A 144,179-nucleotide genomic window follows, 5' to 3' on the forward strand; every position below is an offset into this window, starting at 1 on the left:
GCATTTATCTGGAATTCAATAAACACACTCTGGTGGGTTTAATGTAGATTTGGAACCATTATACATTAGAGAAGCTGTAAAATGACTTTCACCTAGCAGTTTAAGACTATGAAGGATGATTATTTTTCTGTATTTAAAAATATAGAATATTTTTCTTACATATTAAATTGATGAAGTTTTTAGATTCATAAATTTATGAAATATTTTAAGTTGTGCACATTAAAATTTGTTGCCAGTATATTTATGATAAAATGAATGTTAATGACTCAGTTCCAATAGCAATGTAAACAGAGCTATGAGAAAAGGGTTATAAAGGTATTTATATTTTCTCATGTGCTTAGTGTACATGTCACTTTGCATTTCAGAGCTCTTGAATCTGAACAGAACATCAATATTTCATAGCCCTTTTGGATTTCTTGATCTCCATACAATGCTGCTGGATGAATATCAAGAGCGGCTCTTCGTGGGAGGCAGGGACCTTGTATATTCCCTCAGCTTGGAGAGAATCAGTGACGGCTATAAAGAGGTATAGAAATATCAAACTGCATTTCAGTAGAGAAAGAAAAGGGGGGAAATTTCAAGAATGTTACTTGTCTTTTTTTTTTAAATTGTATTGACCACTTTAAATTTGAGTGATTACTTTTTAAATAAAATATTAGTTAAAACTGAAATCATTTTGAAGAAATGATTTCTAAATCATGTTGTATGAACTTTTCTAGTACAACACTGATACCCGGATTTCCAGACACTCTTGCCTGGTGCATTTGACATTCCTCTTGCATGGTGGCCCTTGTCACCACACCCACTGTCCTGAGACCTGGGTTTGGAGCATAATGAATCACCACCAGTTCCTCTGGGCTTTACTATTCCAAAGTGCAAGCTTGAAGAAATGTAAATATGTGGCCTCAATATAACTACCTCATATAGTTCTGTTGGTAATATCACTACTTCAGGTGGACGCTCCTTTAACCTGGTGGAGTAACTTATACATTTAAAACAAGAAAGTACCAACATCTTTTGGAAAAAGAGAAAAATAATCTGTAATTATAGTCTATAATTATACAAATAATTGAGCCAAATTTTCTTAGACTCATAAATCTTACACAAAACATACATAAATATTTAGAACATAGTATTTTTGGCATAAGTGCATGTATTATGTAATACACTTTCTTTATAATTTATTTTTATGTTTATGAGCCATGTCCATATTTTCTAGTCACTTTTTAAAATTATGACATAAAGCATCGTTCCTTGGTTTCTGCCAGTTCCCTATCCCTGGAGGTAATAATTTTAAACCTTTTGTTGTTTCTTCTGGTTCTTCCCTACATATTTCAAAATAACATTTGCGTACTGTTTATTGATATGTTTCATTTTGGGCAATATCTGTTAAGAAATACATCTTTAAGATGAGGATTTTAGCATCCTTCTTTTGCAATACCACAGTTAAAATATCTGTGTACCATACTTCATCAGCAACCCTCCAATGACTTGCCCTCCATCTTCCCAAAATAATTATACCAAAATTTTTGGTTAAATACCAGTGTCTTTATCTTATTATGATTAAGAAGATAGTATTCACCACTGAGCCACATGCTGGAAGTTTATCACACTTTTCTCTCCCTTTCTTCTGCCCTTGATTCCTTCCTTCTTTACTTATTTCTGCAATTTTCTTGTTTCTCTTGAAATTAAACATTATCTCATTTTTCCCATTTGATAAGATTTTTATATCGTTTCACTAATTTTTCGCCAGCCTCTCTATACAAGTTTTTATACTCCTCTCAATGTAGTACAATTTACCAGTTTTCATCAGTTCACATTGTTTTGGTTTTTAATTGAAGGTATCCTCCATGCTCCACTTGTCTGGCTGGAGCTTAGCTTCACCATCACCTGGAGCATTCTCTCAGCCCCTGACTTGTATAGAACTTCAGTTTCTCAGGCCCCCCACCTATAGTCTGCCATGTTGTGGAAGCATATCCTCTCCTAGCTTCTGGAAGAAGGATACAGAGTCCAGTGTTGAGTCTTGTATGTTTGAAAATTGTATTATTCCAACTTCACACATTATTGATAGATGGATATAAAATTCTAGGTTGAAAACCAGTTGCTTCAGAATTTTGAGGATACTGCTCCATTGTTTCCAGACTTCTAGTATAGCTGCTGAGAAGTCCGATTCTTTCTAATTTCAAAGTTTTTGACGTAACCTGTCTCTCACCCATGTAATTTAGAATCCCTTCTTTAATCTCCGTGTTTTAAAACCTTCTCCTATTTCTCTTAGCATCTCTTTTTATTCCCCTTGCACTGAGACACAATGGAACTTTCTACCAGGGACCCCATGGCCTGCAGCTCTAGAGAATACTCATTATTTCTGTTAGATCTTTTCTTCTCTTCATTCTCCTCTTGACTTTCTTCCTGGGACTCCTCTAAGTCAGATTGTTCCCCCTTTATTGTCTGGCGTTACTGCTTATTATGCATACTTTGAAACACTTCTGATTTCATCCACACCCACCCCTCTTCTCACTCTCTAGGCTTCTAATTTCCTAGAATTTCTGGAGTCTTTTTTGTGAATCAGCTTGCATATTGGCTCCTGTCACCTTGCAAGCAGTTAGATTTCCGCTTTTCCTAGCGTGCAAAGTGCCAACACTTGCCCATATGTTTTAGAGTTTTTAAAATGTTGCTGATATTTCTCTGGCATCCACACTCCAGTTTTATTTATCTTTTTTGGATTATGTCTTTTTAATCCTTTTTCTATCGTTTTCGTGATTACAGGTTAAAGTAGAAGCAAATATTGCATTTCACCCTTTCTTTCTAACGTCTTTATTTTCTATGTAGTTCTCTTTTGACTTCAAACATATGTATACTAATTGCTCTCTTTCACTCTTCCTCTCTCTCCATATATATAAAATATAAATACACACACCCATGCACGCACGCACACACACACACGACCTCCTGCCAGTCAAATTCAATGGGTTTTTCTCTCACTTCTTGGTTGATCTCTTTCCAACTTCAATCCTAACTGGTTTTGCCACTATCTCTTTCTTTTTCTTCTCCCTCTCTCTCTCTGATATCATCTACTTACTCTGGTTTTCTGGGAAGGAGTATCTAACCTAGGGATCATAAACAAGGCTGTCATAGATCGATCCCCATATTAAAATTGTTAATATGTGAATATTAGAAGAACCTATAGAAGATCTGTCATTTCAGAAAATTAACAACCTTTTCATCGAGGAAGTAGTTCTCAAATTATCATCCTTGGACCAAAATATTATGTGACTCTCATGGAGTGGTTCCCTGGAATCCACATTTATAACAAATAGGTGACTCATGTACACAGAATTTAATAACAATTTTCCTGAGGTGTTGTTTCCTATGTGGACTATAAGACCAAGAGATAGCAGCTTCTCATTGTAATGTGATTCCCCTTCAGAGCAGGGGAAATTGAATCGCCTACTCACTCTCATGTATTGTTTTGGCCTAATTATACCCTCAGCACTTCCATACTAGGAAGCTGGGCTTTCATGGAGGAAATGACCTGTGAAAACTATATAAGGGTAGGAGACCAGGAGGGTGATGAGGCTTTGTGAACTGCATCTTAGGAAACTAAATAGAGCGGTATGTGGCCATTGAGCTTCAGGGTGCCATCTAGCCAGGATGTCAAGGAAAGTAGCTATAAAACCTATTTGAGTACCCCATACTGCAGGGTAAATCCTTATTTTGTGGAGCCCAAAATGTATACAACTTGGGGGAGTGGGGGACTTAACTAATATAATTAACTCAAACTTAAATTTCGAAATTGCAAAAACTCCTCTCAGGTGCCAGTCTGGGCAGTTGCCAGGAAGGAGTCCTGAGGCTTGTTATGCTTCATTAGCTCTGATGTAACATCAGCCCCACCTGCATTTCTTATTTTGTACTTGTTCTTCCTGTTTCTTCAGAATGATATGCAATAAAACTCTCAATATGCCCTCTGAGGCTGTTTTTAGTAGCAGCAGAGTAGGAGTAAGGTCTACTTTATGACATTCTGCTTAAAAGAGTGAGCTTAAGAAAATGGTCAGTTCTGCAGTGCTCACCAGGCTCTGATGATGTAATAGGTCTGCTTTGGGGCCCAGCTCTCCTCCTGTCTTGTCTGGACCTTACTCTCTCAATTGTCTTCCTAATATTTTTTTAAATCTCTCCCACTGTGCTTTCTCTATCTCTGAGCTTCTCAACCTTGGTACTGCTGACATCTTGGATAATTCATAGTTAAGGATGGGAGTGCCAGGTTCATTGCAGGATGTTTAGCTGCATTCCTGGCTTGTACCTACAAAATGCCAGTAGCACCCTCTCCACAGTCATGATAATCAGGAGAAGTCTGCACACTTAATTTAGCTTACCTATCTATAAACAAGATTCAGACCCTCCAAATGAAGACACAGATATGATGCATGCCTGTAGTCCCAGCTACTCTGAAGGCTGAGGCAGGAGGATTGCTTGAGCCCAGGAGTTTAAGATCAGCCTGGGCAGCATAGTGAGACACTCTCTTAAAAACAAAAACAAAAAAGACAGACACACACGCACACACACACCCCATTAACCATGGATCTACTCGGTGATACACCTTTCCTTCTTTCCTTCCAATCAAAAACCTTGAAAATGTAGCCAAAGCCTTTTTTCACCTTCTATTTATTTCTTTAATATCTTTTAAAATATACCATTTCATACAGAAAAGGATATACATAACATAAATTCATTAGAATGTATAATAAAATAAATACTTCTGAACCCAGCTCCCAACATCTGAATGAGAATATCACCAATCCCATTGCAGGCGCAGCTACCTTCATCTTCTCCCTATTTCCCTCCACATGCACCCTGCTGCCCAGGAGCAATTACTACCTACTACTCTTTGTTGTTTTCATTTTTAAAAATTATTTTATTATATATTTTCCCATACAGTATATATTCTCTATATACTGTTTTCCTACACAGTATATTATTTAGTGTCACTACTTTTGAGCTATGTAAAAATCATATACAATGGTGTGTTGCATTCTTCTGGGATTGCCTCTTGTTTTGTTTTTATTTAATATTATTTCTTATATTTAATTATGTACCTGTACCCATGCCTTATTTGCTGTAGAAGTAGAATAGTGAATTGGGAGCACTCAACTGGGATTTTGGTGTTTAAATCCTGGCTATGCATGTATAATATTGGGCAAGTTCCTAAATCCCTTTGTGTCCCTATGTCTTTATTTGTAAAAGGATAAATATTATTCCTCTTTGAAGATAAAAATTATGAATTAATTTATGTAAAGTACCAAGAGCAATGCTTGGCACATAGCAGTATGTATAAGCTCTTATTATTTACTCTGTATTCTGTGTAATATGTTCCATCATATGAATATAGCACAATTTATTTATCCATTCCATGTCAAAGGACATTTGGGTGGTTTCCTGTATTTCATTTTATCAATGTTGCTATGATCACTTTAGTAAACTTCTCCTGATACATGCATGTGGGAAAGCATCCAGGGCATATATATTCAGGAGTAGAGTTTCCAAAGATAGAATATGTTAATGTCAAGATAATGCCAAATAGCTTTCCAATGTGGTTATACAAAGTTCCACTACTTCCATCAGTTCATGAATTCCCAGTGAACTCACACACTCTCTCACGCTTATTCTGTTGTTCTGCTTGATCCCCACGTTCCTCAACACTCTTCCCTTGATTCATTTATTTATCTCTGCACCAATACCTCTCTATCTTAGCAACTATATTATTGTTAATTATTTTTAGCTTTATTTGATCATAATTTTAATAACTAGAATTATTTCAGAACACACTGAGTATAAAATTAGGAAATACACTGGAAAAGTAAAATAATATTATAATATAATGCCAGATATGATACATGTTATAAAGAAAATAAAACAACTTAGTGGAAGTAAGACAGTAGAGGTTGGTGAGGAGAGTAGGGTGGTCAAGAAAATATTTTCTAGGGAGGTGATATTTAAGAAGATAGCAAAATTAAATGCCCACTATCCATTTTTCAAGGCTCAATGACCAGTTTTGACTAGTTACACTGCAGAACTGGTAAAGTAACATCAGAGCATGTGCCTCAGGCTGATTTGAAGGACCAGGTCATCGAAACAGATGGACAGGCATTGACTTGCAAGTGTGATGGTTGATGAATCATCTTTGTGAAGAGAAGGATAGTAAGCTAGGTGAAAACATATTCAATTAATGAGGAGAAAGTAGCAATGGATGATGGTAGATGACTACAAGGCGGAAGGTAGCAGGTGGTATGGTTGTGACCACATGAACTTTAAAGCAGGTAGGGTTTTATTATTTTAAATCTTTATTGATAGGTGAATTTAGAGAGGAAAAAATTAGTGAGGAGAAGGCAAGTGGTCAGTGAAAATATTTTCCTCACATGTGGGTTTAGAGTAAAAAAGCCACCACTATATCTGACAGAGAAACAGTGTTCTCAGGGGACAACCTGATTTTAACCAGAGCAAGAAGGTGAAGGAACATGGGGAGAGAAAGACTGAAGTTGCAGGGATCTCGTCAATGACATTCCAAAGGATTTCACAGAAGGGTTTGAGGTCTCGGAAAGGTGGGGTCAGATTGGGGGTGGTGCAGACCCATGTGATGTATGAGTCCAAGTATTCACTGTTGACCTGGAAGTGGGTCGGGTCAATACTTCCCACGGTGACTATGGTCAACAGGGGTATGTCATGATGGATTAGTCCTGATGATCTCTTCAGGGGAGATAAATAACCTTCCATTTTAACTTCATTTAGAAAATGGGAGCCATTGAACATGTTGATCCTCACCCTCCCATCACCAAATCTACTGTTTCCACATGATGTTCTCCACCTCCTTGTTATATTGGCGGTACCCCCTCCTTTTATGAAATGTCACTCCTTAAACCCATGCTCTGGGTCCCAGCTTGTTGACCTTTCTTAAGAGTTGGTAATTTTCTGTCTTTTCTGCATTATTATTTCTTCTTTTTCTCTCTACAAAAATCAACAACAAATGTAGTTTGTCTAGGTGTGCCTAATTTCCTTGTAAGACATAGATTCATTTGGCAGTCTGGCAAAACCTAGGGACCCTTAAATGCATAAAGTAAATATGTAGAATTACGAAGTAAAATATTAAAATAAAGTTATCAAACTATAAATATTTTTAATACAGCTATTATGATATTAAAATGGTAACTTATGATATGATGAAACGTACCTTATTTATTAACATATTAAGTGATAAAACCTAGCAACAGGTCTCACTCATAAGCACCCGCATTTCCAATTAATAATGAGTGTTAATGATGTTTTCAGATAATTGCAACAACTCCAAAGTAACATTGAAATATATTTTCTCTTGGTAATGAAACCGCAGATACTACTAATACTACTATAGTTTGCTTTCTACATTTATATGATATTATCTGATAGAAATGCTAAATTTCAGTTAGAAGTTAATGATTAATGCAATAATGACTTTTTTTTCTGATTTCTGAGTTGGGACGTTCCCTGAATTCTTTTTTTCAGGCCCCAGTTAACAACTCCTGCTCCATAATTTTCATTTTAGAAAGCATTCTAAATTTTTTGAGCTGAGCAAATATAGTTTTTCATGATTTACTCTCATCTACCTTCTTAGCCTAATCTCTACTTGTCCACCAGTAACACATTGCTAGTCAGACCATTTCTATTTGCTCTTTTTCATACCTCTGTATCCTTACAACTCCCCTTCCCTGGAATAACCTTCAAACATATCCAATTTTTTAAAATCTACTTTCTTTCTCTTTTAACCTAGATTTGGAGAAGGTTCTCCTTCCTTATTCCAAGGTCTGATTTTCATTCCCATATTGTATTAACATTGGCTGTTCGGCTGTCAGTTTACTTATAAGATGGGTCCTTAAGAGTAGGCACTGTTATGTTCATCTTTGAAGATGTAATGAAACAATGAAAGTGTGTCTGTTGCTAATCCTAACATCTTCCAGCAATAAATCTATTCTCTTCACTGTCTGCTTTCTTGCAAATCTTTTTTTCTTTTTTGAGACAGAGTCTCGCTCTGACGCCCAGGCTGGAGGGCAGTGGCGCGATTTCTGCTCACTGCAAGCTCCGCCTCCCGGGTTCAGGCCATTCTCCTGCCTCAGCCTCCCTAGTAGCTGGGACCACAGGTGCCCGCCACTACGCCCGGCTAATTTTGTGTATTTTTAGTAGAGACGGGGTTTCACCGTTTTAGCCGGGATGGTCTCGATCTCCTGACCTCGTGATCCACCCGCCTCGGCCTTCCAAAGTGCTGGGATTACAGACATGAGCCACTGTGCCTGGCCTCTTGCAAATCTTACTGTACTTATTATCACAACCACTTTCAGACTAGTTATTGTTGAATTTCGTTTAGGTTAACTATGTCTGTCTTCTACTTACCCTTATATCCCAAGCCACCTATCCACCACCTACCCACTTCTCCTCTGGCAAACAGTAAGAATCCTGTTTCACAGTGTGGCAGTAATTGCAACCTTGGCTGCACATTAGTAAACACCTGAGGATTGTGTAAATAATATCTGTGTTTTGGGTCTACCTCTAGACTGATGTGAGAACTAAATAGTGGTACTTTTTGAAACTCTCCCAGGTGATTGTAATGTGCATGAGAGTTGTGAAATGCTGGGGTATTAAGTATCCTTGCTGGTCCTGGAAATACCAGTCCTATATGTGGTACTAAATAATTATTTTCTAAATAATAACCAGAACTTATATGAATATGTACACTTATAAGAATAATTTTTCCATACAATTTTGAAATAGATAAGAATCTGTAATTTAATAAACTTATTGTATTGTATTAGTGTTTTTAGATAATGGCCTGGCTTTCTAAATTATTTAACTCACTGCCTTTCCCAGACCATGTGATAATACTCTTTCCCAATGAACTTCTGCTCTGTTGTACCTATGTAACATTCATTAAAGACCCTAAACCCTCACTATAAATTGCAAAACTCAGTGCTGATGCTAAAGCATACTCTTCACTCTAAAACTTCCAATTTAGTAACTCCATTTGCGTTATCTAATGTGAGAATCTCCCACCTCCTCAAAGAGAATAGTTTTTGCATTTTACTCTATCTAAAAGTCTCTAAAATCCCCAGATAATGTAAGACTTCTTAAATGAGAATTTTGATTTCAATTGAATTCTGATTTAACAGTCTAAGAAATTGAAAAAAAAAATTGTTTTGCTGGTGTGTTTATTTATTTATTTATTTTGCTTTCCCTAGTGTCCTTTAGTGCAAAAAACCTTGGGCTGAACTAAAGAAAACTATTATCTAAGTAAAAAATTAAAGCATCTGAGACTTTCTGATCATAATGTGACAATATCAGGACCTTGTATGGATAGAATACTTGGAAAGGGAAACACGAAACATCCTCGTAGACATTTTTCACTTGATTGACCATAGATTCAACCCACATCTGCATTTGTCTCTTTAAAAAAAAAGTGTTTATAAGCTTCAAAGTCTCTAAATTGGGAAAGGGCTCTAACGATTGGCATTCATGGATATTCATGTTTAAATTGCCATTCATTTTTCTTTGATTAAAAGAGTCCTCATTAGGTTTTCTTTCACTTCTACTCAATTATTAAATTATAGTTTTGTATTGAGGAAGAACATCCAATCTATTAATAGATAATTTGAAAATAAATGTATATGTTTCTTCTCATACCCATTCCCTGCAATTTATTTATAACTTGTAATTTCAAGATGTGACCAGAAGAGATAATGACATTTTATTATGTTATGACTAGGTTTTCTGGTTAGGAGCTTTCATTAAGCAGGATTAAATTTTATTTCTACATAATGCATAGTTATTTAAACTTCAGTTGCTGGTATAATTTAATTGAACTTAAGTCTAAGAAGATTTAAATAGATTCAGTAAAATTTTTAAGTTTTAAATAGCTAAAAAAGCAATTCATGGAAAATTGAATATTTTAGCTGTATCAAAAATATATATGTACGGAAATCCAAAAACAAAATTAATAACTACAAAATATCTTGGTGTTTTGTTACAGCCAACCCACTATTTACACAACTATTCTGTTATCTGTAATTCAAACAAAAAAAAGTATAGAAAAAACATTCCCTGTGACTTTAAAACATTGGTTTAATACTAATAGCATTTTATTTATTTATTTTAGACAGAGTCTCACTCTGTCACCCAGGCTGGAGTGCAGTGGCACGAACTCGGCTCACTGCACCCTCTGCCTCTAGGGTTCAATTGATTCTCCTGCCTCGGCCCCCCAGTAGCTGGGATTACAAGTATGTGCCACCACACCCAGTTGATTTTGTTTTGTATTTTTGGTGGAGACAGTTTCACTATGTTGGCCAGGCTGGTCTCGAACTTCTGACCTCAGGTAATCCACCTGCCTAGGTCTCTCAAAGTGCTAGGATTACAGGTGTGAGCTACTGCGCCCAGCCTGTAATGGCATTTTAAAATAGTGGTTGTGATAATATTATTTAGTCAGCTAGAATTAGTATTAGCCAAAAATAAAATTCCTCTGAATATTATGCATGGTAAGAGTACTCATTAAATGTACTCACCAAATTAATTTGATTATTAATTATGATTAATTAATAATCCAAATTATTAATATTATTAAAATATAATAATTAATGTTAATATAATAATGATCCAAATAATCATATCCATTTGGATATATTCCAAATATATATATAATATGATCCAAATAATCATATCCATTAACAAAGCCAACATGTTAATTTTAGTTTTTATTTTATTTTAACTTATTTTAGTTCAATTATATTAGAGGACTTTTTGAAGAGAGCAGAGACCAGAGTGTAATAGCAAAGAACATGGATTTTATAGCCATATTGTTAGGGCTCCCATCTGAACACTACCTCTTATTAGATGAGTGATTCTGGGCAAATTAGTCCACAGGTCTGTTTCTCAGTTCTCTTAACTGTAAGAACAGATAGCCACAGTATCTTTCTCTTAGCTTTTGTTAGAAGATTAGGTGAGTTATTAAGTGCCTAGAACAGTGCCTGGAACATAGTAAGCACCGCCTTAATATTTACTATCTTCATTGTTATTATTGAAGCTAGATGATTCTAATGTGCTACCATAGAAAGTGAGGGGTGGAAGTATTACATATTTTTAGGTGTTACTTAACTAAGTTCTAGAAATATATATATGGGGATATGAAGTATGCAGAAATGAATAAAACAGTGTCTATGCTAAAATATTTACAATACAATAGACAAGATAGATATACATGTGCCATAGATGGCACAATTTGAATAGACAATAAAGGTTCAAATAAAATGCTAAGAAAGTTTTGGAGGAGTGGTTCCTGGAGGAGATATAATTTAAATTGGGCTTTGAATAATAGAATTTTGATTGAGAGTGAGAACAGAGAAAGTAGGGGTAGGAAGGACAGAAATTTTAGAGCAGTATAGAATAACGACTAATGTTTTGGGCTGAAGTAAATAGATGGGTTGGGGACATGTGGGTGGGAAGAGGGTATGCTGTAAGAGTTAAGGGTGGAAACCACAGACTAGTTCATGAAGAATACTGACTGCAATGCTGTTGAAATGGAATCTTCTAGGCAACGCAGGAGAATCCACTGGTGGATTCTCAATATGGGCATAAAATAGAATTGTAGTTTAGTGATTACTTTGGCAGCAGCATGATGAATAAATGGATGGAAAATGAGAATAGAGCCATGAAGCCAGTAAGTAGCAGTTAGAATTTAAAACCAGGTACATCTGTATTAGAAGCCATCACTGAGAACCAGGTTATTGCTTTGAGATCAACTTCCTGTCTCCCACATTGGTCTTCAGTGCGCCATTAGTTTTGCTAGTTCCGCTTTTGTTATGAGATGTTTCTTCCTCCTTGACTCTTACTCCCTTTGCGTGGCTGCATTTTACCCTAGTAATGGTTATGAACTAGTAGAACAATTAGTTGCTGGTGACAGTAGTAGAGAAGAACCACTGACTGGTATTAGATGTAACTGTACACCCTTTGTTTACTTACAATAAGGGCTGAGAGCCCCAGAAGACGCCAGTATTCAATCACAGGTAACAGATTATCCTGTCTATGCTCTGTATGAATAGCCCCTTGCAATCTGTACACATTTGAAAATTACTAAGACTTCCTAAAAAATAAATCAAAATTATTCTCTGGAAGATATGAATATTTATTTAATGTATAAAATTTTATTTTCTTTTTTTCCATTTCATGACAAAATAAAAAATGAAAATATATATTTAAGCCATATTTTGGCGAACTCATAGAATATTTCATATTTGGTAATAAACTTTGTTTTAGAAACTTTGATCTATAGTTTTTATCTTTCTAAATTTCAGCTTGTTTTTCTAAAATTATTCTCACTACTGTAATTTAAAGCTAAAATTGGGCCCAGCACGGTGGCTCACGCCTGTAATTCCAGCACTTTGGAGGACCAAGGCGGACAGATCACCTGAGGTCAGGAGTTCGAGACCAGCCTTGCCAACATGGAGAAACCCTGTCTCTACTAAAAATACAAAAAATTAGCAGGGCCTGGTGGCACATGCCTGTAATCCCAGTTACTTGGGAGGCTGAGGCAGGAGAATCACTTGAACCCGGGAGGTGGAGGTTGCGGTGAGCCGAGATCATGCCATTGCACTCCAGCCTGAGTAACAAGAGCGAAACTCTGTCTCAAAAAAAAACAAAAACAAAACAAAAAAACAAAAAAAAGCCAAAATTATAGTACTTAATTTGGATATCTATACATATTATAGTTCTGTTAGATAATTCTGTTTATAAAAATATTTATGCCTTTCTCATTTATTCAACTTTATTGTATCAAAGGTGAAAAAAGTTCTTGTATTTTAGAATGTAATTTTTTATTGAGTAGAAGGCATTTATGTACAATTGGTACATAAATGTCAGATGGCATTTCACATTAATGATACCGGTTGAGTAAATTTTATCCATACAAAAGGCCATGCATCAGGCTACAAATGTTTGTGTGTAGTTATCATATTTTTCTAGTTCAAATGCTTAGGAGAACAAGCTTTTTAAAATACAAATTTTGTCTATAGTTCAAAATATTATAATTCTGGCATATAAACTGCTTGAGTAATGACAGTCATTATAATTAAGTATAAAGGCATAAACATAATGACAGATAATGTGTGTCAGGTTAAACATTATCATTTATAAACCATTAAGATTATTCTAATGTGTTCTATTCAAAATATATTTTCTTGTTTTTAATAATATTTATAGGATCTATAATTAAGATGTACATTGATGGACACTGGTGCCACACATAGATGTAAATACAGAAAGAAAACCCCAAATATAGGCAAACACTTTTCATTAGAGTAATAGAAATAGGAAGAGAATATAAGATAAAATTAGAGGCTTAGTCACTTAAAATCTATTCTATGAAGATAGACTTATATTAACTGATTTACTCTTTTTAAATAAAAAGATAATCTAATTTTTAGACAGTTAAAAAATTATTTCATATTCGTTAGTTTGTCTGCACTCTCCTAAATCTCTGAGTGTCATAACATCTTGTAACAATAAGCTGTTTAGATCCTTAATCCTGGTATAATTATGTGATTCGATAGGGAGTCCAGATAAAAATTACCTTGTAGTTTAATTTATACTTTATTTTTCTCCATTGAGATATGCAAGAATAGTAAATGGCTTGTTAATGCGCAGTGGAATTATTAAATTATATTGTAGGGGTATTGTCATGAAATGATGTGTATTTAACCTTTTGCTTTTTGTATCTTTTTTGGTACAGAGATTTTGGAAATCACATTACACCCTGTTGTTTAACTGCCTTTAAAAATGTTTTGTGCAGAACAAATAGCTTAATTTTGTGGGTTTTTGTTGGATGCTAAACTCTGGAGCAGAACCAAAAGGCATCCTGACTGCCAAAACAAATGAAGAAAATCATTTCCCTTACTAGCTTGGCAGAATGTTTTTACATGATGGCTTTAAAAATAACTTTCCATTTCCAGTGAGGTCTTTCTTTGCCATATATTGTCACCTGAGTTAACGTTTGGTTGCAGTCCTGAGCCTATTAAACTGTTTTAAAATACCAAACAAACCAAAATAACAACAAAAAAAACTTTGGTAAACTTATATTTCTGTTATTCCTTTGGAGGGTCCCCATGTGTCGAACTTTACTGTAGAGAGCGTTCATACTTATTTTCGGTCTTTCTTCCATCTACTCAGAGTGATCTGTTAAACATCCGTCTACCTTTCCTCAGAAATCCTACAAGTCTTTCAGAGCCGAGGTTATTGCTAACATCCTGCAGTATTTCCTTCCTGATTAAACCGGAAAATTTTACTTGTTTTATTCATTTAACATGTTACAGCATTTTCATGTCAGTGAACCTGATCTCTCAAACTTTACTGTAATCTCCTTTGACAGATTGACTTCACTAAGAATGTGATTAAAGGCATATTGACTGATACAAACCAATCAATGGACGTTGAAAAGCAAAGACTGTACTTAAGACATTGTGCCAGATAGGCACTGGTAGTGAGACAGAAATAAGTCACTGCCTTGCCCTCTGTAATTTATAGTCTAATAAGAGAGCTAAAATTAAGTACACAAATCATTGTTGTCCTAGATAGAGAAAATACGAACACTATGAGGGATCAAAGGAGCGAGAAATACTATCTGTTGAAAAAATATCAGCAAAGATTTTGTTGTGAAACTCTTCGGGAAATGTGCCTGAAAGAATAGTTTTGTTATTCTTACAGCAAGTGCCATTATTAGTTTTGCTGCTAGGAACAGTGCTTGTTCTGGCAATCCTAGAAAAGCCATTATTGTCTTCACCATCACATAGTATCTTATCTTTGTGACAAAAACTGTGAAGGGTCTGAGATTTTATCTCACTCTCAAGACAGGTTAGCCTGTCACAGTTTCATAGATGCTGTCAGAAAACATTAGACTCTTGGGTCAGAGACGAAAGACTCTATTACTCATGGCACAGCAGGCAGCAAGAGCTTCTTGTTTCCATCAGTGTCGTTGCCCCTCAAGTCCTGCAGGGGGTGATGCGTGGCAGCCTAGGTAGACACTGCACTCAGTGGATACGTGTCACATCTGAGGGACCCCAAGCTTAGGAAACTCCCAATCTTATAAGGGGGCTGTTAGCAAAACTGTCTAAACTTTGTCTAGAGGGATATATAGTCTTTACTATCCTGGTCAGGAAACAAATCTTCCATTTGCCCTGGAGGGAGATTCTACCTTTTCAGGCTATTTGAAAAGATACTCTGGAACAAAAGCTGTCAAAAGATGTATAAAAATGCTATGGAGAATTAACCCCTAAACAGTGTGTTTAACTCAAAATGATCATTCTGAAGCCATTATTTAGGGGAATACAGAATAATAGGCAGTAAAACTAAAGTTTAAAGAAGTCTTCATTTTACATAATAATGAAAAATGAGTAAGAAGGGATGCTGATATTGAAAAAAGAAGCCGAGCCTGTATCTCATAAGTTATGTTATAAACATACTGCATTATTCTGAATTATGGATGAGGTATTATCTAATCTAGTCATATTGATAATGGAATTAGTCATGAAAATCTTTCCTGATAGATAATCCTAAATGAATTTGTATTTTATTATATAATAAAATGTACAGATTTGTATACATAGTCTATATATACATGCACATGTTCTAGCATATCCATTTGAATAATTTATACATCCACAGTGAAATCATAATTCCCAAATCAAATTGAATCTCAAATCAGAATGGGTCTTACAAATTATTTCTTAAAATCTATCCCTCAGTTCAAGAATGGTTTTCCAAAATAATAGATCAGGTAAAGTTTATAAGCTCTGCAGCTTCACTTCTAGGATTCGACCTATAGGGGGGGTCAGTGACTCCCCTCAGTTGTATGCAAAGCTGCACTGTAACCAGATATTGACTGATACCTTTCCTAAATCATGCATGACCCACTGATGGATTCATTGCTAACATCAACATCTATTCTAGGATGTTGTGTGCTTTTTGCTTTAAGGTTGGTTTTCTTTTATATCACCATTTTTCTCTGTTTATCTTTTCTTGTGTTGCAACATCAAAAACAAAACTGTTTTCACTTAAAGTTTATATGCCAAAACTGTGTTTTCCTTTAAAAGTTTATACAATGCACTATGAAAATTAAAGAATATCCGATGCTGAATATTCTTAGTAAAAGCTGCTTGGGGCTCATTGCACCAATGAATAAGAACATCGAAGTAATATTTTATACCTATAATTCAAGCCATAGAGTGCTTGTTTCTATGATAATAAAGTAAATCAGATAGCATTTATCAGTATAAAATGCTATTATCATCACTTTGATAAATTCCCATTATTACTCATGTATCAGGAATTGGATTTGGCTACATAATGTATAAGTTAAGTGACAAGCCTCTTTCACTTCTGGGATTTGCATGCCTTACCTGGTATTTTATGGGGCATGGCTTTAAGAAAAAGCTTAAGTCTTATTTATTTTTCCTTTTTTTTTTTTTTTTTTAAATTGAGATAGAGTCTCACTCTGTTGCCCAGGCTGGAGTGTAGTGGCAGGATCCTGGCTCACTTCAAGCTCCATCTCCCAGGTTCAAGCAATTCTCCTGCCTCAGCCTCTGGAGCAGCTGGGACTACAGGTGCATACCACCACTCCTGGCTAGTTTTGTATTTTTCACCACGTTGGTCAGGCTGGTCTCAAAATCCTGACCTCAGGTGGTCCACCCGCCTCGGCCTCCCAAAGTGCTGGGATTACAGGCATGAGCCACCACACCTGTCCTAAAAAAGCTGAATCTTGAACATATTTAGGATTCAAACAAACGTGAGATTTTTAGAAACTAAAATGCCTGTAGGAATCATTCATGTAAAAGAAAAGTCTGAAGCAAATCAGAATATTTGTTCCATTTCAACACCAGAGGAATATTTCCACACAGGAATGCATGCCTAGTGTTGCATTTGGTCATATTTTTCTAGGGAAATCAGAAATATGGGTTTTTATGCAAGATTTTTAAATTTTTAAATGTTGGCTCCTAGCCTAAAAAATAATTACAATTTGCCACTAAGTAAAAAATACCACCAATCAGCAACATCTAATATTTTGTTCGATAATCAGAATATCTTTCCAGGCTGACAGAGCATAAGCTGGGATGGTGATGGATAGAGGAAGGGGAGGCAGAAGATAATAGAGACTTTAAGGGAACAAACAAACAGCTGTAGACAGGAGAAGAGTCTCTTACTGTCATAGGCCTAGCAATACAGTCTAACAACAGTACACCTTGACACCGGACTGGAAAAGGCTGTACCTGAATCCTTCTCAACCAAGGTCTCTGAGGACTCTTAAGCCTACTGAGGAAAAAGAGGCTGTTCGTAAAAATGTTAATGACATCTTTAGAGGCCCATGCTGCTGGGCTGTGTTATTTTGACTCCTTCATCAAAATGTTAACTTGACAATAAAAAGTGATTTCCTACAAAAGGGAATCAGAAAAATTCTTAGGTAGCCTGGGGTATTAGTCCGTTTTCACACTGCTATAAAGAACTACCGAGATTCGATAATTTTTAAAGGAAAGAGGTTTAATTGACTCACAGTTCAGCATGGCTGGGGAGGCCTCAGGAAACTTGCAATCGTGGTGGAAGCTGAAGGGGAAGCAAAGCACCTCCTTCACGAGGTAGCAGGAAGGAGAAGTGCCGAGCCAAGGGGGAAGAGCCCCTTATGAAACTATCAGATCTTGTGAGAACTCACTCACTATCACGAGAACAGCATGGGGGAAGCGGCCTCCGTGATTCAATGACCTCCACCTGGTTTCTCCCTTGAAAAATGGGGATTACGGGAATTACAATTCAAGATGTGATGTGAGTGGGGACACACAGCCTAATCATATCATCTGGCTTCAATGGAGGCAATTAAGTAAAAACTGTAGAGTGTTTTGGCGAGAAACACCATCTCTCCAAGATAAATCACCTGATCAGTCAAGCCCATGAAACTGATATATCAGATGGTGCTCCCTTGAAATTCCGAGGGAACTTAAGAAAGGAGGTGGACTGAGCTTTTTCATTCTGGTGAGGGAAGGTGATTGATCCAGCAGATGTGGGGATAAACAATATTAAGTAGGAGACTTAAGCTCTCGAGCCACAAAAACATTTGGGAACTGAGCAGTTGCTACAGTTACTCAAATGGATCATATTCCTTTGTTTCCACCTATAGATTTATCGCAATGTGGGTTTCCACAGATAAATATGAATTTTTAAAAGAAACTCCCAAAGTAATAGCATCTCTTTGATAAAGTTGTGGTAAGGATTAAATTAGATATTGTATTTAAAGCACTTGACACAAAAATTGGAAAAGTTGATAATGCTAAGTGAGGGTATGGGGGAATGGATTGCTAGTACAGACATGTAGCCATTTTGGAGAGCAGTCCGGAACTACATTCACAGATGCAATACTTACTTGCCCTGAGACCCAGTAATTCTTATGTTGTATATATATACCAACGATTTTCTTACACAGATCCAAAAAGAGCATGTACAAAAAAGTAACAATTTGTTTGATGTGATAAGAGACTTGGAAGCAATCTGGGTATCCATCGCTGGGAGAGTTGATAAGAAAATGTGGGGGAACCACACCTTAACATTACAAAACACTCAGAAATGCAGACTATATGTGTGCATAGGACTATTGAGGGAACTCAAAAACCCAGTTCTTAGTGAAAAACATAAGAAAGATGAGATTTAACTTCAATACTATTTACATAAATTAGAAATATATGCACAAAAAGCAATAGTATACACTTTAAAAGAGTACATACAAAGAAGGCACTTGGTAACAGGATACAATAGTTGCCTCCTGGAGGATGGAAATAAAACATGGAGTGGGAAGAAGGAAATAAATAATTAACTAAAATAAAAGAGGGACCTTTTAAGAGTGTTGATGAAAATGAATCATGAATTGAGTAATATAACGAACTCAAACCTCTGCACATAAGTTGATAAAGCAAAAGAAGGAAAAAATAAAATAAAGTTCTTAACACAATGCCTGGCACATAGTACAATCAATTCTATAGATAAAGCAAAAAGAGGACCAAAAAGAGTCTTAGAAAAGGAAAGAAAGTGATAAAGAAAAAAATTTCTTCCAAAAATAAATTAAGTTTTGCAATTAGAAATTTGTGGAACCAGTTAACAAGTATAACTGATTTCTGCTTGTGGTCTCAGGAAAGTGCTAGATACTATTGGAGGTGAAAAAGAAAAATTCGATATGTTTTCCTTATCAGAGAGTAAAACAGCAAACTTAAAATATAAGTTTTAAGGAATGTATAAAGGAAGAAACCAACAAACTTAAAATACAATGAAAACTTTTGGATATCCAGTTGGAAACTGGTAAACAATGTTTTAAAAAAATAATCACTTTGGGAGGCCAAGGCAGGCAGATCACGAGGCCAGGAGATCGAGATCATCCTGGCTAACACTGTGAAACCCTGTCTCTACTAAAAATACAAAAGAGTTAGCCAGGTGCCATAGTCCCAGCTACTCCAGAGGCTGAGGCAGGAGAATCGCTTGAACCCAGAAGGCAGAGGTTGCAATGAGCCAAGATCGCACCACTGCACTCCAGCCTGGGTGACAGAGCCAGACTCCACCTCAAAAAAATAAAAATAAATAAATGAATAAATAATCAAAGAGACAGTATGGTGTATTACTGGGTGATACATTGTAAGTCATCATTTAAAGAGTCATTCATCCTTTAATCATTGTATGCGGCAAACATTACGGAGAGCGCACCACACAGAAGTTCTGTGTTAAGTAGTAAAAACACAAGAAACTGCAGGAGGTGCCTGAGTTGGAGGAGCAGTCAGGTTTAATATGGGAAAGGGCTGGTTAAGGCATGGCTGTCCTCTGAAGGGCCAAGACTTGAGGTGAGCCTTCAAAAATATTGCAGAAAAAAAAGGATTTATCATAAAGTAAAAGCCCAGAGATACGTTTCTTAATTATGCAAATAATCATGTGAATAACACAAAGCCCCATTGTATCTTACCAGAAAATACAAAAAAAAAATGGAAATGTTTTGAACTATAGAAGAAAGTGAAATGGTTTTCAGTGTGGTTTATTTTTATATGCAGTTGTCATAATAGTACATTATCTTTTATTTAGATACACTGGCCGAGTACAGCTCTAAAAATGGAAGAATGTATAATGAAGGGAAAAGATGCGGTAAGTATGATTCATTGTAAATTAAACAAATCATCAGTTATATCCCTAGTTAACCACAAAGAACTGAATCACTGAATTTTTATTTGCTCTTATAAAAGCATGTATGCAATTTGGTTCACAAAAAAAAGTATAGGCATATAAAACACATAATTATGTAAAATTAATTTCAATGTAGAGTTAAAGGAAGCAGAGATGCCATTGAGATCTTGGTTTTTATTTTGTTTTTTAATTTCTTAATCAACTTGGGTTTATAAATTCCTTATACTAATGCTTATTTCCCATGTATTTGGCAGAAAAATAATTGCAGGTAATTTTTTTTTCTAGGAACAGTTAAGCACATTCTTTGTGAGATTTCACTTTACATTGTTTAGTAAATTAGAAGTGAATGAAGAAACAAAAAGTTTGAGAGAGGCAATAAACACATTTTACCTATTCCTAAATATTTTTAGGGTCTCTTCTACTATAAGAAGCATTTTTCTCTCTGTAGTTTCCCTGCTGGGTGTGAGTGGCAAAATGCTGTGCATCAGCACCCCGACAAAGTCCCTAACACACTAAGACGTCAGTGATAGGACTTTCACATGCGAGCAGTGGCTAGCTGGTTTTGTGACACAAATGCACCCTGGAGGAAGTCCTGGACATCTGCCTGTGAAAGTGAACTTATCCTTTTTCTTCAGTTAAAAAAAAAACTATATAAATGACTGACACACATTATACCAACTCCTCATTCTCTGTAGCAGCTGGGTCACAGCCAAGGAGTGAGTCAGCACATTCCTGTTGCCTTAGCCCACAGCGTGATGCTGACTAATTGAACATATTCTTAGGCCATGTCAATCTAGCTCAGCTGAGCCCAAATGTGGTCTAATAGGCTCCCTCTCAGATGTGACGGTGTGTCAAGAGAGGAAATGCAGGTGCTTATGGAAATAAACAACAGATATTTTCACCATCCCTGAATGATCAAATTCTGCCAAATATATGGGTCACCCAAAGAATAAAAGATCATATGAATGCAAATTTGAAGAAATAAATATACCTGTGTGCTCTGGATAATCAATTCAATAGTGCACTCCTCGTTCTTGCCAAGTGATTCTGCTGGCCTTTTCCTCCTAATACTGTTATAGGATATACTTTAAAGTGCTGAAATCACAACAGGTCCTTATAAAATGTGACAGTAACTGATGATTGCATGTATTGATTTCAAGTAATACTGGGCACTAAAAGAGTTTAGTATTTATTTCATAATTTATTTTTAATGGAATAGCAACACCTAATTTGTCAAAAGAATGCTTGCTAAAATTAGCCAAGTTGATTTTGAAGCAATTGTAAACTTTTTTTTAAATTCAGTATACTGATGATAAAATTCACTTACTGATGGATATATTAAAGCTTTGTTAAGCATGTGTTATGTATTAGGTGCTGTGCTCAATTAACTGGGAAATGCCGAGATGTGTAAAATAGATTCTGTCCTCAAGAAGCTTAGAGTTGAATACCAGTGTTGACAAACTAGAGCTTCTAGGCCGAAGGTGGCTTGTTGCCTACTTTTGTAAATAAAGTTTTATTTGAACACAGCCCCACGCATTTAGTTTTGTATTGTTTATGGCTCCTTTCATGCTATAGCTGCAAAGGTGAATAGTTGCAACAGAGACCAGATAGCTCATCAAACTAAATACATTTACATTCTGGTCCTTTACAGAAAAAGTTTGCTGATCCCCAGTCTACTACTATTTCTTACAGTAATATAGTAATCTTATTATAGTCCTACAACAAAATGTTATTTTTATTGGTTAGTTTTCTTTACTTAACAATTCTCTCTGAAGGTGCTTTATGTGAATTTGTGAGTGTGAGAATATAAGACTTACTTTCCAAAATATTAAAATTCTGTTTGCCCTAAAGACTACATATTTTGAGAGGCTGAGGCAGGCAGATCGCTTGAGCCCAGGAGTTTGAGACTAGCCTGGGCAACATGGGGAAACCCCATCTCTGCAAAAGATACGAAAAGATTAGCTGGGCATGGTGGCACATGCCTATAGTTGCAGCTACTCCAGAGGCTGAGGTGGGAGGATCACTTGAGCCTGGGAAGGCGAGGCTACAGTGAGCTGAAATTGCACCACTACATTCCAGCCTGGGCAACAGAGTGAGACCCTGTCTTGGAAAAAAAAAAAAAAAAAAAGACTACATATTTCCATACGAATAACTGTGCTTTTTCAAATTTTTGGTTTTAATGACTTTATGCTGATTCATGGTTTATACTGTACTTAAAAAACTGACAGCATTGGGAATAACTTACTTAGTGGAACATATTGCCATGAGAATTTTTACACTTGAAGAAATTTCTGAATAGTGCTTTTTTTATTCCTCAATTGTAAACTAGAATACATGAAAAATGATGCACTCTCATTATAAAATATAATTTACACATCACTGCTAACCAAAATGTGTTTCAATCACCCCAGTTTCTTCTCCAAGTTCTTGTCCTCTTTTCTTCTACCCCTCTTGCCTCCTTCACTCAACAGAGATTTATGGTAAAACATGAGATTTCTAGGGCTAGGAAAAACAAAAATCAAAAAGGACCAAACATGTTTATTATACTGATAGATTCCTTCCCTTTTTTTCCTGCTTTAGGGTGAATGTGCAAATTATGTTCGGGTTTTGCATCACTATAACAGGACACACCTTCTGACCTGTGGTACTGGAGCTTTTGATCCAGTTTGCGCCTTCATCAGAGTTGGATATCATTTGGAGGTAAGATGTTTCATTCATTGCTGTCAATAAAAATAATGCTTAAAACGACCTTGTTCTCAAAGAAAGACTGCAGCATTTCTTCCCAAGAAAGATAAAAGCATTCGTGATATACTGAATTAGTTTGCTCGAGACAGAGAAATTATCTTTCTAAGCCTTTAAAATTCTTGTCAGGTACAAGATCTGTGAACCAATTAATTCACTATGTACTCAATTCACTGAACAATTTTATTTCCTTAATTTGCCCACTTAAGAACACCTCTTAACATCAAACTGTGTTCTCTATTGTGTTATATTAATATTTTCATTAATTTAACCACCAAACTGGAATATGTATATAGGTGTGTGTGTATGTGTGTGTATATATATAATTTACATAAATAAAATATAATATTTTACAAGGGACATGCAAAGACTTTTTGATTCTGTAATTACTTTCTCATGGTCAGGTGAGGTAGGGAAGATTTCAAACTGAGTTAAGATAAATATTACTTGGTGCCAGTTATACATCTCTTCTGCTAAGACCTTGCCACTAGGTGATACTGCATAATAAAAGCAAATCCCAACTGAATCCTGCCACACATATAATACTTACTAGCAAGCAGGCTCAAAGATCACTCTATAACCTATTCCTGTAAGCTGGGTGAATCTCAACTCTCATTAATTTTAGGTACATTTTGAAGCACTCTATATCACAATTTTACCCTGAAGCATATGAAACAATATACTCATGTAGAATCTGTTATTTTTCATCTACACTGGAGGGCAGAGTCCTACATTAAGACAAGGCACAGATAAAATCGAGTTCTAGATATTCTGTTGTTAAGCAGCTAGACTCATGATTCTTATATTCCATTTATGGAAGTGCAGCAGTGGCCATAAAATATTAATATTTTAAGCCACCACATACAAAGAACACCGTTTCACCACTAAAATATTATTTCTGATATTCCTTATACTAGTTAACCCTCAGGTGCAAATATAATTTGATGTATTTGAAGTGCTCAATAGCTGCCCCTGGAGAGTGCCCGTGATTTAACTACTTCAGCTGTTAACTATCTATATAGGGAGATTTTTATCATTAGCATATTTTAAATGTTAACTAACCACTCCTAGTTGTAGATTAAATTAACTAACATCCAAAATACATCATAGTGTATTTATTGAATCATTTTAAAGAAACAATGTAGATGACATAAAAGTAGAACTTTAGAGATATGGAAGGCAAATCAGGCCACTGTAAGGTCAGAATATATAAATGTATACAACAAAGTATACATATGTATATACGTGTGTATGTATATACACAGTCAGAATACATACCTTTTGTGGTGCGAATCTGCTAGAAACAAATTCAGTTTCATTTATTTGAAAATGCTTTTGTTTCACCTTTATTTTCAAAGGAATTTTCCTTGGTTATAGAATTCTGCATTAATAGTTGCTTTGTGGTTTTGTTTTGTTTTCTCCTTTCAGTATCTCAAAACTGCTTTGTCTTCTAATCTCTTTCTAATGTAAAGTAAAGCTTTATTCCTATTGATGTTTCCCTTTTAAAATTGCTTTATCTTTTAAGATTTTGTCTTTATCATTGGTTTTCAACAGTTTCAATAGTGTGACTTTATGTGTGCAGGAGTGGGAGGGATCAGTATCTGTATTTCTTAGGATACTGAGATTCTTGGATACATAACGTTATTCTTTCCATCTAATTTGGTAAATTTTGGTCATTATTTCTTCAAATAATGTTTCTCCTTCATTTACCCACTCCTTTCCTTCAGGATATATATATCTATATATATATATATAGATATATACACGTATATATATATTTATATTTGTCGTATATAACTATATATAGTTATATATAACATATAATAATATATATGCATCTATATACTTTTATATATATAACAAAAAAGAAAATACATATATATATATATTTGTTAGACTTCTAGGCATTGATCTAAGGCACACAGTTCATTTTTATTCAACCTTCTTTTCCTCTACTTTTCAGATTGGAAAAATTCTACTGATTATATTCAAATTCATGTACTCTTTCTCCTGATATCTCCAATGCGCTATTAAGCTCACCCCATTGGATGTACCATACAGAGCATAGTTTACTTGAAAGGTGTATTAGCCCATGTAAACTTGCAATGGGCAGTAGCCACCTTTTACAACTTTCCAGCCACTGCCTTTCATTTGCTTGCACATACAGTTCAGATGTTAGACAGGGATGTTGAAGATAATTTATAAGGGTACATACCATAGCTTCTCGATTTCACCACTCACTTTTCTGCTTGAGTTCTAGCCATTCATTTCCACGTGAATTAAGGGGTTTCCTCAAAGAAAAATCTCTTTAGTCTTTATCTATTCTTAATTGATCTCCAGTGCCTTCTAGAAGTTTTTAAAAATAAATAAATATATATATATAGTTTATCATCATTTTCTTTGAAAGATTTGTCCAATATAAGATGCATTATCATTAGCAGAACTGGAACTTGGTGTACTTCCACTTCATACACATGATATTGAATAACTTTATATCACATAATTATCTAAATATTAAATATGATTGAAATATTCGAGTCATGTTAGAATCTTAAAATATGATTGAATATTATTTCAATCAAATTCCAATAGTTGAATGTTTCTATGATTGAAATAATATCCCACATAATTATCTAAATATCAGATATAATATATTTTGAAAAACTTATATATATGTCACAAGAGAAACTGGTGACCATCCGATAATAAAAGCAGTATGAGATTTATCCCCAAAATACCATTTAAAGGCTTGGTGCAATTTTACATGAGGGAATGAAAAGTTACAAATCATTTAGGCAAGGAGAATACTTTGATTAAGCAGCGAAGAGGCAGGGATGTACGGAATTGGTTTGCAGAAATTTATGTTGGTTAGAGAACAGCAGGAGATAAAACTGGGACAAGTTGGTGGAAGATTTTAATACGACACATTGGCATTTTGTGTTATTGTAAAGACAGCACGGAGACCATGAAGGAGTTTTGAACAGAGTATTTGATTGACAAGACATTCATAATATTTAAGATTGATTCAAGCAGGGAGAGATGAAAAGCAGAGAGAAATTTAAGGAGGCTATTATATGATCTTTATGAGAGATCATGAAGGTATTTAACACTGTTGTTGCAACAGGAAAGAAAAGGAAGTGTTGAACTCAAGTGAGAAGCTGCTCAGCAGGACAGTTTCTGTAACTTAGTATTTTGTCTGATGTCAAACATGAAAGGGAATTAAAAAACAATTCTAATTTTATTTCTTGCTGATTGGGAAGAAATACAAAGTTCTTACAAGCAAGAGAGAGCTATGGAAGCAGGGTAGGTTTTTGTAAGAATCTAACAGATGTCCAGTATTTCTGTTTTAATTTTTTCATTTTCACTTATGGTTATTTGAAAGAGTGAGTCTGGAGCTATGAGAGGGTGTTCTCAGAATAGACTGAATTATTAAACCCTGGGGGAGTAGTTAATAGTTTCCTCTGAGAGTCTTTCTTCTCTCTCATTCTGCTCTCACTTTTCTTTTCTCACTCTCACTTTCCCAAAATAACTTGAAAAGTGCCATTATTTAGGTGCTGGTAGAATGTCTAGGGAGTGTCATGAGCACTCAGAGAAAAATTGGATATAAGGCAAATCAGGTTAGTGCAAAATCAGAATTACACTTGTAAAAGAAATGAAAAGTTTTAAAATGATAGTTAATATTATCAATGGTACAGTTTTAGTAAGGGCATAAGTAATTAGAAAGGAGATTACTGAATAGTGACACAATAAATGCAATAATATCATTGATTTAATCAAGAAATAGAGTCGTGGCTGGGCGCAGTGGCGCATGCCTGTAATCCCAGCACTTTTGGAGGCCGAGGCCAACAGATCACCTGAGGTCAGGAGTGCAAGACCAGCCTGGCCAACATGGTGAAACCCTATCTCTACTAAAAATATAAAAATTAGCCAAGCATGGTGGCCGGCATGGCATCTGTAATCCTGACTACTCGGGAGGCTGAGGCAGGAGAATCGCTTGACCTGGGGAGGCGGAGGTTGCAGTGAGCCAAGATTGCACTATTGCACTCCGGCTTGGGCGACAAGAGCGAGACTCCGGCTTGGGCGACAAGAGCGAGACTCCGACTCAAAGATAGATAGATAGATAGATAGATAGATAGATAGATAGATAGATAGAAGATAGATAGATAGATAGATAGATAGATAGATAGATAGATAGATAGATAGATAAATAAATAAAAGAAATGAGTTGTTAAAGAAAATAAATATGGAGAAGAACATAAAAAGTGTAAGAATGCTAAAAGAAGATTTTTCTTAGAATAGCAGATAGAGAAAACTTAAATTATTTATTTTTTGCTACAGGCGTTGTTGATGAGCTTTTGATTTTGCATCCTACTTAATCCCTCTGTTTTTATGCGGGGATTTCATGGAGAATGAAATGAATGTGCCTGCTGCTATTCTCTCTAAAGTCTCAGAGTACTTTTTAAATAGTAACAAGTGATACAAATATAAACTACTACAAGTTTATGTCCACCTCTGATTTTACTCACATCTCAAAGAAAATGGAAATTATGTGTTGAATGTAGATGCTCAGACAATAAGAAACAGTTTTAGGTATAAAGCACATATTTCTAGAGAATTGGCAAAGACCTTGAACTCTTGCAAAATTAAAATGGTTTTATTACTCAACAGCCAACATTTCTCTTAAGAATGAGACAACTTTAGCACAAGAATATTAGCACGTTACTATTTGTATTAGTTTTCTTTCTTGCAAGTTACCAAAAATGTAGCTGATTAAAACACAGCTTCACACACTTACTATCTCACAGTTTCTGTGGGACAAGAGAGTCCAGGCACTGTTTAGTTGGCTCCTCTGCTAAAGGTCTCCCAAGACTGAAATCAAGGTGTTGCAATCTTTCTAGAGCTCAGGGTCATATTCCAAGTCCATGAGGTTATTGGCAGAATTCATTTCCTTGCAGTTGTAAGACCAAGGTCCTCATTTTCTCGATGGCCATCAGCCAGGGGCTGCTGTCAGCTCCTGGGGGCCACATGCAGTTCCTTGCCATGCGGCCCTGTCATGACATGGCTGCATACTTCTTCTAGGCCAGCAGGCAAATCTTTCGGTTCAGTTTACTAAGAGGGAATCATACAACACAGCTTCATCACGACAATGACTATCCCATCATGTTTGCCATATAAAGTAGTATAAGGAGTGATTTCTTTTTTTTTTTTTGAGACGGAGTCTCGCTCTGTCGCCCAGGCTGGAGTGCAGTGGCGCGATCTCGGCTCACTGCAAGCTCCGCCTCCCGGGTTCACGCCATTCTCCTGCCTCAGCCTCTCCGAGTAGCTGGGACTACAGGCGCCCGCCACCACGCCCGGCTAATTTTTTGTATTTTTAGTAGAGACGGGGTTTCATCATGGTCTCGATCTCCTGACCTCGTGATCCGCCCACCTCGGCCTCCCAAAGTGCTGGGATTACAAGCGTGAGCCACCGCGCCCGGCCAAGGAGTGATTTCTTACCATATTCACAGGTGGGCCAACACCCAGAGGAGGGGGATTGTATAGTACAGCTATATTTGAGAGTGGGATTCTTGAACACCATAAGCATTCTACCCACCACAGTATTCTTTCCATATCTTACATGTTAAAGAAAGGTTGCATTAATACAGGGATTTTTAGAAAATGTTTCTGGGAGAGGCAAGGCATAGGCCCAGAATGAATGATGAGAAATGAAGCTGTTCTTTTTTTGAATTTTGTAGTGCTCCTCTTAAAAGAAAACTGCATTTCTCTTTGCAAAGATTAAGGGATGAATGTGTGGGACATCTGCAGAATTTTTCTGCCCAAACCTGGGAAAATTTGATTGTCCTTGAGGGCATAAGCATTTGAATATACACTGCTGCCATATTTTAACAGTGTACAGTATATTTTCTCAGTCTATATTTATTTAGAGCATATTTATATTAAGTTTTAAGTATGCAGACTAAATTAGTCATGCAAATGTATTTTGCATCAAAGATAATCAACAATGTACTCGGTGATTTTCAGTATATGGTTTTGATAAAAGTTTCCTCTAGTGCAGAAAGTAGCAGCGCAGTTATTTGGATAGTATTGGCTTCAAAATCATAAGGGTTATACATATACCTATAAGAGTACAAATCTCTCTGAAAATATGTTAGATACTTTACACAAATAATGTTTTTAAAAGGTAGCCCACAGTTAAATGTTATAGACTGGAAATGATGTCATTTTGCAGTTGCTTGTATTCTGTAGTTAAATATTTTGTAATGTGACAGCAGGAGATTACTATTTAGACATAACAATGTTCTTGCCTTTTAAGGTCATATGTGTTACATGTTACCTCATTGGTCCCTGAAAGCTTGAACACCATATTTTAAGTAAATATTGAAAATATATTTTTAGGCGATGATTATTATTCCAAATAAATTAAAACATACATGCTACAAATACATGAATTTTAGAATCAGATGTTTTCCTCAAAAGTATTTTATTAACGTTTGTTTCTTAACTTTTTTTTTGGTTCTGCTTATAGTACAAAGTAAAAAATTCATTGGGATATTCAACAAAACTTGTAAGTTTTTGAGGTTCAAAAAGTCACCCATTATGTGACTGAAATGTGTCTTTTCTCTTTCACAACTGAGATCATTATAGCCATGCATTTAATATTCTTTGGCCTTTCACAAATAAATATGCATATCTTAATTTTACAAACCATTTTCTTTAATATCAACTCTTCCTGCACCCAATTCTAAACCCCTGAAATTCTGAAGATTTCCAAATCTGTTATTTTTATGAGTTTCTGTTGTATTTGTTTATTATTGCTTGTTTATCAAATTTATCTTTTTTTTTTTTTTTGAGTCGGAGTCTCGCTCTGTCACCCAGGCTGGAGTGCACTGGCGCCATCTTGGCTCACTGCAAGCTCCGCCTCCCGGGTTCACGCCATTCTCCTGCCTCAGCCTCTCCGAGTAGCTGGGACTACAAGCACCCGCCACCACGCCAGGCTAATTTTTTGTATTTTTAGTAGAGACGGGGTTTCACTGTGTTAGCCAGGATGGTCTCCATCTCCTGACCTCGTGATCCACCCGCCTCGGCCTCCCAAAGTGCTGGGATTACAGGCTTGAACCACCACGCCCGGCCCAAAGTTATCTTAATAGTGGGTAAAAATATTAAAGATAATCATTTTAAAATAATTTGTAAAAATCTAGAGTGGGTAATAGCCAATTTAATAGAATAAATATATGAAAATTTACATTACATTTTTATAACATTTATACTTTCAGATAATTTTTATATACTAAACTAGACTTTAGTTAGCAAAAATGTCCAGATTGTAATTTATACCAAGATATTTTTATAAACCTTATTGGTCACATGATGTGAAGAATGACCCTGGTCTGTAATTTGTTGATCCATTTATTTGAAAATAATATATAGAAATGTTTTACTGATTTAAAAATTACGGTAATTTTTAATATTTTCATTTCAAGTAAGTGATTAGAAGGTAATGAGCATTCCCCTATGAAGTCAGGATATGTTTTGTTTTGGTCTCAGTCTATGAGTTTTTCGTTCTGCAGACTAATTACTGTACATGGTTTTGTTTGTTTGTTTTGGTTTGGTTTTTGCTAGAAATGTAATGGAGATTAAAGGCCATAAAAATGGAGATTACCTGACAATGGTACTTTTTTTTTTTTTTTTCAGTAGGGAGAATGGGAGTATTTTATGCATTAGAGTTGATATGGAAAGTTAAATGCAAAAGAGATAATTATTTACACTAACATAGTAGCTACCCAATAAATATCCAGCTCACACCTGTAATCCTAGCACTTTGGAAGGTCAAGGTGGGCAGATCACAGGAGGTCAGGAATTCAAGACCAGCCTGGCCAACGTGGTGAAACCCCATCTCTATTAGGAATACAAAAAAATTAGTCAGGTGTGGTGGTGGGCCCCTGTAATCCCAGCTACTCTGGACGCTGAGGCATGAGAATTGCTTCAACCTGGGAGGCAGAGGTTACAGTGACCCGAGATTGCACCACTGCATTCTAGCCTGGGTTACAGAGTGAGACTCTATCTCAAATATATATATATATATATATATGAATGATATGAATTAGCATTAGAAGAATTCAATGGAAACCAATACTTTAAAAGAAACTATGCATTTTATCCATTGGAGTATGCCATTTTCTACATTGTTTCTTCTGCTTTCTTTACTGAAATCAAAAGATACTTTTCAGTGCAGCTAATGGAAAAGGCAGTGTTATGTTCCCCGGGGCATTAAAAGGTGATCCTGACACTTTCTCCAGAAGCTTGCCGTCTATTATTTTTGTGATTTTAAAACACCCAAGGTTATTTAAAAATGTTCCAGAATAGAGGGATTATTCCTTCTGGCCTTCCTCTCCTGTCAATCTTATTAGTGAAAGCTGGTTAAATGATTTTCTGATGGGAAGGAAAAGAGGATTCCTTGTGCTAGTTTTTGTCTGAAAATGATTATATGAAAGCTATTGGAAAAGTAGACTTCTTGACAGATGTCACTTATGGATCACTCTCTTGCACCCTCTCTGTGTGTGAGGCAGTTAGTAAGAAACCTCACTCTCTTGCGCCTTCTTCACTCTGCTTACCTTGCCTGTGAGCAAAGGGAAGGCCCTGAGAGAAACAGCGTGATGCTTATGTTGCTGAGCAGCCTTGCAGGTGGCCACTAGGGAATGAGGGAGCCAGAGAGGCATATGTCGAACCAGAACTCTGTAACTAATTAAAGAACTAGGAGGTTTAATTCACAGGGAGCATTTTGAGGGCTTTTATGAGGGCTTTTATGATGAGCATTTATGAGGGCTTTTTTTTCTCCCTCACTTGAACAAATATAAATACATGGAAGAAGTCAAAATAAGGAAAAGTGAAATGCTCCAAAGCCAACGTTTGCCCACCTCTTCCATGGCATTCCTAATTCTGATTTTGCAGTCCTAATTATGATTTTGTTGATTTTCAATCAAAATATTTCATGGACATTCATACACACACACACACACACACATACACATACACATATGGATATAATTCTATCTCATTCATTCAAATGCCTGCCTAGTATTTCATGGTAAGAATAAACCATAATGTATTTAATTAAGCAATTTATTTTTAAACCCTTAATCCTGAAGCTACAGCAAACCAGAAGAAGGAGAATGAGTGTGGTGCTTTGAGTGGTTTGGCACCTAAAGGGCAAATGAGCTTCTCATGGTTGTGACCCAGCAAGCATTCATGTCTCTTTAGTTTAATCAGACGTTAGAAACTGGCAGCAATACGCCCAATTCAGCTCACAGATGTGCTTTGTTTGTCATAGTGTTTCTTGTTTGTTTTCTTGCAAAGAGCATACTTTTAAAAACTGGTTGGTTTCACATAGTAAATTGTGATTTTCAATGGACCCACATGAAAAGAACCAGTTGGTGCTAAGTAGTTGCAGCCCCACTTTCCACATGGGACATGTGCTTAACAATATTCCACAGTTTCTATCAAGCACACAATGCACACTTGCACCCAGGCATTTTGCCAGTTTGCCATCTCCACCTGGCAATAAGAGGCATTTGCATTTGCTACTCAAGTACTTGAAGGAATATGCACCTCCTGAAAACCCTTAAGTGCTTAGAATCTAGTAGTAAATAACTATGGAATGAATGAATGTGTAAATAAATGAATGGGTTTGTTACATTTATGCCTTGATGTAAAACTCCAAGATTCTAAGTCTAAATTAAAAATTTCAGGCCTCGATTATAATATGTAAAAGATTTAAATTTGGTGAGTTTTTGTTTTTATTTTAACCCTTTTTTGGTTAAGTTGGTTAAAGTGTTTATAAAAGGAATTTGCAAGTCCCCCTGTGTTAGTCTATTCCCATGCTGCTATAAAGAACTGCCTGAAACTGGGTAATTTATAAAGGAAAGAGGATTAATTGACTCACAGTTCCATATGGCTGAGGAGGCCTCAGGAAACTTACAATCATGGTGGAAGTGGAAGCAAACCTGTCCTTCTTCACATGATGATGGCGGGAAGGAGACATGCTGAGCAAAGGGGGAAAGCCCCTTATGAAGTCATCAGCTCTCATGAGAACTTACTATCACAAGAACAGGATGGGGGAAACTTCCCCCACGATTCAATTATCTCTACCTGGTTCCTCCCACGACTCCATGGGAGCTATAATTCAAGATGAGATTTGGGTGAGGAACAAAACTAAAGCATATTGCCCCCTCCCCTGACAACTTTTTTCTTTTAATTATATAGATTCTGCCAACTCTTGGAAAGGTTTAGTGATAACATGATAATATGTATTTGTTTTTACTTTTCTGGTCTTTAAAACATAAATTAAGCATAACATAAACAGCAGAGACATTCGTTAAGTACACCAGTTTTGTTAACTTATAAAATGAATAAAGAAAAGTATACAGACAAAAAAAGTAACCTATTTTTTTTTCAAAAATTGAACACATCAGTTTAAGCAGCATCTAGATCAATAAATAGAACACCAGTGCCCCAGAGTCTGTTGTCCACCTTCAATAACTACCCCCGAAATAAACACTATTATGATTTCTATCATCATCGATTAGTTTTGCCTCATTTAGAATTTTATGTAATGGAATCATACACCAAGTATTTTTTGTGTGGTTAGCTTATTTTGCTCAACAATTATACTGAGATTGATCTATGTTGTGTGTTGTTTTAGTTCATGTGTTTTCATTACTGTATTTTATTTCTTTACATGGATATAACACAATTTACTTTCCCACTCTTTTTCTGATCATTCTAATTGTTTATCGCAATTGTGCTGTAATTATGCTGCTATGAGCATTCTTGTCCATATCTTTTGGTGAACTTATGGGTGTGTTTTTAGTTAGTATGTTTTAGTAGTGGAATTGCTGTGCCATAGAGGACACATATGTTCAACTTTAGTAAACACTACTAAACCATTTTTGAGTCATTGTACCTATTTTATGTCCACAAGTGGTGTATAAGTTCTCCAGTTACTCCACATTAAGCATTGTCTGTCTTTTTCTTAGCATTCTAATGGCTGCATAGTTGTGTCACATTGTGGTCTTAATTTCTATTTTTCTGATGCTCAAGAAAATTGTGCGCCTTTTATGTGCTTATTGAGGTTTTCAGTCACTTTTGAGCTGAAGTCTTCAGTTTGCCATTTAAGAGCTGTTCGACATTTGCCAAATGGGTTTGTTGGGGGATTTTATGAGGGAGCAAGTATAAAATATCCAACTCAATACTCAGCATACAGAAAATAATCAGTGAAAGATAATTCCTTTTACGGCCCCCTTTTGTGCTGTTTAAAACAGAAAATTTGAAGCAAGGGCCAAAATAAAATTGGGAGGAAACAGTAGAAGAGAGTAGTTGATTTGTATGTATATAATGTATATAATTAGGGGGTGGGAAAAGAGAAACAGGGAGAGAGATCAAAGCCAACATTTTCTGCTTATGATATTGAACTTATTGACAATCAAGGTAAGTCCGAAAGAAATGATGTGCTGTATAGTTCTCATTAGTGTGTGAGGGAGTAGAGATTAATGGCATAAGCTTTTGATTCAAGAATACCTGGGTTTTTATTTTGTCTCTGTAGTTTAACTAGATCTGTTATAAGGTTTTTAATAATATTGTCTTCATAAAGTCGGTAGTGAAAATTAAATTTATATATGTATATGAAATTAAATATAAAAAATGAATATAAAATATTTTAAGCATAAAATATTTTTAAAACCCAAAATAAAAATTAGGCCAGTCGTGGTGGCTCATGCCTGTAATCCTAGCACTTTGGGAGGCCAAAGCAGGAGGATTACTTTGGCTCAGGAGTTTGAGACCAGCCTGGGCAACATGGTGAAACCCAGTCTCTACCAAAAATACCAAAGTTAGCTAGGCGTGGTGGCACATGCCTGTTGTCCCAGCTACTCAGGAGGTTGAGATAGCAGGATCTCTTGAGCCCAGGAGGTGGAGGTTGCAGTGAGCCGAGATTACACCATTGCACTCCAGCCTGAGCGACAAAGCCAGAACCTGTCTCAGAAATAAATAAATAAATAAAATTTAAAAAATAAAACTTAAAATTTAATTGTATAAAAATTCAAACCTAAAATGTAAGTTATATGTTTGTATTTGGCCAGTAGTAAATTAAGTACTTAATATAAAGTAGCTATTTTATTAACTTTTCTATCTTTGAGCTTTGAGACATAATTGTAACATAATTCTTGATATAAGGGGCAGTGTCCATAATAAGACAATTACAAAGAAAAATCTGAGGCTTTCTATGTATGAACTTTTGTGTCTCATACCAAAAACTTAATGTTATCCTAGTTCATCACTTTTCACATGTATGATACTGTGGCAACCAGATGATTTCTTTTCCTTATGCCGCTACTGAGTAATGGTGGATGTTTTGTAGCAGCTACATTAGTCTGCTTTAGGTTAGAAATGTTATCAGATTAGGTTTTCAAATTTTCTTTAAAGGATCTGGAGAAATTTTGAAAAAATATGACTGAAGACATTAAATTCAGTAACTCTAAAGATATATTTCACATTTGTTGAAACAATGACTCTAAGGAGAAAATATGCTAGCCTGGGAGGACTTTCTTGGTTTTTGTTTGTTTTGTTTTTGTTTTAGAATAGGGTCTCACTCTGTTGCCCAGACTTGAATGTAGTGGCACGATCATAGCTCACTATAGCCCTGGGCTCCTAGCCTCAAGGGATTCGCCAACTTCAGCCTCCCAAAGCACTGGGCTTATAGACATAAGCCACCACACTCAGCCAGAATTTTTTTTTGTTTTTAAGAATATATTTACTAAGATATTTGGATAATTTTAAGTGATTAAGTAATACATTGACTCCTTAACAGTAACTTGAATTCTATTAGTGTAGTCAAGTTGAATTAGTTATAAATTCAGTCACACACTATATTGCTAATTCATGGACATGATATAGAACAGATGTACCTAGAGTTAAATTTGGTGGGCTAATTAAAATATTGGCTTGATTAAAATGACTTGCTTTTTCCGGACTGGCAAGATGAATTTTGTCAGGTTTTACTTTCCAAATGGAAATTATTTTAAATATAAGTCAACTCTAATTTTACTCATTTATTGTGTTAACTTTGAAAATTCCACATTGTTATAGATATTTTATCCAGAAACTTTATTTTGAGTGTTTGCGTGGATTAAACAGCTAGACAGAGAAAGATAAAAAAGAAAAGTGGATGAGTTCAGTAGAAAAAGAGGACCCATTGTGTTAACATTATTTTCCTATTAGAAATTGAAAAAAACAATATATGAGCCTCAAACAGAAATGAATCTTTTTGTTATCCTACTGTTGGAAAAATATCATTTGGCATGGCACTTACCTCTTTGGCCACTGTGCCTTTGTTTACTGGCCTATCTTCTCCAGTGTTTTCCATACTAACTGCAACTTTAATGTCACTGGAGAGATATGCCCCCAATGTTTCTATCTCTCTTCCTAAATATCTTTTCTATTTTGCATTTGGAGTAAATAAATAAACTCCGTGTTCATCTTTCGCTTTTCTCCAGCGATAGCCTTCCTTCTTCTAAGATGAAAAATGTTGCATAGACTTTGTTGTTGTTGTTGTTGTTGTTGTTGTTGTTGTTTGAGACAGAGTCTCACTCTGTCACACAGGCTGGAGTGCAGTGGCGCGATCTCGGCTCACTGCAGCCTCCACCTCCTGGGTTCAAGCGATTTTCCTGCCTCAGCCTCCTGAGTAAATGGGACGACAGGCACCCACCACCATGCCCAGCTAGTTTCTTTTGTATTTTTAGTAGACACGGGGTTTCACCATATTGGCCAGGATGGTCTTGATTTCCTGACCTCGTGATCCACCCACCTCGGCCTCCCAAGGTGCTGGGATTACAGGTCCCAGCCAAAATGTTGCATAGAGTTTTATATGTCCACCCGTATTCTCATATTTGAACCATTTGAACCATTTGACAAACTTTGTAGTCTATATCGATTAATTGATCAATATATAGATTCAGTTTTATTTATAGAATAAAATTCTGGAACAAAATTAACAAGCTGTTCTCTCATCCTAGTCCAATCTCCTCAGGACAGTTTGTTTTTCTCTCTAATCCTCCATTTTCTCATTTGCAAAATTAGTTAAGAGGGCATCAACTAAATCCAAAATAGTATATAGTGAAGTAATATTTTCTATCTGACAATCTTATTGTAAGAATCAAATTATCCCAATAAGAATCTTAATAAATAGAGCTACCATGTATTAAGTACATACCCTGTGCCAGATGTTTTTGTTCATTTATGTTGATACTCATAACACTTCACAAGGGAGGAATTGTTATTCTCATTTAACAAATGAAGAAAGTAAGAAATGAAGTCACTTCTTAATGCTATACAGTACTGGAAGAGCTTGAGCTTCATGGTCAAAGGCCAAGTTATTTTCATTATAATGTGTTGCTTTCCCAAATTATATACTATATTGATGCATTTTGTAAAACAATGAAGGATCACACAGAGAGTTTAACGTTGGTAACAATTGTGTCTAAGCAACATCTGCTGTGTGAATCTACACCTTCCACTGCTTTTCCACTCTTTCTTTCAATTTGATCTTCATTCTCAGCTGTCAGTAGACATCTCATTTTCAGTCTTTCAATACCCCCAGGTTTTGCTTTCTTCTGACACAGAGGAGACCTCACTGCAGTGATATTCACAAAACACCACCACAAACTACTTGGTTCTTTGTGTATCTGTGTATTCACCTTTATAATTCATTGACCTTGGTTCAGTTGAACCTTTTGTTTTCTCCACTGCTGTTTGAAACTGCTGAATATCATTAGAGACAATTGTGGGATGCCTTCACTGTTATTCAGATGAGCCTATATACATGTGGTCAATCTTTTTTAGTCCTTAATTAACTCTTGGCATTGTCCAAGTTGCTACTATTCTGGAGGGTGGATCGGAGTAGATTAACGTAGTGGGAAGAATACAGGCTTTAGGACTAACAGATGAAATTTCAAATCCAAAGTCTGCTACTCACTAATTGTGTAACCCTGAGTCAATATCCACATTGAGCTTCAGTTTCTTTATCTATAAACTTAAGACTCCATTTTAATGAGTAGCTTGTCAAAGTTGCATGGATTTTTTGACATCATAAATGGGAAAGCAGCTGCCTTAGGGACCGGAATGCAGTAAGTGCACACAAGATGCTACTTTTGTTCATGTTAAGTCTCCAATGCTGCCTTCATAGTTTTTTAACTCAAAGTATTTGAAATATCTCCTATTTAAAAAAGCAAATGGAGGCCATAAAGTAAAAGTCTATAACTTCCCTCTCTTTCACTTCTAAATTTAAATATTTGGTGCTACCTTTCCCCCTTTCTCAGATGAAGCCCTCACTCTTCTTTCTCAGATTATTTATTCCACCTATACTCTTTTTATTTATTTATTTATTTTTTTATTTGAGACAAAGTCTCACTCTTGCCACCCAGGCTGGAATGCAATGGCGTGATCTCGGCTCACTGCAACCTCTGCCTCCTGGGTTCCAACTATTCTCCTGCCTCAGCCTCCCAAGTTGCTGGGATTACAGGTGCCCACCACGATGCCCAGCTAATTTTTGTATTTTTAGTAGAGACGGGGTTTCACCATGTTGGCCAGGACTGTCTTGAACTCCTGACCTCAGGCCAAACACCCGCCTCAGCCTCCCAGAATGCTGGGATTACAGGCATGAGCCACCGTGCCCAGCCCCACCTATACTCTTATAACATCTCTTTGTTTCTTCATTACTTTAATCCACCAAATATCCTTTTTTTCTTTCCACTTCTACCTTCCAGAATATAAAAATGTTTTAGAGTTCTCTATTCTGAAATAAAAATTATAAAACAAACAAAAATTTTGCCTCAACCATACTTAACCTACAAGCTGATTTATTGACTCCAGCATTTTCTAAAATATCTTGAACGAATAGTCTGTATTTGCTATCTTTGCTTTCTCAACTTCTATTTACTCTTCGACTCAAGGTGCATCTATCACTTTGTTGAAATGGACTGGTTATTGTTACCTACAGCCTTCTAGTTGCTAAATGTCTTCCTTAACTCATTTTCCTCCACTACTTCCTTGCTGCATCTGACAGTATTAGTAATTTTCAAATAGAAGCTTTCTTCCTTTCATTTTTAGGAGCATGTTTTCCCCATAGTTTTGAAATGCTGAGGCTGGTCACAGTGGCTCATGCCTGTAATCCCAGCACTTTGGGAGGCCAAAACGGGCGGATCACCTGAGGTCAGGAGTTTGAGACCAGCCTGGCCAACATGGCAAAATCCCGTCTCTACTAAAAATACAAAAATTAGCCAGGAGTGTTCATGTGTGCCTGTAGTCCCAGCTGCTCTGGAGGCTGAAGCAGGAGAATCTCTTGAACCCCAGAGGTGGAGGTTGCAGTGAGCCAAGACTGAGCCACTGCACTCTGGCCTGGGTAACAGAATGAGACTCCATCTCAAAAAAAAAAAAAAAAAATGCTGAATATTCTGCCTTCCCAGCCCTTTAAATGTTGATGATTGCAGGAATTCTGTTCTTGGTCTGTGTTTTCCAACATTGCATGCTTTCCTTGGTATTCTTAATTTCTTTACATAGCTACATCTACCCTCTGTTGGCTGGCTCCAAAATCATATTCCCATAATTGATCTTTATCTAGAAATCTATAATCACATTTTCTATGTTTACTGGACATTTATCCCTAAAGTAATTTCCTAGAGACAATGTAAGATAGCCATTCTTTTAATAAATAAAATTGCACATTCAGGTTGACAGAGGAGGGAGGACCTCTTGACAAGAGGAAGAGACAGATCCTACGCTTCCTTCATGACTCTCCTCTCCAACAAAAGAGACCAAAGAGACAATCACGAGATTTTGTGCCATGTTTCAAAGACTGTATTATCTAATTTGTCCATGCATTCACTATGCTGATTCCTTTACTTGGAAAACTCTTATCCTTATTCTCTGTTTGGAACATCCTAACTCATCCATCAAGACTCAGATCACACATCATCTCCTCTATTAATCTTATCTCAACCTCTATCAGATGAAGCTAATTACTTCAATGATTAATTTGGATTTTAATTGTACTTAAGACAAAACTTAATTTTGAATTAGTATCTCTGGAGAAGAGACTGTCATTTCTAACTATATCTTCATGCTTCAACATAATGCTGGCAGCAGTCATTGAAATCATTCATTGAAAACATGTAATAAACATATATATATATACATATATATCAGGTCATTATTTTACTTAACTTTATTTAACTTAACCTAGTTATTTATAAACTATTAATTGCTAGACCTTTAAATAGTTGTTGCATTAATATAAATCAATAAAAGATGCTTCTGAATAGAATTGAGTATTATGTTGACTTTTAAGTTTAAAACTGGTATGTTCAAATATTTGAATACTCTTTAAATTTTTTTTGAATTTTTAAAATCAATATTGAAAATTCAAGATCACATATATGCAAGTATATATATATATATGTATAAATGTATATATGATGATCTTTCCAGCTTTCTGGGATAATTACTCTTTGACTGTTTCCTCTTCCATACAAATCATTTATAAATCATCATTTAAATTTTTATCTCTTATATAGTGTCTTTTGTGAACTGCTTTTATTTCAACCCTGATTTGGAATCAGTCATAGGCTATCTATCAGGCTGTGCAAATAAACCTTTGCTTAACTCAAATTAACAAAGCCTTGGTTGAATACATCAGGGGAGGCAGTATCTAGTCTGTCTTGCTATAATTCTTCTGTGACCTATGCCAGTTCATATAACTGATGCTTTGTTATTGTGATGACACTTTTACTTTATACCCTTTTTCTGTCAGAAGTGGATACCTAATGGGCTCTTTCATGTTCCAAAGGTTTAGATTTTTGTTCAGGAACTCTAATCCAACCCTTGGGGTCCTACTTTTGGTTTTGTCCCTTCTTCAATCCAATACCCTGTCACTGTGTCAGAAAGGTCCTGTACAAAGGTACTCCACTACCCTGTCTCTTTCTGATTTGATGATTAGTATGGGCAGTAACTGGGCGTCTCTTTGCTCTGTGAGCCTTACTCTATTCTTATCGTACTTGTTCTGGCTTTACCATTACAGAGCTGCTCAAGTTCTGGGTCTCAGTTCCAACTGTCTCTTCTCTCTGTATTCCCCTTCTGGTTTCCCCAGTCCCTCATATCTACACCCTCACAACTTGGACTACTTGCATCAACACAAGCTACTAAGAAGGAGAGTTGCTACAATGTACTAGAAATTCCAAGGATGTTTTATTAGGTATGATGCAGAATTAGACAGAGGAAAGTGCTAAAGTTCAAATACTTCTACTTGACAGAGCAGTGCTTCCTCATGGGGGGCATAGAAGTTCTGGTAAACTCTCAGGAGGGTGGAGGGTTCCTGGCCAGGAACATCAGGAAGGGGACTAAGTGAAAACATGTAACTCTACATGATATAGAGGATGGTCTAAACATACGGTTGTAGGGAAAAAGTCTATAAAAAAACGAAACAAAACACATAAACAAAAACCTGACCCCCAGTGTAGCAGCTTTAGCAAACATAGAAAGAAGAAAAGAGAAAAATAACAAGCAAGTAAACTCTTCACTGATGGTGTTTTTCTTTGGGGACTTTCTATAGGATTCCCATCCCTTAAGTGGCTAAATCACTGTTGAGATAATAGAAATTTACATTGGCTAAATATGTGAGAATATAAAAGTAAAGGAGCCAAGTGGACAGTGAGCAGTTAAACAGAAAATTTCTTGCCTGGTTTCCAAACAAAACTGAGTCTGGTAAACATCTCTTCAGTCCGGTGATGTCTAAATAAAAATCAGCAAACCTTGGGGCTAAGGAAAGGATCGGCGTCCAAAATGTCATAGCACAGGATATTGAAAAGAGATGGAAAAGTATTTATTAATTAAAGAAATGGAAATAGAATATAATATTATTTGTTTGACTTCTAAGTAAAACTCAAATATAATGTGAATTTTTGGAATAAGATACGAAAGATTCTGTAAAGGCTGGAGGGGAATTTAACACATCTTCAATAGTGGTTATCTCCAAATATTTGAATTATGAAAAAATCATTAATTACAGGTTTACCTAAGTACATTCTACATTTTTTCTCCATAATATGTAGATTTAATTTGTAAGTAATCATGCTGCTTCATTCATTTATAGTTATGCAAGTTTTTGCTTTCCTCTTTGTAAAGAATTCAAAGAACAGAGACAATTGAAAGTATTGATTGAACATTACCCCAATCTTAGTCTTTTTCTTGGAAAAAAATAAAACAAAAAAACACTACCGCCAGTTTACATTGTCTTGAAGACCTTTTCCTCTCTGGAAGGATGCAATCCAAACTGATGACAGTGGTGATATTAATTGTATATATACACACTTGTATATATGTGTGTGTATCCATACCTGTAGGCATAAAAATCTGTTTCTTGCTGGATGTATAACATGGGGCAGTTTACTCTTTCTGATGGTGGCTCAGTGTCCTCCTCCGTAAAATGGAGCTTACCTCACATGTAGGGTTGCTGTGATGATTAAATTAATGTAAATAAAGCACCTAGAAAACTACTTGTCAAATAATAAATGTTGTATGACTATAGCTATCATTGTCAGATCAACGGCAGACCCAGCTGCATCATCATCATCATATCTTTCTTTTCTGTACTTATTTTCTAAATTCTCCGGTGGCATCAACTATTGCCATTGCGTGTTGGTTCACAAATCTGAATCTTAGTGCTAACATACATTTTGATATCCTATATCAAGTTTTTATTATTTTCTGCCAGTGTTTAAAAAAACATCCAAATTGGCAAATCACATTCCCCATATGAAATGTTATCAGGTTTACTTAAAAACCCGTCCTTTCATTCATTTCTACTATGCGTCTGCTTTTTTCCTTTTCATCCATGCTTAACACCTAACTTTTGTAACCTAACTTTTCCCCACGTTGAATCAGTAGCAAAATCCTTTTGGCTGTATCCATAAACTGTTTTTCCAATCCATTTCTTTTTCTATTCCTCCTGCCAGAACTATCATTATCTTTGACTGCTATCACTAGCTTCCTTGCTGTTTTTACATGCTTTTTAATCTCACTATGTCTCTGCTGTCAAATTCATCTTGCCATCCAATAAGTCTCTTCAAAACAACCATGTTTACCATTGCACACTGAGTGAAGAGTTCAAATGGTGTATTTCAGATAGCTGGTGTCCTTCAGAGTCTGGCTCTAATATAACTTCTCGGTCTTTTCTCTCCCTCTTGCTCATTAAACTTTCCTTATATGTGTTTGGTTACAATCCGTCTGGGCTACTCACTGCTGTCCTACAGACTTTTATCTTCCTTTTTTTTTTTTTTTTTTTTTTGAGACGGAGTCTTGCTCTGTCACTGAGGCTGGAGTGCAGTGGCGCAATCTCAGCTCACTGCAACCTCCACCTCCTGGGTTCAAGCCTCAGCCTCCTGAGTAGCTGGGATTACAGATGTACACCACTATGCCCAGCTAATTTTTATCTAAGTCTTGAATGAGAAGCTTTGTTCTCCTTCTAGAATGTCTTCCCATTATTGGGGAATGGTTTAAAAATTTTGGAATAAGATCTGCCTGTTAGTAGGTTGCAAATTTGCATAAGTTTCTGAAAATCTCTGAATCTAAGAAACTTTATTTATAAAATGAGGATAAAATTATCTATCCCATGAGGATGTAGTAACAACACAATAAACAAGTAAGAAATATGCTTATCACAATACCCCACAGACAGAAAACGTCCCTAATGTGAACTCTTAGCCAATTGGTATGTTATTTTCTTCCTTAGGAAAAGCATCCTAGAATATTACCACTCCTTTTCCCAAACCAGACCACCCTACCACCTCCAGGACAAGAAATAGGCTCCTACATTCTCCTGTTCTCATATCACTATGTACCTCATTATAGAGATTTTTCACATTGAGGCACTCATTATACTAATTGTACTCCCCTATGTTGAGCCCAGAAAACACAGTTTCTACCCTCTAATGTTCTTTGGAGGATTACCATGAATTTAGATACTTCTATTAAATATTCGTGATGAAGCAATAAAGGAAAATATTTAGAAAAAAAAAAACATTTTGTATCTTGTAAAGTGCTCTGCAGGAATTGTTTGCAGGACCTACCAGAATTAACATACGCTGTGCACAGAGTGGTGAAGTGCACATTGAACTGAAAAGCTGATGTTAGATACTGTGTTTATTCTACATTCTTTTACCACTGATCATGTGGTTCTAGTGAAGCAGAACCACATGCTGGTTACCTATATCTGAGTTTTACGTATTTCTATTCTATTCTGTTATCGATAGAGAGGCATAAGCCACCATAATATCATGCAAGAAAAGAAAATACGTTAAGGATATTATAATATCTCTTTTGCTCTGTAGTATAAGCTAATTTTTGTGTTTTGATAAAAGGAGGAATCAGAAGCAAGAAGAAAGGTGCAAAATACGCTCTCACACTTGAGACTGTCATAGAGCAGGGTTTCCCATTTCAAGTATGTAACAGATTAGAACAGGTTAGACTGTGGCCTTGAAATCGTAAAATCAGAAATAATTATTTAATTGTTATCAGTTTCGAAAATAATTTTGGAATAAAATTCTTCTTTAACTGTATAAGAATAGTACACTATAATGTAGGTACATTTTCTCCTCTCCCTGAGAAACAACCAAAAAGCCCTTAGCCTAGACTCCTCTGATGATCATGAAAGACTTTGCCCATGAACCTTAATTTTCCAAAATTTCTTTTGTTGAGACTTTTAACTCCAAGAGAGCTGTATGGTTCCAGCCTGGGCTGAATAACAAATCGGCTGTTAGAGAAAGTGTCCTTTCCCTCGCAGCTGTCCAGTTCTTACTGTGCAGATGGTGGATTTATGTTTTCTTTTACTAGCAATTCCTTTCTCTCTTCTCTACACAAGACTGTGATCCTTTGTGGTCATGTATGACTCAGTCAGCAATAGGAACACTCATAGGACTGAAGAGTTTTCAAATGCATCCAAGTAAAAGGGAACGAGGGATTTAGAACTGAGGAATTGTTCCGAAGCCTATCTGCATACTAAAACGAGACTATGACTTCCTTCCCATGAAAAGTAGATATTCATGGTTTGATAAAAAGCATCTTTGTTCTAAAAAAAGAATTTTGATTCCTGCTCCATTCTGTATGGTCAGAATAACAGCAGAGCGGTCAAACCCAGAGAAGGTGACAGGAAAGACACAGAAGAGAAAAATCCATATCTTAAAGTTAACTTGGAGTCAAGATGGTTCTTTCCTTGCTGTGTCTAAATGTCTAAATAATTACCTCCATCCTTCAGTTAAATTTTTAATATATATACATAAATGTTTACTCATTTTATTTCTAGTATTCTCCTATTTATCTTACATATTAAAATATATAAATGCCTACTTTTATTATATATAATTATTTAGCCATATTAAATTATAATATGTATAGCATATATTTTTTTCTAAGAGACAGTTATGGTGTAACCCAAATGCAAATTGGATATGCTATGCCTTATCATGCAGTGCATAGTAAATATTATAAGTTAATTGTCTGTTTACACTGAATAAATGCTTATCACTACTATTGTTTTCTATAAATTTGTCCTAAAATGTCTATAATAGTGAAGGTATGTCCATAACTGTTAAAAAATAGCCAATCATACTCACATTTATTAAAGTTCTTGGGATTTTATTAAGTGATTGAAATCATGATATCTAGACCATGATGTCAATTACTATGAAACTTTATTTTATTCTGCTTTTTAAGTATGGGCCTGCTTTGAATAGTGTGTACTTTGTTTATGTAAAGAGATTCCAGGTAAGCTATTTAAGTAATTTATTATAGAAGGCTATATCATTTTCTACATGAATTATAAATTTAAAGTCAGGTTAATTTGATGACCCAGGTAGGGATTGACTAGCCATATGTAATGAATTTTCTATCACATTAAATTTGACTTAAAAAAATAAAACACAGGTGATTTTAAAGTGAATTAATCAAAATCAATACCAAAGCTATTATTACATTCATAGGAAGACTGCCTGTGCTGTTTTTTCAAAGAATTAAAATACTGAATTTCTTTTCTTAATCTCAGAACTCGATATTTAATTATAATATGACATTTTCTGATGTGGCCTCACAGAATATTTCCAGCACATATTGCCAACATTGAATTTTTTATATTCTTAGGCTTGTTTAGGCTTATTTCAATCTGTTGCAGTTATTATCCTTATTATGAACAAGTTGTCCTATCTTTTCCCAGTAGGTATCTCTTCAAGTTGATATCGAAGTCTTTGTGATATAATCCTAATAGTTTTAATAGTTTCCTTGCTTTCTAGAATGAAAAGATTCTAAGCCCATCTTACATTATGGACCAAGGTCTGAGGTCAGCCACTTCTCCAAGGAGTACTGGTTCCTTTTAATGGGAAATGTTATTTGGGACTACAGTCAGAAGACTGAGTGTAACTGCTTCTTAGTTTGTTTTAATTTACATTTCATATATTTACGGCTGAGATAGTATCTTTTTACATTTTAAGAGTCATTTGAGTTTCCTTCTCTCTGGACTGTTCTTTTCCTTTGTTCATTTTAAAAATTCAACTTTCACTGATTTTTATGTTTAAAATAAGAAAAAAAGAAAGCCTTCGTTTTTTGAGTGAAAAAGTTTACGTTATTCATGTAGGATTTTTTTCTTTAAAATTTTAAGTCATAAAATTTATCAATTTTTTAATGTCTTCTGGATTTTCTGTCTTATTTTATTATAAATGGCATTTCCCACAAAGGTTTTATACAAACTTTTAATGTTTCTTAATTACTTTAATAGTCCCGTATCTTATGTTTAAATTATTGATCAATCTGAAATTTGATTACAAGGTTGTAGAAGATGAAGTGATAATCAAACTTTATTTTATTTTATTTTTTTGGATGACAATCCAGTTATCCAAACAACATTTATGGAAGAATCTATCATTTATCCATAGTGCTTTGAACTACTACTGAAATGGTTTGGCTGTCTCCTGACCCAAATCTCATCTTGAATTTCCACCAGGACCCAGTGGGAGGTAACTGAATCATGGGAGCAGGTCTTTCCCATGCTGTTCTCACGATAGTAAGTCTCACGAGATCTGACGGTTATTATAAGGGTGAGTTTTCCTGCATTCCTGCGCAAGGTCTCTTTGCTTGCTGCCATCCATGTGAGATGTAACTTGCTTCTCCTTGCCTTCTGCTATGATTGTAAGGCTTCCTCAGCCATGTTGAAATTAAACCTCTTTATTTTGTAAATTGTCCAGTCTTGGGTATATCTTTATCAGCAGCATAAAAACGGACTAATACAACCACCCATATAGATGTACATTCTTATACCATATTGGCTTCTTACAATATTGAACAAGATTAACAACAAAAAGAAAATAATGCTGAGTAAAATTAGCATTATGCACCATTGGGTTTGGTATAAAATATCTGCTTGCAAACCCTTAGATTTTTAAGACATCAGTTTTCTTTGTATACTTGCTTATATCATGTATTCAAATTTTCTAGTTTCTGAAGTTTCTCTGTTGACTTTTACTTGCATTCGTTCCTCTGATTCTCATAATAGTCATAGAAGATAACAGTAACAGAAACATAAATACATATATATGTATATGTGTGTATATATATGTATGTATATATATTTTACAAGTAATGAAATTGAGGTAGAAGGGTTATAAAATCAAACCAGAAACTTCATCTTTCTTATCCGCCACTTGAGTTAACTCTCTTTATAAAAAATCTTGATTATTATTCTCATTCATTTTATTTCTATTCTTCTCCTCTTCTTATTCTTCCTCCCCCACATTTTCTTCTTACTAGTTTATTAGAGCAGACAACATTTTTATTTTCTTATTATGCCTGACCTTTTAGATTTATTTGTATTGTATATCTTTAACACACGTTTTATATAATATGTGTGTGTGTACAAACACACACACACTCACTCACATATGTTAGAGAACTACCATAAAATATAATGCCTAAATTTTGAATAGTAACAGGTATCATGAGAAAAAATATTTCAGCTGAAAGTTTCAGATTACCAAATATAGTATTGATATTATGATCCCCACATAAACAATTAAATCATATGATATAAACACATCATGAAATAAGTTAACATCAATGTAATCTATACAAAGAAAGGCTCCAGCATGAGCTCAACTTGTTGCTACTTTAAAGTTGGATATTGACTTTATAATAGACACAGAAAATGACATGTTACCTATATAGAGGGAAAGAAAAACATTTATTTAATAATTTAGAAAAAATATTAGGATACAAACTAAAATGTACATGAAGAGACAGTTGTTTAACTATATTAACCATGGGATTTTACATCATGAAAGACTAATAATATAAACAATATTGCTAACCAACTATAGACGAAGATGTTACATTCACTTAGAGTATCTGATATTTTTGTTAGAATATTCAGGTGAGGTTTAATGTATAAATATTGAAGAATAAATAAAAAAATTAAATAGTTTCTTTCTTTCTTTCTTTCCTTTTTCCTTTCTTTTCTTTCTTTCTTTCTTTTTTTTTTGAGACGGAGGCTCGCTCTGTCTCCCAAGCTGGAGTGCAGTGGCACGATCTCGTCCCACTGCAGCCTCTGCCTCCCGGGTTCCAGAGATTCTCCTGCCTCACCCTCCTGGGTAGCTGGGATTACAGGCTTGTGCCACCATGCCCAGCTAGTTTTGTATTTTTTTTAGTAAAGACAGGATTTCACCATGTTGGCCAGGCTGGTCTCGAACTCCTGACCTCAGGTGATCTGCCTGCCTCGGCCTCCCAAAGTGCCAGGATTACAGGCGTGAGCCGCTGTGCCAAAGCCAAAAATTCAATAATTTCTTTATTAAGTAAGGATCAGTTTATGGTCAGTTACCTCAAACATGTTTTGAATAATATATGCCTATAGGTCATTTAGGATATTAATTGTGCAAAATCATGTATAAACTGAGTCACACAGATGAATAAAAGTGGCATCCTCAATGAGAAAGAGAGTAGAACTTTTTCAAGGTCTAACATTTAGTTTGTTAAATGGACACAATATGGACTAAAAGGACACTTATTTTTAGATAAAGATTTTTTCTAAGAGAATGCTATTAGAATTACATCCATAAGAAATACAGTTGAGGATAAATAAATCTATCCTAAAATTAGCCAATTCTGCCAAAGTGTGGCACAAAATGGTAATCGGCATCAGGAGGAACAAAAGTAAATTTGGTTTATTGTGCACATTTATCTTAAAAGTATATAGAACACAGTTTAATTTTTTAGAGCAAGAAGCATATGTTTGTTATTATTAAAAATAAAGTCAGGTAAGATGCTAGTCAGTTTTGCTGTGTTAATGTATTGATAAGTTGAAAGCATATTGGATGAATTCTAATTTAATAAAGTTTGCTTTGAGATTGCGTACTGCTTATTAATGCATTTAAATCTTCTATTTTATGTTGCATTTGAAAATGGCAGTCCCCAGAGCAAAAGAACTTAATCCAAAATACTATCAATATTATTTTATAATGTCTTCTTTGTAAGAGAAAGATTTTTGATCAGTTTAATAAAGTTGTTTTCCAGGGAGCCAATTTGCAGGGTTTTATTAAGTAAGAGCAATATATGAAACAATCTGGAATTGATGATTCCAGATTTAAGTAATCTGGAACACCTAAATGGTGTTCATTTGACGTAAAGTTTCTCAAATGTGTTGTCAGAATTTAAAATTTATATATATGTAGTAGGTTGGTGCAAAGGTAACTTGCGGTTTTTGCCATGAAAAGTAATGGTAAAACTACAATTATTTCGCACCAACCTAATATATGAAAAATATAGTTTCTAATGAATTTCTTCATAAATAATTATTTTAAAGAAAAATATTAAGTATAGAAATACAAAATCTATGAAATGTTCTTAAATTAAATTATATTCTTCCCCAAAATAATGAGGTTTGATTGGGATCATCATATATTTTATCAGTGAAAAGTGTTCAACCGTTCTTATGTCTAACTTTGATAAGCTATGGAGCTATAAAAACTTTTGAGCTACACCCTCAAATAAAACGATACAACACCTTATTTGCTCAGTGTTGTGTCGCCTTTGTCTTGCATCCTCATTTACAATTAACTATTCACATTTAACACCTCTAGAAATTTTGTAAATCTATACTTCAAAATTTTAGATTTTGAAAATCTGAAAGCTTTTCTGTAGAACACAGAATGTACTAATATTTCAACAAGTATTTAGAGATATATTTTTATGGAATAGATGTTTTCGTGAGTGTTCAGAATGTGAAAGCTTCTCCAATTATTAATTTTAAAGATGCTTCTAAACTAATTGGGAAGCATTGTTAAGATTGTTGTACTTTGACTGGACTGTGGAAACTTTAGTTAGGAGCTTGTCATAAATAAAGATAAGAGGAATTTCGGTTAGTAAATCTGGGATATGAGCAAGAGTCAGTGTTGTAAACAGTCAGTCCAGGAGTGACTTTTATAGGTGATTCACTGGCAACATGCTGTGAAATATAAAACTCAATAAGACACTCAGTTCCCTTTGTAACTATTAGTTTGAAGCAACCTCCAAAAATATATATTACATTTACATTTTAATGTTCTTTCTTTTCCAAAAATGATCATCATTTTTTTAAATCGCTTACTTTGAACAAGACATTTTTAATACAGATCACATCATATAATCTTTGCAACAGATGTGTGAGTCTGGTACTAGTGCGATGCCCCTTTACAGAGTTGTCTTTCAAGTGACAAAATTAATGTAGTTAAAATTATTTGTTTAAAAATTCAATATATGTACAATGCAAAAATTGCAAAAGTCCAAACACTCAGAAAGATATAAAATGCATATCAAAACTTTTCAGAAGCTACTGTCCTGGACCCAAGCACCAAACCCTGCTGAAATATATTATTGTTTCCTTGGGTGATTTGAAAAATTACAATAAGATTTATGCATTCAATGTATGACTACTATAAATTATTTTTTCTGTATTGATCAATATTTATGTTGGATATCTTTTTTTCTATTACACACATGTGGCAGATAAAGACTTGTGCATTTATCTTGGTTTAGAACAGATTCTAATCAGGAGAATTTATTGATAAAATGATCAATCTCTCTTTGAAATTAATAGGCACCCCTAAATTAATCTTCAAAATCATGGCACTAATTAATGCTCTGAAAAAGCATATGATTGCCTAACTTTCGATACCTATGTCAATTTTGTGTATCTATCTACCTATATATCTCTATATATGTGTTTTCATTTCAATGACTCTTACCAGTAAAATGACAATGCATTGTTTCATTTAGGTGATAATGCTCTTAAGACCTTTGACAGTTATTGCTAAATTGTTTTCCACAGGTTATACCATTTCACACTTTTATTAGCAAAGTGTGAAAACATCTCTTTCAACATTCTTTCACTTCCAGACATTATTATAACTTTTTATTTGTCTTATTTTGATAGTCAGTAAATGCTTCATTTGACTTATTAGTAATTGTGTTAATGGTAGTGACTACCTCTAATATTCCTTCTATTTAAATCATGCTGTGTTGCCATACAACAAAAACACCCTCAAATGCAATTGTGTAAAACCATTTTTTAATGGTAATGGATTCTATGGGTCAGGGATTTATTCAGGGCCCGGTGGAGGTGGCTTGTTTCTCATTTACAATTTTTAGGGCTTCAGCTGAGAATATTCAAATGGCTGCAGACTGGAATAGTCTGGAGACATCTTCACTTAGATGTCTGGAAATTGTGCTGTGATTCAAAGGCTGTGCTGCACTGGGACTTTGAGTTAGAAAACCTACCCATGGCCCCTTCAAGTGCTTTGAGCTTCTTAACATAGTAGCTGGATTCCAAGAGGGAGCATTCCAAAAAAAAAAAAAAAAGTCACCAATTAATTGGGCAGTGAATTGGTGGCACCTGCACAGAACAGCACATTGGATAAAAGACCTTGTTGTTATAGCCAGTGCTGGAAAATACAATCAGCCACATTAATTGCTTATACGTTATTGAGCTAGAACATTTTCTCGCAAATTTGCCACCTATATGCTCTTTATTATAGATAGTTATTAACACCAATTGCCAAAAATGTCATTTGGAAATTACCCATTAATACCACTTGCTTGGGCTGGGTACAATGACTCATGCTTGTAACCCCAGCATTTTGGGAGGCTGAGGTGGGTGGATCACTTGAGGTCAGGAGTTTGAGACCAGCCAGGCCAACATGACGAAAGCCCATCTCTACTAAAAGTACAAAAAGTAGCCGTGCATGGTGGTGTGTGCCTGTAATCCTAGTGACTCGAGAGGCTGAGGCAGGAGAATGGCTTGACCCTGGGGGGGGGAGGTTGTAGTGAGCTGAGATTGTGCCACCTTTCTAGAACAAATATGGTGACCCTTAATCATATTGTATTAATTTTTTAACTTACCCGTTAGCGTTTCCAACTCAAATTAAGATATATTTTTAAATTTATATTTATTTTTTTCTAATAAAAATTTAACTTTCCAAGAAATTTAACCCTACATTAATTTTTACATTTCAGATACAGAGAGACATTCCTTCTCAAAACTTTATGTCTGCCATTGAAATTATTTTTTTACCAAATATAATTCAACCATTAAAATGTTGTTATTAGGCCGGGTGCGTTGGCTCACGCCTGTAATCCCAGCACTTTGGAAGGCTGAGACAGGTGGATCACCTGAGGTCAGAAGTTCAAGACCACCCTGGCCAACATGGCGAAACCCCGTCTCTAATAAAAATACAAAAATTATTATGGTGTGGTGGCTCATGCCTGTAATCCCAGCTACTTGGGAGGCTGAGGAAGAAGAATTGCGTGAACCCGGGAGGCAGAGGTTGCAGTGAGCCGAGACTGCACCACTGTACTCCAGCCTGGATGACAAGAGCAAAACTCTGTCTCAAAAAAAAAAAAAAAAGTAAGAAAAAAAGTTGTTATTAGCTATTAAAATATAGTTAATATATTGAAGGAAAAATATCCTATTATATTATATATGAATAGCAGAAACCTGTTCATTTGGGCTTTTCTTTTTCTTTCCTTTCTTTTCTTTTTTTTTAGCAATGCAGTGAAAATTTATTTCAGAGTTCCAATAGGCAACCATTAATAATCAATGTTTTCATGCAATGACTACGTGGCCACTTCCTTTTCTATTTTGTTCAACTCAGTTATTTTGTGTAATGAACTTTGCCCATTTGTCTTTGAAATTTATTCCTTGGCCATAGTAACTTTTGGTTTCATATAACATTTTAATTTTCAAAGATTTCACATCAATTTTTTTTTCATTTTTATTTCACTTTAAGTTCTGGGATACATGCGCAGAACGTGCAGGTTTGTTACATAGGTATACATGTGCCATGGTGGTTTGCTTCACCTAATAACCCATCACCTAGGTTTTAAGCTCCACATCCATTAGGTATTTGTCATAATGCTCTCCCTCCCCTTTCTCCCCACCCTCCAATAAGCCCCAGTGTGTGATGTTCCCCTCCCTGTGTCCATGTGTTCTCATTGTTCAACTCCCACTTATGAGTGAGAACATGTGGTGTTTGGTTTTCTGTTCCTGTGTTAGTTTGCTAAGGGTGATGGTTTCCAGCTTCATCCATGTCCCTGCAAATGACATGAACTCATTATTTTTTATGGCTGCATAGTATTCCGTGGTATTCATTTGGGCTTTTTCTTTTGTTTTTTAATGTCACCCAGGCTGGAGTGCAGTGGCAGGATTTTGGCTCACTGTAACCTCTGTCTCCTGGGTTCAAGTCATTCTCTTGCTTCAGCCTCCTGAGTAGCTGGCATTACAGGCGTGCACCACTATGCCCAGCTAATTTTTGTATTTTAAGTAGAGACAGGTTTTCACCATGTTGGCCAGGCTGGTCCTTAACTCCTGGCCTCAAGTGATCCACCCGCCTCGGCTTCCCAAAGTGCTGGGATTACAGGCGTGAGCCACCATACCTGGCCCGTTTTGGCTTTTCTATGTTAAATTGACAATTAAAGAGTCTATTTTCTCAATTTTCATGGGGTTTAAAAAAGACTAGCATGCGTCATACTTCCTATATTCAATATTGATTGAATACCTGAAACATAGTAAGCTTGAAACATAGTAAGCTTCTTAAGTGTTTGTTAAATTATCCATGAGTGCATAATCACAATGCAATGTAAATAATGCTGAAAGAGATAGACAGCACCATCCATGGGAGAAATTTTGATTGGAGATTTCTTAGAGAATATCAGTGAAGTCATTTTTTTTTTCCAGCAAAGTCATTTTTAAACAGCATTTTCTTTTGGATAAATAGGAGTTAGTGTTGTAGGAAAACAAACGAATAAGCAAAAAACCAAATGGAATTCTCCTTCCCCAATAATCAAACAGCTGTGGGTATTATCATGCATGCAACTTTAAAGAAAGTCACTTGTGTAGGAGTGTGGATTGGATGAGGGAGAGGGGAGGGGAAACTGTGAGGGACAAAGCCTGAGGGCAAACTGTGAAGGGCCTGAGCTGCCCATTTTTGAGGTTAGACTTCCTTCAAAAACAGAAGCACTGCAGGGTTTTTGAAAAGGAAACTGGCATGATTATATTTGAAAAGTTGGTGAGGATGACATAGGCAGCAAAGGATGTTTTTCCAGTAAAAGCAGGCTTCGGGAAAACATCATAAGGTTTGAAGGATATTTGCTTCAAATACTCTAGGACACGCTGGCATACATAGCCAGTAGGCAGAGCTGTCAATGTGGAATTTAAGAGTTTGAGAGGGTGAGTGTGGGAGTTGTAATATTGGCATAAAGTTAGGTCACTTAGGGTGAGGAAGAGAGTGGAATCCTGACATAATGATTAGAGGATACACAGAGGAAGTGAAAACAGAATTTTGCCTTCAAATATAGCTTTAAGCAAATATTTATTAAAAGTTTTAGGAATAAGACAATTGAGTTTACTTACATGTATTATATTTATGTGCTGAATTGTTAAAAAATGCTGATAACATCTGCCAGCTATTCCGATGGTATTAAAGGACTTACAAACATTTGAAAATGCAATTTAATAAATTATAAAATAAGATTTTTTTTGAAAAAATCTTAATATATATTTTCGGGCCTTGATTATGCATTAAATACCTTATAAATGACACTCAACCACACCTAACAACACAAACACATATACTCCTCTCCAACTACAATGATAAGTAAAGTGGGTAAAACTGTAAATGAATATGGAATTGTTAGTTAGAAGACACTGAGACTTGCCAAGCCTCACCCTGCCTCTGATTCCTCACCTCTAAAAAGAAAATAATATTTGTGGAAAATATTATTGACCCTGTTTACTTCACAGGTTTACTGTGAGGATGAAACAAGATAAATACATGCAAAAGTATTTCCTAAATTTTAAAGTATGATACAAATATATTACTATTTTAGAGAAAAAAATGTTAAAAAGCAATTAAAATGCAAAACTAAGTCAAAATATTTACTTGCTATTTTACTCCTGTTTTGTATTTTTTCTGCGTGTTTATTTAGTCTTTGGGAAAGGTTTCGAATATCCTTTAATAAATATTTTTATTGCTTGGCAGGAGAAACAAAAAAGAAATGGTAGAGTGAATCACATTCAAAATTAATTTGTGATACACATTGTCATGTAGCTATTATTTAAAGAATTAAACTGCATATTATGTTTATTTATTGGAGACATTGTGTAACAATACTGCACTTTCGCCTATTTTCCATTGTTGACAGAAATATATGTAATGAACATTGTGTGTTTTACTATTTTTCCTAATCACTAGAAATAACTAATAAAATAAATGATTGTTTGTTTTGTCCTGTAATACTTATAATATTCTAGTTGACTTCTAGCATATTTCAGAATATCCCAATGGCACTGAAGACAAGCAAAAGAGTATTAGTTCGTGAAGCTGATTTACAAATGGGAAACTCATTTTATTGAGTTGGCATCACATGTGGCACCTGCTGTGCAATGACTCACACCTATTGAAAAGAGCTTACCGCAGACATTCTGGGTTCTGAGGGCATCCCTCAAGGCCTGAAGAGGAAAACTCCCCTGGAGAGATCTACCATTTATATTTTAGAGACACTTTTTTCTGACAAACACATGTATCTGCCCACATTAGTGGTTACTTTCAAGCACAAGAGAAGCCATTGAAAAATTTCTCCATATCACATTGAAACAGAAAATGCAGCCCACATGTTAATACTGGGAATGCCTTGTAAATTTAAAACACACTACTCAGGCAGAAATTCCAGCTGTTAAAACAGAGATAATAGAAAGCCAGTGTAAGTCGTGACCAACATTCTCAATAGGGTTAAACACCAACATTACACATTGCTTGAACCATAAAGGCGATTGCTTTGGGGTCACTGAAAATGTCATCATGGCTCAAGTTTTCTGGTTGATTTGGTTGCTGAATTCTACTTTATGGAAGAGAATTTTATCTCTTTATGGCTTTTTAGTATTTTATTGGGTTGTGCACTACATGAAACACTGCGTTTAAGACCACAATGAACTCTCAAAATAATGTGAGAAGCTTCCTTCTGGAATATATAGCTAATATTGAAGTTAGCTGGATCTACGCAAAGCAAATCAATAAAGGTTTGAAAACTGCCTGCTTTCCATCATAATATTAATACTATCCAGTCTATGGTAAATTTTCTTCCTTTTCTCTGCTTTAAAAAAATTTCCACATCTCAGTTGCATAAAGTTGCAAAAATATTGTATTGACACCTGAGGAATTAAGATAAATTGTATCATATCTTTCTGTCATGTGTAGCTTCACAAGGGAAAGAAAGCCTCAGCTCTAAAACCATGGAACAAAAAATCAATGAAATTCTTAAAAACTACCATCGAGCCAGTAATTTGATAAAAATGAAAAGCTCAGGTTTTGCTTCTATTCAGTATTGAAAAAGAAAGAAAGATAGAAAGAAAGAAAGAGAGAAAGAAAGAGAAAGAAAGAAGAAAGAAAGAAAGAAAGAGAGAGAGAAAGAAAGAGAAAGAAAGAAAGAAAGAAAAGAAAGAAAGAAAGAGAGAGAGAGAAAGAAAGAAAGAAAAAGAAAGAAAGAAAGAAAGAAAGAAAGAAAAGAAAGAGAAAGAAAGAAAGAAAGAAAGAAAGAGAAAGAAAGAAAAAAAGAAAGAAAGAAAAGAAAGAAAGAAAAAGAAAAGTCATATGGGAAAAGGGAATCCTTAGTTAGCAAACTATTGTACCTCCTTGTTGCATCTCCACATTACCTTCAAATTACATGCTGTCACTAACAAGGTCTTTGGGGATAAAATAATAAATCATTTTTATATTTCAACCTTTGATTTCATTTTTTAATAAGTGTCATGTCACACTGTTATGTTAAACATAAACTTTAATATATTAATCCTAGCAAGAGTCCATCATAAATTATAAAAGTATAGATTAATACAATAATGTATTATCTTTATTGGGTGTCTGAAGAAATTAAGAATGTGTCTATTCTTCCCTTAGTTGTTCTACTCATCTAATCAGTTTTGCTAAAGCCAATGGCAATCAAAATATGGAAAAAAATAGAAGCATGATTTTACTATCTAGGCAGTCCCAAGGAAGCATGTGCAACATAGCATAATAATTTTTACAAATGCTCTAAAGTAAACCTACCTATCTGCAACAACGTTTTTGCATGTTTTTAATAATTTCAGCTTTTATTTTAGAGTCGGGAGTACATGTGCAGGTTTGTTACATGTGTATATGTACTGGGGTTTTGGGTCTTGATTAATCCCATTGCCAGGTACTGAGAATAGTCCCCAAAGGTTAGTTTTTCAACCCTTGCCTCCCTCACTCCCTCTAGTGATTCTCAATGTCTATTGTTGAGTATGTTCTATAAGTGAGAACGTGTGACATTTGGTTTTCTGTTCTTACATTAATTTGCTTAGTATAATGGCCTCCAGCTGCATTCATGTTTCTGCTAAGGAATTATTTTATTATTTTTATGGCTGCATGGTATTCCATAGGTATATGCATCACATTTTCTTTATCCAATCCACTGTTGATGGGCACCTATGTTGATTCCATGTCTTTGCTATGGTGAATAATGTCACAATGAACATACAAATGCATGTGTCTTATTGGTAGAATGATTTATTTTCCTTGGGGCATATACCTAGTAATGGGATTACTGGGTTGAATGATAATTCTGTTTTAAGTTTTTTGAGAAATCTCTAAACTGATTTCTACAGTGGCTGAACTAATTTAAACAAATTCCCACTGGCAGTGTATGTGTTCCCTTTTCTCTGCAACCTCACCAGCACCTATTATTGATTGACCTTTTAAAAATAGCCATCTGACTGGTGTGAGATGGTATCTCATTGTGGTTTTGATTTGCATTTCTCTGATGACTAGTGATGTGGACCATTTTTTCATATGGTTGTTGGCTACTTGTATGTCTTCTTTTGAGAAGAATTTGTTCATGTCTTTTGCCCACTTTTTCATGGGGTTTTTTTTTTTTGGAATTAAGTTCCTTATAGATTCTGGATATTAAACCTTTGTTGGATGCATAGATTGTGAATATTTTCTCCCATTCTGCAGGTTGTCCATACTCTGTTGATAGTTGTTCTTGCTGTGCAGAAACTATTTTATTTAGGTCCAACTTGTTTAGGTTCCAGCAAGAGATATTCAGAATGATATCCAAGCAAAAGAAGTTTAGAATGACTGGTACACAAACTATAAAAGCAGCATTTTAGAGATAAAAATGTGTGTAATTAGCTAAGTACATATAAAATCCCTTATATAAAATTATAGGGACTTAATACTTTATTCTGGAGGCTATCGGTAGTCAATGAATGATTTTTAACCAGAGGAATGATGAGAAAAAATTCACAATTCAGAAATAACTCTTTGCAGCAGAGTACAGAATTGATGGCTGGGACTCAGAGACTGTTCAGGAGGCTGTTGTTAAAATCAAGGTGATAAGTGATAAAGGAGTAAAATAAATAAGTGCCAGAAAGCAGGTAACAGTGTCAAATATTGAAGAAAGGAACAGTAAAAATAGGAGAGAAAAGTATATTTTGGGTAATTTTATGAAGAAAATAGAACAATAGTTTGGGGCTTTGTTTATTGCTGTGTCTCTAGTTCCAGGCTTAGTTTCTGGCATACAGAAAACATTATTTTTTTTCAACTATTGAATAGTATAATGTTAACATTCAAGAAAGTAAAACAAATAGACACCTCGGCAGCAGCTCATTAACAACTGGTAACCCATAGAAGTCAAAGTTCCAGAGCTTTAAAAAAGTATTGACACAGTTGAAGACCCCTCCACTATACCTGGATGGAGCACTGATCCATATTACCAATGACAGTTACCCAAAAATGCAAGCAGTCACATCTACCCTCCTTCAAGGGGTAGATCCACTATACTTGTCATGTAGATCAGCTACATTGTCACTGGAGACTGGAATCCAGCCATCCTCCCACACATGGTAGAGGCTGACAGCACCTCCTGAGTAGGCATCCCTATAGGTCATGGCCCCATTCCTCCACCTTCAAAGCAAGCATTTCTGGATCTAGTTTTTCTTGCACTGTATCTGCTTTTATCAAAACATCTTATCTCTTAAAGACCCATGTGATTATATTGGGTCTACCTGGGTAAGTCAGAGTAGTCTCCCCTCCTCAAGGTCTTTCACTTGATCACATGTGTAAAGTCCCTTTTGCCAGGTAAGGTAACATATTCACAAGTTCCAGGATTATGACAATGACATCTTTGAGGCTCCATTATTATGCCTATTGTGGAAACAATTGTTCAATTAAGGTAAAGAGATTTTGGAAGCTTCTTGCAAATTGAGTTTGTTGTTAGGGATTTAATTACCAAGAAAGAAGGATTTTAGAAGACATGATGGAAAGGTGTGAGTAGGCCAGAAATGTAGTTTTAGTATTCATATTATCTCTATTAAAATGGCCTTTCCAAATGGAGCTCTCTGTGGTATGTAACGACATCATACTGTAGTAATTTAAATGTTAATCTAACAATCAAGTTTCAGGACAGGGTCGAAGAATACCTGTGCAAAGTGATTGGACAGGGGAATTACATTGCTTTCATGTGTTCAAAGCACCTCTTCATTATTTTGTTGCAAATATAGTCTTCAAGATACACATTACAATATTCTTTGAACTTGAGAAGTATCCCAATCTACAATCTAATCTGACGTTGTCTACACTTTTTGTGTTATTTGACTCCTGGAGCATTATTAACCATCTATTGTTATGCACTGATAAAATGAATGTATTCTCCAAAGATGTGGACCTTTCTTCTCTTTTTCTATAAAGAGAATGGTGCTTTTCTACTGCAGTGATGTTCCAATAGCTTACATTATTAAAAAAATTAATGGGCTAATTAATTATAATCTGCAGAAAACATGCATTTTATTTTTTGTATTTTTATTTTATTTTTCCACAGGTTATTGGGGTACAGGTGGTATTTGGTTACATGAGTAAGTTATTAGTGGTGATCTGTGAGATTTTGATGCACCCATCACCTGAGCAGTATACACTGTACCCTATTTTAAAAATCGAGGCTGGGTGCAGTGGCTCATGCCTGTAATCCCAGCACTTTGGGAGGCCGAAGCAGGCAGATCACGAGGTCAGGAGATCGAGACCATCCTGGCTAACATGGCGAAACTCCGTCTCTACTAAAAATACAAAGAAAAAAAAATTAGGCGGGCGTGATGGTAGGCGTCTGTAGTCCCAGCTACTAGGGAGGCTGAGGCAGGAGAATGGCGTGAACCCGGGAGGCGGAGCTTGCAGTGAGCCGAGATGGCGCCACTGCACTCCAGCCTGGGTGACAGAGTGAGACCCTATCTCAAAAAAAGAAAAAAAAAAAAAAAAAAGATTCATAGTGATGCAGAAAGCAAACCAGAAGAGTTTAATTTAACCTGTTCATTATTTTAAAATGATTACTTGTTGACTTAGTTTTAGCCATTAATCAAATAAATGTGAGATAGGTATTTGAAGTCTTCTGGAGGAAAGTGAGAAAGGAGGGTTTAGTCAAGGTACATCTGAGTTTCGACCTTAGACATACATCTCTGAGAATGCATGCGCATTCAATATTCAAGGCTCAAGTATGCTCAGTGTCAAACTTGAGATTTTTATAAAAGAATATATCCTTTCACAGACTAAGGTAGATTTACATATTCCACAGATTTTTGTCTCCTATATAACTAAAAATTTCAGGATGATTCTAGGTGCCATTTGATTGTTTTCAAAATGTTAGCATGGCAGGTTTTTTGGTGCATATAGTTTCTTGTCGACTCAATCAACTTCTTCTGAAAGTTGAACACACTGGTATGTAAGATACTTAATACCACAGTCACATGCTTAAATTCACTAGTCAAATATAGCCTCAAGAATCCAGATTATGATTTCTAGTCATGAAAACCTGTAAATTTTCTATGAAATTGTGACTGCATTTTATTCATCTATGCCTGCGGTTCTACAAACTCTGGGATTCTCTTGATCTTAAAATTCTTTCAGTTTTCATTTTCTATTTGCTTCACGCTTTTGACAGTTTAAACGAATGTATTAAAATTATTTGAATAAATACGCAATGTACTTGTATTGCTCTCGTAGTTTCAATTTTAGTATATAAGGTGTCTAATTATACCCATTAGACAAAATAACCTCATCAGTCATTAGACATCAAAAGCTGAATTAAGCTATAGAAAACATTGATTTTTGAAAGCAGCCTAGTATCACTGTCAGCTTTCCATGACGCTGATGTTTGACTATAGTAAAACAAATATGTGTATCCCTGATCTACTATCTATATTGTATAAAGTGGCGATGACTATAGGGGCAAACAAGTGTTATATTCATATACTTGGTCATTTCCTCCTCCATGAAATGATGTGGGTCTGTTTTGCAAATTTTGGTGAAGCTTCTTCAGCGAAAGTGTTAGCTGGGCAGATCTATAATTTTTTCTCATTTGGACAAAGTTATTCTCATGTCATTGCAAACTTGTCATCTGCAGGAAGTAAACACAAAACATCACTCTACTGCCATTCATGCTTTCTTCAAATTGGTGTATAGTAGCTATGTAAATAAAACTTTTTTGGCTTAGAATGTAAGTTTAGCCACACCTCTGGGTCAGGAGGCCACATATGTTCTATAGGCTATGTTTAATTATTATTATTTTTAATTTATTTATTTTTGAGACAGAGTTTCACTCTTGTTGCCCAGTCTGGAGTGCAATGGCACGATCTCAGCTCACCATAACCTCTACCTCCCAGGTTCAAGTGATTCTCCTCTCTCAGCCTCCCAAGTAGCTGGGATTACAGGCATGTGCCACAACACCTGGCTAATTTTGTATTTTTAGTAGAGACTGGATTTCTCCATTTAGGTCAGGCTGGTCTTGAACTCCCGACCTCAGGTGATATGCCTGCCTTGGCCTCTCAAAGTGCTGGGATTACAGGCGTGAGCCACTGTGCCCAGCACTAGGCTATGTTTTAAATCCAAGGATAAGACTGGATGGTAATAGTGGTTGGGTGAACTCAGCATTTACTGAAAAGTTTTCAAAATGGCAGGATCAGGATGTGATTTTAGGATATCATAGAGAAAGAGAAAGGGTGCTAAATAAGAATAGCAAGACAAAGGCAGAAAAGATAATGTGGGTAAATCAGATGACTAGCAAAGTTAAGATCAAGTTTGAGGAAAGTGCCCTCAACTCTCAGAAGTTACTCCGGACTTTTAAGATTGTTTATAGGTTCGTGGTTCACAGATGAGCAGGGTTGTACATAGTTGCCAAATTGAGCAATATCATGATGTTCTATTTTAAATTAGTTTTTTCTACAAGTTTTTCAGTATTGATTTTTATTGTCACTTTTCTAAACTACTTTTTTTACCCAAACCACTTGTGGTACACTTAATGGAGATTAATTATACAAAACAACCTTTAATGAGAATTTTGAAACCTGGAAACATTAAGGGATAAGTTCTATGGTTATATGCTTGAAATAGGAGCCAATAAAGTAGTTTTTCATGAAAATATTAATTTTCATTATCTTATCTGTGTGAAGCCTTATATTAAAATTGAAATATTGTACATAATATGGCATTTGTTGATAAATATTTACAGTACTTATGCATTAATTATTCTATAAGTTATTAAACATTGAATGTTTATACAAATACTGTGATGAAGAATAAAAATGAAAATAAATATTCCAAATTATTGAGAGTAAATTTTGTTATTCTTTTCCAAACTATTAAAAAAAATAATACTTTTGGAGTTAAGTTCCTTATACACTCTGGATATTAAACCTTTGTTGGATGATAGCTGGCAAATATTTTCTCGCATTCTGTAGGTTGTCTGTTGACTCTGTTGATAGTTCCTGCTGTGCAGAAGCTCTTTAATTAGGTCCCACTTGTCAGTTTTTGTTTTTGTTGCAATTGCTTTTGAGAACCAAGTCAAAAACTCTTTGCCAAGGCTAATATCAAGAAGAGTATATCTTAGGTTTTCTTCTAGGGTTCTTTTAGTTAGGGTATTATATTTAAATCTTTAATCCATATTGAGTTAATTTTTGTATATGGTGAAAGGTAGGGGCCCCATTTCATTCTTCTGCATATGGCTAGCCAGCAATCCCAGTGCCAATTATTGAATAGGGAGTCCTTTCCTCATTGCTTATTTTTGTCAACTTTGTCAAAAATCAGATGGCTGTAGATATGCAGCTTTATTTCTGTGTTTTCTATTTCATTCCATTGGTCTATGTGTCTGCTTTTGTACCAATACCATGCTGTTATAGTTACTGTAGTCTTGTACTATACTTTGAAGCTACATAATGTGATGCCTCCAGCTTTTCTTTGTTGTCGTTGTTCACTTAGCTTTACTTTGGATATTCAGGCTCTTTTTTGGTTTCATATGAATTTTAGAATAGTTTTCTTCTAATTCTGTGAAAAAATGATGTTGATAATTTGATAGGGATAGCAATGAATCTGTAGATTGCTTTGGGCAGTATGGCCATTTTAACCATAGTGATACTTCCAATCCATCTGAATGGAATGTTTTTCCATTTGTTTGTATCATCTGTGATTTTTCTGCAGCAGTATCTCCTTACAGAGATCTTTCACCTTGTAGAGATTTTTCACCTCCGTGCTTCGATGTATTTCTAGATATTCTGGTTTTATTTTGTGTGGGTATTTTAAATTAGATTGTGTTCTTAATTTGGCTCTCAGCTTGAATGCTATATGTGTATAGAAATTTTGCTGATTTTAAGACATTGATTTTATATCTTGACTTTATTAAAATCATCTATCTGTTCTAGGAGACTTTCAGCAGAGTCTTTAGAATTTTCTAGTTATAGAATCAATCAGTGAAGAGAGAGTTTGACTTCTTTTTCTGTTTTGATGACTGATTGCTATTGCTAAGACTTCCAGTGCTATGTGGAACAGGAGTGGTGAGAGTAAGCATCCTTGTATTTTTCTTGTTCTTAAGGGGAATGCTTCCAGCTTATGTCTATTCAGTATGATGTTTGTGCGTTTGTCATATATGACTTATTATTTTGATAAATGTTCCTTCAATGCTTAGTTTGTTGAGGGTTTTAATTATGATAACCCCATTAAAGAGTGGACGAAGGATATAAACAGGTACTTCTCAAAAGAAGACATACAGGAAGTCAAAAAACATAAAAAAATGCTCCATATCACTAATCATCATAGAAATGAAAATCAAAGCCAAAACCACAATGAGATATCATCTCACACCACTCAGGATGGCTGTAATTAAAAATTCAAAAATAACAGATGTCAGAGCGGCTGTGGAGAAAAGGTAAAGCTTATACACTCTTAGAAGGAGTATAAATTAGTTCAGCCACTATGGAAAGAAGTTTAGAGATTTCTGAAATAACTTAAAACAGAATTACCATTTGACCCTGCAATCCCCATTACTTGGTAAATATCCAAAGGAAAATGAATCATTCTACCAAAAAGACAATGTGTGTTTGAAATATTTTGAGCTTATCTACTAACTCACTCATATGTTCATTGCAGAATTATTCACAATAGCAAAGACATAAATTCAACCTAAGTGTCCATTAATGCGAGATTGGATAAAGAAAATGTGGTATTTATACACCATGGAATACTACACAGCCATAAAAAGAATGAAATCATGTCCATTTCAGCAAAATTGATGTAGGTAGAGGTCATTATCCTAAGTGAATTAAGGCAGGAACAGCAAACAAAAGGCTGCATGTTCTCACTTATAAGTGAGAGGTAAATATTGGGTACATGCAGACATAAAGATGGCAGACTACTGGAGGGGGACAAGACTACTGCAGGGGGACAAGAGGGAGGGGGGTGGGGGCTGACAAACTACCTATTGGACACTATGATCACTACCTGGCTAATGAGATAATTTATACCCCCAACTTCAGCATCACACAATAAGGCCATATAACAAACCTGCACATGTACTCCTTATATCAAAAATAAAAGTCTAATTTATAAAAAAATCAACAACAGCATTCTTGATATGCTTGATAAAAGCCCACCATCATTTTTAACATTGAACCTCCTTTTCATTAACCTTTTTCCAGCAAGTTTCAATTCCTTTCAAATATTTAATTGACACATCTCAGAATAAATAATACAGTCTCATAAAATGATTTAAAAAGTGCTATTTTCTTTCATCACCTGCATACTTTTTCAGAGGAGTGAGAGAACTCATATGGGTCTGTAAAACCCATGTGCTTATTTATAAAACCCAGTTTGTCTCTAAATACATTGATGCTACTGGTGCTCTATTTACAATACATGCTTTATAAATAATCGAAGTTTAATATGTTTTACCTAAGCAATTAAATGATTATTAGAGGAGGCATGTTCATAATGATTTTTCTGGTTTTCTTTCAAGGATCCTCTGTTTCACCTGGAATCACCCAGATCTGAGAGAGGAAGGGGCAGATGTCCTTTTGACCCCAGCTCCTCCTTCATCTCCACTTTAATTGGTAATTGTTATTGCCACAGACATCAGGTGGTAGTCATAAAGATTTTAAAACTTATATTTCAACTTCAGTTACATTCTTTCAGCATTTCTTTACATACTATGCCTTGTCATATCTATTTTCTGGTGCTCGAAGCAATGATATTAAATTTCAAGCCATGTTAATCTGAGCAATTTGACTCTAAAATAAGTGCAGATGCTATAAAGTGTGTGTGTCTCACTCTGAGAAAACAAATTGTCATTTAATATCTCATATATTTGGTGTTATTTGATGCTTGTAAAATGCAATTATATGAAGACTTTATAAAAATTTTGCCAGAGAAATGAAACTATTTTAATATATATGTTAATTCTTCATGTTTCAATTACTTTGTGACTTTAGAGAATTTTTAATATTCTTTATGGTATCTTTCTCTGTTAGTAGAATGCAGCAGAAACTCATCTCTTTTGAGAACTTAAATTTATTTATCTAAATTTCTGTTAATCTAAAATGTAAACTATAGAAGTTGACCCACTCAAGCCATCACTAAATGTATATACGGAAATAATGACATGAGTTGATAAAGTTGGATCTGGAGTTCAATTCAATTCAATTTAATTAGACAAAGTACCAAACAATCTCACTTAAGACACAACTAAGTAATATTTTCCTACAATTTGGGGTTAAAAATTGCAAACTTGGCAAACTGTTTCAGCACTGTGACAATAAAGACTGATGAATGAACTCCTAAGCATGCAATTAAAAAGAGCAATCCCCAACACTAACATAGGTACTAATGATAATGATTTTCTTCCCTCAGTGTTGAGAGGTTCTGATGCACGTATGGTGCAGATGTGCAAGTCTCCATTATTAAATTTATAATGTTTAGAGTTATATGCTAATATTAGATCATCTTCTTTGCAGAAAATGAGAAAGTACAAAATAAGATGTAGAGACTTTACATTCTATATAAACGATTAAAACTTAAAACTCTCTCCTGATGATTTAACTCTGTTATACTTGATTTAGAGTTGATATAGATGCTACTGTGTATTCTTGAGAATCTATGTTCCCTGAACATATTCAAGTCAGTTTATTTTGATGGGTCTTGCATTCTATTCCCTACATCTGGTTCTCAGGTATAAAAAAGTAAAGCTTTTTAAAACCTGTGTATTTATAGAGCAAACACCTCATGTTAACTCTAATTAATGGGAAAAGTTTAATTTACTTCAGCTTCATAATTGGACAAGGCTATAAAATGAGAATTATATAGTAATTAAGCTCTTCAGGGGCTTGAATAAAGAGGTACAATATTTGAGAAAAATAAATATTAAAGAAAAAATATTAATTTGAAATATTTTGAGTTTCTCTACCAATTCTCTCTCTCTCTCTCTCTGTATGTGTATATGTGTGTGTGTGTGTGTGTGTGTGTGTGTGTGTATAAACAGAGTATTTAAAAAAGGAAGACTTTAAATATTGGAAAAGAGTTGCCTAAGTCAGGTTAGACTTAGTAAAAGTCAAAACCTTAGAAATAACACTTTTGGGGGATGCCAGGTCCATAAATGCAAGAAATTCCAATGCAATTGACAGAATATACATTAAAATTTATATATCTGATAGGCTCACACCATCTTTTTCTGAAGTTCTTAGTGAATTTTTCTTCATAAAGATTTTAATATGTTTGAAAAAAAGAGACTTTCTTATCTTTTTTATCTTTCTATTATATCTTTGCAAGTCTCCTATAAATACTAAATGTAATTCTTACTGAGGTTCCTAAACAAATGAAAAATTAATTTTGGAATATTATTCATAAGAATCATAAAATTGGAATTGGAGATTAAAAATTACACAGTATATACTGCTTCTATAGTGAAATCCTGAGACTATTAGAAGGCAAATTTTTTTTAGCATTTCATTTAAAGAGTGAATAATAATTTCTATGACCACCTTGCCACTCACTACTCAGCCTCCCTAGGAGTTTGTTTCTGCATGAAGCCAAGAATTTAAAAGTTAAATTTCTAACAGGGGAAATATTACTGGAGGGACATTTCCAAGTGAGTTTCATTGAACCTCCAAATCAAATTACACTATGCTGAAATCTGAAGTGCTTGCCATCTGGGTGGCTGTTTCGCTTATTTCGAAGAGAATCAAATCAAAGGAGCCCTCCAAGCTAAACACAAAAGTTATAGAATAATCCCTCCAAAGAGAAGAAATAAAAATATAATTCTTCACATTTATCCACTCACTTTCATCCCAAAGTACCTTGGAGAGATCATTCACTCACTGTGGAAATGCAGCAGCCACTGGATGGAAACCTGATAACCTATGTGAGCCAGAAACTCTTTAAAAGAGAGGAAGTGAAAATAATTCACCCAACTGAAAAAGCAGCAGGAATGTGGGCTGGAAAAATGGAGCTACCTGAGCTGGAATTTGGCAAGCTCGGTAGAGCTTACTCTGACTGTGAAAGAATGTATTAATGTGGTATTTTGTGACCACACATGTTCTCTGCTGATGGGTTAAGACAAGCCTCCAGCAAAAAGATGACTATCGTTAGATTATTGCTACTTCTTAGTTTCGTGGTTAATTATATGTCACACAATGTTTAATGTCTGTTCACATGAAGACAAATTTAATGATAAAGCACTGAAACTGGTAGCGTACTCATAAAGCTGCTTGACCCAAAAAAAAAAAAAAATGCTGCTTGCAAATTAGAGAATTTTCTATGTAATTTCCTAATTTTGGATACAATTTTAATTCAGTTAACTTAAATTTAGCTGACTTAAGGTCATACGAAGAAGAGGTTAATAAAAAATTGAATAAATATTAAAGCTTATTTGATAGATGAAAGGCAAGTTATAAAGCACATTTTTATTCCATTTATAATGTAACTTAGAAATGAAAACTCGATAGCTTGTAATAATTCAATGTGACAAAGGATTTAAGGAGTAAAAACAAGTTTCTTACTGAACTATGTGGTATATGTTCAGAAACTAATCAAAATGAAATCATATATTAAATAGGCTTGCTCTTCCAATGCCTCTTTGTAGTAACACAATTTGTCTTGGTAGCATATCAGCTCATATCTCAGGTGCCGTATTTCTGCATGTTTGGCCAAGTTTTCCTCCAGTGTGATTACTCCTGCTGTATTTGAAGTGGTTTTAAGTAACTGTCTGAAGAAGACAAGGCATTACAACTTGATTTTAAAAGCAGCTTGTTGAAACAATAAATTTTTCAGTATAATGAATTGCTGCATTGTGTATCCATGCCTTTCAAATCATCCAAATATACTTAGTAATTATCTTGCTTCTAAGTTATTAAGTTTGGTAAATGGCCAAATAAAAATCCAGGAAATAGTGTTCTTTATGTCATATGTCATTTTGGCCAAGAAGCAAATATTTTTGCTGACTCTTTTTATCAGTTATATTTGACATACTATTGCAATATTCTAATTAAGTTGATAATATCTTCAGTAACATTACAATCCCCCATAGTTTCTCCTTTTATTTCTGTTGCCATTTTTATTTTTAAATTTTATTCTGACCCATAGTTGTATTACCAATTCTAGGTATAATTTAATCCTACCATTCCTGAAATGCCTAAGGTATGATAAGATACATGTAGCTAGAGTTTGGGGAAAAAAACACCCTGATTTGTCATGTACTTTTTGACACTTTGCTTTGAAAGTATTAACTTTGTTTTGGGGGTATTTTTAGGGATGCTTTTCAAAGTAAATGCACACTAAATTTTATTTTAACAAATAATCACTAATAAAACATTTTATAGTCCATGAATTTAATTTAACAAATAATCACTAATAAGACATTTTATAGTCCATGAATTTTATTTTAACTAATAATCACTAATAAGACATTTTACAGTCCATGAATTTTTTTCTACACTTTTTTCCGATTACTTTTTTCAGCAAATAAAACTACTAAGTTTACAGCCGCTGAAATCCTCTTCCTGACTGAGTTTTTATCCATAATAATAATACCTTTGTGAATATATATCCTCATTATGAATTTTGTAAATTAAAAGTCAATGTCAATTGAATGAATGGGAGTTAGAATGCATGCAGAGAAAATTTAAGTTATTGTTTCAAGTTGTTAATAATATTAAAACATTTTAAATAAATAATTGTTTATTTTTAATTAACTATATTTACATTCAGGGAATAAACTGGCACAAAGGAAGGTCATTTATTAGAAAAATAGATGAAAAAATTATAAATGAAGTTAGAATATTTGTCATTATAATGATAAGTTCTACAAACATAATAAGCAAATGTGCTGCCTCGTGTTTTGAATTCACCTCAACTATATAGAAACGTAGACTTCAGGTTATTCCCTTACCACTTTCCTGTCCCTAAAGAATATCTATAATTTCTTATCCAAGGCTGCTGCTCTCTCTCTCACACTTGGCAGAATGCCCATTATCCACATGCTTATTGTAGCTTCTGGCCATGACTGCTAGTCTCTAAGGAGCTATTTGAATACTTTACTTATGGTTCCGTCACAACGAAAAAAGGTAAAGGAAGAAGAAAAAAGCCCCACTCTTCAATTCCCCACTTATATTCTCTCCTTTGAGAATCTGGTTTAACTATCATGGTATCAATATCATTGGTTTGCCACCAAGAAAACTCAAGAATACAGCCATGGGTGCTGGCACACACAAATAAACAGATTCAAAAGATGTTTTTATTGTTCCTTCATGCCTCAAAACCACTTTCTTAACATTGAGAGGTAGTGCTAATCATCTTCCCAAACCAAAACAAACCGAAAGCCCAAACAACAGCTAAATGCCTAATAAAATCATGCATTCAGAATCTCACATTCTTCCTGGTTTCTTTCAGCATCCTAAGCAGAATGTGAGTGTGAACTGGGATGTTGAAATATGTGAATCATTTCCATCCATCCTCATCCTCCCAAGTGCATTTTGTTTCTCTTTGTAGCTATGCATGTCATAGTGATTCTGCAAAACAGTCCATCCACAATAGAATAATTTTCTAACAAAATTATAAAATTCAGTTACAAAGTGAGGCAGCTAAATCAGTCTTTAGCCATATGCTGTTCCATGAGGCAAATATGTTTCACATTATTTAGATTTGCATAACATACATTTATAACATAAACAGAAGAAATGCTTGAGTAAAACTTAACAAGATAAGAAGGTCATGAAACACTACTGTGAATTTTTCTTGTTATACAATTAAAATCCAACATGGTAAATAAAAACTCAGATAATATACAGTCCATGAACAAAACTCTTGATACGTTCCATAAAATATTAAGGCAATGCAATGCATTTAATTAAAACTTCAACTAGAGTTTACATTGTAAAAAAAAGGCGTTATATAGAAAAGTATTTTAATTACACATTTTAGAATTAATATAAAGAATGTATTTTATCTATTTCAAAGAATCAAATGATTGTCTTATTTTCTTTCACATAAGCAATTTAGTATTGACACAGTCTTTTAATCACAATATAACGTCCTTTGGGCTGAAATTCTTGGGGACAAATTTTTGAAAAAAAATAGAGTTCCTGTTTTAATCTATTAAAATTAATAAATGATGTAAGGCCCTCAAGGAACAAAAATTCAAATTTGTTATCCATGTAAATTCCCAATAGCCTTTTCTTTCATTTGATATTTTCTCTCTGAAACAGTTTTTAAAAGTTAAGATCTTATCCTGTGTGTTTTTTTTTTTTAATCTTGTTTTAGGCAGGGTCTGGCTCGGCTGGAGTGCAGTAGCACAATCATAGTTCACTGCAGCCTCTACCTGCCTGACTCAAGAGATTCTCCCACCTCAGCCTCCTGAGTAGCTGGGACCACAGGTGCAGGCCCCCATGACCAGCTACTTTATTATTTATTATTATTATTATTTGTAGAGATGGGGGTCTTTTTATGTTGCCCAGGCTGATCTTGAACATCTGAACTCAAGCGATCCTCCAGCCTGGGCTGCACAAAGTGCTGGGATTACAGGCGAGAGTCACTGCCCTGATTGTTGACATTTCACAGCCTTTCATAACCTTTTTTAAACCCTGAAAGGAACTTCTGATATATTTAATTATTAACTCATTAAGCCATTCATTGATTCAACAGATATTTATTGAGCATTTTTTGTATTTCAGACATTAATGAGGCATCATTTCAAACACATAAGGAGTCAATAAAAATATAGTTGGATGAGCAGTAGCATAGAAATAGGTACCAGAGCTACAGTGGCACTAGGAACCACTACACTAAAAAAGTTTGGCCAGACAAGGCGTCATGGAAAAAGTGGACAATAACCAGTCAAAAGGAAGGTGAGGTGAGAAGAGAGGTGTGGAATTCTAGGCCAAAGAGCAGAGAGAACATAAAAGCTTGGCAGGTTCCGAGAATTACATGGCAGTCTCTTTGATTCTAGAGATAACTGAGACCTTGAGATTTTGAACAGTTTGTGATGGTCAAATAGCAGATTTCGAGCTAGGGACTTGGCCTGCCAGATTTCCACTGCAGAACTATTTCTACTATTCTTTCTTCTCTATATAGAGACTATCGTTGAGTGTGAGAAGATGTTAAATTCGCCCATCTCCATAGACATAGAAAACTAAATCCTTAGATAGTTCTTCTGTTATATTTGAAGCCCTAAAAGGTATTTTAGTCTTTTTATAAAATGTTTTTCTATTTTAATCCGTGAAAATATGATTTATCTAGATGTTATTTTTGCATTCTGTAAAAGATCAATGTGTTGATTCACAAATTTTCTGATATCAAATAGTTATAATAAATTTAATTAGAGACTATGTATTTCCTACAAATTGTATTAAAATTTTAATAATGCCCAGTATTTTTGCTTATTTAATTACTATTAGGTATTATTTTACCTAAGGTTTTATTAATATTATTATTTATTTTTCACTAATGTGTTGTCTTTCTCTTCTAATTTTCTTAGGAAAGTATTTTGCCAAACATAATTATTATCAATTACTATGAATTCTTTTTAATTTGCATTGATATCAAGATATGAAAGGAATATCTCTCCCTTCTGAGGAAAACCTAACATTTCCAACAGAAATATATTTGTTTCTATTTACGTTGCTTACCGTTTTTAGCACCTATATAGTGTCTTTGAAATTTAAGTCATACAGTTCATATTGTGTTACGGGAATTGCTCACAATTTTCTCTGTTCTGAGTGCAAAATGGGAAACTGGGTAACATTGGGAATATATTATTTTTTCTCTTGTGCAGAGAATTGTTGCTCTATGTGGTATTATCTAGTATCGTAGGGCTGCCATCTAGTGGCTCCAAGGAATACTTGTTTGTTAATTTTATAGCATTGGTTAAAAAGGTAATTTTGAAATAATGTTCCAAATTAGGATAAATCCATTAAAATCGAAGTGTACTAATATAAATATTATTTTCTCATAACAATATATTCAATTATCAAAATCTAAAATACTTTAAGATATAAAATCAAATATTAAAAATTTAAAGAATAGGAAACTAGTGATTTTAAAGAAATCTAATCTTTATTCCCATTATACATTAAAGATTCAGCCCACCCCACATTAGCGAAATAAATTATATTTACAAACATTTAACAAGCTGGCCTTTATATTTGGTGTGGGAAAAATAATTCAACTATAATAATTAAAAACAAAAATATTTCAGAGAAATCCTCATATGTTAATAGTCAATTAATTTTTTAAGGGTCAACTTGGTTGTTTATGCCATAGAGTTGATGATTCCAAAGTCCTTTTAATGACTCTCTTTTATCCATGTTCAAATAATGCAGACTGAATTCCAGGTAACAGGTCATATTCCTAACTACTGAATGCATTTGGTCTCAAAATACTACTTCTTCAAACATAGACATAAAATTTCTGGGGAAGACAGCACTAATTAAATGACTTTGATAAAAAATTATGTTAATCTTTTCCCTTTCTATTATCAAATAACATGATATGCTTAAGTAAGAGTTCTGACATAACTTTTCTCTACCAAATTATATAGTTAAGTCCAGATTTAAATCGTCATTTAGTTTTTGTTATTTTCCTTACATCATACCTCTCACTTAGCGTAAGTTGAATATACTAGAAGAACTCAACAAATATATCTTTTTAAAAACTCTGTGACCTTGAAAATTTTCAAATACAAAGAAAAGTTGAAGTAAAAGTAAAATTAACACCTGTATACCATTTACCTCGAGTCAGCAATTGTTAACACTATGACACATTTACTTCTTCCTCTCTTATTTAGAATATATAATTTAAAAATGAATTCTTTTTTGGAAACCATAGATTGTACTTATTTGTATCTCATAGAGTGTTTTAGGCATCCATAGAGGATTTTGTGAACACAGAAAAAACTAATTAGAATTATTTATCTTTTTAAAATGAAAAAGACTATTATAGTAGTACTTCTAAAGCTTATTTTTTTAATCTTTGAGTTTAATTTATATCATATTATTCTAAATTTGGTATGACAAAAGTAATCATCTTTACCTTTAAAAAATTAATAGTTAATGCAAGTTGAAAATAAACTTCCTTTTATCTTATATATAATTTAATTGATCATTTTCTCAAATGTTAAATCATACAAATATGCTTACACTTCTGAAATTTTCCAAAGCTTTGAAGACCTTACCTTGGGAAAAAAGTCCTTCATAATTAATTAATCAATTTTTAAAGTTCTAATAAATAAAATTTATAAATAAAGTATTCAATATCTTTTAAATTCCGTTTATATATTTGGTCAAATTCTTATACCTGCAACGTTAATAATCCTAATTATAAAATTAATTACATAATTAGATATATTAAGTTGGAAATACAATTAATTTGAAATCTCTTAACCTTTAAAGCACTTTAAATATCATGTGTATGCATACACGTTGCAAACTTAACAAAAAGGCATTAGTACTATGTAATATAATAATCCTATCTGTTTTAGAACTAGACCAATGTTACATGCCACTCATTAAGAAAACAATTTTACTACTCTGCTTTGAGGTTGCTGTTTCCAGCAATCTGCTGTTATCATTTGTTTCTTGGCCAGAGATTTTTGCTCCAGACAGGACAACTGAGCTGGGTATGGCCAGGACATCCTTCCGGTAAAACTGATGGGCACACTGATTACCTCTTGTGAGTTTTGGGAAAGGATTCTAAGTCCCTGTGCTTCGGAGCTATTGATCTTCCTGGAGTTCAAGTTATACTCTCCCTTAAGTTATTTTAATGTCTTTTTTCTTACTCAAAAGACACGTGGTTATTTCCTGAGACCATGAATACATTGTGTAATTTCTCAGTCTGATTTTAAGACTGTGACTGCCACCACATGTTGCAACTAACTTCCTTCAATCATTTTGTTGACTGTCTGATTAAATTCTGAGCGCTTTTTATATCCTTCCTACCTGACTGAGCCACAAATCTACAAACTGAATGACAACTGATTGGATTATATCATCTTTGTTAGACTTTGTTGTTCCCACACTAAAATCATATTCATGATAGCAGTATCTTGTTACAAGGAGGATTTGAATTAGCTGACTGACATATAAAACCTGTAATCATCACAATAACAATAATAATGATAAAGCCCTGATGATATGGAGGTTAAAAGAAGTCTAGGAAAATAAATGAAGCCAAGGTATTTACCAAAAACTCATATAGGTCTTACTATTTACCAGCTGATCTTCCAAGTACTTTACTCTTAACTATCTTACTGAATGCAATTACTTTTCTGATTTGCAAATGAGGAAACTGAGGCACAGGGAACTTAGCAACTTGCCCAAGTTCACACCTAGTAAGTGACAGACTCTCGACTCAAACCCTGGGAGTCTTACTATACCATCCATGCTCCTAACAGCAATAGTATTAATGTCATAAAGTACATATTATAGATACACATATTAAATTTGGATGTGTTTAATATAATTGTTACTTATACCTCATCTTCAAATCCAGAAACAAATACTGATTTCTTTTTTACTGATACTCCCATGTAGGTAGCGAATTGTTTGCTGGACTCTACAGTGACTACTGGAGCAGAGACGCTGCGATCTTCCGCAGCATGGGGCGACTGGCCCATATCCGCACTGAGCATGACGATGAGCGTCTGTTGAAAGGTAAGGATGAGGAGAAGAGTATGTGAATTAGGATTGAAACCAACTATAAAACCTATGGAAAATGTTGCCATTTTGATAATAAGAAGAATATAAATACAATTCCTTTACAAATTTCAGAATGTTTTACTAGCAACATTCTTGAATTCAAATATTGTATATGACATATGTATATCATTTTCTATCAAAATTGATTGGCTTAATTATAAAATCAGTATACCTTCCAAGCAATGCTTAGAAATCAGTATTTGAATAAGGAAAACAAAGCAAATATGTGAAAAGTGAAAAGTCCATCATCCAATAAGCTGTTTTGTCTACTTTTATCAATTGCTATAGTTTTTGATGAATTGATTGCCCTGCTTTGCTTGTTTTAATAGGATTGCATTACACTTTAGAGACAAAACTCTAGGAAAGCCACTAGACATTCATTGATACAGAATTCTTTGTAAGAAGTAAGTTTTATATTTTGGCCCACTGGTATATGGAGGTGCTAGAATATTGTTATGGTGAGCATTTTAATTACTTTCCACATTTTTATTAAAATGCATGGTCATTATTGATGATACCATTCATATATTTTGCATACCATGTCAAAGAACATTTATTCAAATCTCTTGGACTACAATCTCAAAAATGTAAAATAAATTTTCTACTTTGAAACTAATCTATGCGCTATACTGGTAGATCATTTATGAATTAAAAATAAATTATAGTTTTATTTACTTTAATATGTTACTTATATTTACATTTAGTTTTTACCTACAGTAGGAGGAAATTTATAGAGATTATTGTGCTCCCAATCTGTTCTTTCCTGAATGCATTTTAAGTTCGCATTGCATTTTGTTTGAAATTCTTCTTCTCCTGGATTCTTTTATTTTCCAATTAAATATTCTTGTAATATTTCTGAAAAGGCTGTTAATATGCAAATAAAGTGGAGATATCTACATAGTTTTTAATGTTTGGTAAAAAAAAATTCAAGAAAAATATTTCTTTATGAAATGGTGGAAGTTAAACTTAAGGATTCAGATGACATATAATTTATTGGAATAACTTGTTAGCATTTTGTTGTAACATCTATTTCACTTTTTCTCCTACTTTTTGCTCCTATAGAACCAAAATTTGTAGCTTCATACATGATTCCTGACAATGAAGACAGAGATGACAACAAAGTATATTTCTTTTTTACTGAGAAGGCACTGGAGGCAGAAAACAATGCCCATGCAATTTACACCAGGGTCGGGCGGCTCTGTGGGGTGAGGCTTTCTCTCTCATTATGCTTGCTTATCTCACAATTTATGGTCAGGCCTTCATTAAGTTTATAGTAAGTTTCTACTTTTAAATTTTTTCTAGTATTCTTTAGACTGCCTGCAATTGATATTTACTATACCAAACTCTACATTTCATATCTAGTGAAAGGTGTATCTTAAAAGGACCTTGTATTTTGTATGATCTTCCCCATTATTGAAGCCATACCAAGAAGAAATAGTCTATAATTAGACTGTCCTTTTTCCTATGCAGAAATTTGAACTTTATTTTTCTTAATGAATTTAATCAAAACCTTTTTTATTCCTTTAGTACACAGTACAAATAATAGGCATAGCTATGTTTGAACAATTCAGTTGGTTAAAGTTATTTTTTTAAAAAGCCATCTGTAATTTATTGAATATTTAGAAAGGCTGTTTGGGAACATTTAAAACCAATAGGAGTAGCAACATATATTGAGAGAATCAAATAAAATTACAAATATAAAGTTACCTTGGCATTTAAGATGTTCGAAAATAAATTTACATATAAATATGTGTGTATATGTATGTTGTGTGTGGTGTGTGTATATATTTATATACATATATAGTATGGGCGTTGTGTGTGTGTGTATTTCAAACTTTCTTGAAAAGCTTTCTACCTTTGTTAAGTGAAGAAAAGAAATAGGTGTTTCTATATTCCTGAGAGAGGCAAATAATTTATAAACAAAGTGATAATCATGATTACTGTGTCTCTCCACTATTCTATTTAGGAGAGATTGCTATATTAATATTGTTTAATATCTGCAAAATATATTTAATGTATCAGGGTGAAAGTGCACTCACAAGGCCAAATGAAGAAACCTAAAAAAAAAAATTCCAAATTATGGGGAATTGCACCTGTGACATTACTTGAGAATTATGCCAAATTTTCCTAGTTAAATAAAAAAGTCATAACTCTTGGCAACTGCATGTTTAATAACATGAAATCTGTGGTTGGTCAAAATTCTTTAGGTAACTATTTACCTCCTTTTTGGTTTTCACAGAATGATGCAGGAGGGCAGAGAATACTGGTGAATAAGTGGAGCACTTTCCTAAAAGCGAGACTCGTTTGCTCAGTACCAGGAATGAATGGAATTGACACATATTTTGATGAATTAGGTAAATGTTTTTAGGTGAATTAAATTTGCTCTTTTATGTATATGCTTCTTTATAACTTTATCCCTAGGACACGTAGGATAAAGTTTCTGTGTATTTGACCTCTATCTAACATAGAGCAAGTTTCTGTTCTTTTCATTTTAGCCAGGCACACATGCTGGGGGAAAAGGGATTGCAAGAACAAAAAGGGGCTCATCTTGTCAGCTTAGAGTCAGTGTCTGGTTCCTTCCTATTGTTCAGCTCAGGGCCACCCAGAACAGCTGAATGATTAGCTCTGTTTTGACTTGGTCATGGTTGTATGACTGTATATGAAAATATACATCTTAAAATCTATAACGGGTTCTAAACAAATTTATGTGAATACATTCTCTTTGCATGCAAAGAGAGCTAAAAATACTAAGCGATGGAATGGTCTTTAATTTTTCAGAGGACGTTTTTTTGCTACCTACCAGAGATCATAAGAATCCGGTTATATTTGGACTCTTTAACACTACCAGGTGAGAAATTTATACAGTCAATAAAAACAATATAAAACAAGAGATGCCTCACTGGACTCTCCCTTCATGGTGTATGTAAACTTGAAAGACTATTGACCCAGTTGCTGTTCTCATTTTCTACACGTTATAATCACCAATTGATCTTTATTCTCCAATATTTGCAAATGTACTTTCATTTTCAAAAGCTCAATCTGAATCCAAATCTTGTTTCTGTTTATAGTACCCAGAATCCTCCTGTGCTCAGTATCCTAATCTCTTCACTCTCTCATCTAGAACACGGTGATTTTTTTTTTCACATACAGTTCGTAAGATATCAGTCCTTACGATATGTCATTATATGTTGTAAAGTCTAGGATAATTCCTTTATTCATCATATAGAATTTTCCAAGCCAGGCTTTCAAGGTTCTATCTCAACTGTTACTCACTTGCCTTTGGACATTTTCCCTCTGAGTTCACTAATGGTCTGATTTTGACAAGATAATGCCTTGACAGATGCCAGTCAGTGTCTACTTTGCTAGTTCCCATTGCTATATTTTTATTTATTCACTTATCTTGCTTGAAATAACTTTCTCCTCCAACACTGATTTAAGTCAGTTCTCCAATACTTATCAATTGCCACATCCAAGAAAAATTTCTCGACTTCTTAATCATAGAACACTCTTCTCACTCTTTTATTCTGATTTTCCTGCTCTTACGTTGATTCATAGTGAACACGTGTTCATCATTTGCTCTCTATCATTTAAATTTGCTGCTCAAGTTTAAAATGTATAATCTATTGTTTTCCGTTTTATGTTTTTGTATTTTTTTAACCCACAGTAAAGTGCTGTAAAAATGGATAAAATATTATTTCATGTATTTTGACACGCAAATAAAAATATTAGAATCAGTTTTTGTTAAAAGGTTATATAGACAATTTCCTGAGTATCTTTCTAGGTAAGGCATAGTGCAGGTAAAATGATTAGGATAAAAAATAAAGAAGAATATACCTCAATTCTCTTGACAGGGCTAGAATAATATTACTGAATTCCTCTTTTACATCATATAAGCCATAAACTGTCACATAATTATGTATACTGTGCTTACGTGGGGTCTTTCCACACAGCTTTAGTTTGTTATTTTTCAGCAGGTAGTTTCTAATGCTTACTTAGAGAAAATAATACCTCTCTTTAGACAAGAATCCCGCTGTTGCAAAGAGACCTTTTCTTCAACAGAGAAACAGGGAAACAATTTGTCTATCGATTATTCCTTGATGCAAAAAAAATAGTTAATGTAGATTGGTAGTTATCACAGTGCATGGAGAGTACTTAACGTTTTAACTTCATCTCCTCCCTTATGCTGTGAATAGTTCATATGTTGCATGATAATTCAGTGAATTTATATGATAAATTAAAGCTATGGAATAATTGGTTTGGTTTTTCTATGGGTTAATATGATCAGATTATAAGCTATTTTCCTAAATGATAGCATAATGCATCTTTCTGAGAAATCAAACATAAGACATTATTGTCTTCTATAATTTCTATTTTGACTGTTCAATTTATATAAATCTGAGAACAAAAGCTTCCCAGCTGTTACCTGACATAAGGATTGATATTTGTAGAATGGTGATCAAAGGTGTGCTACCACTTTAGTTAGGAGACTATCTCAAGTGTTCCCTGTATCCCAGGCATTTCCAATTGCTTCAAGGTGTCTTATAAAATGTGTAAATTGGGGGTGTAGGACAGTAACATAACTGCTGTTTTACAGGTGTCTCGGGATGTAGGAAACTTTATTTATATAGAACTTTGAATTTCGCAAAACACTTTCACAAACATTAATTATTTGGATTCTTACAATACAGAGATTCTGATAATGTTATAATTCATTCAGTTCATGCTAAATTAAGGAATATGGCAAGATTGTTTAAAAAATCTTTAAAAATGTCCTTTTGTAGAATCTGATTACAAATGTCTTCAATAAAACTTGCCACAGTTAGTCAACTACTGCCTTTATACTGTCAAGTAGAAATTTTAATCAAGAAAATTTTTTTGCTTTCTGCTAGTTCTGGAGATGAGGGATCTAAGTTTGATATAGTTAAAGTAATTTTAAAGACACTTTTTGGTGACTGGAGGAAGGAATATACAAGCATATTAATGTCTACATGAACCCCAGCTAAAAAATGGAAAAAAAAGGCCTAAATTTTCATAAGACTTTAAATTGTTCTTTAAGTCATATACATTAAGAAACTTAATACATCTTAATAGAATTTGTAGCAATATTAACAACATAGTGAGTAAGAGGACACTGTCTACTTTGAAAATAGAACAACATAAAAGGAGATAATATCTAAATGAGTAATTCAACTTGGGAATAAGTCTTTGTTAATATGAAGGCCAGATCTCCCTTAATAAAAAAATATAAAAACACAATACAAGATTTAGAAATAAGTGAAGTGGCATTATTTTTGTCATTGTAACAATGCCATCTTCAAGTGTATTAAGTGGGCAATTAAGAAAATGGTAAGTTTCAGAGTTTCAAAATTGGAAATATTGCAATAATTAACATCTAGAATATTCTTTGCTTAAAGAAATTGCAACTACTTTACCCAAAAGACTTGACTCTTATCTTTGTAGGCTGGGGTATTTGGCTAGATGACCTGAAGTTAGTTCCAGAATAATAATTATCTTTTTTGTATTTTTCAGTAATATTTTTCGAGGGCATGCTATATGTGTCTATCACATGTCTAGCATTCGGGCAGCCTTCAACGGACCATATGCACATAAGGAAGGACCTGAATACCACTGGTCAGTCTATGAAGGAAAAGTCCCTTATCCAAGGCCTGGTTCTGTAAGTTTAGTTATATAACAAATAATTCTTTTTTTTAAGTGCACTTTTGGTAATATTTTGTTCACTGTTTCATGTGTTTTACAAGACTTTGCAGATAAACAATTAAGGAATACTATACCTAAAAGTATGCTTGGTGAAAAGTATATGTAGTAAAGAAATATCCTTTCAAATCTCAAGTTTTATCCTTGTTATTTAATAAAAAGAATATATAATGGACACAGCAGTATTATAAAATATGTACTATTATTGATATTTTGGCTAAGTAACACCAATTGAAATTTTATTTTTAAAAGTACTGGTGAACACAGAAACATTCAGTAACATAAACATCGTATTCCTCTCAGCCTCTTCAGAGGAGTTAGCACCACATATAATTTCCAAGCAAGACAATGTCACCAAATTTGTATGTTCTAATATTTAAATCAGCCTCTAATTTCCCTAGGCCAAACTGTCTCCTTACTTCTTATTGTAGGAAATCTATAAGAAGTTTTTTTCTCTACCTCCTCAGAATCCTTAGCACCTCATTTAAGATCCTTGCTGGCCCCTTAGGAAAGAAATGCCAATACAAAGGAATCACTAGAGTACAAAAGTTCTACCACTTGTCTCTGAAATATACTATTAAGATTCTTCTTAGCTAGGCATGCAGTCTTTTGCGCTTTTAGCACACATGGCTAAAACTGATGATGATAGTGAGGGTGATGATGAGATGATGATTTTGTATCATTCATCCTCTGTGCAACTAGGTTGGAAAAACTTTAGATCATTGTTATGTGCTATGTGAGCTATGGAGAGCAAAGATTTAACTTGTCACACAAGTCAACATCTATACTTTTACAAGCAGCTGGTGAAATCCCATCACTACGCTGATTCCACAATTACTTGCAAGTCAAATAGAAACCGTTTTTGTAGAGCAAAAGCCCAAAGTGGAAACAAACCTTACCTCCATTAACAAGTGTTAAGGCTTTATCATTTCAATCACTCTCTCTCACTAGCTGAAAATTATTACTTCCAGTAAGACATAAAGTATATTTTATTTCACTCTATTGATTGAAATTACAATTTTAAATGGAGAAAACCTACTCCTGTGGCTTTGCTGGAAATGCTTCCTGAAACCACATGGTCTTAAAGGAGATTAGGAGGAAGTGGCTGGTTATGGAACTGCTTCCAAGCTAGTCCAAAATGTTTCCAATTATGTATCATGAAAGTACACTCAAGTGAAAAATCCGTGCCAAATTAGGAAATATGGTCTGATTTTAAAAACCACACCATTATAAATGCGCTCTTTGTGAAATCTGATTACTAAACTACTGTATTTATACTCTAAAGTGGAAAATTTTTATCAAGGTAATCATTGCAATTGCTTCTAGTTCTGGAGGAAAATATGTAAAATAAGGGAGCAGTTACTAACAAGCATGAATCAACGCATTTAAAGGTTTTCCAGTGAGTAACTTAAGCTACTGTTGAGTATTTAATTTTTTAGTCAGTGGTTTAAAAATTGACATGTTATAGCACATATTTCTTGTTTTCCCAGTTTATTTTGTCAAATCCATTAAAAATACAAATTCATATAGATTACAGTAAACAGAGAGTGTTTTTTTGCCATTGACAATTAACAGTGATAACATCTGAATAGGTTTTTATGTTGAACCACTAAAATTCTATAGTCAGTGAGCCAATCAGAACCATCACTGATCATATTATCATAGATTCAATAGTGGTAAAGCTATTTTGTACAGTTGTGATCCTTAGTTAGAAGTTTCAACACAACAAAGAGATTTCTTCTCTTCGTATGAACAATAGATTGTTTCCCTTAAAAATTTAACTTATATTACAAAAAAAAAAATTTCAAAAACAGAGAAAATAATTTGAATACGTATGATGTTAAACATTTTTACCATCCCCAAAGTCTTGATAGTAACTATACTTCACTATTCCAGAATTTATCTAGTTTCTCTGTATATCTAGTGCTGTATGTTTGAAATAATTTAGCCTTTCCAATTTCTGAGGAAGATTCCGTTTCTGTAAGGAAAAATGTATGGTTACTCACATGGACATAAAGAGGGGAATAACAGACGTAGGGGCCTGCTTGAAGTCAGAGGGTGGGAGGAGGGAGAGGATCAGAAAAAAAGAACTATTGGGAACTAGGCTTAGTGCCTGGGTGACAAAATAATCTGTACAACAACATGAGTTTACCTGTATAATAAACCTGGACATGTACTTCTGAACCTAAAATAAAAGTTAAAAAAAAGAAAAATATATGATTACTAAATATTTCTAAATGCACAATTGACTAATTTGACATCTTCAGTTTTTCTGATTCTTCTCATAATTGATTATAAATTTTCTCTTTGGGTGTAAGGCAAAAAGAATTATCTGATCCACTTGTTTTTCAGTGTGCCAGCAAAGTAAATGGAGGGAGATACGGAACCACCAAGGACTATCCGGATGAAGCCATCCGATTTGCAAGAAGTCATCCACTAATGTACCAGGCCATAAAACCTGCCCATAAAAAACCAATATTGGTAAAAACAGATGGAAAATATAACCTGAAACAAATAGCAGTGGATCGAGTGGAAGCTGAGGATGGCCAATATGATGTCTTGTTTATTGGGACAGGTAAAGAAACGAGAAACTACTCAGAGATATTTAAATTGACCCTTAAATTCAATAATTTTAATAATATTTCTAAAAGCACCTATCGACAAATCTGTCCATCCGTTAAACCATTTCACGCTGCTAATCCAAAATGAGAAAGATTGAAATAGAGACCTCATGTGGCTGCAATAGTAAGAGTTTAGGCCAATTGTCTGGGAATATTACCACTTTCATTGTCAGAAGTGTCATGGTTTGACCAACAAAATATGTGGCTTTTTTTCAGATGTGAGAAATATTGAAGCTGACAAAGAGAGGATTTGGGACTTGCATAGCACATAATTCCTTCTGCATGATCAATACTTCATGCATATGAATAAATGAATAAGTAAAGAAATGAATAATAGATGTTAATGAACAAAGTTGGTTCCAAATAGAAGTTCTCATAGTGGAAGTAGAGTGTCATAGCAAGAACAGTTCTGTCAGTTTCCCAGCTCCATTACTGACTTTGCTCAGTGAGTCCTGGAGATTTTGTAACAACTTGGAACTTGGGACAATAACTTCACCTAAATCTCTAAACACAGCAATTCTTATGAGCTCACATCAAGATCAACCATTTGTACCAAGCAGGCCAAATGTTACCAATAATATCCTGCATTAATAAAACAAAGTATGATAAATATGCTAAAGGTGATATTTTCAAATAAATTTGTAATTTCAATTAACCCATACATTAGATCTAACTTGTAGAAGAGGACTTGAAATCTTTCAGCCTCCAGAGTAGTATGTAGCAAATTCTTTGAAGTGTTTTAAAATCCTAGTCATTTTTAAAGTGTTTAAAATGATTCTTTCTTTCATTGTCTTTCTTCTTATTCAGCATAGTAATTGCTACAGTAGTTGATCTTTAGAGAAGTGAGCATTCTAACATACATGACTTTCATCATAGATATATAATTCTCAAGAGATATTGGCATAAGCCCAGATCAGGAAACAGGATATAATATTAATATTAATATTGGTGCTTGGGCTTCTCCAATAATCCTTTTGTTTTTATTTTTGTTTTGTTTTTTTGTGTGTGGCTTTTTTTGTCTTGTGTGTTTGTTTCTTCCTGAGCTGGAGTCCTGCTCTGTTGCACAGGCTGGAGTGCAATGGCACGATCTTGGCTCACTGCAACCTCTGCCTCCCGGGCTCAAGCGATTCTCCTGCTTCAGCCTCCTGAGTAGCTGGGATTACAGGCATGTGCCACCATGCCCGCCTAATTTTGTATTTTTAGTAGAGACAGGGGTTTCTCCATTTTGGTGAGGCTGGTCTCGAACTCCTGACCTCAGGTGATCCGCCTGCCTCGGCCTCCCAAAGTGCTGGTATTACAGGCGTGAACCACCATGCCCGGCCATCCTTTTGTTTTTTAAAACAAAGATTTAAAAAAGAAAGCGTCTATCTTATTCTTAGAAATTGATCTCTGGTACGGGCTGTATTTTATTCATTCATTTTAGGAAGTTAATGTTAATAATATGCTCAGCACTGTGGGTTCAAGATTAATGGTGTCATCAGATTTCTTTAGCAAACTTGAAATTACTTGGCCATAAATTCACTCATAGTGACTTCCAACAAAATTTTTAGAAGTTGCATAATCAATACTAATATTTGATAAAAGTAATTAAAGTATTAGTTTGGTGCAAAAGTAATTGCGGTTTTTTGCTGTTACTTTAATGGCAAAAACAGCAATAAATTTGCACCAACCTAATATGTTATTTTTAAATGCCCTGGAAAGCAGAAGCCACATATAACAGTCCAAGAATGTTTTTAGAAATATTTGCTTGTCATATTGATCAAAGTAATTCCAGAGAATTTCAGAAGTATGAAGCATATATTTGTGCTGCCATATACACCATGTTTAACTCAAAGGTGTATTGAACCACAGATTTTCAGAAAAAAGAACATGTTTGATGAATGTGAAATGGGTACAACATTGAAAAATCCCACAAACAGTAGTTATTTTGTCCAATATTTACTAGACACCGGCTTTAATACAATACATATATGGTCCTTATTAAAAAATCACTAATTGCGAATTAATCATTTGAGTCTTATCTTTGCTTTTTGCCTGATATAATTGTCAAGTATTTAATATGTGTGCTTAGTTTTCAAAATGATGATAATTTTTGTTTCCTTTGGGTAGTATACAATACAGGTAACTGTTATTAGCTTAATTATAATCCAGTTTTATTATCTCATCCATAAGACTTGATAATATTTCAACAAACTGCTGAAATAGCATAGAAACTCTTAGAGAAGAAATTCAAAGTGCTCTTTTTATTCTAAATTATGTCTAGCATTATACTAAATTATTTGTATAGGCAAATTAATGTGTTGTTAAAATTTTTATAGGAAGGAACAAGTTCAGAATATCAGAAATGATAAAAATGAGATGGAATTTTAAAATATGAATATAAACTTTAAAAATAAATGATGATTATGGAAACTAAATGATTGGTACATACACCTCTCTCAATGGTGTATACTTGGATTTTTTTCTTGCCAAAACTGTGTGTGCTTGCATGTATGTGTGTGTTTTATATATGTGATGAGTTTCACAGTGTGTTGCTTGGAATATTCCCTAAGACTAAAGGTAGAGTTTTGTACCATAAAAGTAGCTTTCGGTAAAAAAATTTTCTTGCATCATGCATCACAGAAAAAGTAGCTAGAATAATTTGGCGTCTCTCTTATGTTTTATTAATTCCAAAAGACATTTTGATTTTTGAATCTATGATTTGATTTTTGGATCAAACTATTTGAAAAAAATCATTATTTCCTCTTATTTTTTGGCCACACATATAAAATTAATTTTGCTAATTAAAAATATGAGTTTATAAGTAATCGTATTGTTTTAAACTGACAGTGGTTAAAATGTTTCATGCATCTGGATTTCAAATCTTATTTGAATTTATAGTCACTACTTTTTTTTTCTTAGATAAAGGCTTCTCTGTCCCCCAGGCTGTAGTGCAGTGGCATGATCTTGCCCACTGCAACCTCTGCTTCCCAGGTTCAAGCAATTCTCCTGCCTCAGCCTCCCGAGTAACTGGGATTACAGGTGCCCACCACCACGCCTGGCGAATTTCTTTTGTACTTTTGGTAGAGACAGGGTTTTGCCTTGTTGGCCAGGCTAGTCTTGAACTCCTGACCTCAAGAGATACACCCATCTTGGCCTCCCAAAGTGATTACAGGCATGAGCTACTGCACCCAGCCAGCTACATGGTTTTTTTTGAAAACCAGACTGTGACACAGATTCTAGTTTATTTCTTGTTTTGTTTTCTTACAGATAATGGAATTGTGCTGAAAGTAATCACAATTTACAACCAAGAAATGGAATCAATGGAAGAAGTAATTCTAGAAGAACTTCAGATATTCAAGGTATTTAAAGTAAAAAATACAGACCAAATTTATGCATTACAACTACAAGTGAGATGTAAATAGGAAAGATACTATGTCCATTTTTTTCCCTAACAGGTGTGTTGTGGATTCGGAGCTAATATAAGTGAAGAATTATTTCAAATTCTAATGCATCTGTTTGATTGTTACAGACTTTTCAACTGAGAGATCAATATTTACCTAGCATGGAAAGAATTTCAGTGAATAAACTGTGACTATAAAGAAATAACATTTATACTACATATAATTTTCAGAGCCAGTATTACAGTCACAGCTTGTAGAAATGTACTATCAATACTGACAAAAAAAATACATTTTCATATTGTGAACATTGTGGCAAGATAAGCATACTGCTTTTTATGAAGTGCATTAATTATACAAAGAATTTACTACAAAAGAAAACCAATAGAAAATGATAATAAAAAAGACATGAAAAAACAATTACATATGCAGATACACTTACATACATAGGTGCATATGTGTATATATATGCGTATGTGTGTATACATATATACGTGTGCATATATATATAAACACACATATGCACTTATACACACACACACACACATCAAGTCGCATCATTTGCAGCAGTTTTGGTCTTTAAAGTCATTGTAACACTGAACTAGTGAATACTGACCACTGCTCCCATTGGAAATACGGGGTTATGTTCCAGCAAATTTCTATTTATAACATAATTATCAATATTTACCAATATTTATCAATAAGTAACCTTCTTTTATGTGTGTTTGTGTTTAAAGACACCTTATTTAATGTATATTGCTGATGACTAACATTGAACTCACAGCGGACAGCACTATAATCCATGCCTGAATGAAGCTTATCTAAGGAAAGAGTTTTCAATGTTAAGGCACAGCACAGCTTTTTTGAGTTTAGGAACATTTAACAGCACTTCAGCAATATGCTTGGGGGCCATTTTAAAAACAAAACATCAACAAAAAGCACAGACATGTGAAAACCTTGGCACTACATCGTCCATGAAAAAGATACCTATTTACACTATGAAAGCTGAAACAAGAAAGCAGAGTGAAGCCTTGTTTCATCTCAGCTGGGAATGTGCATGTCCTGTGACTCAAATTTTTTGCCACTCTGAGCATGCGTGTGCCCATGAGTTAAAAACACAGAATGTCTTGATATGGGGGTTGCAACTAATTTTAGCAAGTAGGCTAATTTGCAAATCCAGAATCTGTGAATAACAAAGATTGGCTCTATATGTTTGTAATGGGTAGATGTGAAAACATTTTATAAATGAGAAGCAGTACATTTTGCCTTTGCTGTACTAGAACACAGATTCCCTAGAGCCACACCCAAAGCTAACCACCATCCTGTATCAACCAGAACAGCTATGCTTTTGTTTATTTTGCACTCTGGGACTCTACATAAGATTTCATTTCTTGTTATAAAATGAAATATGTTTAATATTCACTCACCACAGTGTTTTGTTCATGTAAACTCTTAAGAAACACTGTTGCCTGAATGAATAAATGAATGAATGTATGAAAGCATAAAGATTCTGTAGTTTAAGATAAAAATAAAAAATTTAAAAAAAAACACTGACATAGAGGATCAGTTCCCTTTTTACAAACAGCTTTTCAAAGGATAATCATCCCCAGAGTGGATTTCACCTGTCTTGTGGTTTTCCACTTGCACAGCTGATCTGAGTTTATTGTGCTCCTTAGGGAGGCACCAGCCTTAACAATCTTAAAACAACATATTGGTACCCAAAGCTATGGTATAAATTGTCCTTCCTCTGGTGCAGTTCTAAGACAATCAGGTTATTCATCTTGTTCAAGGAATCCTGGGTTAATTGTGATTCACAATGATCACTCCAACAGAAAAATATTTTGTTTAGGTTTGGGTTCAAATGATTAAAATCACCTGGTTTATTAGCAATAACACCTATTGAAAGACACAATAGTTTCATTTCAATGATTCAATTACTTTAATAGGAAGAACATTTTGACTCTATTATTTTATTTAAAGATACTTGAGTTTCCAAAGCACAAGTAATATTCAAATGCAAATTCAAAAATCATATTCCAGAGACAAACAGTAAGTTGGTTAGATTTCCTGCTGCTCTTCTCATCTGCATATCTGCCCACCCTGTTAGAAAACAGTTTTTAAAGCTGTATTTTAATTGTATTTGCATATTGATTTACTAAAATGAAAGCTATACAGTACTTAACACAGAACCACTTATATAAGTAATGTAATTTCAGGAGTTTACAACCATATTAAGGTAAATGTTTTTATACTATTTTCTTAAAAATGAAACCTTTTTTAAAATTTCAGGATCCAGTTCCTATTATTTCTATGGAGATTTCTTCAAAGCGGGTAAGTTCTGTGTGTGTGTATGTGTGTGTGTGTGTGTGTGTGTGCACGTAGGTGTGTGTAGGTGTATGTGTTCTATATGTAAGCTAAGGTCAAAGGATATGAGAACATTAGTACATGTGCTTAAATATGAACTTATTACAGTTTTATTTTTCTTTTATTACTTTATTTTATTGTAGTAAGAACTTTTAACATGTGATCTACCCTGTTAACAAAATATTAAGTGTACAATACATGTTTAATGGCTATAGGTACAGTGTTATACTGCAGACCTCTAAACCTTATTAATCTTGTTTGACTGAAACTTTATGTCCATTGATTGATTCTGACAAAAATTTGTCATGATTTACATTTGATACATGTTTTCATTTTCTGTCTCTATAGAAAGGAAGATGAGAGTAGTTTTACTTCTACAATCATGATAACACTTTATTCCCTGGTTATTTTTCACTAATGTTTTTCAAAAACAATGGTAACAATGATAATCCAATAGTGTGCAAGGAAACACACCTCCTTTCCACTTCACTGAAATCAGTTTGGTGTAAACTTCTTTAGAAGAAGTTGTTGCATATATTGCCCCAAATTTATTTATAAATAATCCTTCATGTTCAGGCAAAAGGAAAGATATGATATTAAATGTTCAGCCACTTGTTCTGTAGATGGATAGATATACACATCACTCTTCTAGATGTTATATGTCAATATTTAAAAGACTATTTGCTTTCCAAGTCTCTTATTAATTGTTTCTATAGATTTGTGTTCTGTTTTTGAGATAAAGTCTCACTGTGTCACCCAGGCCTGAGTTCAGTCGTGCAATTACAGCTCACTGCAGACTCAACCTTCCCAGGCTCAGGTCATCCTTCCATGTCAGCCTCCTGAGTAGCTGAGACCACAGGCACATACTACCAGCTAATTTTTGTATTTTTTGTAGAGACAGGGTTTCGCCATGTTGTCCAGGCTGGTCTCAAACTCCTGGGCTCAAGCAGTTTACCTGCCTTAGCCTCCCAAAGTGCTGGGATTACAGGCATAAGCCACTACAGGCATAAACCCAGCCATTTCTATAGATCTTTAAAGGAAGATCCACAGTGTTGGATAATGCAAGATAATGAACACAGCTTCTTGATTTCTTGTCAAGTTCAGTGTAGCAATTTTGGTACTCCTGCATTTATGCATTTATGTCTATGAATGTTTCTCAAATATTAGAGAAATGAAAGTATAAATATTCTATTATCTATACTGAACAACTGCTATAATTTTTTTTTTTTTTTTTTTGAGACGGAGTTTCTCTCTTGTCGCCCAGGTTCCACCTCCACATCCTAGGTTCAAGCAATTCTCCTGCCTCAACCTCCAGAGTAGCTGAGATTACAGGCGCCCGCCACCATGCCCAGCTAATTTTTTGTATTTTTAGTAGAGACGGGGTTTTGCCATGTTGAGCAGGCTGGTCTCAAACTCCTGAAACTGCTAATTTAAGTGAATTAAATTTAAGTGAACTTTTTCTGAGGTGATTGTGTATAAATGTGAAAACTAGGTGTAATAGCTCAGTGAAAGTTTTGTCCATTTCTACTAGTGACCTCTTTCTGATTTCTGTAGCAACAGCTGTATATTGGATCTGCTTCTGCTGTGGCTCAAGTCAGATTCCATCACTGTGACATGTATGGAAGTGCTTGTGCTGACTGCTGCCTGGCTCGAGACCCTTACTGTGCCTGGGATGGTATATCCTGCTCCCGGTATTACCCAACAGGCACACATGCAAAAAGGTGAGACGTGATACCTGATTAACTATTTCCCTTGCTTAGGAAAACCCTAATGCTTTTTTTTTTTAAACTTGAAGTTTTCCAGAAAATACATGTATTAATTATTGTGTACAGAGACTGGAGCTGAACATGCTGTTGACCTTTTATTTTTTCAACAAGGTTTGAGTCAGTTTTTCCCTCTTTTGAAACTTTTGCTGCAAGACATGAAACGAGTTCAGATAAACTTAAAATATGGAAATGGCAAGCCACCACACATGAGAGATTCAAAGACTTAAAAGGAAAATAAATAAAGAAATTCTAAAATACATCCTGCATTTGCCCCATGTCCTCTCTACCAGCTGGTCTTCATTTATTTCATTTTGAAAGTGAATATTTTAACTCCTAGGCAAATGCATGACCTGTATAATTAATGAAATGTGTGATTTAATTCAACACAAATGAAAGGTACTTAAAGACCTCCAAACTCCAATGCCTACAATTCTGTGAGGTCATTGCCATTTCCTACAGAAGGTAAATCCCAGGATTCTTTAAGCAGAGATCTTGAGGTGCAGTTAAGTATTTTGAAGAATAAGGGTATCTTTTCACTCAGGCCATATGAAATTGTGCATTCTTTGTGGAAATACCTCAGGAAAAAAGTATTTTTATTTCTTACAGAATAAGCAGTTTCTTTCTTGCAATAAAATGACCAAAGACAAAATAAAGCAAACAATAGAAGTATAGACAATTTTCCTACTGAAAAACAGTTTGTGTTAACTTCAATTATTTAACTTTGGGTTACTTTTCTGTAAACATTTTTCAGAATATAATTTAACCCAATTTAGTGTAGTTCTTGTTTTATAGGTTCAAATATAGCAGAATCTCATTAAAACTTCACTAATTCAAAACTTTTGTTAATTTTACTTGAACAAAATTAACACTCCAGTGAGTATTTTTTAAAAAATGATATAATAAGCAGATAATAAAATTATGCTTTGAGAGGACATTTCTGAACTAAATTTACCAACTGTATTAAAGAATTGAGCAAATTAGTTGATTTTGCAGAAGTGCTTGTTGATGTTTGAAAACAATTCTTGAAGAATATAGTTATCTAATTATTTGAAAATATTAATTATTAGTGTATTCACCTATTAAGCCAATTGCTGTACTATGCGCAAGGGATATGAAGAAACAAGCATAACCTCTTGTCAAAAGGAAATTGGAACCTAAAGTGAAGAATGGAATTGTAGATAATGATAGTAGTAGCTTGCTATTGAGCACTTACTATGAATGAGCTACTGGATTAAGAGCAATGCGTGTAATACTTTATTTAACTCTCAAGATAATCTGACATTGGAGCTTAATCTTGGAGGTAGAGATATAAGAAGATTCTAGTCAAAGGGAATTAATTGTCTGCACAAAGAAATAGAATGCTTAAAAACAGGCATGCTGTTCCATGGGTCAGGAGTGAAATAGAAGAATATGAGAGTAGAATGTGAATTTAACCACAAATAACAGCATTAATTATTTTATTGTCATTAGCAACAATAAAAATGTTTACAAGCCTTGCAGCAAATGCTTATGAATGACAGGGTTTTGTGTTAGGCATGCAGTAGTGTTAATGAATTTTGATTGAGCAGTTTCCATAGTTAATTTTTTTATATGGTGCATCTTTTAACAGTGTACAGCCCTAAGCTTGTTAATACAGTAGATGTGGTGGACAAAAAGAGTTACTTGGAAAAAGTCAAGTGAATGAGAAAAATAGTAGACAGGAAGGCATGAAATGCTGGAATCAGAAGCCGTGCTCATAAATGAATTAGTTCAGTTCAGTGACATGTAATGGAGATCTTTCAGTGGTGTCAAATTCTTTTGAACCATCACTTACCCCTGGAGGAGAACTTTTTGGATAAGTTCCAACACATGAAGGTAAAATAGTTTGCCTTTATAGCAGATCATTTTTGCTTCAGACCTGAATAGAAGCAGAAATTGAAAACAGGTCATTAAAATAAATACTTTTCTGCTCAAAGAGTGAAAATGAGTCAACAGGGGGAAAACATTAATTCACAATCCAAACCACTTGTTTAAAATGATCTTCCAAAATACACTATGGTTTATAATGCTAGAATCTTTTTCTTCCCCTTGCTCTCGTATTTTGTCTATTTCCAGTGTTCTCTTTAAAAATGTCTAAGAGACTAGAGATATAAGAATAATACGCAACTTTGAGAATGAAAGCAAATTTGTTCAACTTTCTGAAACTTCTCCATATATATATAATGTAAATATGTAATATACATGTATGTGTGTATATATGTATATATGTAATATATACATGTACACATGTATATAAGTATATATGTAATATATATGTATATATGTATGCATGTAATATATACGTGTATATATGTATACATGTAATATATACATATGTGTATGTATGTATATATGTAATATATACGTGTGTGTATGTATATATGTATACTGAAATAAAGGAGAACTATACTGGGATAGTATAAAATGAACTGAAACCTTGCTGGAGAATGTGGTATCTTTCTTTTCAAATATATGTTTCCAATAACTTTCGGCGATATTTTTGCATTCAGTGCTTGACATTGCTTATCTAGAATTATTTGATTGTTGCTTGCTTATCCTCATACCACTTGTATAATAATCTTTATACAATACCATCTCGGCAAAGTGGAAGCCATTTCTCATTTTATTGATTTTATTCCTATCCATTATTCATTATTGCTCATCAGGCTTTAGGTTCTCAATATAGAAGCAATACTCAAAAAAGTGAGGGATTAACAACAGCATTTTAATTCTCATCTAGATCTGCTATTAGTTGTATAATAATTGTACATACTAGTGTAAAACAATACAGAATCATACAGCTTTCTACTTTTGCTTGTTATTTTTTCATAAGCTCTATTTTCAATCCAGTTCAGTAGAATGATACAAGTGGCAGATCTAATATTAACTTTGTAAAATCTCAGGTTTTTAGGTAAGGTTTTCTAATCCGCAATCTCTACATTAAAAAACAAACTAAAACTAAAACATACTTTTGTACACAGGTCATAATCCCAAAAATTGCTTGGAGATGTTGATCTGCTCTAGTTTTTAATATCTATTAATTTGTTAAATAAGATCTGAACTCCTGTGTGAGAAAGCACTTGATCTCTTGAAATAGCATTCTATTATTGTTATTTGGAGACAGTAAGGGCACCCTAGAATGAAAAAAAAAAAAAAAAAAAAGAGAGACTGAAATAGATTTTAGGTGTCATTTTGCCACCTCTATTTTACAAGGGAGGACACAAAGAGCCAGGAAAGGGAAGAAATATGCATAAGATCATACAGAACATTAGTGGTGGTATTGGGAATTAAGTCTGGTTCACTTTTCCAAATTTCATCATTGCATATGGTTAAAGCATCTCATTGTCACTTTGGGAGCTATGCTATCACCCTCTAGGGTAAAACTTCTGCTTTGCCTTCTGTTTTTCCCTCAGTCTTGAAGAAATGCCATGAATTAGAGAAGCAAGTGGTATTTTCCACCTTTATGTAATACTTTTATTTTAATCTCTAAGCTAAATTAAGTATGCCAGAGTTCTTGATTTTAGAATTTCAATACTATTAATACTAATGATAATTCTCATTGTTTAATTCCTCAGAAAAATGCTTACATATTAAATCATTTTATATATAATGTTATATTGTATATTTAAAGATATATATATATCTTTATATATAGTTGTTGTTGTTGTTGTTGTTGTTGTTGTTCAGATGGAGTCTCACTTCATTGCCAGGCTGGAGTGCAGTGGTGCAATCTTGGCTCACTGCAACCTTCACCTCCCGGTTTCAGGCGATTCTCCTGTCTCAGTCTCCTGAGTAGCTGGGACTACAGGCACACACCACCATGCCCGACTAATTTTTGTATTTTTAGTAGAGACGGGGCTTCACCATGTTGGTCAGGCTGGTCTCGTACTCCTGACCTCCTGATCCACCCATCTTGGCCTCCCAAAGTGCTAGGATTACAGGAGTAAGCCACCATGCCCTGCTAATGTTTTTATATATATTCAAAACATTATATTATATATATATATATACACATTATATATATATTCTTGAATTACACATACATATAATGTTTTATATATATTCAAAACATATGTATATTACATATATTCTGGAATTTTATATATATAATGTTATATATATATAAACATATATATTCTGGAATTTCTCTGCAGATACAGAATATTGTATTTTTTTTCAGTTGTATATCTAAACAATCTATGTAATTAAAACAATACTAGAAATGACTCTAATTATACTAGGCAGATTGAGGGGGAAAATACTAATATTTCTTGAGTCCCACTAGTGCACAAAATCCTGCTAAACATGAAGAACACACTGTCACATTGAATAGAGGCATGTACTTCCTCAATGTTGTGTCTGAATAAAAGTAAGCTGACTATAGTATATTATTAGTTTATGTCCTATTTTTAGAAATTCTATTTGTACTAATTGATTATAACGGCTATAGAACAAACTATTTGGATTTTAACACCTTTTTCATTTGTGCTTTATTATATATATAGGAGTTTTATACTCAAAATAACTGTTTTGTACTCAGTAAATACTTTACTTCAAATCCCATTGTCTTTCTCTGCTCAAATACTTTACCATTCAAGACATTCTCAAACTAGAAGATTTCTTGTTGAACTAAATTTTTACAAAAAATAAAGAGAAATATATTCCATTGTTGTTTGAGTTTCCAGAATTCAACATTACGTAAATAAAGAACAGGGTAACATAGATCTTAACTACTGAAGAACATACAATGGAAATATGAAAAACTATGAAACTTGGATTTTATTCTTATTTCATATGAATGATCATTTTTTTCAGTAGCAGAATACTACTTGTATATTTAATGCAATTGGCTGCATTTTAAAGTCTGGAAAATTGAAAATATGAACATCTAAATGCATTTACTTTCTTTCAGGCGTTTCCGGAGACAAGATGTTCGACATGGAAATGCAGCTCAGCAGTGCTTTGGACAACAGTTTGTTGGTAATCCATAGAAAATCAGTTGTTCTGGGTTACTCAGAGAATACATTGAACATAAACTGCAAACTTCTTAAAAAGAGTCCTTTTTTTCTTTGTGATTCATGTATACTAGAACAATGTAATAAGTATTCTTTTTCTCTGACATGTAGTTAAAATTTTGAAAATTTGACATCTAATTTTTACCTGATTAGGAAAATAAGTTTTATGTACTACTACCAAGCTTTATTATTAAACTAATTATTAAAACAAAGAAACCCTAGAACAAGAATGCTACATCCTTTAGGTGGTTGATGCCACAGTGACTCTTATGACTTACCCCTTTATCTCATACTGGGGACTATCTTCACCATGTTACGTAGCTTCTGGTGATTTTATCAACAGGTATTACTTCTATCAAGTTACCTCCTAAGCTTTGGGATAGATAAAGTGAAAAAGCTTTTATTCTTTTATCTAAGTTGACCAAGCTTAGGGCTGGGGCTGGTGGTTCAATAAAGGTGATAGGGTGGTGGTATCTGATGGGTAAGGAATGGAGGAAATCTCATCTTTAGGCAAAAATAAGGAATATAAGAAAGAACTTCTCTGTTAACTCCTGACTTTTTCTATTATGGTAGTGACTGTTGAATAGGCTGTATTTAGTGTCACTAAGCTCACTAGGAAGTAATAATAAGAAGGGACACCATAAATGAGAAACCAGCAGTGACTATACACAGAGCCAGAGACTGTGCTCCAGCATCACTTTGTTGGACCCCAGGCTGACTCAGGATTCAGTGGAGGACTCAAGAAAGAGTAATCCTGCTTGCTTTTATTCCCTACTGCAGCTAAGTGTACTTGCCTGTATGCAAATTTGAGTTCAAGTCCAGTAAGAGCCTTTCCGGTCCAAGACACAGATTATAATCAAGCTTTATTTCACAAAGCCCCATATTCTTCAGTCTCATATTCTCTTCTCACTGCAGCAGCCCAACATCCAGATAAATGCAATCCCTTGTCAAGATATAATCCACATTTGTGTTTATGTAGTGGCATTTTGCCTGCATTTCTGGTTTCTGCTTTTGTTTGTAACCACAAATTTTGTCCTGTGCTTTGGTGTTCCCTTTCTATTCCCTCAATAGAGGTTGCAGTAGACTTTCCATGAGTTTAACACTGATGCTTCTTACTGCCTTGACTATCCTGTCCCATCCTTTGGAACCAGACTCTCAGTTACCTACTTCTGTCTCACCCCATAGCCTGCTTGCTTGTTTCATGCCTAAATTTTGGTATGCCACTCTTTCTAAATAATTCCTTTAAATTACCTTTTACAGAAATAAGCAATAAGTAATGAGTTAATCATGTTACTTCAGAGATCTAAATAATGTTTGAAAAATTTATTTACCTATAAAATCTAAGTCTCAAAGATGGCATTAATGTTCCTGTTGTAGGGGATGCTTTGGATAAGACTGAAGAGCATCTGGCTTATGGCATAGAGAACAACAGTACTTTGCTGGAATGTACCCCACGATCTTTACAAGCAAAAGTTATCTGGTTTGTACAGAAAGGACATGAGACAAGAAAAGAGGAGGTAATTCATACCTGCACATTCACAACATAGTGTTTTGCATATAGCGTGTGATCAGTAAATAGACGATTTATTTGGATGCTGAAAAATGAAGCTAGCTGTTGTACCATGCATGTCTTATTTAAAAAGTCAGTTTTATTTATTATGTGTGATTTATATACACACAAGTATTTAAATATATATGCATATAGATTTTATATACACATACTATATAAATATATATATGCTATACACATACATAGAAATCATTAATTTGGATCTTGGAAATAAGAATTTTTTAAAGAGGTACTTATAACTCATGATTTTACGGTCATGTTGTCAAAATGATCATCTTAAATCGTGACTCCCAAGGCAATGTTGTACAGAAATAGCAAAACTTAATTATCATGAACACACATGTCTTAGACATATGAATAATAATAGAATTAAAATAACAACACAGCTGCAACATTAAGCTCATTGTATAAGAAAGCTTTTCAGTCATATATGAGACATTGACACAAGGGTTCTTGACCACTGGGAACAAAGGAAAGACCCCCGCTCTTTCATCCTTTTTTGCAGTTGTAGCGGTGGAGATTGTATTTCTGTCATCATCTAAATGATGGGAGAGGAATGACTTGGATACTTGTAGAGATGGAAGGATAGGCAGCTTTAAAGCACATGTGTAGAATAGGAGGCAGTTACTGGATAAAAGAATGTGAGTCAAGGGCTGTCTGTAGAAAGAGTCCAGGGCATAAGAGGTCCAGGGCATAAAGCAGTTAGGTAAGGCAGATCATGGTGATGTAGGCTTTGAACTCAGTTTCACAAAAGTGGAATTACAAAGACAGCAAGTAGAAAAAAAAAATGGATATTTTAGAAGGAGGAAGAATATTGAATATTGAATGATGAATATTGAATGATGAATATTGAAAAAATGATCCTTGGTAAAGAAAAGATTGCAAGTTGAATAATGAAAATAAGTTCTAGAGACCTCCCTCTGTTACAGAGAAGAGGTAATAGGTGCATTTTGGATAGAGAGTGAATCGACGGAAGGCTTCACCTCGTTTTGGCACTGGAGACTAAACATTTGTCATTGGAACACAAAATTACTGATTCCAAATGCGGAACACTTTGAACTTTTTATTCCTTTTTTCCTAGCCTATCGTGAAATTTAAAACCTAACATGTTTTTAGATCAAAATCATACAGTACGTTCTGGTAGATAATTAAATTTGTAAATCCTTTTGGTTCTTTGGATAGGTTTTAGAAAGAAAGTCACCTCAACTTAACAAAGCTATTAGAAATAATACAGAAATGCAATCAGGAAAGGAAAATTCTCTTCATGATGTCATAAGAATAAACACATGCCCAAAAATGTATAGCATATTGCACTGAGTTAAATTGTTGATTTAGTATTAAAGTATTTTCCACTTCACAAATCTGAGGTGAAATGGCTTTTTAAATTCCTCATAATTCCCTTGGCAGAAAAGCACCTGGTAATATTCCATAGTTCCTCCAAGCTGAATGGCTTCAGAAGACAGTGAAGTAATTCTTTTATCAGTGGTTTTCCTCACTCAGTATGTTCTGTTTCTAATTTGGAACTCACCATAATCTGCCTCATTTGGAAATCTTTACCAAATCATTTGACATGCTGCATCCATGAATGTTCAATTATAAGGTTCTTTCTCATATTGTTGATATAATCTACTTCTCCATTCCTATAATTTTTAGTACCTATTTTCAACTACATTCAAATTTCCCCCAACTAATATATTTGCTGATATTTGGACTTTGTATTTACTCTTTGCATCAAAAGTTATGTCATAATCAGCTAATATTAATACTTGGCTTTTATGGGCCTAGCTATATAGGATTGATTTATTCACAATATAAAACAGGACAAAACACAATATTCTGACTTTATTAAAGGCTGAATATACATGATGTATACACAAAGCAGAATAACTTTGCATATGAGTTCTTAATTTTATTTAATAACAATTTTTGCACTATTGCCATTTATATGTCTGTTTTTTGTGAAACATAATTACTTTCTTATCAAATCTTTATTTTGATAAGAAATCACTTTCTTATCAAATCTAGACCATTTTAAAGGATATTTATTTTCACCTAGTTAATTCTTACCTCCTGGGTAAATGCTTTATAGAGTACCCCTGACGATGCTCCTCAAGGTTCATCTCTGATGCTACAAACAAAAAGAAGTCATTAATTTATCAGACCACAGAGTATATACATCTTCCTTTTTTTTAACTGAAATTTTTGATTCTGTAATGTCTGCCTGTTCAAATTCAAACTCAGCCCTCTGGAGTTATCCAGAAGCAACATATTCATGCGGATAAAGTTTTTGCCCAAATTAAGAAACTGAATTAATCTTTAGAAGCATACCTGAATTGTTAGAAAGCACTTAGAAACTGAATTATCTACTTTCTAAACTCTGGATTATGGTGGTTCTCTCAAATATGCATTTTATGGACTCCTGCTTTCTTAAACAAAGCAAATGGAGCACAATCTCCATATATTTTATTAATTCTATAAGTATTTATTGGAAGCCAACTTTTCTAGATATTTCGTAGGGAGCATTTTCCCTTGACTTGCAGACCTTATTAATTATAATTAAGTAATAATAAGTTACTATGAATTATAAATGTAAATTAAATATATGATACTATATATAGCATCAATTATTATGATATCCTGAGGGAAAAGAGACTTAATAAACAGAATTGATAACTGAGGCTATTATTTATATGTACCTATATGTACCTATTGCAAACAGGAACTGAGTAGGTACCAGATTATTCCTAGATCTCATAAATGCATGTTAGACATAACTTTCTTCATCTTACACATGCAGAAACTAAAACTCAGAGAGTTATAGCTCATACACAAAGTTAGGGACAGACCTGACGTTTGAACTCAGGTATTCCTAACTGGAAAGCTGTGCTGTTTCACATTCATTGCTGCAGTACCAAGGACTGTTCTATGTGCATTTTATGGAATATACCATTTTATTATAAAGAATTGGTTTATAGATGAGGTAACTGAGGCACAGGATATTTAATAACTCCCCTGGTCACTTGCAGCTAGTAAAGTAGGTTCAAATCCAGGTGTCTATGTAATTTCTACTAAAACACAAAATCTTCTGAAATCAAAATTCTAAATACAGCTTCAGATGCTTTGGGACATAAAACAAATGGAAAACTGCTTATAGCAGAAGTTCTGGGATTTAATTTCTAAAAAATGCTCCTGATGTCAGATTGACCCTTATCTAGATTTTTCTTTCTCAGAGTTGAGTGGAGCATGCTGCTGCAGCCTTGATGACAAAGGCACTAATCCTCATTGTCAGATGTCAGAGAACCTGCCCATAATTTGAACCATCCCCACTCTAAGCACTGATGCCATGAGCCATTGTTACACAACATACACAATATGTATTTCCATTCTCAAATTGCCTTTTCAAGCTTGTACTATATGCCTATTGGTGGTAAAAGATGACTTCTGTATCAAAGATACTTCTGTATCAAAGAAAATGTGAGCCACCATTTGAGCCTCTGTAGATATAAAACACAGAGTACTCCATCTCATTTTACTGGGTGTTTTTTCACTAAAGGAAATGTTTTATTCATTTGTTTGAATTTATTTATTAAGCACTTACTGTGTCGTGCTTTATAGAACTTATATTCTGAAGAACGTGGGAAGAAAATAATAACAATAATGACTAAGAATGATATTAAATGTATCAGATAATGATCAGATAATGATAAAGAAAAAAATGCAAGGGAGATTAAATTATAGGGAAATGCAAAGGAGATTAAATTATAGGGAAAGGTTGGAATTTTAAAAGGATGGCCATAGAAGGCCTCACTAAGGAGGTCACCATAAAAGTGACATTTGGAAAAAAAATCTGAAAAAAGTAAGGGCATAGGTCATGTAACAGTATGAGATAAAAACTTTCTGGACAATGGGAACAGTAGATGCTAAGACTCTTGAGATAGGAGCATATGTGATATACTCAAAGAACAGCTGAGTGAAGAGCAGTGTGGCTGGAGGTTAGTGAGCAGTAGGGAGACTAATAGACTATGCATCAGAGAGGTGAGGCCAAGGAAAAGCTCATGCAGGGACCTATAGCCATTTCATAGGGTTTTGGTGTTCTGAATTAAAAAGGAAAACATCATGTATTTTCAGCAGAGCTGTGACATCATTAGCATTTGTATCTAAAAATATCAATTTGATTATTGTATTAAGATTATAGTATGTTGGGGTGGGGATAAAGATGGAAGTAGGTAGTCACTGAGGTGATAGGAACACACAGTATTAAGTATAAATCTTCATGCTTAAAGACAACTCTTAATGTGTTCATGCCTTCAAGACCAGATGATTTGCAAGTGATTGCCTCATACACATTGTAGCAATGTGCTTTGCTGTATTTTTCACTATTAAGAAATGTGAAGTCTGTTTAACATCTCAGATGGAATACTATTTTGGACCTTCTGTTCTCTTCTCTGTGTTTAACTGTCTGCAATTGGTGTTTTGAACTCAATAAATATCTACTCGGAGCCTACTTTAATAGGCCATGAATAAATCACATCTTAGCTCTTGTGAAGTTTACAGTCTTGTAATAAAGACAAGAGTGCAAACAGATAATTATATGTGTTCCTCAAAGATTCTGTTGAAACCAAGGAAAAAGAAAATTGTCTCAACCAAGAGATTGGGTAGGGAGGTGGCATAATAACCAATTGGGAAAAGATTCATGGCAGAGATGACATTTGAGCCACATCTTAAAGGATAAGTAGAGGGTAATTAGTAGAGAGAATAATGTTAGCTTATGTTATGAAGATGAAAAACAGTATGGTACATGTAAATCATAGATGGAAATGAGGATGCAAAAATGAGTAGACAGATCAAGGAATCCATTTCAGTTTGTCTCTAAGCCAATGAGAACAACTTAGCTTGACTGTGTACACAAATTATTCTAGAAATTGGCACACAGAATTAGGAGATAAATAGAATGTCAGCGAACATTTAGGATGATATTTCAATAGTCATCGAAAAAATTTTGTACCACATGAACTAAACGGTAGAAAGGGAGAAGACAGATTTAAATTTTTATGAGATAATGTTAAGTGGATTTCATATTTGAGATAAAAGAGAAGCAATCACAAAATATTCACATGTTTATTGTCTGAGTGCCTGTGTGGCTAATGGCACAGTAATATGATTCCAATAATACAGGGGAAGAAGCACGTTTGGGAGAAAGTTGTCGAGTTAACTTTTTGGTGTGTTGAATTGGAAGCTCTTATAAATCATTCAGGTGGAGCTGTCCTGCTAAAACGCAATGGAAAGATTTGGCATGTCAAGAGATGTTGGAGAGACATCAGCAAAAAATGTAGTAGTCAAATTCAGGGGAATTAATAAAAGTAAGAACAATATAGCAACAATCAGTACTTAAATATGACTTACTGTGTACCAAGCATGACGAATATTTTTAATCCTTGTGACAGTCCCATGAAGGAGATATTTTTATTGTTTCTACTTTACAAATTTAAAAAATTGAAGCACAGAGAGACTGAGCTACTTGCATGAGATTACACAGCTTGTGAAGTCAGTTTGCATTTGAGCCCAGACAGTCTGGTTTTAATTTGGGGCCCTTAGACACAATGCAGTGATGCCTCCTCTAGTATAGCTTACCTTAGAGAGTGATGAAATAAAAAGCAAAGTCAACTAACTCCGAAAGCAAGGGGAAAACACATATTTAAGGAAAAGTTAGAAGACAAACTCAAAAAGAGAAATTAAAAATAGAAAATAAGTTGTAATTATAGTTAGCATTCATTTAGTGCTTACTACGTACCATGCTTTTCTAAGTGCTTTATATGTAGTAACTTATTTAAAACTAACAAAATTTCTCTGAGGTAGCTAGTAGCTTTTAAATTACTTTTACAAATTTGGGGGTTACAGGTGCATATTTATTACATTGCATAGTGGTGAGTCTGGCCTTTTAGTGTACCCATCACCGAAATAGTGAGCATTATACCCAATAGGTAATTTTTCAATCCTCATCTACCTCTCACCCTCCCACCTTTTGGAGCCTCCAGCATCTAGTATTCCACTCCATATGTCCAATTGTACTCACTGTTTAGCTTCCATTTATAAGTGAGAGTGCAGTATTTGACTTTCTGTTTGAGTTATTTCACTTATGATGATGTCCTCCAGTTCCATCTATGTTGCTATGAAAGACATTATTTCATTCGTTTTTAATGGCTAAATAGTATTCCATAGCACATATATGCCACGTTTTCTTTATCCAGTCATCCACTGACGGACATTCAGGTTGATTCCATATCTTTACTGCCGTGAATAATGCTGTGATAAACACATGAATAGAGGTATCATTTTGATATAATGAGTTCTTTTCCTTTGGGTACATTCCTAGTAGTGGGGTTGCTAGATTGAATGGTAATCCTATTTTTAGTTCTTTGAGAAATCTCTATATTGTTTTTCATAAAGTTTGTGCTAATTTACTAAAGTTAAGTAAATGGCACAAAATACAAACTAGTTAGTACCTCTAGAGCGGTATGGCTTAAATAAGTAGAAACAGTGAAGTTAGGAGGGTGTGGTGTAATAAAACCAGGAAAAAGGAATTGGATAAGATATATTAAACAATATTCTTTGAACAATGCATAAAACGAGGACCAAGTTTCCAGGGATAATGTGTTAAGTGGGATGTTAAGGCCAAATCGAAGTATATGCTCGTCTAATAACAGGTTAAGTGATGAATGGTGCTGTGTTGAACCAGAAATGCTAGTTTAGTGTACTCTACCAAAATATTTGAATGACAAAGAGAGAGATCCGCAAAGGTAGACAAGAGTAGAAATAAATTTTGTTTTGTTTTCTTTTTAGTAAAAAGGTGACTTGGTCATGTTTATAGGTTGAAAGGAAGTAGCTATAAAGAAGAAATGTGCAACTAGTTGAAGCAAAATAAAGAACATGTGGGAGAGAATATAATCACAGATGAAATTTAAGGGGTAAATTCTTAGAAGGAAAATGGAGACTCTTCATTCTCTGAATTAAGAGAAAATAAAATGGTTCATTTATGTGGATAATGTAATTTCATCAACAGAAGTTAAGTTTAGCGGTTCCAAAGGTCTTCTATCTTTATTTAAATTCAGTGGCTATATATATTTCCACATATAGTTTTAATCTGAAATACAAGCCTAAATCTTCCTTCTATGAAGGCTGTATAAATTATTTTTTTCTGTAATAGCAGAAGACAAAACTGCTAAAATTATAGCTAAATAACCACTATACCCTGGTTTATGAAGACTCAATTTCTGCAATTCCACATACTTGAATTTATAAACCTCCATAATAATTGCAAAAATTTTAATACTGAATAACATCCCTAAGTGAAGAAAGTCATTCTTATTAAGACATATAGTTAAGGTCATATAGTTGAAGTATTTCTGTATGCATTTTTCTTTCTATAAAATGGATAAGCACTACATTTTAAAACTGAGTAAATGAGGGAAAATTTAAATATGTATTATTTATTTAAATTTAAATGTTTATTAGTGATTGTGTGTAATTTCAGTTATAGTAAAGAAAACTGTAGTTTCTTCAAGCTACTCAGAAGATTAGTACCTAATTCCTCACTTCAATTTCATACACATTTTAAATGTTCTGACTTTGGAATATGTTATTTTTAATCCATATTTTTTTAAAAAAGTAGGTTCCCCTGAACCTGACAATTATTTAAAGGAGAAATTGAAAAACCAAAGACTTGGGGGCCAAATCTGGCCCTCTGCCTATTGTAAATAAAACTGTATTTGAAAACTGCCACACCCATTTGTTTACCTAATGTCTGTGGCTGTTTTTAGGGTACAACTGCAGAGTAGAGTAGACAACAGAGACTACAGGATTTGCAAAGCCAAAATTATTCACTATATAGCTCTTTACAGAAAAAATTTTTGATCCCTGATTTAAAGGCTGAAATGAAAATGCATAGACAAGTAAAGCCCTATAAAATGAATATTATTGTGAAAAATGCCTCTGTATTTTTTTGGGAAAAAGTCTTTTTGTGCAAAAGTTGGCTCTCATTTTGTTCTAAAACTAAAATTTCGTTGCAATGGATTTTCAATAAAATCAAGCAACGTGAATAATTTCTTGGAATATATTCTTTTGGAGTTTAGTCATTTGCTGACAAAATCGAAATATATCCCAAAGACACAATAAATGAGATTGAGTTCTAGGAGTGAGTTAAATTAATTTACACAAATCTCCTGTAGGGGAATTTGGGGGCAATCTCAAGACACATAAAATACCATCTATGCCTATTTCAGGGTGGTGTAAGGCAAAAGACAAGAAAACTGCTGGCCCATAAGACCAGCATTATAATTTGTAGATCTCTTTGGTAAGCATGAAAGAATTATTTTTTCCATGATCAGTATTGATCTTTTTATTGTGGATTCTCTATTTAAGAAGAAATATGTGTTTCTGTGTCTTAAAAATAAAATGTATCACTTTAAAATAGTTAATTGTATGCAATTAACTATTAGACTGCTTACATAATGCACAAATATGCATGTTCGTTGTAGTAAATGCAAAAAAGAATGTGTATTGACAGAAAAACTCTTAAACTTTAATTGCACTTTGCTATAAATTTTTTGTTTTACTCAATACCAAAATTGGCATTTTTCAACTCTGCCTTCAGACCACGTACAAAGTAGAATAAATTCACCAAAGTCAATTAAACGCTGTTGAGTAATCTAATAACCATGGTTAGCTTATCAATGAGCAGCTCATTCCACATAACTTAGAGTGCATTGCCTCTGTGCTAAGTTTCTATAGTCTAAAATAAAACATAATTTTATTGATAATTCAATGCGTCATGGAGACAGCTTCTTCTACAAAAATGAAACAATAAAAAATGGAGTGCACAAATTACAACTTTTTTTTTTTTTTTTTTTTTTTTCGAGACGGAGTCTTGCTCTGTCACCCAGGCTGGAGTGCAGTGGCGCAATCTCGGCTCACTGCAAGCTCCGCCTCCCCGGTTCACGCCATTCTCCTGCCTCAGCCTCTCCGAGTAGCTGGGACTACAGGCGCCCGCCACCGCGCCCGGCTAATTTTTTGTATTTTTAGTAGAGACGGGGTTTCACCATGGTCTCGATCTCCTGACCTCGTGATCCGCCCGCCTCGGCCTCCCAAAGTGCTGGGATTACAAGCGTGAGCCACCGCGCCCGGCCCCAAATTACAACTTTTAATATTGGGTTATGTCATCGAAGCTAGGAGAATTATGAAGTAAAATCTCCTTTTTATTTTACCATTTTGTTTGTTAGATGACTCGTATTTTCCTTACTTTTACCAATGCTATCCTATGGTAGTAATTCCAAGGGGTCAAAGCCAGCCATAAGTTTACATTTTTATCTTTATGCACAACACTGAAAGCATCAGTTTTTGTTCCATATTAATATTATTTCTTTGTTTTTCTTGTTTTTATAATGTAAAGTGCATGAACTCTTACCTCATTTGAACCATCTGTTTAGTAGTTTTGGCATTCTTTTTCAGTCTATTTAAAAAATGTGCTCATCTTTCTAAACTAACAACTCTTTACAACAGATAAATATTCAGAATTTACTTTTCTAGCCTTGACAAACATATTTGTATAATATCACTTATCTCATTTTTTAGTTGCACAATAATTAGGAGGCTAGCCCATTAATTTCATGTTTCTTCCTTTTACAATGGCAGAGACAGAGTTCCTATCGTATATATGGAGAATATAAAACAACTTGTGGTCATAAGAAGAGGAATGAATCTAGAGTTTTTAACTGAACTCTGTTCTGTTAATTTTCCAGGAGGATATTGAATATATTTCAAAATTAAAACATTTTCTCTTAGAGCTATGGTATCTGTTATGGATCTAAGTCTCATGCCACTGACACCGTTCTAGCTTTGTGCATCTGATTAAACCGGATAACATGGTAATGCAGAAAGCCCAATGCACACATGTACAGTAGATACTCCAAAATACCAATTCCCTTCACTTGTTCTAGCATAAATTATAATTTATATGGCCTTCCAGATCATAAAAATATGCATGTGCATGAAGATATCCCAGCATAGAACCGTATATCTGGACTACATTGTTTTAACTCCACCGAATAGCTATAATATTGAACTATTCTCAGGCATCATCTCTTCACCCTCCACTGAGATGTTGCCTAAAGGAAATGTATTTATTATGGTGCTTTTGTTGGAAACCTCCCTCTCTTTTTATAAGGACATGCAGAGAGATTTTTCTCAAGTCTCAGTGCCAGGAAAGATGTACTTATCATAAGGAGTAATTTTAAAAATATATTTTAGAGACATTTTAAATCTTAGGATTTATCATACTTTCTTCTTTCCTTTGGTTACTAGGAAATTTAGTATTGAATTTCTACTTCAGTTATAGTTGTTGTACAGTTCCTTATATTGTGCAATCTTGTTTTCAAACATTGTCTTTACCTTCATTCTCTTTAAACTTAATTTCTCTTCAGTCTGAGATTCTTATCTATAGAAAATTTGAATAAACCATTAATCACAAACCTCTCTTTACAAACTTAGTTTATTGGTTGCCAAACCACATTAATCATTACAAACAGCAGAAGTTTTTGTTTTTGGTTTCGGTTTTTATTTTTTGCTTGCTTGTTTTTGGCTCTTGTTTTTTTTTCACTTTAGATGCATAATTTAGTTAATCATACGACGTAGTTTATGGTACATTGTGATGATTGGTTTATACAAATTTCTCTTGTTTGACTTTGTTTTTCCTGGACCTCCTTTTTCTACTTTCATCCTTGTTTCCCCACATGCATCTAGTGAATGATTGGAATAAGTCCAATACTATGTTTGCAAATTGAACAGGTGTATAATGTATTGAGTGTGCATGAACTGTAAAAGTAAATGTATTATGTTATAGATTATATTCTCCTTCTTACTTTGTGAACTCAGCACTATGTTTTTACAGTTTATCCCTGTTGCTGTTTGTGTCTCTATTTCATTGCCTGACTGTTACTTAACATACCATAGCATGCATACATTGCTCTTAATTCATTCTTAATTCCCCTAAGTGTGGACATCCAGAGTGTAATTAACTCCTGCTATCACAGCTTTGACAATCATCTCTGCAAATAACCCCTTATAGATCTGAGTGGAAGTTTCTGCATTATTATTTGTCAACATCCTTCATTTCTGTAATTATTGTCAGCTTGCTTTCAGGGTATCTGCACCATCTGGACTCCCAAAGCAGTTCATGTGGGTTCCTGTTTCCCCACATGCTCACCAATATTTGGTATTATCTTGTTTTCTAAGTTTTGTCTTTCTTCTGGCTATAGGGTAATGTGTTTAAATTTGAATTTCTTTCCTTCTTTCTTTCTTTCTTTTTGAGACGCAGTTTTGCTCTTGTAACCCAGGCTGGAGTACAATGGCGCAATCTCGGCTCATCACAACCTCTGCCTCCTGGGTTCAAGCGAATCTCTTGCCTCAGCCTCCCAAGTAGCTGGGTTTACACCCAAGTGCCACCATGCCTGGCTAATTTTGTATTTTTAGTAGAGACGGGATTTCTCCATGTTGGTCCTGCTGGTCTCGAACTCCCAGCCTCAGGTGATCTGCCCGCCTCAGCCTCCCAAAGTGCTGGGATTACAGGCGTGAAACACCGCACCCGGCCTAAATTTGGATTTCTAACTTTACTAGTAAGGTTGAATGTTAACATGCATTCTTACTAAACATTTGGATTTCTCCTTCTCTGAAGTGCCCATTTATATGCTTTTTCCATTTTTTCTCTTTTATTTCTCTTTTTGTTGACTTGAAAAACTCTTTTACCTCTTCAAGACATTAATTCGTTCTTGAATATAAATGCCCTAAATTTCTCCTTTGATATAGTGTACGTTTTTGAATATAACATGTTTTACATGTTATGGTTTTGAGTTATTTATAACGACTTTCTTTCCAGCATAATCTTGTATTAAAATAAGAGTTGTTTTTCCACATTTGTTCTTCTCCACGTAGTGTGATAGGTTTCCCCGAATGAGCTTTTAAACAATTCATCCTGTCTACTAGGTAACATCAGTATCATATATCAGGTTTATATTGGAAAGTGTTTTTAATAAAATAAATCTGTATTTTTATGCTCTGTCATATTAGGTATATTTTCTGTAAGTAAAATAAATAAATATATATACATATATATGTGTGTATGTATAAAATTGGTCACAGGCAAGCCAGATAAATAAACAAATCTATAAATTGTTTCCTCTGTTGCTTAACTAAAACCGATTTTATTATTAAATGTATTCCCAACTAAACCAATTCAAGGCCTATGTCTGTCCTTTTCCTGTGAAAGTGTGGAACCATATGGTTGGTAGACATGGAAATAACTGCTTCTTCCTGACCAGCTACCAGATGTGCAGAGTTCTTTGTTCAATTACTTTTTTTTTTTACTAGAAATTATAAAACATACTGAATCAATCTTTATAGCTAAGAATAATAAAACCGTTTTCAGCAAAAATTTTGTATTTATATAGATTGCCTATAAGAATATTTGATAGAAATGATGTATTATGCACTATGTTCTTGATGGAGGAAATCTGGTCTGCAGACCTAGAAAAAAACACAGATGGATGAAAACAATTCTGTAATCAAGATTTGATGTTGGAGGTACCCAAGTAAACTGACATGGAAAGACTAAATTGTGGAAGAACTTCAGATACAAATTTCTAAGTCATTTTATATTTTTGGGTATTTATAGTCCATGTAAGATACCTTTAACTTTCTAGGTGATTTAACCTACATAATGTATGGCCCTCCAGACCGAGCATGAAAACAGCTTATATTCCTGTCTTTGTAACGTGTATTTGTCATAACCAAGAGTGTAGATCAAAATTCTGAGAGGCACTATCTCTAACATGGAAATAAACAATGTAGGACAATTTCTATGGTGATTGTCATGAATCCGTATCTTGAATCTTGACCAATCTGGACTTTATATGTACATAATACAGTGTTTCTCAAACTTGGGTTTCTGATTTTTTTTTAAACCCTGCTTTTTTAAAATACCAAACTTGAAAAAACAAGCAACAAACAAACAACCCTAATTCTAGTGATCAAGAATTTGTATTTATTTTTAGTTTTGCTTTTTGCTTTCTTTTAAATTACTTTCATAAACTGCTTGCTATATGCTGGAAACTAGGCTAGATCACTTTCATATTTTCTCATGTATTACTCACTCTCACAGGAGACATAATAGAGACAACAAAGGATCATATTCAATAAGGACGTTTGTATGCAATTTTTTTTTCAGGTAAAGGCAATGTCCTAAGACATATCTGTGATGTAGCCCTCTTTCATCAGTTACTAAGTGCTCCTGAAACCATGTTTGCTCCTTCTTATTCAAATTATTATTGGATTTACCTGGAAGTTGTTAATATATTTTGGATATATCTGTACAGGTATACCCCATTGCTATACATGTTTGTGCTCTCTAAATGAATTAGTATGTTCTCATTTTACACTATCTTCTGAATTCTTTACTCATTGTAGGATAATTCAGAAGAATAAAGAAATAGATCTTTGCCCTTTAAAAACTTATATGTTTGAAGAGATGAAACTTGCATGGAAAAATAATTTGAAAAGAAATATAAATAACAGCTTTTGTGCTACAAATGTAAATGGTATTGTGTTACAAAAAGAAGCAAAATACCTTTAGGGGCTATAAAGGAAGTATTTATAAAGGAAGGGAAAGTTTAGTTAAGCCTGGAAGGAAATGAAAAAACAAATGGATTGGTAGACAGTAGAAAGGAGTTTATTTAAGGGAAAAAGAGTATGTTCAGAATAAGAGCTGTGAGTGGAAAGCAGGGTGGTGATACAGGGAAATGGCAGCATAAAGAATTATGAAAAGGAGGGGTTGATTCTAGTAATGTACAGGTTGCCCCCACCACCTGCCCTTAAAAGTGAAACATCATCCTGGGCTGCTAGCACCATTTATAGTAAAATGTTCATTAAATATTCACAAGAATAAAACAACACATACATTCCTTATGCTTGTAGCTTTTATTAAAATATTGAACCAAAATTAATTTAAAGATAAATTATAAACAAATTGATGCATCATTAAAAGGTTTATTTACTGTGTTTTGTTTTTACTGAAATATGTATCTCTATGACTGTAAGATGAGACACAGATTGCCACATATGTGTATGTATAACACTTTCTGCCTCTAGCTATGCCATCTGATGACTCCATCCTCCCAACACTTTATTCAAGTGACCTTGAAACTTTTTATGTGTATTACTACATGGGGATGTTGTTTCATTTTCATTTGGCTGTAACTTACCATTAACATATTATACCCATCTTTGTTCTTTTTTTCATTTGGAAACACGGCTTTGAAAGTGGTTCAGAATCTATGATAAACATAAACACTAACACTGAGATTGATCTTTCACATGATTCCAAATATAGTTTATTAATTTATATTGATTTTTGTGTCAATCAACACAATAATTTAAAAAATCCTTATAAAAAAAAGAGTTGATCTCCAGATCTCCAGAAATGCACCTCTTCCACCAACCCTAGTATGAGAAACACTACATTAATATTATATTGATTACATTAATCAATATAAATGAAGCAATTTGGGGATCTAGATTTACAAAGGCAGGATATGGTTAATGGAGCAATTCTTACTGCTCAGGCAAGAAACAGAGATGTGAATAAGTTCTAAATCAGGATGTGGACAAAAGAAAGTGAGCTTTAAAGAAGAGTAAATTAGTATCCATTTGTTGAAATAAGTGGGGAAAGATGACACAGAAATTTAATTGAAGGATTATTGTTAGATACTTGCGTATAATTTTGCATGCTCAAGTGTATGAAGGTTAACAGGTGAAATGAAGGTAATAAAGGAGGGAGGACACTTTTACAGGGGTGTAAGAAACGCCAGTTTGGGAAGATGATATTTAATTCAGTTATGCAGGATGAGAATTAACCAGCCTTGAAGAAGTGTCTCAAGGCAGAGATACACACAGAGATCCTGAAACAGAATCAAGCTGGGTATGAAAGAAGAAACAGAAAAAACGGGAAGATTTGGAGAGTTTGCCATGAGATAAGGTCAAAGAAACAGTTATAAGGTATGAGAATTTAACATTGCAGCAAAAATGGTGATGAGGGAGGGGTGTTTTAAGGGTCACCACTGAAGAAATGTAAATAGGAATTTGTGATAGTATATAATGAGAGGGAAGTATAAACGATCAACAATTGAGGATAGGGAGACTAGAAGAATAATGATGTCATGGCCAGAAATAGGGAAGTTAGTAAATGGAAGGCAGTTTGAGTGGGAAGATATTGAATTGTACGTATTAAAGGATTATTTATGTTTCTTTTAGTTAAAAACACCAAATCCATTGTTTTTTGTTTTTAACTAACAGAAAACACAAAACAGTGGATTATCTATGTGTAAGGTGTACCATTTTAGGGAAGCTGGCTGAAACAAAGAAATAAAAGTACTATCAAATGGATGGAAATAAAATGTAAGATCAGTGAAGGTTGGAGGATTGCACCTTAAGGCAATGAGAAATCTGCAGAAGAAACCAAGAAAGAGTAAAGAAAATAAGGACAGTATAATGTCACATACCACACAGAAAATAAAAGATGTTTAAGGAGGCAGATTTCATCCATATCAAATGCAGCGATAAGTTTTAAAACAATGGAGGCTTACTTCAGAGTCAGTATCATGTGAGGCACGGGGTGGTCACAGGTTGCAATAGATGGTAAAGTTATGGAGAAACCTAGTGCTGGAAAATAAGTTTGTTCAGAAGCCTGGCCTGGAGGCATGAGTAACTAAGCAGAGGTACACAAAGCGCTTTAAAAGTTAGTTGCCTGTAACAGTTGCTAAGGATATTCTGAAAAAAACCTATCAATAAAACAGATTGTTTCTATGTGGTGAAGATGGTTTTGCTTTGAGTGTCTTCTTGGTTCCTCACTGGAGGATTTCACTCTCCAGTTAATGACTACAGTATTCTGCCTACCAGGACATGGTCCCGCCAAGTCAAGGGAAGCACCTACAAAAGACTTATGGAGACTCTTTTGTTAGCCCAACTAGGACACTCTGAAGCTTCTGAGTTATTAACTTACTTATAATGGCTGAAAAAAAGTGCCTTTGGGGCGCCACATAACTTAAAAATAACATCCCTATTTCTTACTGTACTATATTACTACATTTTGTCTTCTGTTCCACAGTTCGTGGTTTGTGAATACCACTTTCCACACCTGAGTAATCACATTGAAACTTCGTCTATGCCAGGTCTCACCAAGGCAGGAAAGAGCCGAGTCTGGCATTCCTGGCCAGGACCTATCACGGGGACAAAAACATGCTTATCATTAATAGCCTTTATTGCCAAAGGCTGTTGTAATTATTGCCTCTACATTTCTTTTATATTGACAAAGATGAATATTGCTTTCATTTTTGTATTCTCAAAGGTGAAAGCTGTCAGCATACTATGAACCACCTTTATACTATTATCGTAAGATCCTGGGCCACAGGAAAACATGATTGTTTTTGGTTAGATGAATGTATGGTAGAAAGGTAGAGGTAGCTATTGATAGCACTGTGCAAAAAATCCTCACCTATTTTCTTTAATCTTCACAACAGTTTTTCAGGTTATTAAGTTATCTCCACTTTACAAAGAAAACTAAGGCAAGAAATATACATGAATGCCCTAAATCACACAATAAATAGTGGTGCCAATATTTGACTCTAACTCTGCCTAATGTGAAATCATTTACTTACTAGTCCAGCTATTTGTGATAAAACATGAGTTATTCGTTGAAAGCCTTATCTCGCTCTTCTTACTCTGAATTATAATTATTTATTTATAGAAATAATGTGAGTAATTTATTATACCAAAAACATGACAAAAGATATTTGAGCACTGAAGGTATATTAAAACTTAATATTTGCTAGACCGTCCGATCCTTTAGAGCAGGAACTGGATTTTACTTGTTTATTTTTTAATCTCTGGTAAAGGACAGCCTATGAAAAGGTGAGGGATGTTCACTGAATTGATTAACTGGTGAATTTTTTTGTAAGAAGACAAAGTGAAAGGACCCCAGTTCTCTAAAGAGAGGTCCTTGTAGAAACATTGGTCACTACAATCTGGAGGGCATAATCATTCCTGAAAGAATGTGGGAAGTGGTATTTGTTCTGTCCATTGAAAAACAAATGTTAAAAAATAAATTTTAGAAATTTTCCTTTCACTCTTACTGTGACTGCGATACTGAAATGTATTTTTGCTAATGATTAATTGAATCATTAGGGAGAAAGCCCTCTTACTTTACAATATTGACATAAAATGATCTCAAGGTCATTGATATGAAGTGACCACCAATGTAAATATCTTCAGAATACACACACACACACACACATACACACACACACATAGATGTAATTATTTAGCATCTTTGTGCATGTATGATTTTCAGGGTTTCATTATGTGATAGTGAATATGAAAATATTCAAGATAGGTAGTGGAAAGGGTGATGGATTGTTACTTTCTCTCCTGTGTACTTCAGTGCCATTTACTTTTTTGTTCTTGCAGGTGAAGACAGATGACAGAGTGGTTAAGATGGACCTTGGTTTACTCTTCCTAAGGTTACGCAGATCAGATGCTGGGACCTATTTTTGCCAGACAGTAGAGCATAACTTTGTCCATACTGTCCGTAAAATCACCTTGGAGGTAGTGGAAGAGGAGAAAGTCGAAGATATGTTTAACAAGGACGATGAGGAGGACAGGCATCACAGGATGCCTTGTCCTGCTCAGAGTAGCATCTCGCAGGGAGCAAAACCATGGTACAAGGAATTTTTGCAGCTGATCGGTTATAGCAACTTCCAGAGAGTGGAAGAATACTGCGAGAAAGTATGGTGCACAGATAGGAAGAGGAAAAAGCTTAAAATGTCACCCTCCAAGTGGAAGTATGCCAACCCTCAGGAAAAGAAGCTCCGTTCCAAACCTGAGCATTACCGCCTGCCCAGGCACACGCTGGACTCCTGATGGGGTGAGACTATCTACTGTCTTTTGAAGAATTTATATTTGGAATGTAAAAAAGTAAAAAAATAAATAAATCATCCAACTTCTTTGCATTACTTAAAGGAGATTTCTATAATACAGGAATGACTATGAAGGTGTTATAATAAATTATTCTACATACTCATTTGACTGGATAAACTTCACATAAAATTAACTAATTTTTTAAATAAATGAATTGCTTAATGGTTTCTCATTATGTTTATCAAAAAACAACTATAGCTGTCATTTTCAGTACTTGGCTGCTTTTCTGTGAAAATTATTGTTTTACTTTTGGAAGACTCAAGATTATTAGAATATTGAAAAATTAGAGACTTTTATAATCATGATAAATATAAAACTAAATATGTTTTAATATTTCTGAATTTTTCTTTTCCATCACAATGTAAGATATGCAGAATACAAGATACTTTGGCATTCTCGTGTGAACTTTCTGTACTCTTTAGGGATTATTTTATTAGTGTTGTTTAAGCCATGAGTATTAAGTAGCAGGTGTGTTGTGAGTGCTGTAACCCATGAAAGGAAAAATGTGGTCTTTCTGAGGCTTGTGCCCTTCATAAAATATTCATTAAAGTACATTCACACTATTTTTGCTTTATAACACAGTCTTTAATTTTCACTCACTGTGGAAAGAAGAACTAAGGTAACTTCTCAGAAAGATATCAAATCTCAGAAAGAATGTCAAATCAGATGACATTATAGTTAGAATTCTAACTACTGTAAAAGATTTTTGCTGCCCTCTTGTGGTAAAAAAAAATTATATTCTCACACATTTCTTTTTTCTCTACAGATGGATATCTGTTTAGGGAAGATTTGAAAGCAGATTTTCAGTAGATACATGGATACATCAAGTTCATTTGCAGAAACAAATAACTGAAATAAAAAGCATGTTAATCTTTATATCATACTTTAATATGAAAGTATTGCTTATAGATAATTTATTATCTCACAAGTCAAAAATGAAGATTTTGCAGCACTGAAGATCTATTAAAGCTCCAAATTTTAAGTTTCTAAATAATCTTCGCTGAAATCTAAAATATACTATAACAACCATGTTTTGGCCGGGCGCAGTGGTTCACGCCTGTAATCCCAGCACTTTGGAAGGCCGAGGTGGGTGGATCACGAGGTCAGGAGATTGAGACCATCCTGGCTACCACGGTGAAACCCTGTCTCTACTAAATATACAAAAAATTAGCCGGGCGTGGTGGCGGGCGCCTGTATTCCCAGCTACTCGGGAGGCTGAGGCAGGAGAATGGCGTGAACCCAGCGGGCGGAGCTTGCAGTGAGCCGAGATCGCGCCACTGCACTCCAGCCTGGGCGACAGGCCAAGACTCCGTCTCGAAAAAAAAGAAAAAAAAAAAAACATGTTTTATTTGTGAAAAAAGTATTAAAGTGATTTGCTCTCAAATATCAAATTTTCTTCTCTCTTTTATATTAAGAGACAGGAAATTGTTTCATGAGTTCACTTAACTACTGAGATATTCAGAGCATTTTTACCTCTCTCTTAAATATTATAAAAAAACAATTGTATTTTTAAGAATGTTTATTTATCAAAGTCTTTCCTTCTATTAAATATTTAGCAATTACCTTTCTAAAATATGAAATTTTGTAAGATGTTTTCACCTAAATAAAAATTGAAAGCAAGTGGATTATACAGGAGAACCATTATGAACATTTATTTCCATATTAATCAGTGTTTATTTCAGTTTTCAAAGTTAGCTTATAGGTTATACATTTAAGTTAAAGTGCTGATAACTCATAATCACTTGCAATTTCATTGTAAAATTAACAAATACATAAATATTTTAAGAAAAATTTAAGTTTATTCAGATAAGTCACCATGCTTCAAAAGAGCTAAGAAATCCAAATATACTGAAAATTGACATCCTCTGAAAATTCCACTTGCTATTTACCCAAGAATCCACTGGAGGTCGTTACTGCCGTTAAATAATAACTGAAAAGACTATGTAGTGAAATGTATTTTTAAAAACTATATTCAGTAAAAGCCTGCTCAATTTGGAGAAACAGAACCACAAACACAGATCACAGGGGCCTTACAAAGTTTATGTCTGAACAAATAAGTCAATTAAGTACACTTTATTGAAAATTGCCTTCCATTAACACACAAGAAAGAAAGCAGAATTTTCTTCTGTATCTGAATTTTAAATTTAAAAAGGCAGATAAGACATAAATAGTTATCATTTTAATTGCAATAACACAGACAAGTAGTTAATGATGATAACAATGGTGTAACTTGTAAACTAAATATTTGGTAACTGAAGCAATAGGCAGAGGAAAATAGCTTTTCTATGACACAAGTCATAAGAAGTCCATATACTGAAGAGGGTTTGATTAAATAAAGTGACTATTAACCAGAAAAGAAACATTTTACATAAAATGCTAAAATTTATTATAGGAAAATAAATCAAACCCAAAGAAAGTTTATTCAATGCTAATTTGAAAGAAAACTGATAAGAAAACTTTGAGGTCCACAATTTGGAGAGACCTCTAAATTTTGCATATAATTATACACACACGTATGTACATATGTATATGTATATAATCTTGCTTCCTGCCTGTTTATGGCAGTACTGAAGAGAACTGGGAAAGAAGAGGGAGGGAGAGAGAAAGACGAAGAGAGAGAGAAAGCAGTTTCCAAGGATATGTTTCATGTCCCATCATTTTCTGTTTCTCCCTCTCTCTCCCAACACAAACACACACCCCTCACATACTATAAAATAAATCTTCGCTGCCCTATCAAAATACAAATAAATCAATCTATGCTGTCCTGTCCTTCTTGAAAATCTAAAGCATACCACAAAAATATATCCCCAGTTTTTTGTTCTGTCTGAGGTTAGAATTAATTCAAATTCAGAACCTCCTTTGAGAAATGCCCAGGCTTTAAAAATTAAAAATGGATGGATCTTCTCTGAACTCAGGGAGGGCACATACTTAGACACCTACAAGACTTGGAGGAATTAAGAGTTCGCCCTTCATCTCACCAAATTTTCCCCATTTTTCTCTTTCTTGCAGAAGGAGAGAAACCATGCTCTCTAGCAACATTGAGCAAAAATCATAACCACTCATCCTAATTTCTAAGGGGCACCTCCATCTAGGGCCAGTCTCCTGCTTCTTTAAACCTCTTCTATCTTTGTTACAGGAGAGGACCTGTGGATAGACTGAGTTTTGACATAAAACAATGCCCATTCACCTCCTCCTTCAGCACAACATCACCCATTGGGCAAGAGATCCAGATTTGTTAACAAGAAAGATTTTGCTTCGTGATTCCACGTCTATAATTCTATATTGCTATTTTTTTTCTTTTGTGTGAATTACTGAATATTTCAGTGCAAAGTTATCAACTTGGAGAAACAGGGATTAAAAATAAGGATAAACACTAATAAAAGCTCTAGAAAAAAGGGAACAGAAAGTCTTTGCCTGTTTAGTAAGTGGCAATTCCATATATATTTTAGAGATTTTTTCTATCTAAAACTAGTTAAATACTTAGAATGTTTGTAATGAGTGTTCAATATTTGCTATAGGTTTTAGGGTTTTGTAAATCTTCGTAGTAATTATGAACATTTGTAAAATTTGTAAAATACAATAAATCATTTTGAGTGTTGGTGTTAAGCATGAAACAAACACAGCAGCTGTTGTCCTTAAAAATGAATTGACCTGTGACACCTGAAGCCTAATAAATATATTAAGAAAAGTACTTAGTATTGTATAGATATTTGGATTCCAGGAGAAAATGCGACATTTATAATAAGAAGTCCATACTCTTTTTCTTACAGCAGAACATCACACTGAGTTCCATTTTGAAAAAGGACTCATTTTTCAGGCCAACAACTGTTGCATTTGAATCAGATATAAATAATAGATTTTCCACAAACACTCAGCTGATTGTAGCAGTGTTATTTAAGCTGGTATTTTTTTTTTTTCTTGGAAGGATAGCTTTATATTTTGGCTTTCATTATAAATTGATTGTGTTCTGCTTGTGTTTAAATGGCTTCCTTATAAGCTAGAGCACTATATGGGAGTGCTCTTCTCTGTATGGTATCCTTTTATCTGCTTGTCTAGGTTCATAACAGTGTGTGCCATATTCTTTCTTTTCACTGATTCTAAGCCATGAGACTTATCATCATCTGGTGGCAAGCTGCAGGGACCATTAACAGTGTGTCTCTTTGACTATAACGTGGATCTGCCACTACGCACTACGTAATTTGTCTGTACCATTATGTACAATCTCTATTTGTCTCAACTTTGATGAAAAAGAAATAAATATTTGCTAAACTCTCAAGTGTCGTCTGGGGAGCATTTTCTAAGTTTTTGCCAACTGGACTCAAGTTTTTTATATTAAGCCTAAATGTAAACATACAATGCCAGACTACCACTGTTTTTTTGTCTTCTTTTTTTTTAGAAGTTAGAAAAGAATTCAGTTTTCTTTCCTGGGATATTTATAAGCCAACTTTCCTACAGAGGAAAAAGTCTGTTAACCTCATTACCTTGCAGCAGTTGGGTTTATTTATGCAACCCCATGTTGCTAGGACCAGCAGCCAGAAATTCCTTTCAAAGCTTCATCATCCAGATAAGAGATATGAAAAACGAAAGCTTTTAGAATGGTAACTCATTGAATGTTTACGATTTTTGCAAGCCTCAAGTTCTAGCTTAATGTATCCGAATTGCTATTTTCTCTGTTATTTTTATAAGACCTTGGGAAGGCCATTTAAATGAAGTGTGGTGTTAAATAAACTTTTGGGGGTGCATTTTGTTTTTGAGGCAAATTTTATTGTATTGGTAAGTAGTTACAATGTTTTAAAAGAAAAAATTGGCAGCAGCTCATGGAGTGTGTCTCTGGCAGCTTTATGATGTGATAATTACATTAATGGTAGTTGTTTATCATATTTCAACCTTGCATTCATTTATAATATAGGCCTACTTTTAGTATAGTATTTGATGAACTAATTGAAACTGTTCTTCAGATACATTTTCAGTCTTTAATTAGAAGAAGAAGAGAGACAGTTATGGTAACTAGAAATCTGTTGCTCACTATTCAAAGGAAACAAAGGTATCCACCCATCTTTTTATTCAAAAACGGTATGCCAGGCACTGAACCAGGCACTGTATAAAGTGTAGAAATGTTAATAACCCCATTATTACACCGATAAATAAAAATTAAATTATATTTTTAGGGACTATGTTTGCAGTGTTTATTGGAAAAAAAATCCCAAATCTTCATTTTACTTCATAGTACATGAAATGCAACAACAGTGTAGTTTAATACAAGTATTTATTCTTTCAGAAGTACAGTTGGTATACACACGGGATTAGGTCCGGGGCTCCCATGTATACCAAAATTCATGAATACTCAACTCTTGCGGTCAGCCCTGTGAATTCAAATACAAGAAAAGTCTCCCCCCTCTGTGTATGTGGGTTTCATATCTTATAAATACTTTATTTTCCATCTCCATTTGGTTGAAAACAATTCACATATAGATGTGCCTTTGCAGTTCAAACCTGCATTGTTCAAGAATCAACTGGACTTCTAATTATGAATGTTAAGACTCCTGGTCAGGATGACATTTAGAAGCCAGGCTTTGATTCAGAGGAGCTGCAATAATGTAGCAATAAATAATGGTATATAAAAAGAGAAATAATTTAACAAAAAAGAAAGAGATCAACATAGAAGCATAACATCTTTATGAATCTGCCCCTACATTTGCCTTCTTCTCATCCATCTTTACCCAGCAGCCAAAGTCATCTTTCTACCACAAATTCGATCCTTTTATAACTCTATTTGAAGCCATTCATGGCTTTTGCATGGTTGATATGGTTCATGAACCAGTAATGGAACATAAATGCAAGGCAGTGATTGGGCTTGAAGCCATAAATCTGGACACGTGTTCAGCAGAAGATAGTGGTAGCGGGAAGCCCAGATCCTGCACAGTGAGAGGAATACACATGATAGATACCAGGTGAAATGTTAGGACTTCTCACTGCTTTGGGCAGATATAGAAGCCTGAAATCTGGGTACCTACAATTGCCTGGGTTTTTGTCATATAGGAGCTGCATGTAAAGCCATCTAAGGCTAGGACACAGACTCATTGCAGGTCCCAGGACTGACTTAGCCCCTTTTTTCCTCTTCACTTCTCTTCATGACCTGGGATCCATGGAATATGAGATGCCCAAGTCATCTCAGTACTAGAGACTGGAATAGCCAAAGAACCTTTTCTGGTTTAGTAGCCCTGAGGTAGGCATAACGAGGTGGAAGCAAAAGTAAAAGCTACAGGTGAGATACTAAAGACTGAATTCTGTCACATCTCCCTGGTCTCCCCTAATTCACATGTTGAAGTCCTAACCCCCAATGTGGTGGTGTTTGGAGATGGAGTTTAGGGAGGGTAATTATGGTTGGATGAGGTCATGAGAATGGGGACCTCATGATGGGATTAGTAGCTTTATAAGAAGAGGAAGGAGGGAGGGAGAGAGAGAGAGGGAGAGACAGAGAGAGAGAGAGAGAAGACTGGAAGGGCACGGTCTGCAAACCAGGAAGCTGGCCCTCACCAGGAACCAAATCTGTTGGTACCTTGATCTTGGACTTCCCAGCCTCCACAACTGTGAGAAATGTGTCTGTGGTTTAAGGCACCCAGTCTATGGCATTTTGTTATAGCAGCCTAAGTAGATTAATACACACAAGAAAGTACAGAGAAAGGTGGGGAGATTAAGGATAAATAGAAATACGCGAACCCACAAACAAAATATTTCAAAACATCTCAAGATATCTAAAGTTAAGTAAATAATAATATCTGGGAAACGTGATGAAAAGTAGCCTCAGGTATGACGTTCTGAAGGTCCATAGCTTTTATTTATTATTAAAAGGATAATTGACCCGAAGGTCAAGAACAACTGTACTAGTACAATTTATCACATTATAAATTAAGACATATGACCAATGACTTTTTAAAGGTAAAAAGAAGATGCAGAATGAGAAGAGAGAACAATTATTTTCATCAAATGTTGTGCATTCTTGTAAAGAACACACTGTACGTCTTATAAGATGAAATTTAACATAAAATATTGTGTATGTCCCAGCAGAGCCTCAGAGTGTGACTATAATCAGAATGAAAATTTGCATTCATTATAGCAGTCTATAGATATCTTGGTTCATTGCTCCTCAAGCCCAAGATGAAAACATAGAGTTCATTGCTCTAGCTGAATAAAAGAATAGATGAATGAGTGGATGATGAATGAACAAATCAGTCAGAGGATAACATCATTTAGATTCAAGTAACAAAATACCAATAAGAATTTATTTAAATGAAGAGGATATGTATTCCCTAATGTAACTAGAAATCCAAAGGAAGGCAGTCTCAGGGCTGGTTGATTCGGTGACCAGAGGAACATTTTCCAAAGCTCAGGTGATTTCCATGTTTCCTCTCCGCTGTCCTGTGAATTGGCTTTGTTCTCAGGCAGGTGCTCTAGATACCTACTTTTTACGCCCACACAGGTACAAATGGTAGTACTTAAGATTATCTGCACATCCTCTACCCCAGCCACACCAAAGCCCCACAAGACTTCCATACCAGGATTGGGTAAATACCCGTATCAGGAAATCTGGAAAAGCTCACTTCTAATCTTATAATAGAAGACAAAGTATATCTGTAAGAAAGAGAGCGGGAGAGACAGCTGTTTGTTAGAAAAACGGCAAGATCAGCTACAGACATCATCTGTTGAGGTAACAAAAAGTAGGTGGAAAACCAACATTTAAATTAAAGTAAGTAACACTGGTGTGGGATAGGCTTTTCCTACTTCCTGAACTGAAAATTTAGAGAATTAACTCCCAACTTAAGAATCCAAGTTTTGACCAAATACTATACTCAGACAATGTTAAAAATATCAGGGTTTTTTTTTTTTTTTGGTAAATTCTACATGTTTGAAATTCTGCTACAATAGTTTATGAGAAAGTAATATTTGAGTGTGCTTTCTGAGGATAGGTTAATCATGGATAGATTCATTATAAATAATTACAACAAAATGGGAAAAATATGGAGACCACAAAGAATATTCAGTTACATTTTACAAGACATAAAAAGACAGTACATTTTTTTCTTGTTGTGCAATCTTTGAAGAACAGATGGCAAAAGTGGGGACACTTCGGGAGCACTCTTAGAACATCTGTTCCTGTCACTGTTAGGAAATTTAGTCTCATGAACTACAAAGCAAAATCTCCAGAATGTCTGAAAGGAGAGCCGGCCTGAGCCAGAAGATCAGAGCTCTAGTTCTCATTTTGATAGAACTAGAAAAACCTCTTGTTTCTTTGCTTCCAAACGTGTAAAATATGTTTCAGTTTCCAAATATGTAAAATGAGGTGGTTGGACCAGATGATTTTGAAACACATACCATTTATAACAATGTTTCATCCTTTAAAATGGGATTTCAATGAAAAGACCATGTTCAAATATCTTCTGCAGAAAAATCCAACACTTTAGTATGGAGAACAAATTACCTTTTCTTTAAATTTTTTTACAAGTTTATTGATGTACAAATGATGTGAAATAAACTGCACAAATTTGGTAAATTTTGACTTACCTATACATCTGTGAGCCCACCACTGTCAAAATAATGAATATATCTATTATCCCCAAAGCTTCTTGTGCCCTTTTAAATTAGTTTCTCTCTCCACTTCCTCATCCACTACCCAGGAAACCACTCTTCTGTTTTCTGACACTATTGATTAGTTTGCATTTTATATAATCATATACATAGAAACATGCAGTTTGTCCTCTATTTGCCTAGCTTCTTTAACTCAACATCATTCTTTCCAAATTCTTCCATATTTTTAGTTTCCCAATAGTTTACTCATTTTTATTACTGAGCAGTATTCTACTATAATGGATATAGAAAATTTTGATGGACATTTTAGTTGTTTCCAGCTTTTGTCTATTACAAATAAAGCTACTTTGAACATGTGCAAGTCATTACATGGACATATACATTTATTTCTCTTGGGTAAATACTTAGGAAGGGAATTTCCAAATTGTGTAGTTGATGATTATTTAACTTTCAAATAAGCTACCAAACAGTTTCCCAAAATGATTATACAATTTCACATTTTCACAAGCAGTGTATGAAAGTTCTATTTCTTGTGTATCCTCACTAACACTTGATACATTGTCTTTTTAATTTTAGCCATTCTATTAAGTATGAAGTGACATCTCATGGTGACTTTTTTTTTGAAATGGAGTCTCTGTCACCCAGTCTGGAGTGCAGTGACACTATCTTGGCTCACTGCAACCTCCACCTCCTGGATTCAAGCGATTCTCCTGCCTCAGCCTCCCAAGTAGCTGAGATTACAGGCATGTGTCACCATGCCCGGCTAATTTTTTGTATTTTTAGTACAGATGGGGTTTCGCCATGTTGACCATGCTCGTCTCGAACTCCTGTCCTCAAGTGATCCACCCGCCTCGGCCTCCCAAAATAGTAAGATTACAGGCATGAGCCAGTGTGCCCAGCCCTCATGGTGACTTTTAATTTGCATTTTCCAAATGACCAATGATGCCGAGCATCTTTTCATGTCTTCTTTGGGGCCATGACTGTTCAAATGTTTTGCCTATTTTTACTGAATTGTTTAACTTCTTTTTATTAAATTGTAAGAGCTCTTAATATAATTCAGATGCAAGGCTTTTGTCAGATACAGGTTGTGTAAACTTTTCAGTCTATGGGCGTTTTATTTCACTTTGGTAACAATGTCTTATGAACAGCAATATTTTTTATAAATCTAATTTACTGTCATTTCAAACTTTTTTTGAATTTAAGAATTTTTTGCTATCCAGAATATTACTAAGATTTCCACAATATTTTATTCTAAAAGTTTTCTAGTATTAGTTATTACAGTTATATCTATAATTAATTTTGTATATGCTGGAAGTGTCAAGATTTATTTCTTTTCATATGGCTATCTAATAATTTGTTGAAAAATAATTCTCCCATTGAAATTACCTTGGCACTTTTTGATGAAGGCAATCAGCTATTAAAAAAAAAAAAAGTTAGGTTGGCTGAACCAGGCTAAACTCCCATGTTTGATCGCATATCCCTGTCACAAAATGTGAAACATTTTGAAAATATGAAAGCCTTTTGATCTAGTTTTTAAAATTCTGTCAAATAATGATGCCTTTGATTTATTATGCACACTTCTTTAAAATGCGAATGACTTAAGAATTGGGTGGGCTGGAATTCGTACAAGCAGTATCAGTTAGATCAAGCTAACAGCTGGGGTCACCTGAACTAAAAGGACATTTTTGATTGGGGATTGCGGCAGAGGGGACAAGTAGAGGAAAATTATAAATAGGTGTTTGGTTTTTTAGAATAGAACACTTTTAGGGAAAATTAAGGCCTAGGTTGAGACATTGAGAGTAATAAAGGAGAAAGGTGCTCCTAGGGGTAAGGAAAAAGAAGCTAGGAGTTAATACAAGGATATTATACAATGTTCCTTATGTTTCATTTGCCCTTTATTCAGGAAAAGGGATACAATTTAAATGTGCTTCATACAACCTCTTTATGTCTCTTATTGTCCACTTCCTGAGTTCTCTGATGTCAATGTCTTCATCTTTCTGCATTTGAGGCCTCCACTCTCAGAAAGCTAGTTACTACAGGTGAAGTATTTCAGAGACATATCAGCTAAAAAGGTTCTGATGGGCTCTCAAAGTAATCCAATAGCTGTTTACAACATTATTTCCTTAGGGATAGTACTTTCTGAGTTAAACTATTTTGCAAAGGAATGCAACTTGCTCCTTTGGGCGTGAGTTTGAAGGCTTTCCTATGTTGTATCATCATAAAATGTCATCTAAATTCCCAAAGATTTAATTATATGCAAAATAATCATAATGCTAATATATTTTACTGCAATGTCATCTTCGACAATTTGAAATTCTTATTTGGTTGGTATGTGCTTTATTAACCTGTGTATTATAATGACTAGAATAATATGTCAAATATAAACTCATTTCTAAAAGTTGTGCATCGATGGAAGTTTATTCTATCATTTTTATTCTATCAGGAGTGTTACTGCAGGTATATTCTTGGTGGCAAACTGAAAATTAGTTTATTTTAAAATTTTATTAGTTTATTTTAAAATGTGAGAATGTCTCATTTCTTCAATTAATTAATTCCATTTATAGAATACACACATTGGAACACTGTAAATTTATTCCAGTTTGTCACATTCTGTACATAGACAAGCAGTCAAAGCATTTCTAAACAGGAAACTTTAAAATTTCATTCATCTTGCCACATTTTATGATATAACCCAATATAGCAGAAGAATACTGCAGAATGTTTTCAGAGAATCTGTAAATGAGAAATGAATACACTTTATTGAGGAGATCACTATTTGTTAAGCTGCATATATTTCTTCATTATCTAACTTTGAGGCATGTGGTAGATATTATATTCCATAGAGTACAAGGCTTTCTTTGTATTATGTAAAAAATTATTTCTGCACCAAAGGACTGCCTCAATTCAGGCTTTTAATAGCAATCTCCTGCCTCATGTAATTATTCTTCTAATCCTTTTGGCATATGTAAGTATAGATATATTTTTAATTGAAGAAACTTCTTCAAATTCTATTACTAATTATCCTAAGAAAAAACCCTCCAAAAGCTCTACTTTTTGTACAGAATGAAACAAAAACTTCTTTGCTGACATTCAAGGCTCCTGCATTACCTCTCATGTGTTCTATGCTATGCACCAACTGAGAAATCTCGCTGATTAAATTAAGCTGATTTTACTTTTTTACCTTATGATCCTCATCTCCTGGCATGTTATAAGATAGAGACACAAATCCACTCACATTGCAGTGCAGACAAGCAGAGAAAACATGATTATTTACTGTCTATGTCAATGCCTGGGTCTTTTTAACAAGCTTCCAGAACCTAGATATTAGGAAAAGCCCTTTTTAGCACTTTCGATTACAATTTAGTATGATGACATGACTTTGACAGTCCTTTCAGTTTGGCCTCAATCCCTTTTGCTCACTAATGCTCAGTCTCAGATGGCCAAGGGCCGTCTCAACCCAAGTTCTCTCAAGGGCACCCAAGGATATGTGGGAAGGAAGACATACGTGATCATGTGTCATTATGAATGACTGTATCTCCGTTTTCAAGTCATGCCTTAGGGTGCCCTTGGGACCCCAGAGTCTTCAGCTGAATTACAATGCCAAACATTTTCTCTCAAGATCTTGATGACTCAACCCCCAAAATCTCTGGCACTAATGTACTCTAAGATCTGTCTATGCCCTTCACTCAATGCTCAGCCCAGACAGTCTACTTGTAGCACTACATTGCCTCTTCTGATGAGTTAACTGCCAGTATCTTTGGTTTCCTTTTACTTTTCTCCACAGAGGGTACAAGAACTTCTGGTAATTTTCTTCAATTCATGGAGAATCATGTGCATTTTATGAGTTAATGTCCCGACCTCTGTCCACTTAACCTCTCCCTGTGCCACTAGGTTTCTTTAATGATACCTAGTCCCAAGTTGATGCATGGATCATTTATAAGGCAGCCTTCTCCATTTCTTTTATATGACATGTGGGTTCTTCTACCTGCAGGAACATCTCCTAATTGCTCATTTTTTATGGCTTGGGGCTGTAAAGAAATGGAGAGGGAGAATGATCAATACCTAGGATTTTGCTCTACTTAGAAGTTATTAAGCTAGCCTGTTACATTACTAATGCAGGTGCTGTCAGAAGACACAAGGCTCTTGCACCAGACACAGAGGAATAATAACACAGCAAGCAGCATGAGTATCATGCTGGGACTGGTTTCTCTTGTCACCCAAGTTCTATAGAGGTGAAAAAAAAATGGCCCAGGTAAATACTGAACGCACAATGGATTGGATTCACAGCTGATAAAAATTGATCTTGGGGAATCTGCTGCTTTTATATTAAGCCTTGTCTTTCCTCTGTAGAAATAGTTTATATCATCTTTCTAGATTTCTTGCAGCCAATATAATGCTGAGAGGTGGCCCAAGTAACTATATATTAGTCTTTGCATTCTTGCCACATCCTGCAAGAATATGCAGGGATATTCATGTCCCATAATGGATTGACTCTCCCAACATCTATGGAGGTGAAAAAAAATGGCCCAGGTAAATACTGAACACACAATGGATTGTATTGAGATAAGTCCCTTCTCTATGTAATTTGTTGAGAATTTTTATCATGAGAGGGTAGGCTAAACTCTCTACTGGATACTCGAGACTTTGTTTGAGGTACATCACAGTCAGAGACCCTTCTTCCGACATATTCTTTGCCACTTCTGTTCCTCTTATAAGTGTCAGAACTGTATCATGCTCTTAAGGTATTTATCTGACCACCTCTACTCACTCTTTGCTTTATCTTTTATAAGCATTCCTTTCGATCATACTTTTGGAATTATGATTCCATCCTGGTGTCTGCTTTCTGAAGAACCTGCACTGACCCCACTCCTATTGAAGTTTTCAAGACCCAGTTATGGAAGAATGTCTGAGAACACATGCTATGGCATAGGGAAGATACTCCTATCTGATGCAAAGTCTTAGCATAAGGGATTCCTGAGAAAGAAGAATATTGTATAGGATCAGAAAAGAAAATCCCATCCTTTATGGCCTGGGGAATTGTGAACAGAATTGAAATCAGAATCTTTGAGGGATATCTGCACACCCATACTCATTGCAGCCTTATCCACAATAGCCAAGATATGGAAAAAACCTGAATGCCGATCAATGCATGAGGCAATATAGAAAACATGTGTATATGTATTCAATAGAATATTATTCAGACTTGAAAAAGAAGAAATCTTGCCATATGTGACAATATCCATGAACCTGGAGGACATTAATTCTAGGTGAAAGAAACCACATGTAGAGGACATATACTACATGATTCCTCTTGTTTGAGGCATCTAAAATGTCAAACATATAGAAGCAGACAACAGAATGGTGGAGCTGAGAAGGGGATATGGGAAGATGTTGTTCAATGGGTATGAAGTTACAGTTATACTATATAAGGTAAGTACTTCCAGAGATCTGCTGTACAACATAATGCCTATAATTAAGAACAAATATTGTGCACTTAGAAATTTTTTAAAACGGTCAATCTCAATCTCATGTCCAGTATTTTTACCACCAAAAAAACAGGGAGATTAAAACACTTTTGGAGGTTATGAATTTGTTTATTGCCTTGATTGTGGTAATGGTAACATGAATGCATACATATATCCAAACTCATAAATTGTATACATTGTATACATTACTTACCAATTATACCTCTATAAAGTTGGGAGGAGAGAAAAAAGAGAGGCATGGCCAGGATCAAGTATTCTCACCACATCCAATCACATTGTTGTGCTGGGAAAGGCTTAATAGAGGCCATAAGCTGACTCTACTATTTGTACAGTTCCGAGAAGCTTACTTTCTTGGCTGTCCCAGAAAGTAAAGAAATTAGAGTGTTACACCTTTTTTTACCCACGCTCTCTAAATATTTTCTTGGGCTCATTTTCTAAGGGAAAAATCTAACTATTCTAATACTCTGTGTTAGTTTAAACTAGACATAGCCAAAATGTTGAGCTTACCTATAGCTATGCCCTACTAGTAAAGAAGATCCTGATATTTGTTTAGCCTGTTGGGTTGTCTAACTGCCCTGACTGTGGTGGCTTCCAGCTCTTTGCCCTAGTAAACAGGTCCCATTTGGCTTACTTTACTTCTATGTTGTTTTCCTTTAAGGCAAGGTCCTGGATTATTGCATACCTAGACATAAGCCTTCACGGTCTTAAAAAAGATAGGATTTTGAGAGAGAAATATGATTTAGGGAAAGGTACCACCAATAGCAAAAGTGTAAAGAGGAAAATGAGTACAAGAAATGGAGTTTCCCATGGTGACAATTGTAGCTAGAATGGTTCATAGAAAAAGTTTATTGAGCAAAGCAAGTATGAATGTAATAGAAACTAAATTATTGACTTTGTGTTAGGAACCTGTACTAGAAGTTGATGCTCATCCCCAATTTTCATTTTCTCTCTCTTCCTTGCAATAATGGAATATGTCACTTACAGCTGGACACACAGACAATAAGCTAGACCCCCTTGCAGCTAGGTACAGAGATTTGGTTTCTCTCAGGCTAATTAAAACATAAGCAAAAATTACATGAGGAATATTTCCTACAACAGAAGTTGTTTGTTTCTCCTCTTTCCTTTCACTGCTGGCAGAAGTAGTATGTATTGGATCTGCCGCCTTGGACCCCATCTGGAATTCATGTTAAGAGTACCAGGGGTACCCCATTAGTCCTGGACTCTTCACTTTTAAACTTTCATGTGAGAAAGAAATAAAATGTTATATTATTTAAGCTTCTGTGTTTTGGGGTTCCATTTTTACACAAGTTAAATCATGTTCTTCATTAACAAAGAGATTTGAAGACCTCTGAGCATATAGTGAGGGAGAAGCTCAAGACTGCTATGCCAAAAATAATACCATTAATCAAGTGGAGGCTATCACAAAACATGTTCAAACTCTGACACTGACAACAGGCTGAGCCTCACATTTTCTCTGGAACAGTGCTTTCTCTGGCCAATATTATGTTAACATAAACACATCTAGCAGGATCATCTCTTCCTCTTTCTCACTGAGCTTGATTGATGGTATTTTTAAGAAAACTAATCAGCTTTAGAACAGTAATATTGCCTTTTAGTGTCAGCCCTCAGTAGCAATGCAAGCAGACAGCAATGTTTGCAATGTGATATTCACCCTGACAAAACACACCTCTTTTATATTCTTACCAGAGTAACTTAGTCCTTCTCCCAGGCATTTCAGTTAAAACATTGCTAATGTTCCTATGACCCCTAGAATAGAGAAAGGATTTAGTCTTCTAACATAGTACCCATTTGCTCAGGCAAATTGTTTCATTAGGAGTTGTTACTTACAAAATATCAGAAAAGTAGACACGAAGTAATTCAACTTTCCTAGGAGATTTGGTAGATGAAAGCTTTTTCCCAGCAAAGGGGGTTGTGTGAAGAGTCCTGTCAGAAGTTCTTTGTCAATGGCTAGCACTTACAATGGACAAGGCCCCATACATGCAATATCTCATTTAATGTTCCCTCCAACCCCAAGTGGGAAGACTTTTACCACCCATTTTACTGCAGAGAAGTAAGTGGTAGACCTGGGGTTCAAACTCAGTAAGATTGACCTCAGAGCCCCAGGTTTAACCTACATACTATACTCCCTTAACATCTCATGGCTCACATGAGGACCTGAGTAAAATTTTTTCCTTACTTCTTGATGTGTTAGGGAGTAAGTCTTAAAACCACTGGGTATTAATCCTTCAACTGTAAGCAGTTGACTTTACGAGGCAGAGCAATAATACAATTTTCTTTAGAATGCTACTGGCCCTATCCCTGGGAAGGCAATGGTGAGAAGAAAAATACATACATAGTACAATCAGGGTTCACTACATGTTTCCAGGATAAAAGTTATGTGCAGCTTCTAAGAACATCTGAGCCTAAACTGCCATTCCTTTAGTTGGTTATAAACCAGGTCAATGTTCTTAATAAAAAATCATGCAAAAGGCAGTTTTAGGATCATGTTCTTCGAAAATTTACTCTTTTAGGCCAGGCATGGTGGCACATGCCTGTAATCCCAGCACTTTGGAGGCCAAGGTGGGTGGATCACCCAAGGTCAGGAGTTCGCGACCAGCCTGGCCAACATGGTAAAACCCCATCTCTACTAAATACAAAACAAATCAGCTGGGTGTGGTGGTGCATGCCTGTAATCCGAGCTACTTGGGAAGCTGAGACAGGAGAATTGCTTGAAACTAGGAGGCAGAGGTTGCAGTGAGCTGAAAGCACGCCATTGCACTCCAGCCTGGGCAACAAGAGCAAAAATCCAATAAAAAAAAATTACTCTTTTAAGGTTTAAAAAGAGATATTTCATAGACTTCTTCTAAATATACCGTTTTGTCTTTCATTTAGAGATTGATTGAATTTGAAATATAAATATAGCTTAGAATGACCTGGGCACAGGAATAAGAGCAGCCCTCCTTTTGCTCTGATTTAATAAGTAGGTATGGCTGTGAATTTTTCACGTGAGTGGGCTCTGTAATGAGCTGGTTATTTCGACAGTTATCATAACAGAAAGGGTATAAACCAGAAACTGCTTTCTAGTAAGTGCCTCGTGACTGTCAGATAAGGGGAGGAGCTGCTTTGCAGAATATGCCTGTGACTCAGCTCTGTGAAATTCACCAGCATCCTTCTATGAGATAGACTAAGTGACAGAATAAGAAATCTGTTAAGGTCTATTAGTGGAAAAGGAGGACTCTGAGAACTGAACCTTCTTACAGAGGTGTCCATAGCTGATCTAGATAAGAATGGGTTGAAGTCCTCATTTTTTATGACCCTTGGCTTAGGACAATTTATGGTCCTATAGATTGCTATGAGATAACAGTGTTGGCTTTACATGTGACTGACAGCCCAGCATGATTTCTTTCCTCTCAGCTATAAGAATTTTGTTATGCTTTCTTCATAAGACTAACCATATTGTGCCATAATGTGCCTCATAATATACTTGTTTTACATAGATGTCAATAATTGATATGTTCTTTATTGAATTAAGTTTCTCAAAGTTTCTTGAGTCATATTTATATTTGTATATCACATAGATCAGTGTTTTGCACATAGATGTAAATACTGTATAGTTATTGAATAATGAAGGGAAATAATTTGTTTCTTTTTTATTGCATACTTTAAATTCTGGGATACATGTGCAGAATGTGCAGGTTTGTTACATAGGTATACACGTGCCATGGTGGTTTGCTGAAGCCATCAACCCATCATCTACACTAGGTGTTTATCCTAATGCTATACCTCCCCTAGCCCCCTGACCCCTGACAGGCCCCAGTGTGTGACGTTCCCCTCCCTGTGTCCATGTGTTCTCCTTGTTCAACTCCCACTTAGGAATGAGAACATACGGTGTTTGGTTTTCTGTTCCTGTGTTAGTTTGCTGAGTATGATGGTTTCCATCTTCATCCATGTCCCTGCAAAGGACATGAACTCATCCTCTTTTATGGCTGCATAGTATTCCATGGTGTATATGTGCCACATTTTCTTTATCCAGTCTATCATTGATGGGCATTTGAATTGGTTCCAAGTCTTTCCTATTGTGAACAGTGCTACAATAAACATACGTGTCCATGTGTCTTTATAGTAGAATGATTTATAATTCTTTGGGTATATACCCAGTAATTGTATTTCTGGTTCTAGATCCTTGAGGAATCTCCACACTGTCTTCCACAATGGTTGGCTAATTTACACTCCCACCAACCATGTAAAATCCTTCCTATTTCTCCACATCCTCTCCAGCATCTATTGTTTCCTGACTTTTTAATGATCGCAATTCTAACGGGCATGAGATGGTATCTCAAAGTGGTTTTGATTTGCATTTCTCTAATTACCAGGGATGGTGAGCTTTTCTTCATACGTTTTTTGGCCACATAAATGTCTTCTTTTGAGAAGAGTCTGTTCACATACTTTGCCCACTTTTTGATGAGGTTGTTTTTTTCTTGTAAATTTGTTTAAGTTCCTTGTAGATTCTGGATATTAGCCCTTTGTCAGAAGGATAGATTGCAAAAATTTTCTCCCATTATGTAGGTTGCCTGTTCACTCAGATGATAGTTTCTCTTGCTGTGCAGAAGCTCTTTAGTTTAATGAGATCCCATTTGTCAATTTTGACTTTTGTTGTCATTGCTTTTTATGTTTTAGTCATGAAGTCTTTGCTCATGCCTATGCCCTGAATGGTATTGCCTAGGTTTTCTTCTAGAGAGTTTTTGGTTTTAGGTCTTAAGCTTAGGTCTTTAATCCATCTTGAATTCATTTTTGTATAAGATGTAAGGAAGGGATCCAGTTTCAGTTTTTTGCATCTGGCTAGCCAGTTTTCCCAACAACATTTATTAAATAGGGAATCCTTTCCCCATTTCTTGTTTTTGTCAGGTTTGTCAAAGATCAGATGGTTTTAGATGTGTGACGTTATTTCTGAGGCCTCTATTCTGTTCCATCAGTCTATATATCTGTTTTGGTACCAGTACCATGCTGTTTTAGTTACTGTAGCATTGTAGTATAGGTTGAAATCAGATAGCATGATGCTTTAAGCTTTGTTCTGTTTGCTTAGGGTTGTCTTGGCTATACAGTCTCTGTTTTGGTTCCACATGACATTTAAAGTAGTTTTTCCTAATTCTGTGAAGAAAGTCAATGGTAGCTTGATGGGGATAGCATTGAATATAAAATTACTTTGGGCAGTATGGCCATTTTCACAATATTGGTTTTTCCTATCCATGAGCATGGAACGTTTTTCCATTTGTTTGTGTCCTCTTTTATTTCCTTGAGCAGTGGCTTGTAGTTCTCCTTGAAGTGGTGCTTCACATTCTTTGTAAGTTGTATTCCTATGTATTTTATTCTCTTCATAGCAATTGTGAATAGGAATTCACTCATGATTTGGCTCTCTGTTTGTCTATTATTGGTGTATAGGAATGCTCGTGATTATTGCACATTGATTTTGTATCCCGAGACTTTGCTGAAGTTGCTTATCAGCTTAAGGAGATTTTGGGCTGAGATGTGCGGTATTCTAAATACACAATCATGTCATCTGCAACCAGGGACAATTCGATTTCCTCTCTTCCTATTTGAATACCCTTTATTTCTTTCTCATGCCTGATTGCCCTGGCCAGAACTTCCAATACTATGCGCAATAGGAGTGGTGAGAGAGGGCATCCTTGTCTTGTGCTAGTTTAAAGGGAATGCTTCCAGTTTTTGCCCATTCAGTATGATATTGGCTGCGGGTTTGTCATAAATAACTCTTATTATTTTGAGATATGATCCATCAATACCTTGTTTATTGAGAGTTTTTAGCATGAAAGGATGTTGAATTTTATCGAAGGCCTTTTCTGCATCTATTAAGATAACCTTGTGGTTTTTGTCATTGGTTCTGTTTATGTGATGGATTATGTTTATTAATTTGCATATGTTGAACCAGCCTTGCATCCCCTGGATGAAGCTGACTGACTTGATCATGGTGGATAAGCTTTTTGATGTGCTGCTGGATTTTGTTTGCCAGTATTTTATTGTGGATTTTTGCATCGATGTTCATCAGGGATATTGGTCCGAAATTTTCTTTTTTTGTTGTGTCTCTTCCAGATTTTGATATGAGGATGAACCTGGCCTCATAAAATGAGTTAGGGAGGAGTCCCTCATTTTCTATTGCTTGGAATCGTTTCAGAAGGAATGGCACCAGCTCCTCTTTGTACCTCAGGTAGAATTTGGCTGTAAATCATCTAGTCCTCAGCTTTTTCTGGTTGGTGGGCTATTAATTACTGCCTCAATTTCAGAACTTATTATTGGTCTATTCAGGGATTCGGCTTCCTCCTGGATTAGTCTTGGGAGGGTACATGTGTCCAGGAATTTATCCATTTCTTCCAGATTTTCTATTTTATTTGCTTAGAGGTGTTTATAGTATTATCTGATGGTAGTTTGTATTTCTGTGGGATCAGCGGTGATATCCCCTTTATCATTTTTTATTGTGTCTGATTCTTCTTCCGTTTCTTCTATATTAGTCTGGCTAATGATCTATCTATTTTGTTAATATTTTCAGAAAACAAACTCCTGGGTTCATTGATTTTTTGAAGGGTGCTTTTTGTTTCTATCTCCTTCAGTTCTGCTCTGATCTTAGCTATTTCTTCTCTTCTGCTAGCTTTTGAATTTGTTTTCTCTTGCTTCTCTAGTTCTTTTAATTGTGATGTTAGGGTGTTGATTTTAGATCTTTCCTGCTTTCTTCTGTGGGCATTTAGTGCTATAAATTTCCCTCTACACACTGCTTTAAATGTGTCTTAGAGATTCTGGTATGTTGTGTCTTTGTTCTCATTGGTTTCAAAGAACTTATTTCTTTCTGCCTTAATTTTGTTATTTACCCAGTAGTCATTCAGGAGAAATTTGTTCAGTTTCCAGGTAGTTTTGCGGTTTTGAGTGAGTTTCTTATTCCTGAGCTCTAATTTGATTGCACTGTTGTCTGAGAGACTGTTATAATTTCCATTCTTTTGCATTTGCTGAGGAGTGTTTTACTTCCTTATATGGTCAAGTTTAGGATAAGTGTGATGTGGTGCTGAGAAGAATGTATATTCTGTTGATTTGGGGTGGAGAGTTCTGTAGATGTCTATCAGGTCTTCTTGGTCCAGAGCTGAGTTCAAGTCCTGGATATTGTTGTTAATTTTCTGTCTCATTGATCTGTCTAACATTGACAGTGGGGTGTTAAAGTCTCCCATTATTATTGTGTGGGAGTCTAAGTCTCTTTGTAGGTCTCTAAGAACCTGCTTTATGAATCTGGGTACTCCTGTATTGGGTTCATATATATTTAGGATAGCTAGCTCTTCTTGTTGCATTGATCCCTTTACCATTATGTAATGACCTTCTTTGTCTTTTTTGATGTTTGTTGGTTTAAAGTCTGTTTTATCAGAGACTAGAATTGCAACTCTACTTTTTTTCCTTTCCATTTGCTTGGTAAATCTTCCTCCATCCCTTTATTTTGAGTGTATGTGTGTCTTTGCATGTGAGATGGGTCTCCTGAATACAGCACACCAATGGGTCTTCACTCTATCCAATTTGCCAGTCTGTGTCTTTTAACTGGGGCATTTAGCCCATTTACATTGAAGGTTAATATTGTTATGTGTGAATTTGGTCCTGTCATTATGATGCTAGCTAATTATTTTGCCCTTTCGTTAATGCAGTTTCTTCATAGTGTTGATGGTTTTTACAATTTGGTATGTTTTTGCAGTGGCTGGTACTGGTTTGTCCTTTCCATATTTAGTGCTTCCCTCAGGAGCTCTTGTAAGGCAGGCCTGGTGGTGACAAAATCTCTCAGCATTTGTTTGTCTGTAAAGGATTTTATTTCTCCGTTGCTTCTGAAGCTTAAATTGGCTGGATATGAAATTCTGGGTTGAAAATATTTTCTTTAAGAATGTTGAATATTGGCCCCCACTCTCTTCTGGCTTGCAGGGTTTCTGCAAAGAGATCCACTGTTAGTCTAATGGGCTTCCCTTTGTGGGTAACCCGACCTTTCTCTCTGGCTGCCCTTAACATTTTTTCCTTCATTTAAGCCTTGGTGAATCTGATAATTATGTGTCTTGGGGTTACCTTTCTCGAGGAGTATCTTTGTGGTGTTCTCTGTATTTCCTGAATTTGAATGTTGGCCTGTCTTTCTAGGTTGAAGAAGTTCTCCTGGATAATATCCTAAAGAGTGTTTTCCAGCTAGGTTCCATTCTCCCCATCACTTTCAGGTACACCAGTCGAATGAAGGTTTGGTCTTTTCACATAATCCCATATTTCTTGGAGGCTTTGTTTGTTCCTTCTCATTCATTATTTTTCTAATCTTGTCTTCATGCTTTATTTCATTAAGTTGATTTTCAATCTCTGACATCCTTTCTTCTGCTTGATCAAGTCAGCTATTGATACTTGTGTATGCTTTAAGAAGCTCTCGTGCTGTGTTTCTCACTACATCAGGTCATTTATGCTCTTCTCTAGACTGGTTATTCTAGTTAGCAATTCATCTAACCTTTTTTCAATGTTCTCGGCTTCCTTGGATTAAGTTAGAACATGCTCCTTTAGCTAGAGGAGTTTGTTATTACCCACCATCTGAAGCCTACTTCTTTACTCATTCTCCAAGTTTTGTTCCCTTGCTGGCAAGGAGTTGTGATCTTTTGGAGGAAAAGAGGTGTTCTGGTTTTTGGAATTTTCAGTCTTTTTGTGCTGATTTTTCCTCATCTTCGTAGATTTATCTACCTTTGGTCTTTGATATTGGTGACCTTCAGATGGGGTTTCTGTTTGGACATCCTTTTTGTTGACATTGATGCTATTCCTTTCTGTTTGTTAGTTTTCCTTCTAACGGTTGGGCCCCTCAGCTGCAGGTCTGCTGGAGTTTGTTGAAGGTCCACTCCAGACCCTGTTTGCCTGGGTATCACCAGTGGAGAATGGAGAACAGCAAAGATTGCTGCCTATTCCTTCCTCTGGAAGCTTCATCCCAGAGGGGCACCTGCCAGATGTCGGCCAGAGCTCTCCTGTATGAGGTGTCTGTCGGCCCTTACTGGGAGGTGTCTCCCAGTTAGCAGGCATGGGAGTCAGGGACCCACTTGAGGAGGCAGTCTGTCCCTTAGCAGAGCTTGAGCACTGTGCTAGGAGATCCACTGCTCCCTTCAGAGCCGGCAGGCAGGAATATTTAAGTCTGCTGAATCTATGCCCATAGCCACCATCTCCCTTAGGTGCTCTGTCGCAGGGAGATGGGAGTTTTATCTATAAGCCCCTGACTGGGGCTGCTGCCTTTCTTTCAGAGATGCCCTGCCCGAAAGGAGGAATCTAGAGAGGTAGTGTGGCTACAGTGGCTTTGCCGAGCTGCAGTGGGCTTGGACCAGTTCGAACTTCCTGGAAGCTTTGTTTACACTGTGAGGGGAAAACCCCCTACTCAAGCCTCAGTAATGGCGGATGTCCCTCCCCGCACCAAGCTCGAGCATCCCAGGTCAACTTCAGAGTGCTGTGCTGGCAGCGAGAATTTCAAGCCAGTGGATCTTAGCTTACTGGGCTCTGTGGGGGTGGTATCTGCTGAGCTAGACCACTTGGCTCCCTGGCTTCAGCCCCCTTTCCAGGGCAGTGAACGGTTCTGTCTCACTGGCATTCTAAGTGCCACTAGGGTATGAAAATAAACTCCTGCAGCTAGCTCAGCTAGCTTGGTGTCTGCCCAAATGGTCGCCCAGTTTTGTGCTTGTAACCCAGGGCCCTAGTGACACGGGAACCCAAGGGAATCTCCTGGTTTGCGGGTTGCGAAGACCATGGGAAAAGCATTGTATCTGGGCCGGAATGCACTGTCCCTCAAGGCATTGTCCCTCACAGCTTCCCTTGGCTAGGTGAGGGAGTTCCCCAACTCCTTCGCTTCCCAGGTGAGGTGACGCCCCATCCTGCTTCAGCTCACCCTCCATAGGCTGCACCCACTGTCTAACCAGTCCTAATGAGATGAGCTGGGTACCTCAGTTGGAAATGCAGCAATCAGCCGCCTTCTGCATTGATCTCTCTGGGAGCTGCAGACTAGAGCTGTTCCTATTTGACCATCTTGCCAGCCACGTCTGTTTCTTTTTTTAAAGTATTCTGAAGAAGCGTCCCTTTAGTTGTCTTGTGTTATTCTTTTACTTATTGGATAAAGATGGCTTACTTTTAATAAAATTGTTTACATTTGACCATTTATGATCTATAAGAGGGTAATAGCTATGGTTCAATTTAAAGTTTCAACAAATCAGGATACTCACAACATAACATTATATTCCATTAATGAACATAACATAATATGACCTATTATGATATTTAAATTCTCGTATTTAAATTTCTGTGATATGAACTTTGGAGAATAGTTCCTGGATACACCTTTCAATATTATACAGTCTAAACAAATAGATTCTCCTTTCCAAAGAAATTGTTTACCTTGGTTTATGTTCCAGAGTATGAGAAGGTACTAGTTGCCACCTAGATTTATTTGTATATTATTCTGACAAACTTATAAAAATATATCTAGCTTGAATTCAAGTTGTGATTATAGGGGTTATTTTATTTTTGCTTAGGAGGCTGCCTTAATATTAAAATAAATTTTATAGCATTATAAAATATAAAATATTTACCCATCCATTTAACAAGCATTTCTTAACTGCCCAAAATAGAAGAGTCACTGTGCAGATACAAACACAAGTGAGATGCTCTATATCCTCCAAAGGAATTTATGAAAAACAGATCAACATCTACATTTTCTCAATTTCTGTCACTTATACTTTTATGTTATATAATGAATCATGCTTTAATGATTAAACCTCCAATTATTTGGTAAAAGAAAGTTATCTTATCTATTATTGTATCTCACCTTCTAAGTTAACATATACCTGTGTACTTATGTAATTGTGTAAACATGTGTACAATATTTTAAGTCTTAAATTATATCCCGATGTTCAATTTTTTTTCTCTTTTCTAAGCCTATATCTTAGTGAGAGAATTATTTTAGAAATCAATACTGCTTTTACTCAAGGGAGACTTTAAGAGATCAAAAATATAAAGGCAAAGCAATTCATGGAGAAATATTAATACTAATTAATGCCAGCTCACCATTACTGCCTTTTCTTCAAAGCTGTTTAAAACAGCTATCTACTAAATTTGGAAACATCACCATTTATAAATAATGGGGTGAAGTATCCTCTGCTGCTCCCAAAGCCTGTGACAAGCCTAATGTGTTTGAGTGGGCAGCAAGTGCACCGTCTACTAAGCAGGTGATTACGGCCACTCAGCGTTTAACTAGAATAATGAATGCCCAACAGAGTTAGCAGTTTTGAGGGAGGCTTGTCTGTTTGATCACTGAGGCTTCATCATGATGAATTCTGTGAAAAGAGATTTTCTAATTACAGGCAGAAGATTTCTAATTCGCTTCCAAGTGTGGAATTTGGAGTTCACATTTCAGAAATGAAAGCCATTTTAACACCCACTCTTCAACACATATATAGATCTGAGTCTGTGACCTGCTATCTTAGTTAAATTCTGCCAAATTTTCTATTTGGTGCTCCCTGAAAACGATTGTTGTTTTCCAAATATTGGTGTATATTCTGTATATTTTTCACAGTTGATATTTCCTCTTGTCTGGCATTATTTTTTGACCTTTATCAATTTTTCAAAATGATCACATGGGGCTTTGAGGCAGCCAATATCAGCAACCCAAACACGGAGGACAGAAATATAAGCATGTGAAAAATATTACCTAATGAAAAATGGCAGTCCTAGGATTGCTAATTATTCTATATCTATAAAATATAATAGTTGAAGAGCAACAGAAACCAGCTTTGTGTAATTAAAGTAGAAAAATAGTTGATTAGAAGGATATGAAAACTCTCACAGGACTGAAGGGAGAGCTGCAAAAACAGGCTTGAAAGGAAAGGAACTTTCTGTAGAGAAGGTCTCCACAGCAAGCTCTTGCTCACTCGGGCACATTGTTGGACTGAATAAATAAATGGCCAGTGGTGGATGTTTTTCTGCTTTTCCTTTTCTCTTCACTTTTTGACATTTTACTCAAATTTCAAAGTCCTCAGAATGAATCTCACTGGAGGAGCTTAGGTCAATTGGACACATCTTGTTTATATCAATGAAGTGAAATAAAAGACCGTGAAAGGAAGAGACGCATGCTACCCCTTCAGCTTCTGAAGGGGAGATCAAAGCATCCTAAGTCATTTTCCTTCCAAGACTATTCACCATGGGTAAGATAAACTTTAAGAAAATCTCAGGGTTCTAGTGGGAAGTAGAAAGAGATACTGGATGGTCCCAAATGACAAATATCTACCACACAGTATTTTTAAACACTCATTTGACAGGAATGAAATTCACTTAAACTATATGTAAAATCTAGGCTGTGAAGTTCCGTTCTGTCATCCTGTCAGGTGAGAAACAGTAGTTCGTGATGACTTAGAACACAGACTCTAGAGCCAGACTGAATGGAATCAAATCCCAGCTCTGTAGCTTAGTAACTATAAAACTTTGGCAAATTGTCTAACTTTTCTATACTTCAGTTTCTTTATCTGTGAAAGGAAACTAGTCATAGTACCTACTTCAAAGGCATACTGTTATAATTATTGTGTTGTTACATGCACAGCAGTTAGTAAACCCTCAATTAGTGTTACTATTGAGGTGAAAGTGTTTGGTTAAAGTAGACACCTGGTATCATGAGATCCAAGATAATGTTTAATTAGGCTGGTTTGATGATCATTGACTGGGTTGTTATTCAATGGGCCGAACATGAAATAACAAACTGCAGGAGAAGGTAGTGTTTTAAAATTAAGGCAGTGACAAAACTCAAGCACCAGAGATACTGGAGGCCAGGGCCAGCTGTAAGAGTGGCCAGGTGAGCCAGCAGGGACATGAGAAGAGGGACATGTAAGACATAAAGTGAAGGGCAAGGCGAAACCTTGAATTCAGAAGGCATTGCATACAGAAGCCAAGAGTTTCACAGAAGCACTGAGAAAAGCAAAGCAGATAAAACAGGTGCATGGATTCGGCATCAAGGAAACTTGGTCTGAGTAATACTCCTTGTCTCTGCCAAAAGCTTCCCATAAGTTTACTATTAAGGCTAATGAATCCTAGGTTTCAGGGAAGATATAGTGGGCTGAACCACCTGCAGAAAAGGTGATATAAAATAGGACTTGTGAAGGTTAGCCTAGAAGCAGCAATGGACACATTGGCTTTATAATCTCTGATACGGTTTGGCTGTATCCCCACCCAAATTTTATCTTCAGTTGTAGTTCCCATAATCCTCATGTGTCGTGGGAGGGACCAGGTGGAGATCATTGAATTATGGGGACGGTTTCCCCCATCCTGTTCTCGTGATAGTGAGTTCTCATGAGATCTGATGGTTTTATAAGGGGCTTCCTCGTTCGCTGGGCACTCAATCT

At 34.9% G+C, this 144,179-nt stretch overlaps 1 protein-coding gene across 1 annotated transcript; it reads left to right on the plus strand.

Annotated features, from left to right (window-relative positions):
• The first annotated feature begins 397 nt into the window (after positions 1-397).
• On the plus strand, positions 398-116,635 carry SEMA3E (semaphorin 3E). The gene is made up of 16 exons (XM_032761203.2): positions 398-526; positions 20,155-20,214; positions 22,834-22,953; positions 65,947-66,040; positions 76,004-76,123; positions 77,231-77,373; positions 78,408-78,522; positions 78,947-79,016; positions 81,698-81,842; positions 84,236-84,458; positions 87,754-87,845; positions 90,174-90,215; positions 91,803-91,969; positions 96,945-97,012; positions 98,425-98,564; positions 116,183-116,635. Exons 1-16 carry the CDS (start codon positions 431-433, stop codon positions 116,633-116,635), a joined length of 2,148 nt encoding a protein of 715 aa, XP_032617094.1. The 5' UTR covers positions 398-430.
• The last annotated feature ends 27,544 nt before the right edge of the window (positions 116,636-144,179 follow it).

This window comes from Hylobates moloch, unplaced genomic scaffold (assembly GCF_009828535.3).
Source record: "Hylobates moloch isolate HMO894 unplaced genomic scaffold, HMol_V3 SCAFFOLD_1, whole genome shotgun sequence".
NCBI lineage: Eukaryota > Metazoa > Chordata > Mammalia > Primates > Hylobatidae > Hylobates > Hylobates moloch.

Excerpts from the sequence above, each read along its gene's own strand:
- SEMA3E (XM_032761203.2), top strand. The coding sequence starts at position 431 with ATGCTGCTGGATGAATATCAAGAGCGGCTCTTCGTGGGAGGCAGGGAC. Across the intron at positions 90,216-91,802 it reads TGGAGATTTCTTCAAAGCGG|CAACAGCTGTATATTGGATC; the intron begins GTAAGTTCTGTG and ends TGATTTCTGTAG. Across the intron at positions 98,565-116,182 it reads ATGAGACAAGAAAAGAGGAG|GTGAAGACAGATGACAGAGT; the intron begins GTAATTCATACC and ends TTGTTCTTGCAG.